Source organism: Solanum dulcamara, chromosome 5, assembly GCF_947179165.1.
Source record: "Solanum dulcamara chromosome 5, daSolDulc1.2, whole genome shotgun sequence".
NCBI lineage: Eukaryota > Viridiplantae > Streptophyta > Magnoliopsida > Solanales > Solanaceae > Solanum > Solanum dulcamara.
The window spans coordinates 5,835,277-5,961,260 of NC_077241.1; the positions used below are offsets into that span (position 1 = coordinate 5,835,277).

At 33.3% G+C, this 125,984-nt stretch overlaps 7 protein-coding genes and 1 pseudogene across 8 annotated transcripts; 5 read left to right on the forward strand and 3 right to left on the reverse strand.

Moving 5' to 3' along the window:
- Positions 1-5,930: 5,930 nt before the first annotated feature.
- Positions 5,931-7,848, forward strand: LOC129888901 (cytoplasmic 60S subunit biogenesis factor REI1 homolog 1-like). The gene is made up of 4 exons (XM_055963963.1): positions 5,931-6,053; positions 6,447-6,905; positions 6,993-7,162; positions 7,293-7,848. The coding sequence occupies exons 1-4, from the start codon at positions 5,949-5,951 to the stop codon at positions 7,501-7,503; spliced, it is 945 nt and encodes a 314-aa protein (XP_055819938.1). The 5' UTR covers positions 5,931-5,948; the 3' UTR covers positions 7,504-7,848.
- Positions 7,774-21,775, reverse strand: LOC129888900 (protein KAKU4). Its single transcript, XM_055963962.1, has 11 exons — positions 21,421-21,775; positions 19,649-19,704; positions 16,243-16,319; positions 13,818-13,909; positions 13,611-13,723; positions 12,515-12,694; positions 10,145-10,397; positions 9,949-10,025; positions 9,734-9,812; positions 8,387-8,474; positions 7,774-8,310 (listed from the first exon to the last, which is right to left on the reverse strand). Exons 1-11 carry the CDS (start codon positions 21,671-21,673, stop codon positions 7,995-7,997), a joined length of 1,584 nt encoding a protein of 527 aa, XP_055819937.1. The 5' UTR covers positions 21,674-21,775; the 3' UTR covers positions 7,774-7,994.
- A 1,898-nt stretch (positions 21,776-23,673) lies between these two features.
- On the forward strand, positions 23,674-27,360 carry LOC129890272 (B3 domain-containing protein REM7-like; annotated as a pseudogene).
- A 1,381-nt stretch (positions 27,361-28,741) lies between these two features.
- LOC129890368 (acetylajmalan esterase-like) lies at positions 28,742-33,341 on the forward strand. 2 transcript variants are annotated; one of them, XM_055965929.1, is made up of 5 exons: positions 28,742-29,159; positions 32,025-32,231; positions 32,339-32,487; positions 32,591-32,864; positions 32,968-33,341. In XM_055965929.1, exons 1-5 carry the CDS (start codon positions 28,874-28,876, stop codon positions 33,183-33,185), a joined length of 1,134 nt encoding a protein of 377 aa, XP_055821904.1. In that variant the 5' UTR covers positions 28,742-28,873; the 3' UTR covers positions 33,186-33,341. The 2 variants fall into 2 exon arrangements, with proteins under 2 accessions (XP_055821904.1, XP_055821905.1); XM_055965930.1 differs by having other exon boundaries at positions 32,991-33,108.
- Positions 33,342-34,476: 1,135 nt separating this feature from the next.
- Positions 34,477-41,267, forward strand: LOC129888902 (probable glycosyltransferase At5g03795). Its single transcript, XM_055963964.1, has 3 exons — positions 34,477-34,953; positions 39,401-39,971; positions 40,655-41,267. Exons 1-3 carry the CDS (start codon positions 34,590-34,592, stop codon positions 41,136-41,138), a joined length of 1,419 nt encoding a protein of 472 aa, XP_055819939.1. The 5' UTR covers positions 34,477-34,589; the 3' UTR covers positions 41,139-41,267.
- A 13,782-nt stretch (positions 41,268-55,049) lies between these two features.
- On the forward strand, positions 55,050-63,659 carry LOC129888904 (glutamate receptor 2.3-like). The gene is made up of 6 exons (XM_055963965.1): positions 55,050-55,353; positions 58,463-59,242; positions 60,426-60,976; positions 61,175-61,487; positions 62,297-62,703; positions 62,905-63,659. Exons 1-6 carry the CDS (start codon positions 55,059-55,061, stop codon positions 63,457-63,459), a joined length of 2,901 nt encoding a protein of 966 aa, XP_055819940.1. The 5' UTR covers positions 55,050-55,058; the 3' UTR covers positions 63,460-63,659.
- A 20,468-nt stretch (positions 63,660-84,127) lies between these two features.
- Positions 84,128-109,142, reverse strand: LOC129888905 (uncharacterized protein At1g32220, chloroplastic). Its single transcript, XM_055963966.1, has 10 exons — positions 108,964-109,142; positions 98,618-98,735; positions 98,434-98,522; positions 95,763-95,818; positions 95,625-95,680; positions 92,247-92,340; positions 88,713-88,792; positions 85,827-85,869; positions 84,995-85,086; positions 84,128-84,527 (listed from the first exon to the last, which is right to left on the reverse strand). The coding sequence occupies exons 1-10, from the start codon at positions 109,005-109,007 to the stop codon at positions 84,348-84,350; spliced, it is 852 nt and encodes a 283-aa protein (XP_055819941.1). The 5' UTR covers positions 109,008-109,142; the 3' UTR covers positions 84,128-84,347.
- Positions 109,143-123,228: 14,086 nt separating this feature from the next.
- On the reverse strand, positions 123,229-124,312 carry LOC129890369 (protein GLUTAMINE DUMPER 1-like). The gene has a single exon (XM_055965931.1). The coding sequence runs from the start codon at positions 124,212-124,214 to the stop codon at positions 123,666-123,668; it is 549 nt and encodes a 182-aa protein (XP_055821906.1). The 5' UTR covers positions 124,215-124,312; the 3' UTR covers positions 123,229-123,665.
- Positions 124,313-125,984: the final 1,672 nt, after the last annotated feature.

Consider the following 125,984-nt stretch of genomic DNA (forward strand, 5'->3'; position numbering starts at 1 on the left):
TCTTAAATAGAGTGAGAAGCAACAATAACAGTAAAATTATTTTTATATTATATATTTTATTGATTATGCATCTTCTTTTCTTTTTTTCTTTAATTATCTCTTTTTCCTTATTTTTCTGCCTATACTTCCTCTGTCACTACCACACCGGAGCCACCATCTTCTCCAATAAATTATCCAACAAAACTCAGCCAATTAATTCTTCCATCTTCCCCGACTCTCACAAACTCCGATTCATTTTTTGCTCACATCATTTCATTAACGCGATCCAAATGAAATCCTTTTTCATGCACTAAATTGACAAAAACCAACCATCTTCCCCAACATTAACAAAATCCGATTCATTTTTGCTCACATCAATTTTATTAATTTGATCCAAATGAAATCTTTTTTTTTTGCACTGAATTGACAAAATCGAACAATTTATTAACCAAATCAGTTGTATAAAGCAACGAAAAATCTGAAAAAGTGAAGACAACAATAAGGAATTTATTTGGGGTTTGCAAAGTTGTCAAAGAAGTGATTCTTGATGGTTGTGTGAGTGAAGATTGAAGTATGATTTTTGATGGGTTTGAGCTTGAACTTTCATTGGATAAGTTCAGAATTTGGAGGTAAGAAGTGGAGGATTTGAAATCAAAAAATCAAAAAACGTGAAGATAATGTGATGGTACAGAGTGTTTAGGGAGCCAACGAAAAGAGTTAATGTAGTGATTTTGAGGGAAATAATAGATTTGGAGATTTTGAAAAGAAAAAGTGAGTACTGCCGTTGTTGTGAGAGGTTTTGCTTTGAGAGGGAGTGTTGTCATGGTTGGGGAAGAAAAGACAACTGAATAAGGAGAAAAAAATTAATTAAAAATTAAATTAATCGGTAAATATACATGTTGGGCGCGTGTATATCACCATCAAACACATATCTGGTTATGACTTTTTAGGGTGAAATTAATTCCACTTTTAAGTAGTTCAGGGGGGTAATAGGACCTCCGTAAAGTATAAGTGTGTAGTTGAGAATTAACGAATAGGTTGGGAGGGGAGGGGGGCATTTGACTATTTTCTCGAAATTAAAATAAAATTTTCAACTGTGTAATATTTATTAAATTATATTTCATTAATGATTTCACTTTTATTTGTGTTATCCATTATTATGTATAATATATAATATTTGCTGGCAATTTATATTATTTAAAAAATTATGATATAAAATAATTTTATATTAAATAACTATAATTTGAAACAATATGAAAATTATATATAGTGAATGTTTTAGAAAAAAAATTATTTTATGAAATAAGAACATATAAATGAAATAAAAAATAATAATATAATAATGAAGAGAGAGAAAAAGATTTTTTTTGGTGTAAAATTTGGTACGACACCAAATTTGGTGTTTGAGTTGGAGATGCCCTAAGATAACATTGTTTTTGAAGCAAACCAAAAAATAAAAAGTGTTAGATAAAAATGAAATTAAACTTTACCTAAATCCCATAATGGAAAAGTCTAATTACTATACATCTCTCATCGTACCAAAATTACCTGATTTCCCTTTTTTTTCTTCAGTTTTGCTGATACATTAGTTATGTAACTGATACATCAACTTTAGCTGTAGAATAGTTAATGTAGATCATCTATTTATGGATAGTATCTTAATATAAGGTATGATTGGTTGTAGGGCTGTACAGGGCAAATCGATAAAACGCACCAAACCGACAAACCAAACCAAACCGGAAAAAACCCCCGACTAGTGGTTTGGTTTGACTTGGTTTGGTGTTTGAAAAAAAACCCGACCATTATAGGGTTGGTTTGGTTTTAACTAAAAAAAGTCAAACCAAACCCAAACCAACCCGATTATAGATATACTACTTTTAAATTATGTTATACATAAAAATATTTATTAAAATGTAATTTATAAATATTTTTTAAAATTTTTTCATAATTTTTGTTTTCTTTCTTACATTTAGATTTGGATTTGAGAAACTCATCTAAATAATATACAAAAAAAGCTCATCTTATAAAGTTATATTATAAAGTTAAAACTTCAAACAGTGTTCTGCCTCTATTTTATATGTTGATATTTTGTACTAGAACTCTTTTTAAGAAGTACTGCTCTGTGCTTTTTATTAGATACTATGAAAAACCCGAGAAACCCAAAAAAACCCGAAAAAACCGAAAAACCCGAAAAAATCCGAAAAATTCGAGAAAAATTGATATCGAAAACCCCGACTTTTATTGGTTTGGTTTGGTTTATAGATTTAATAATCCAACACAAATGGTTTGGTTTGGTTTGTAAAAAATCCGAACCAACCCGGTCCATGTACACCCCTAATTGGTTGTTTAAATCAATTACTGATCTAATTAATGAGATTAATTGGTTAAAAAAAAGCAACGGTTCTGTACATGAAGATTCAAGCCAAAAAACAGAGCATCAATTCAAACCAAAGTCGATTTCAAAAAAAAATTCAGTTTTGCTGATACATTAGTTATGTATCTGATACATCATCTTTACCTGTAGAATAGTTAATGCATATCAGCTATTTATGGATAGTATCTTAATATAAGGTATGATTGATTCTTTAAATGAATTACTGATCTAATTAATGGAATTAATTTGTTAAAAAAAGCAATGGTTATGTTCATGAAGATTCAAGCCAAAAAACAGAGCATCGTCTCGAATGGAAAAAATAGAGCATCAATTCAAACCAAAGTCGATTTAATTTTTTTTCCAGTTTTGCTGATACATTAGTTATGTATCTGATATATCATCTTTAGCTGTAGAATAGTTAATGTATATCAGTTATTTATGGATAGTATCTTAATATAAGGTATGATTGGTTCTTTAAATGAATTACTGATCTAATTAATGGGATTAATTGGTTAAAAAAAGCAAAAGTTATGAACATGAAGATTCAAGCCAAAAAAACAGAGCATCGTCTCCAATGGAAAAAACAGAGCATCAATTCAAACAAAAGTCGATTTTAACTTTTTTTTCCAGTTTTGCTGTTACATAAGTTATGTATCTGATACATCAACTTTAGCTGTAGAATAGTTAATGCACATCAACTATTTATGGATAGTAGATTGAGATAAGGTATGATTGGCTCTTTAAAACAATTACTGATCTAATTAGTGGGATTAATTGGTTAAAAAAGGCAACAGTTATGTACATGAAGTTTCAAGCAAAAAAACAGAGCATCAATTATGTACTACAGGTTTTTGATACATCAGTTATGTATAAACTGTGCTAATTAGAGACTGATACATCAATTCTGATACATTAGATATGTAGTTGATACATCAGTTGTGATACATATGTGTGAAGTTTATTTCCTGCAATTTTTTAATACATCAGTTAGGTATAACCTGTGCTAATTAAATAGTGATACATCAGTTCTGATACATCAGTTTTGTAGTTGATACATAAGTTCTGATATATATATGTGAATTTTATTTTCTGCGGGTTTTTGATACATCAGTTATGTATAAATTGTGCTAATTAAATACTGATACATCAATTCTGATACATCAGATTTGTAGTTGATACATAAGTTGTGATACATATACATCAGTTCTGTAGTTGATACATACGTTCTGATACATATATGTGAAATTTATTTCCTGCGGGTTGTTGATTCATCAGTTAGGTATAACATGTGCTAATTAAATATTGATACATCAGTTATGATACATCAGTTCTACAGTTGATACATAAGTTCTGATACATATATGTGAAGTTTATTTTCTGCAGGTTGTTGATTAATCAGTTAGGTATAACATGTTCTAATTATATACTGATACATCAGTATAGATATATTAGTTGTGTAGTTGATACATAAGTACTGATACATATATGTGATACAAAAGTATATGAATCAGATTCATTAAAAAAATGGTAAATGTTATTGTGATACATAAGCAAGATGCCCCGAGCAATCAAGTTTAATACATTAGAATATGATACATAAACTTTGATTTTATATTCGAGTTTGATAGATGAGAAAAACATACAAATCTTTTCAATTGATATATGAAAAGATTATTACATTTCAGTTGCTTACTGATTCTGATACATTACAGTTAATGTATCAGATACATTAAAACAGTAGATACATCTAAAATGTTTACTATTACAAAAAAAATGGTTATAATCTTCTTGATGCCGTACTTCATTCCCTGCATTGACATGAAAAATGGTTAAATACAACTTGAACTTTATACATAAATACGATGTATCAGACACATTAAAATATTTGATACATGGGAATCTGATACATACAGAAGATATATCAGAAGCAGTAAAGCTTCATAAATTATAATCTGATACATAAATGTAGATGTATCAGAATCATTAAAACTTGATACAATAGAAACTGACACTTAAACACGATGTATCAGAAGTAGTAAATCTCCAAAAAAATGACATTTAAAAAAACACTATGTATCAGAAGCGTTAACGCTTGATACATGAGAATTTGATACATAAATAATATGTATCAGAATAAAAAAACGTTCATAAAAACGACATTAAAAAAAAACTTAATTGAGCCCATATCTTTGAGAGATTAGGGCGTGTTGTAACCCCTTCAATCTTGTTGTCTAGTTCTTTGGGTGCATGTTTAAGTGGAGCTTTCGACTTCAATTTCTCACGTAGCTTATCCATCACTGCTGGATCATTACGATGTTTGGATGTAACCTCGTCGTAACCTTCCCAAGATGAATCAGAACCAGGTGAAACAAGAATTTCTTGATTTTTATTCAACTGTGTGAGACCATGAACGGATTCCATATGTATCATTGAAGATATGAGTTAAAAAAATAGAAAGATTTACAGAAGAAAGTAAAGGATATCAATTTTAGAAGATTTTTCAAAGATTTACAGAAGAAATCAAACGATATAAATTTTAGGAGAAATCAGATTGAATGAGGATGAAGTGAGATTTCAGATAAGGAAAAACTTAAATATACCTTAGTTAGAACCTTGAAATTGAGTAACAGATGTACTCAGAAATTCAAAATCTCAAAAATTGATGAAAAGAAGCGAATTTAGGTGAGGATTTAGGGAGGAAGAGTGATGTATCAGTGAGGGAGAGAGAGTTAAAGGAAAAAGAGGGATTTTGGATATTTTTTGGTATAATAGGAAATACAAGTAAATATGGTATTAGAATATGTGTAAAAGGGTAATTTTTCCAAAATGAAATGGATGGAGTAATTTGACTGCAGAAAGGCCTATTAAGGTTAAAATAAGAGGTTTTTAGTTGGAAAATTTACTTGATTGAGTACTTTTTAAAAAATAATTACTGATTTTAGCGATATTTTTTTATTTATTACCATTTATAGCAATACTATGATAAATCTACACTTGTATTAAAAGTAAATTATGCATACAATATAAATGTATTGTAAGTGTTTTAAAATATATATTATGTTTGTGTAGTAAGAAACTAACATAATGTATTATAAGTCTATTAAAATATGTGATAAATGTATTATCCATCTATAAAACTTGTATTATATATGTTTTATAAATAGTTCTCTACAATATGTATTAAAACTGTATTATAAATGTATTATAAATATTCAGTGATTTTTTTTTTATTGCTATAGATGATAAATATTTTCTTAATATTGTATATTTATGTAAGTTTTCCTTTTTAGTTAGTCCATTTAAAAATGAATAATCAGTACCTTTTTATTTGGAGATAGTTTAATTTTTTTTTTATCTCGTAATTTTTATTTCAACCAAACATAAAATAAACTCATTTTAAAATGAATTATTTTTTTAGATGACGAAGGGAGTACGAAATTAGTCATCCCTTGAGCCCCAAGTATCTTTCAAATTTGCTTACGTCTGTGCTTACGACTACCGCCAAACAAGCCCTTAATCTGCTCCCTCTACATATAGAGAAGCCTACAAACGCATTTTTAATCAAACAAAGAAGAAGAAAGAAGAAAATTTTCAAATGAGGAGTTTAATTTGTAACTCTTGTAACAAGGAATTTTTTGACCAAAATGAGCAAAAAATTCATTACAAATCAGAATGGCATCGTTACAATCTTAAGCGTAAGGTAAACTGCTAATTACCCTTTTTTGCGTTTTTTCGAAAGTAAAATGAATTTTAATGCATAAACAGATCATATTTTACCTAGTTAGTATCCACTCCATTTTAATTTATTTGTCTTATTTTTCTTTTTGGTAAAAAAAATAGTCTAATTTGACTTGACAAAAAATTAACAAGATTTTTCAATCTTGTGATTCTAAACTAAAGTTAGGTTAAATATATCAAAATGCTCTTTAATTTTGTGGTCTTAACATGCTACGTGGAAAACTGAAATTAAAATCTTTCTAAGATAGTGAAAGGTCATTATTTTTTAAACATATTAAAAAGAAAAGTAAGATCGGTGACAATTTTTAAAGTCGTGTATCCAGTGATTGTTTTGTTTCTTTGGTATTTATTTCAGGTTGCTGGAGTTCCTGGATTGACAGAGGCACTTTTTGTAGCCAGACAGTCTGCACTTGCAGAAGAAACTTCCTTGCTATATAGCTGTGTTCATTGTGGCAAAGAATACACAAGTTCTAAAGCTCATGCTCAACATCTAAAATCAAAAACTCATTTATCACAGGCTTTGCAAGAGCCAGTTCATCACGATGAGAATAGCGTTATGATCATCAAGCCTCTTCCACATCAACCTTCCGAGTGGGAAGAAGTTGATAAAGAGGAAGAGATGGTTGATGAACTCAATGATGAAGATAGTGATGTTGATGAATGCATTGATCCGTGCTATTGTTTCATGTGTGATTTGAAACACGATACAATAGAAAACTGCACGGTTCACATGCACAAGCAGCACGGGTTCTTCCTACCTGATGTGGAGTATTTGAAGGATGCTAAAGGTTTCCTCACTTACCTTGGTCTCAAGGTAAGTAGTATTTCATTACCTTACCTTTTGTTGATGATAATAATGAAATTCTTTTTCAAATTACTAATTGTTTATGTCATCGATCAGGTTAAAAGGGACTATGTGTGTCTGTATTGCAACGATAGATGTCGTCCTTTTAGTAGTTTGGAAGCAGTTCGAAAACATATGGAAGCTAAAAGTCATTGCAAAGTGCATTATGGTGATGGTGGTGATGATGAAGAAGCAGAATTAGAAGAGTTTTACGACTATAGCAGCAGGTATACGCGGGAAATAGATATTTGAACTGAATAGATTTGACTCCTGAATCCGTCTCTTCATTAGTTGCATATAATTTTCACTCTCAGATTGTTATAATCTTCACTAAGACTTCTATTTCCCATGTTCTAGCTATGTGGATGCAACAGGAAAGCAGCTTATTTCGTCTGAAGATTTTAACAACAATGTACAACTTGGAAGTGGTGGATCTGAACTCATAATTACAACAAGAACTGATGATGGATTGTCTGTTAAAGCAATTGGATCAAGAGAGTTTTTGAGATATTACCGCCAGAAACCAAGGCCTACGCGCATTAAGGATGCAGCCTTAGCATGGGTCTAGCAACCGTGCAGTCAAGTTAAAATGAAGGAGTTGAAGGCCATGAATAGATGTGAAGTTGATGAAAGAGTTGGAACTGGGATTATTTTGGTGGGAAATGAATAAATATTCTCAAAGTTTCAGAATTATGCATGTGTTCAAGCATTTGAGCAGACAATGATTTTGTTACAAGAGAACCTCAAGATCATCATAGTTTATGCTTAATCGACATAAACTATGTAGGAATGTTTGGTAACCCCACCCCTCACCCCAACCCCAAAAAGGTAAAAAATAGAAAGGCTGTAAGGTTTAAAAAACCTCAAATTTATAATGAGAATGGTGTGTCTCCTACACGAACTTACGAATAAATACTACACAACGTGGTCTTTCAAAAAAAGAAAGAAGGGAAAGATGAATCAAGGATCCTCCTACAATAGCTTAGATTTCTTCTTAAAGTTAAGCTAATATACAACAGCTTCAGGTCTAAAGACTGCCTGGTCTACATGTCTCATCACTTACCTCTTCGCTCTGGTCTTGCGAACATTTCTCAGAGGTCTCTTTCCTTGTTGCTTCACAACTTTCCCGTTCTTTGCCAAGTCACGTGCCAAAACCGGTTCCTCCTGCGATAATTCTTCACTAGGCATGGAAACAGCGGGACTGTCTGTTGTTTCATTCATGTCTGGAACATCCACAGCAGATTCACTAAGAAGCTCACACTTATCCTCCACTTGGTGAGGTTCAGTCGACTTGTTCTGACTTGATGTTCCTGGTTTCGGCTTCTCACCACCAATGTGTGTGTCGTTTTGTCCTCTACTTTGACCTGCAGACAAACTATCAAGGGGAGAACCAGTATTATTGGGATTCGAGCTCCAGAAAAATTGAAGAGCTATATCATTCATTCTTTTACCTAGCTTCTAATGATGTATAGCCATTAGAACTTGGGGCTAAATTTGGTTGAGTCACTTCATGTGAGTCAGAGGCAGTTATATGAAGACCTGAACTTGTAAAAACGGGTAAAATATCAGAGAAATCAAATTGACCATAATGGAGAAAACAAGATCAAGCAGTAAACCCAACCCTGAAGAACATAAAGAAAAAAAAAGAGACAAAATCGCATATAACAAAACCCACTTGCATATTTTAGGACATATAATTAACCAACTACAAACGCTGCCATAATCAAAAGAAAAAGCAATGGAGGAACAAATGTGAATGAGACTAATTACTACTCTTGCACATGATACACAAGCTATTTTAATATTGGATGCACGTGTCTGAACTTGGCGAGCTAAACTTCTGTAGTCTCAGCCTAGATCATCCACCAGTGGTGGCAGCCAAATGCTAGTGGATCCTGTCAATCAAGCAGCTTTTTGAACTTGACGCCAATGCAGGTCAAGCTGGTTTGGCTCAAATGTGATGTTGGGATGCAATATGTTGATGTAAATTTAATTTAGTCTAGATGTTTGGAAGTGAACAACTAAGAGCTGAGCATTTTCTTTAATAAGGTAATTTTTCTACAGCCTTTACACTCAGTACAGCATCGCAAAATTACCAAGTTAAAAGTCTTCGCAGGTCCCATCCTCTTTTGGTTATTACTTGTCAGGCCCTAGGGTTCAAAACTTGTTCAACCAGATATCAGAATCCATTACAACACATTGGTCACAAGTCCAAGCTTTCCTGGTTTGCATCTAGCTCCTTTACACCCATAACTACATAAGATATAGGTTGAATTCAAATTTGTATTCCTCCACATGCCATCCTGACCATGCTAGGCCCTACCATTGGTTACACCATTGCAGTCACCATGGTTCTCTCACATATCCTCCTTACTTCCGCAATCAACATACTAATATTGTCACTATCATGGCTGTGATTTGTGGTCCCTGATAAAATCCACCATTGGCCTGACATGAAATCTGCTTAGAAGATAAGTAGCCAAGAAACCAACTTCCATCTCCGAAGACACTAGGGAAGCATCAAATGTCTCCATCTTTGTTTACATCTCTAACAGACCATTTACTAAAATAAACCCACATACCTAGTAAGCCAACTTTCAACTCCTATCTGACCAGGTAAAAGTAGGCAACAATTTTGACTTGTCCAGATGATCAAATATGAATTAGATGTCACTCGGCCAACTTCATATATTTGTGTATTGGTAAGGAGTAATAAGTTGACTTTTGAACCCATTACTGCCAATTAGCTTAATAACATAAAGCCAACAGAAAAAATCTTAAAGAATGACGTCAAGTACCATCATTGTGCTCAGAGGGGAAAACTGGACCACTAGGCATGTAAGATTCGCGAGTAGCTTGCTCACCAACCCGAATTGCCTGTAAGTTTGAACAGTATGAGGACAGAAGTACATAACTGAACACACATCTTATTGTCCATATGAAATGCTATCTTTTTAAGTCCAAATGTGCCAAATGATGAATAAAGTACTGAAATCCCTAAATAAATGGCTACCTGATCTTGCAGCTGAATAGAAGAGGCAGCATTTAAACCTTTCTCACTTTCTCCACCATCTTGTGTTATTTCCACGTCTGAAAGAGAAAAAAATGAGGTTTCTACAGAAAGCTAGCAATTTGCAGCAGAAGACAAAATAAAAACCAGGACAAGACCAGAAGACCAGTCTAAGAGGCCAAATTAGAGCACAACACACCTGACCACTTAATGGGTACATCTGACAGTTTAGCAAGTCTCAAAGAACTTGAGTCATTTATCTTCTCTGCAGTACTGGTTCCCGTTAAATCACCAACTGCAGATTTTGTTTCTGCCTTGCGTTCTACCAAACGTAATTGGTAGTCAGTTTCCTTGGAAGGGTGGGCACGCAACAGATCTTCAGTTGCTTTTGACCGAACTTTTCGTATTTCCTCATGAATATTCCATGACCCAGACGCATAAGAACTTTTTTTCTGTGATCCAGTAAAAAGCATATATCAGAAGACAGCAAATAACAGAAAATTGATAAAGTAAATGGAATTGGGACTACTTAGTAGCTGTTCACCATCTTTGACATGATATGCCTAACTATGTTTAATAATACAAAGCTCCTTCAAATCACTAAAATGATGAAGTGTGATCAAAGTTACAGCTTGAAATATGACATAATATATATATATATATATATATATATATATATAATATTTTATTTTTGATAAATGAAACAACAACAACATACCCAGGGAAATCCACAAGTAAAGTTTGGGAAGGTAAAATGTACGCAGACCTTGTCACTACCTCGGGAGGTAGAGAGGTTGTTTCCGGAAGACCCTCGACTCAAATTTAATAAATGAAAGATGGCATAAAATTTAATTCAGTATTCTGAGGAATTGCCAAGAGGAGTAAGCAAAAGTGTTCTACCTATATAAAAAATTAAAATAACACATGCACCAAAAATGAGACTATTGACGCAACTAAACATGCAAAGATAAGGACTGGTCACTTGGGAAACTGTTCGATCTATCAAGTCTCTGTTATGAAGTAGCACTAATCAAGTTGAGACTAATAAATTTCACCAAAACTAACCCTTTTTATCAGGGAAAACGACACAAATTGGAACCATAAGGTAAAGTATTTACCCAAAGTGGACCCAACCCAAACTATTTACCCGAGTTGGACCCACAGGCCAAACTATGCCTGCCTCCTTGTTCTATTCACTGAACCACTGCTTCTTCATCCTTGATACCATTGAAGTGTGTGTATATATATATATATATATATATATATATATATATTATGATGGTATCAATATATATACTCTGATGGTATCTATATATATACTCTGATGTTATCAAATAGTAATTGAATAGTCTTTTCACTGAAACAATGTCTGTTATTTTGATACCATTAGAGTATATATATATACTCCGATGGTATCAGGCGGTAAACACGAATTAGTAGTTAAAAACAGGGGGTAGCTGCTTATAAATAGTTTTCTTTTTTGGCGTACAAGTGTTATTTTCCCTTTTTATTATTAGAATGATAGCCTTTCAAGTTAATTAGTTGATATAAGATAAGATCTTAAGTCAACGCCTCAACCAGCTTGTTTCTTGTACAGTTTTAAGTTTATCAAACAGAAGGAAGTCAATAGATCCTATATCAATGTCCTCTAAACCACGTGCACATATCAAACTACATGGATGAACTCATGCATGGCTGCTTTAGAAAAATTTTCATTTCTTTAGTGTACAACCTTTAGTTTGTAACCTTGGCAACTCTCTTTAATATTTGATTGATATCAATTTGATCTAATGTAAACGACTTCTTCTAAGTAGATCCCAAGTCCAAGAGCTTAATTCTTTCGAAAGTTCTAAATTTATAAAACCATTGCAAGGCAATGAGATCCCTTCATAAATATCCACCAACCCAATTGTACATATCAAATCCCAAAGATCAACATGTGCATAGCTGCTTTATAATTTTATCATCACATTAGTTTGAAACTTTGCAATGTTAGATAGTTCATGCATATAGTACTAAGTGCACCACATTGGAAAACGTTTATAATATATTCTGTAAATATAGGTATAAATAGGGTTGTAAAAACAAATAGAAGTAAACACATTCTCAATAATATTTTTCTCGTGCCTTTATTTCTCACAGCAACATTGTTTGGCAAGTATGTATGCAGTTTAAGCACACCTGATAAGTGGAGTCAAGAACCACATCGTTTGATTGAAACACAGTGTGGGCACAATCAAGATTAAGTTTGAGAATAGCAAGAACGACAAGCTGATATGCATCTAGGCAACCTTTCTTCTCCATCTTCCCTTTTTGGCCTTTTTTTTACCAAGAAAGTAGCCCGGTCTCCAATTTATTACTTTACTAAATAAGTTCTTTCTCTCTGAAAACTACCAACTTTTGGCACTCTGAATCATCAAAGCTTCTAGTGCTAATTGCAGGACATTGTTGTATAATCTTAGTAAACTAAGGTTCAACCACCGTTCGACAAAATAGGAGTGTACATCCTCAAAGGCTTGAAATGAAAGTGAAAAGGCAGTAATAAAAGTAACATTGAAATTTTCAATACCTTCAAGGAAGACAGAGAATCACCACTGACAGAATATGGTGCTTCTTCGTCAAAGAGCTTTGCCTTCATTTGTGTGGGGGTTCTAAGTCCACTATTATCAACTGCAGGAGACGCCCATGGTGGACGAACTTTCATATATGACTTGGCCATTTCTACAGGTGAGCCGAAAGTATCATCCGCCTATATTTTCACAAAAAAGATATCGGAAACAGCATCAATAAACATTTTTATATAGCTAATTTTGGTATCACATAGCTAAAAGCAGTAAAATATGTGTCTTTGTGCTGGCAAAATATTACATGAGAAACACTAGTAAAACCATTAAGCTCCTTAAGAAAAAGAAAGATCGAAAATTCGAGGTAGAATTAATATTAATATTATAGATAAAATCATATAAACTAGGCAGCTAATTCAGATTAAGTAGGAAAAACACTCTCATGGTTCAAGTTTCCAAAATCAAATTCGACAACATTAAAGTGACTTTTTTAAGAAACGGCACATCATAAATGAAGGACCTAGCAGACATTTATGCAATACAGACAAAAAGTACTCAACAAGTTTATCCCGTATAATAAGGATAGCAGGCCTGAAATTGGCCCATAAATTAGATATATTTAAATAGAAAGGGGGATCTTCTCAACTCGAGGAAATATTTTGGAGGCCAAAATCAAGAAGCAATTGGCTTAAGCAGGGTGACAATAATACAAAGTTTTACCAGAAAATGGAAGATGCACACGAAAATATAATCACATAAACAGCCTGGTTATTAATGATGGCATGGTCTCTAATGAAGGTTCGATTAACAATGAAATCCTATCTTTAAAGCACATGGAAACTCGAGGAAAAATAAACTTATGTATGTGAAAGAGAGGAGACAGATCTGGTCAAGAAACTAAAAGAAGACATCCATATCAATGAAGGGAAAAAAATCAAAAGTACCATGCAAACAACTTCAAATTGATAAAGCTGGGGAGATCTTAATGTTGTAAATTAACATAAACCATGTGGATAGAGGGATTCTAGTAGACTAGTTGTAAGATATCTAATGAAAACGTCTTTTAGAGATCTCCAGAGACAGATAAAACGAGTTACTTACATTAACTACAGAGCTTAAACCTCCAAGAGTATTATCTGAACGCAGTCCATCTCTCTTTTCCATTAACCATTTCCTCGCTTCTATAATTGCTTGACTGCTGTGGTCCAACGTATCTGAATGAGACATAGAAGACTATTCAGCTTTATGCAAACATTTTGCAGGAAGAACACAAGCTATAACCATGTGATAGATTCATTAAATTATTACCATCTGCAATTGTTTGATCAGGTAGTGTCTCAAGTGGTGAAGAATCCACAACCCTTGAGTTGATGATCGCTACTAACTGATCACGCTCCTTACTGCAAAGTTAATAGTATAACTAGGTTCAGAAAGCAATATCATATTTCTTTTGTCCTCTTTTATTGTATTTACAGACAAAATCATATTTTGCTCTTTCCATAAACATGCATGTCATCTGGCTGTCAACGAGTCAAAGGCCTACTTAATTTTTATTCAAGATTCATCAAGTAACAGAAGTATCCAAGGACAACTTAAAGAAAACTACAATATTGAAGACAAACATAAAAGAGGAAAATTGACAGTCTGTTTATATGAAAAAGATAAGCATGCATACATAAAAGACAAGCAAAAGATATGCATGCATACATAAAAAGAAGCAAAATAAGCTAACTACACCATTTCACAATTGTAAATGCAAAGGGATAACTGAATTTTCCAGTGGGAGTGTTCCTCAACTTGAAATACACTGACACCCAGGATTCCAGGGGAAGTACAAGGAAATAGCATCGACTATAACCATATCCAAAGTAAAGACGGTAATCACCAGTATTACATGATCTCCGCTAGGTATCTGTTATGATGGACACAGTTAGCTATTGAGTAAGCCTTACCTGCCTGATCTGGTTGGATCGCTTGTCATATGTACTAAATATGAATTCCATTTTTCTCTCACCTACTAGTATTAAGTGTCGACCTTTTCTTCCAAATTGCTAGCAGCAAAGACATCTCTGTCTCTCTCTCTCTGTGTGAAGATAACTTTAGAATTTGGACAAAGACAAAAGCAGGCAGAATTAATTTCCTGAGGTAGTAGTATACTGTTCTTGACCAAAAAAAAAGAATTACTGTTCACTCAACCCCAAAATGCTCGACACCCTTCTACAATTAGTAATATCATAGACGACTTTAACCTCTTTGTTGAAGCTCCACATCAGTTGTGGTAGGGAAATATTGGTCTCTTTCTTTGGTCTTGGGCAATCCTCACTCATGAGCAGGTTGAATTAGGTCCAGTTTCCATTTCTTCTCATGGTATCAGTGTCAAATTCATCCCAATTCTTAGCTTACTCGATGATGGGCCCCCCATAGAATAGTCTATGCTCCAAATGTCAAGTCTTGAGAGTGCGAAGGGGTATTGAAGTCTCACGTCAGTTGTGACAGGGAAATTGATCTCTTTATATGTGTGTTGGACAATCCTCACCTCATGAGCCAGCTTTTAGGGTTGAGTAAGGCCCAATGCCAATTTATTCTCGTATTGAAGTGCTATCTCATCTAAAAGCTTCAGTTGTTAGAGAGAGAACATTATCTATTTAATTATCCCTTCAACACGCCCCCTAACGTGCAGTCCTGATTCAGTTTTCATGGAGCAAACACGTGAATATTATTTTTGATAACGGTTGGCGATAAGACTCTAATTCAGGAGCAGGTAAAGGTCCCGGATTCTTCATTAACTGATCATAAATCAGTCTTTAGTAGAGACTTCATTAAGTTATCATAAATGTTTCTTCATTTCGAGATTTAACAGTGCATGATAATGTCAACATTCAACATCCATATAATTTGAAAGACTCTTCCTCTTATTTTTTAGATGGTAGGTTGTAATTGAACGTATGCATGCATGTGTATTTTTCAATCACTGGTGGATCCCTTGAGTGTCAAGTGCAAGAGTAATGCTTCAGACAATTTAAACAACATATAATCAGCTTTAAACATTCTGAATTGACTTATTCCTATGAATTTAAGGCATTGCAGACCATTTATAAATCGAAACATATACCTATTACAAAAAGAATATTAAAAATGGCTAATCAATAAACATATTATGTTGTTCCTCAACCAACTCAACCCAAAAAGCAGACCAACGACACCCTGCATTTCCATCAAATTGCATGAATTTTAAAACTAAAAAATAAGCCTAAGGATAAATCTCAGAAAAAATTTCCCTCCCTCTGCTAAAAACACTAAAGAAGACTCTTAAAGACATTAAGAAGAAAATTCAATTCATGAGGATAAATTTTAAATCACGAAAGAGTCCAAATCTGAACTTCATATTGTCCTTTTCCTGGAGAATTATATAAACTACATCAAGGTGAAAAGTTTCAAAATTTAGTAGAACTTAGAAAGGACTAAAGACGCAAAAAAGGGAGCAGACAAGTGCAATGAATTGATAAAATGCAAACAAATCAAGACAGATATCACACTACATGCAAATGTTAAAATATAAAGTTAAGATTTAAGAATAATCTAGTTGAATATCCACAAAGAAAGGAGGCGTGGAAAAGAAATAAAAAATTACAGAATAGATAAGACACAAATCTCCTCTCACATACAAGAAATATCACTTTAACACTATGAAAACAAAATTTTCAGCATATTAAATGAAAGTTTTGAAACTAACCTTGAAAATGTCTCCTGCATAAGTAGCTGCTCAATTAGGTGCTTGGTTTGACTCCTCTCTCCACGTAGTTGAGGATGCTACACACAAAAAAAAAGTTCAAAAGAGTAAATAAATTTCTTTTTTGATACTTCAAGAGTAATTTATTCATATTACACCAAGTTGGAGCTGAAACATTTAAATCTTCTCAGTTTGAGCTCCAAAGTATCTTTCCCAACTTCACGAAGTGGTATATTCCTTTTCCACAACAATACCCCGATGACAAAGGGACCTTTCAGGTGTCCATGATGTGTTCTAGACTCCTTCAAAACCCCATCTATTTCCTGCTTTCCAAATTCACCAAAAAGGACATGTTGCAACTAGATCCACACTTCCTTCCTTGCCTAGTTCATCCTCTTCAATTTGGGTGGAAGGGGGGGAACTATCTCCTTATTTTTATTTATTTTTTTGCATAAGAAGAGCTATACAATAAGAGTTTTCTCATCACAATGTTAGCATTCATAGGCACGACAATATGATAATGGAAGGTGTTGGCACAAGGTAGACCTAAAATCACAAAGAAGGAAATTATCTGAAAAGACATATGATCTCTTGGAATCACTATGAAATCGGCTAAGAACAGAACATAATGGCGATTGGGGGGAAAGGATTCATTTAGACAATACAAATTAGTTGCAATTAAGGTTAACTTGTTCTGGTTACACTTACAAAAGGTTTAGTATTTACTGAGAATCCATTTTTGTTCTAGTTAAAGACTTTTAAGCCCATGTAAGGATAAGTCAATGACGAGAGAAGTGTTCTCTCTCTCTCTCCCCCCCCCCCCCCCACATTTGGACATAGGGCAGATGACAGTGTCGACCATTAACGACTTTACCGATCTTTTTGACATTCCATATAAGGACCTTCATGTGGAACTATTGTTGTTTTTACATTCCCCTTGCAGATATCTTAGCACTACCTCTGGTTGCATCCAAATTGTTGAATTGTGTGACCGTCTCGTTTTCTTTTAAAAAATACCGGTAAAGATTGTATTCCTCAACATTAAGGTTATGTTGGCAACCTTCAAAAAGGGAGCAAGGAAGAAAAATAAAAAAAAGAGATTACCTACAAAGATCCTAACAAATCTACAAGTTCTGAGTTCTGAATCCTCTATTTCTTTTCCTTTACCCCAAAAATAAGAAGATACGATACAATTACATTTAACTTTGTGAATGGAATCAGAGATATCTTCATAGCTTCCACTACTTGTCTCCCTCCATAGAGTACACCAGATGCACTGTGGGATGATTCTTCACATCTCTTCTGGCTCTTGCTTCCTCCTCTTCTAATCCAGCAACTCAATAATGTGCAGTGTGCCTAGGCATGGTCCAATTTGTGTTTGTGAGTGTAAAAAATAAAGCCCATAACTGTGTTGCGAATTCATAACACAAAAAAATGGTTATTGGTCTCCTTTGTTTCCCCATATAGTTGACATCTGGAAACAATAATCTTCCCCTTTTTCTTCAGAACTACATGTGTCAAGCAAGCCCTTCTGACTACCAAACATGTAAAGCACTTTACTTTAGTTGGTGCTATGTTCTTCCAAACATTGGTCCACAACAATTGTTGGTTTCTGTTTTGTTGTGCATTGCATATTTAATAAGCCCTTTTAACAAAAAAAACTCCCTTCCTTGCTATGTTTCCACCTTAGGAGTCTGCAGCTGAGGGTGCCTGTGAATCCCTCTAGTTCATGTAGCGTGTTGGCCACCCTGTCTATTTCCCAATCATTCAAATTCAAATGCCTCCTAAAAGATAAATCCAACCCCTGAGCAGTCCAACACTCATAAACAGTTGACTCAGGATTGTTGCAAATGTTGCATAAATCATGATATTCCTCCTAAAATGGGTCTGGTTGTTCCATGCATCTTTCCAAAACTTTGCTTTTCTACGATGCCTCACTTTTATAACAATGTTTCATGTTAGTGTACGCCAAAGATCTCTGATTGTTCTCCACATCCCAACACCATAGGGGTTACCGGGTTATTATTGGCATTACTCATCCAAGGGTTAAGTTCACCATATTTGCATTTGATAACCTCCTTCCATAAAGCTTGGCCTCCTTCATTATACCTCCATAGCCATTTCATCAAGAGTCTATTGTTCTGTCTCCTAAGTTTTTGATGCCCATTCCTCCCAAATGTCTACTGTTCAAAGTTATATTCCGTTTCACCAGATTATATCCCTTATTGTCTTTGCAGCCATGCTACAAAAAAACCCTTCTAAGTTAGTCCAACCTCTTCAGAACCTTAGAAGATAAAGGAAACAGGGACATAATATAGGTAGGAAAAGAGTCCAAGATGGATTGTATGAGGCTCAATCTTCCTTCTAAGGATAAGTATTGAGTCTTCCACCTCTTCATCTCTTTTCTGCCTTCTCTAAAAACTTAAGTTGTTAGAAATAACACACTTTTATTTACTTAATTATATCTTCAACACGCCCCCTGACGTACAAGCTCGTACAAGCTTGAATGTTTTAATGGGCCAAATCCGTAAAAAAAAGTTTATAATGGGTGGCAGTGAGACTCAAATCCGGGACCTCTCTCTACTTTGATAACATGTTGAAGTGTGTGACCATCTCATCTAAAAGCTTAGGTTGCTAGAGAGATCACACTTTTATTCTATGTTGCTTGGACTCGGACATGGTTACCCAATACGGGTACAGATCGAGAGGTCAAACTCTTCATAACATAACTTTTAGGATTTGGGATTATGGATCTCAGTACGGATACGAGTGTTAGCATACAGGAAATAAATGTATATTGTGAGTTGTGATATATAAAGTATATATTTTGATTGATTTAACCTATTGAAATTAAAGCTAATAAATTTAATTCTTTATAAACACCTAATATTTTATTCCTAAAGACTTCTTCTCAAAATTTTATTCCTAAAGACATCTCGCGTAATAGCATAACATTCTCATATTATATAACTAGATATATCTATAACATAAACCTACAAAATCCAACCAATTACCCAATCAATGTATACTTCTCGGTCATAGATGTAGTCAAAGCACCCACGATGAGTTGACCAAATCCAATGTGAATCCCAGACCCACACCCATGTCCTGTTGACATGGGTGCAGCAAAGATTTTGAAGAGTTCATACAACATAGCTTTTATTTCTTAATTATATCTTTAACAGGGACCAACTATATCCCATCGAAGGAAAGGCTTTTATTTACTTAATTATATCTTCAACACAGACCATCTATATCCCATAGAAGGAAAGCCCGATCTGATATGATACTGATAACTTCCATATTCTGAACAAATTGGTATCACTGGGAGAATCATGGTAATAAATCACAAAATCACTTGATTCCTAATGCTTAAAAATTAATAACATAATCAGATGAGGTAAATTACCTTGTTTAACTCATCCACTTCCGAGCATATATCGTTCTCCTCTCTATCATCATCCTCTACAATAAAAGACAAATGTAAGCTATTAGAAAATCAAAGTAAAAATGAGAGCACACTATGACAAGATAGTTTCATTGGCCACCATAATATTTGAGCTCATACCTAGATGCAATTTATATTAAAATGTCAAAGAGAGAGCTAATAGTATAGGTACAAGAGAGCTTTATTTATTTAAAGCTTGAATAAGGTATTCTTTCCTACACGTGTCAAGACTTCATAATGAATCCAAGGGAGTTCCCATTCTATGTTCTTTGCTACAGGGCTGGAACTTTTCCTTTGGTAGAATGCTAAATAACTGGGAGATTGACAACAACAACAACAACAAATACAGTGAAATCCCACAAAGTGGGGTCTGGGGAGGGTAAAGTGTACACAGATCTTACCACTACCCTGGATCTCCAAGGTAGAAAAATTGTTTCTGGAAGACCCTCAACTCAAGCAAAACAAAGCAATAATTAAAAGAAAAATGTGACAACTAATTGCAAAGTAGTGCAGAGCATATATGCAAGGAACCGTAACATCAACAACAAAATGCAGTCACTTAAACACAATAACCACATATGCAAGACAAAAACAAAACCAATGACTACAAGAATATGCTAATACAATGACCAACAAGAAGCGCCACCCAGACCAAGACTGGAATATGCTAGTAATAAGAACACATCTCAATTATCTATTAACCTCCTATCCTTATCCGAAACCTCCAAATTTTCCTATCTAAAGTCATATCGATCGAGCTGCCGATGCATCATATACTACCTAATCACCTTTCCCTAATACTTCTTCGGCCTACCTCTGTCTCTCCTCGCACCCACTATATCCAGCCTCTCGCACCTCCTCCTTGTTAAGTAGGACTGATGATTGATGATTTCATTGGCACTAATGTTCGGTATAACCTTTACTACACATACTATATTTATATTATTCAAAAACAAATTACATATGTAGATACTACTTCCCCCACCTCCCGAAAAAGCTGGTTCAGTTGGCTTCCTCGCTTCAATTATCATGCATTTGCCTCTAGGTAACAGGATCTCATAAACAACGCTAAGCACGTCATGTTAGATTCAAATTCATATCAGAACCAAATACACAATAACAGGCTCAACAAATCTTCACCATAACTAGTCTGACTCCTAATTGTACACGAAGAGTACGGTACTTAATAAGTACTTTACTTGCATTAAACCATTTATAGTCCAAAACATTAATTATCAATTCAACAGTACTTACCAAAAATAACTATCAACTAATTAATATCTCCCAGAGATTACATCCATAAAACCAACTTTAATGATCTCAAGCTCTCCCCCCCTCTGAAATTTCAAAAAAAGATGTCTTACATTCTTACTAAACTAAAATATCCTAAAATCCACGGGCGCGCGCACGCCCACGGACACACACACAAAAAAAAAAAAAAAAAAAAAAAAACTGAAATCACCCAGCGTGTACTATAACATTTCCAATAAAGTTAGTATTTTTAAACAGAAACTAAAGCCAACCCGACACACAAACAGTAATTTATAAATAAAAAAAAAGAAGAGAAATTTTTACTTAATACTCAAACAAACATCAATCAAAGTCACCAAAAAATAAATTTTAAAAATTTGAAAAAAAAACTACTTTAAGATGAACAATAAGTGGCAATTTCGTAATTTATCACTTTCAAGATCTCACACACACAAAAAAAAAGGAGATTTGAAGAAGAGTACCAAACATGGAACCGCTGTCGGACGAAGACGAAGAAGAAGAGTCGGAATTGAAAACAGAAGTCAGAATCTTAGCAGCACCGGAAATAATCGTACGTGTCGCCGGAAAAACATGTCCGGTAAGCCAATTAGGGCTTTTTGGAAACGGTTCTTCCGCCGCCGCCGGTGATGGTTGTTGTTGTGGACGGTCATAAGGTCCAGCGGCGTATCTCTTTCGCCTATTTGTTACAATTTTTCCTCCAGAACGAGAATCCATGGCAATATTTTTTCACAGAGTGTCGCTGAAAACTCGAAGAAGAAAAGAGGTCTCTTATTTTTTGTCGGTTTTCTGCATTTTTTTTCTTTTTTTTTTTGTTATAGAAAAAGAGAGGTTAAGGGGATTTTCAAAAAGAAGTTGCATTTTTCAGGTTATTTTTGTTTCATGTTATCTGTTTGCAGTTTTTTTTTTCACTGTTCAAAATATTAAGTAGGAGTTTGATTGTGAAAATTAAATATTAATTATTATTTATTTATTTTTATAGTGGCGTTTTTTGTTTATCAAGGCTGAAATACATGTGTTTTGAACATGAAATCTCAAGTTTCTTAATCAATTCGTTGACCCACTAGATCACATTCTTGGATACAAATATTAATTATTTTATTGGAAATTTTTATAAGTTGAGATTGTGTTTAGTTGTATTTTTATAAAAAATATTTAAAATTTGTGTTTATATTTGAATTTTTAAAGCTTAGTAAAATTATAATTAATTTTACTTTAAAAGAATAATATTTGAAAATAGAGAGTTACGTAATATTATAGATTAAATTTCACATACTAGCTATTATATAGTATTGGTGGTGGGCCATAATAATATTCCACATATTGTTATTTTGTTATTGTTGATTGTTATCAATTGTGTTATAAGATTTTTTTTTAACGGAGCATGTTCATTATAAAATAATAATACAAACTTATGATATTTTTAATAAGAGAAAAGACATAAAGTGACACCTGGAGTTGTCCCCAAATTTTTTTAAAAAAAATATCTTACCTATCCGGAAGTTCTATTACCCCATTAAAAAGTTAAATACTTTTATAAATATACTATTTTGATCCAAACAAAACTATAAAAAAAAGTCACTTTTATTTAACATAAAACACACAAAAAAGGCAAAAGGATACATGACTTGAACTGTTTCTATCTACTATTTTCCCTTATCAAACACGATGCTAATATAAAATTCATGATTGAAAAAATTGTTCATAAAATGTGCAAAGATTATATTAAAAAATACTTAGTTACTATTATTTTTATTTTTTATATAAATGAATTATTATAGTTAATTGTAATTTGACAAATGATAATAACTAATAATTGTGTTAATAATAGTTTTTATTAAAATATCATGTATGATTTTTGAATTATGTATCATCTAGCTAGGTCATTATGAAAACGATAAATTTATGTGTACGTAGTAGTTTCTTTTTCTTTCTCTATGTTTTCATAGAATTATGACATTGAAATTTTAATTCAAACTTCATCAAAATCTAATTTTTTTTTAAAAAAAAGATATTTAAAATTTATTATCAAACCTACCTTAAACTTCGAGAAGGATCTTTCCAAGCATGCTTGAAAGAAATCACCTATTGCTATTTAGCTTTATTGGGATTTGAACTGTTTGCTTTTTCCCAATGTGTGCATCCCATTGTTCAAGTTAGTAATTGATGGAGTTATTGTCACATCAAATTACATGCATGTAAATTCATACTTTTTAAAATATAAAATTAGATATTATATATATGATAATGAGTTTTTTTTTAATGGTGCACTAATATCGTTAAAATCCTAAATTAACTTCTAGATATAAGTAGGAGATCAATGTTTAAGCGGGGAAAATAATATTTTGCGGAGAGTAAAATTACATATAATAAATTCTTGTGATTCGACTTTTGTTCAAACTCATGTATTTTTTTTTAGAATACTCTCTCCTTCTTTATTTACTTGTTGAATATTTCTTAATTTAATTTTCTTTTTTATTTGTCAATTCTTTTCTTTATATTATACCTTTAATTTATTAATATTGAATTAATATCTTTAAAAAATATAGCGAATAAATATATTTAAAATTATATCAATTAATAGAGATAAAATGATCGAATCATTATACCAATCATTGTTTAAGAGTTATGCTTTTTCCCTACTAAAAAAACTGTCATGCATTGTTCAAGCTTCACATGAACAAATTATCGCAAAACACAGAGCACTTTTGGCTGCCATGAAAATCCTCCCAAAAAAGCCTCATTTTTTCAAACCCATTCAGCCAGGTTTCAAGAATGGTTTTGTGAGTAATCCTTTCTATTTTCTTTTTCATCTAATTTCCTTTGTTTACTTTATGTTGCATGCAGTAGCGGATTCATGAGTTTCACTAAGTTACTATAGTTATTCTTTGGGGGGAAGTATAGTACTAATTACTATTAGTATTTATTTAATTAGGGCAAGTTTATGTTGTATTTTGCAGAAAATTCCTATAGGTTTCTTGAAGTATCTGAAGGGACATGATCAAATTGAACATGCAATACTAAGAAGAGATGGCAACAAGTGGCCTATGAAGGTGAATGACCGTCGATTCGAAGCGGGTTGGGCTGAATTTGTACAACAATATGATTTGCAATTGGGAGATATATTGATGTTCAAACATGAAGGAAATATGGAATTTGATGTTTCAATAATTGATTCAACCCATTGTGACAGAGAATATGCAGGAAGGAAGAGGAGGCGGCAGAGGTAACATCTTTGTTATCATATGTTGTTTACTATGTTTAGGTAATCGCACCTTGTTGTATTGTTGATGTTTTGATTACTTGCATATATACTCAGCACTACTTTCCTATTCGTTATCAATGTTTTTCTTCAATGGCGTTTTCTTCCCCCATTACTTCTTTGATTTGCTTCACTCGAGCTGAAAGACTTTCAGAAACAGTCTCTACCTACACAGTCAAGACCCCACATTGTGCGATTTCATTGGGTATATTGTTATTGTTATTGTAAAGGTAACATCTTTAGAGTCCATTGATTTATACTTGATGATTATGGCAAGTTAATTCCCTTAAATCTTAGCATAAGCCTCAACTTGTTTATATTAAAAATTACCTGCTCCGTTTCAATTTGTTTGTCTGATTTGGACTTGACATGAAATTCAAGAAAGTAAAAAAAGAGACTTCTGAATCTTGTGGTCGTAAATTAAAAATGGGTAAAATGTACCAAAATATCCTTTAATTTTGTGGCTTTAAACATTATGTCAGGTGTAAAGTTCAAATTAAAATATTGCCAAAAATGGACAGAAGCATTCTTTTTGAAATAGACTAAAAAGGAAAATAAGACACATAAATTAAAATGGAGGGAGTATCAAAAAGGTATTAATTTATAGACATTATTTTTACGCAACCTGTAGTGGAAACTACATAAACCAGATGATGTTTGTTTGGTAAGAAAAGTAATTCCAAATTAGCCAAAAATTGTGTTGGTTATTATTTATTTAAATGTTGCTAATTTTTGTGAGTACAATTGTCATATTTAATTTCTTGAGGATGCAACAGAAAGACCAAGGCCCAGGATCAAGTTGTCAAAAAAGGCTTCTTCCCATGTAAAAGCTGCTACTCATCACAAGTCTTTTGGTCATTCTCATTTTGAATACACTATTAGTAAATATCGCTATTCGAGAAGTTACTTGGTAAGTTTCTTAACTCTTTATTTCTTGCGAACTTTTCAAGTGAATGTGTTACACAATCAAGTCACTTATTAGATAGTTACGAGTAAATCTTTATGATAAGCAATTATTAGTTACTCACATGGTAAAAATTATAATGAATTTGTTAGCTCGTTAAACTAGACTCATATTATAAAAACCTTTACATTGTCAATGTATGTAAATAAAATTCCTTTTGTTGATTTTTCCTTCGTAAAATGGTTATCCACCATGTCAGTACCTTCCACAACAATTCGCATATGCAAATGGTCTCACCAATAAGAAGTGTGATTTGATTATAAGAGATGAAAGACAAAGGTCGTGGAATTTAAAGCTAAGTTCATCTAAAACTCGAACCTATATTGGATGTGGATGGACCAAATTCTTTGCTGATAATTGCTTAAAGAAGGGAGATCACATAATGTTTGAGGTCGTTTCTAATGGAGAGACACCAATATGGAAATTTCAAGTTACTAATCGAGAAGCTCAATTGCAGCAGTTTCAAGGCAAGTTTTCGCATCTAATTAGCCAGCGGCTTATTTTTTTGATGATCTTTTTCATTGTTATATGTGTGTATTATTCTGCGTTGTGTATATAAGGGTTACGTCTTGGATTGAATCTTTTCTCGGTTGTATATTTAGTAAAGTGTTCGTATTTCATGTCACTTGTTTCAATCAATATATTAATTGTTATATATTAAATGAATCTCTCTTTTTAAAGCTTTTTTTTATGAAATACCTTTTTAGTTACTTCTCCTTGTTAGTAGAATAGTGCTTCATGTTCATTGGCTTTAAATCAAAGACTAAAGTCCAGTTTGCTGTATGTATTCACTCAAGAATGCAGCTTGAAAACTGTAAAGGCCGGTTATACTGAAAATTAATATCAAAGTCACTGATCGGGGGGCTGATAGTTAAAATTTTATAATCTGCGTGTTTTAGAATCTAGTCAAGTTAAATTCCAAACCATTAAACTTTATTTTGATATCATATTCTGTTTTTCTTAATAGAGCGTCATCCTCAGTGAGAATTCATATATCAAACTACAATTTGAGTTTGGATTAAGACATAGTAGTAGTAGTTGCTATTCTCTTTTTCTTAGAGCGACATCCTCAGTGAGGATTCATATATCAGACCACAATTTGAGTTTGGATTTAGACATAGTAGTAGTAGTTCTTATTATTCTGTTTTTTTTCTAAATAGAGCGACATACTCAGTGACAATTCATACATCGGACCACAATTTTGAGTTTGGATTAAGGCCTAGTAGTAGTAGTTGTTAATCTCTTTTTCTTAATAGAATGACATCCTCAGTGACGATTCATATATAGTAGTAATTGTTGTTCTCTTTTCTAGATCAATTCCATCCGAAAGGATCTTAAATTTGAAAAAAGAGTTCAAGAAAGGTTCATATTTAGAAAGCATCCCCTGCAGATTTGTCATAGTTTGAAAACTATACAACATCACTAAGGATGTCATTTTGAACACTCCCTAGAAGATTTTGTAACTATTTTCATATAAAAATAATGTTTTGCAGGCAAATATTCTGGAAAGGTTGCAAAGAGAGAGGAACAATGAAGCACGTTGACTATTTAAAATGAAAATTGGTTGATCCAAATGTATGGTGGTGTATAGCTTCAAAACCTATGTACGATGTTTCTGCAAAATCTCCATGTAAGGTAAGTAAATGAGTGAGACTTGGAAGTAATGACTGAATAGCCAGCTTTTGTCCAAGCCTCGATGACTCAGTATGGCTTGGTTGTGGTTGTATAAACTATGTGGATTAGTTGAACGTTGTCTCGTTTCCTATAGGGATAGGCTTGGTGGTAGGTTGGTGCATTGTACATGTTTCCCTGTTTATACTAGTAGTAGTAGCCTCTCTCTTGTAGTTGCCTGTCTTACGATTTGTGTACTCCTCGTTATTTACTGTTATCACATTAGTTGGTTATGGTGATCACTCCTCTTTTGAATGCTGTGTAATGTTTTCCTATTATTTTCTATGTCATCTTTAATTCTGTATTTTTTTAGCTGCTCCGATGTTTGTTACTCGAGCCGAAGGTAAACAGCCTCTACCTCCTAAAGGTAGGAGGTATGATCTGCGTACACTCTTCATCTCCAAACCCAGCTTTTGGGACTACTTTGAGTTTGTTGTTGCTGTTGCTGTTGATGGCCTTTTCTGGGGCCATTCTCTATATATTATCTCCATTTGTTCAATGTACTAAATTTTGTCTTTAAAAGTGGTTGAATGAACTTTTCTTTTTATGGGACAACCAACTAAGCTAGTGGTGAACATAGATGGATTGATTAATGATATGTTCTTGATGCACGATAGGACATATATAGGTGAAATTTCTAGTTTAAAATGACATGTTATTGAAAGTATAGGGGTATTTTCAATCCTTATTCTGGATTAAATATTTCAGTAGTAAATGTCCGTTTGAATTAGCTAATTATAAATAGTTGTCTTCATACATAAACATACAACCCAAACAAATATTTTACATCTCGCATATCCTATAATTATTTAATTACCTTCACTCTAGCCAACATGTATTTACAATGAATTTCAAGAAGCCATCTTTCTTTCAATGTAATTTGTGCACTTTCTTCCGCGAGCTATTGCAGAAAACATAATGTATGGTCACGTATTTACATTTTTATACATAAATGATATATCTCATGTGTGCAACTATATATGAACAATCAATACAACAAAAATAATTTTTAATGACAATAAATATGCACATTAACAAAGAGCACTAAAGTATTTACTGGCATTAATAATTGTCATTAGATTCAATGTCGTTGTAGGTGTTAGTGTCATTAAGAGTTGTAAAATGTAATTGGCTCTAAAAAATTATATTTAGCATCAATTAAGCTAGTGTCGTTAATTAATTGCCACTAAAATTTATTTTTGGTACTGCTAATGTATTTGTTTTGCATAATTATATATAAATAGTTTATCTATACCGTGTAATAATACATATATATATAGAGAGAGAGACTTTTATACAAGAAAATATCATCAATAGAATAACTGACATTTTTTCCATTAGTTAAAGAGAGAAGACAAAATTCAACTGTAATTAGAGATGATTGGAGAATTTGAGGAAGATGGAACCAGATTTACAAAACATTCCACGTTAGCCGGATTACTTTCTTTCTGATTTCTTTTTTCTGATCTCTTTTCCCCTTAATATTAGAGATGATTGGAGAATTTGAGGAAGATGGAACCAGATTTTCACTAATGAAATTTAAAATATGAAATATAAATACAAACACACATCTACTATAAATATATAATTTTAACTATATATAAATAACGTAATTTGAAAATCCGAATAAATCTTTGATTCTATGTTGCTCCGCCCCTAATTAAAAAGAAGCTGATTAAAATAAGGCTAAATGATTAATAATAAACTTTATTTTTTTGATTTTTCATCCGGTGTTCGATACCCATATTATAACTTGACTAAATTCAGATTTGCGTTGGAAAGTCCCACATTGAGGATAAAACGCTCCCTAACAAAGATAACTCCATATTAAGGAAATTTGAATCCAAAACCTCTAATTATGGACTTATCATTCCACAACCACTCTTATTCGAGTTAATAATAAACTAATATAGTTGGGACTTGGGTCAGAATTGGTTAACTAGACTACCAAATGACACTAAAATTATCTCACTAAAAAGCCGCCACTGCGTGTAAGTTTCGGTTGCCATAGTCGGAGGCGATGGCGTTGGCAATAAGAGTAATGCTACTTCTCCTAGTTGTTTTCACGGTGCTTTCACAGAAAATCGATGCTCAACAAGTACAAATACATCGAAAACGAGGATTGATGAAATGCAGATTTGATAAAATTTATCAATTGGGTGATTCAATTTCCGATACCGGTAACTGTATTAGAGAAACACTTTGTGGATCTCATTCTTCCTGTGCAAGATCACCTTATGGAATCGACTTTTTCCATAAACCAACTGGCCGTTGTTCTAATGGCTTGCTCATGATTGATTTCATAGGTATGCAAAGTTGAATCACCAACTACTTAAACCCTTTTGTTAGAAATTAGCTTTAACTTTATTGATAAATTGCTAGTAGCTAACATTTTTATTTTTTGGATAATACTCTGCTAAATAGTAATGGGTTTTGATGTTTAGCTATAGAATTCATTTGTCCTAATTCTTATTTAGTTGTATAATTTATATAAATTTCATAGTGTAAGGAGCAAATTACATCTTATTTCTATCATTTTTTAATTTACAAAAATCCTTTCAAATTTGTGCTTTCCGAATACATAGAAACCATCCGAATACATTAATTCTTATATATTAGACGGGTTGGTTGTTATGTTTGAAAAAAAAATTAAAGATAAAATTAAATGTTAATTTCACAAAGCATACAAAACAAATTGATATCAATCTCTTCCAAATGCAAACAATTCAAATTTCAAATGGTGTTCTCCTTAATTTATCCCAAATCGTAACAAATTTTCTTGTTCATTTTCTTCTTCATCCATTTTTTTCTTTTTAGTCATCAATTATCAATTTTTAATTTTTTTTATAGCTTTTCATCTACAAATTTTTGATAATATGAAAATATACCTTTTCTTTTTTTAATATTATTGAGCAACTGATTGATATTTGTTTTGTGATTTTTGTTGTTAATCTTTTTCTGATACATATGAGTTCATGTCTATTTTCATATTTAAACTTATATATTCATGCCTTTAATTATTTACCTGATACATAATTATTAAAAAATATATAATCTACCATATATCAGTTGTTGTTATGTATCTGCAGTCTTTAATTTTTGTTCATATTTATTCAAATTAGAAGGTTAGGTGTTCGTGCACATCACCCAAAAAATACACTCGATGCATAAATCCTAATGTTCTATAGCTAAAGCACTATGTATCAAATTAATTGATATGTACATGATACATAATATATATATATATATATATATATATATATATATATATATATATATATATATATATTAAAATTCACAGTTTCAAACTTTATTACATGTATCATATACATATCAACTCACAACTGCGTTATGTATCACACACAAAAAAATGTTATTGACAACAATTACATTTATAATGTATCTTTTATAAAATACAATATTTCAAACAAAATAATGCATATAGATAGTAATGTATCATGCACTATTTTTTTGGACATGATACGGAAATTCAAATTTATCATAAATGTATCTGATACATATCGACTACCATACAATAATGTATCTATCTCAAATCTAACATCTTATATGCAATAATTATTTATTTAATTTACCTAGTAGAGATATAATACTTATCAATTTAAACAAGATACATAAATAGTAATGCATCATGATAAAGCTACCCATCTCGAAAACACAATTCAAATTTAATGTATTATAATGTTGAAATGAAGGCATTACACATTAATTTAAGAAACAAAAACAACTAGACACATTAAAAATTCGAATCTATATGTATCATAAAAAAATGAACAACAAAAATAATAAAAAAAAACAATCTAATCTGCTGAAGGCAAAAAAAAAAATCTCAACTTTTCTATCTCTTTTTTTGGGGGGTGGGGGATCTTTTCCACTGTCACTTTAAAGGACCAAGATACACCCTTGTTCGGCTTCGCCTTATCAACTTTCTGATTCGTCATTGATAATGAATCGTGCAATTGTTTGATATGTTTTTAACCCAATCTTCATCATCAGATCAATCATAAACACGATCAATATTAGGTAAGTTTAACTGGGTACTCTCAACGCTAAAAGAAGGAGCATCATCCATATGTATCAAGACTTTAAACATGCAAAATAAAAAAAAACAAAAAAACACAGATGTATGAATTTCAGATAGAGAAGACGAAAAACTACCTATTCAGAAAGTGACAATTGACTGGAGAGAAAATAAATTTGAAATTTAAAATTGTAATGAATAAAGTAACTATTGATTGAGGGAGTAAAAATAGGAGAGATTGGAGGAATGAAAATCGAAAGAAAGAATAAGAAGTGATGTATCCGGATCTTTGGGGTTTTGGAGGAAAAAGAGGGATTTTAAAAATATTTTAGAATGATAAGAAATAATAGAAAATATGATAAATAAGGATGTGTAGTTATGTTATTTTTCCTATTTAGTTTGTAGTGATATATAATTGTATATATAAGTGATAAATGAACGGATTGATCTAAATTTGGACAAATCAAAATGAGTTGAGTTATTAAATGGATGGGTCAATGAATCACTCAAAAATTATTTGGGGCTGAAATATGCAATCCGCTCAACTTTTACTATGTTTTAATTAGTTTATTTGTTCTTTTCTAATTTCTTAATATCTTATAAAATTGTTGTTGTATTATTTATTCTTTTATAATTTTTTTAGTATCTTATATTTTTTTTAATTATAACTATGTATAATATATTAAATAAAATAAATGTCTTTTTCAAAATATTTTAACAAGAGTTCTTATGGATCAATTTGGGCTAGATATTAACCCAAACTTTGATGAGCTGAAATGGTTCATCCATCTTAATTTATGTGATGTTGTTTGACTCGATAAAAAATTTTAGAAAGAAAAAAACACTTTTGAAACTTGCGGTTTAACACAAGCCATAATATTTATGTGGCTATAAATCATCTCATGAAAAGAAAATATGCATTTAAAAGTTAGATTGTTACTACATATAGAAATTTGCCAATTATTTTTAGAATTGTCTAAAAAAAAAATCGTGTCACATAAATTGGAATAGAAAGAGTAATAAATTAACGAGTCAATAATAAGCCCAAACTTAGCATATTGGGTAGGATATGATTCCATGAACTAATTTTATCACCTTTAATTATATGTTTGATTTTGTGTTTTTCATACAGCCCTGGAATCTGGTCTTCCTCTCCTAAATCCTTACAAGGATAAAAGTGCAAACTTTACACATGGTGCAAATTTTGCGGTAGCAGGGGCTACTGCTTTATCAGCCCAATTCCTGGCTGAGAAGAAGATTGTTATGTCCTTCACAAATAGTTCATTAAGTGTTCAACTTGATTGGATGTCTTCTCATTTCAAAACTACCTGCTTCCCTGGTAATTACTAAATTTTTGAAAAAATACTTCCAATTAAGGTATGTGTATACTTTATAAACTGATTGATGGCGAGTTGAATTGATATATTTCTAGTTCTTGCTTGGTAGATTGCCCGGTACAATTGAAGAAGTCTCTTTTCCTAGTTGGACATATAGGAGGAAATGAAATCAATTTTGGTTTATCACAAGGTAAAACTATGGAAGAGTTGCGAAGAATGATTCCGGATATTGTTCAGACCATCATTCATGGTGTTAAAGTGAGTTTAATTTGCTTTTTATCTCCTCTTTCATGATTGTTATTTGTTACTCTTATTTGGCTGAAATTTGTTTCCTAATGATCAATTACTACTTCCTTTTTAGAGAGTCATTGGTTTTGGAGCTACTCGTATTGTAGTTCCAGGTAGCTTTCCAAAAGGTTGTGGTCCAGCTTTCCTAACGCAATTCATGACCAACGACTCCACTGCTTACGATGAATATCATTGCTTGAAGGACTTAAATAATTTGGCGATCTTCTATAATGATCATTTGCAACAAGCCATTGATGAGATGAAGAAAGAATATACAAACATTACACTCATTCATGGTGACTACTACAATGCCTATATATGGCTTCTACAAAATGCCATCACTCTTGGTATGTGCTCAAAGCATTGTTTTGCTTTTTTCTATTTATATGCAAATAAATAGAAAAACGTAGAAAGATATATGGATTTACGAACTTTTTTCTATATTTTCAGGATTTGACAAAAATTCTTTGCAGAAAGCATGTTGTGGAATAGGAGGAGATTATAATTATGACAGAAGTAAAAAATGTGGTGCTCCAGGAATCCCAGTGTGTGATGACCCTAGTACTCACTTCAGTTGGGATGGACTCCATTTGACACAAGCAGCATATAGTTGGTTAGCAAGATGGTTAATTGATGACATGTTGCCCAAATTGAACTGTCATGTTTAACTTCTTGGCAAAGTGGATGAATCAGAAGGGGATATTACTTAAATGACGCGATCAAAATAGGATATCCCATAAATTTTTTACTTGATTCTAGAGTTCTATATCCTCAATTCACACGATAATTATAGATTTGTATAATGTCAAACTAAAGAAAAATAGCCTCAAATAATGTTATTAATTTTTCTTTTTCCCTTATCGGGCCGGTCAATAGGTGGGCTGCGTATCAGTCCCTTATCGGACCGGGCTTACTGGTTGTCCCTTACCGGATCGATCTTACTGATTTTTCTCCAAAAAATAACCGGACTGACTCATTCCATTAAGAGTGGACCGGCTACTAGTCCGTTCTTATCGGTATTAGTCCCTTAGCAGGCCAGCCACCAAATGAACCGGCCCAATTGACAAATTTAAGTTAAATGAACTTTGTCCTCTCAAATCCTCAAAAAGATATATAATATCTAAATAATATTAGGAATTTGTTACTAATCTCATGAAGACCTATATTAAGTGATGATTGTAAAATAAAAAAATAAACAAATGTAATAATTAAGACTAGTGTCTAAAAGATATATAATTAATAATTGAAATTTGAATAACTAAAATTTACACATTAAGTACAAACAAATGAATCCCTAATTTCTTTAATCTTTTTTCATCACCACTTGCTTTAGAATAGTAAGTTGGACTTTTAGGATATATATGTATATTTGATGTGAACAATCAAATAATCCTTTAAATTTATACAAGCATCTTGTGTAGTACCAGTCTTTGGTTACATCACTAGTAGAAATAAAATTTTGTTCTATTAAATATTGAAGATGGAAAAAAAGAATCATTGGAAATAATTCTGTCATCCAAAGTTGAACTTATCTACTATTTATTTTCTATTTTTTAAATTTAAACTCATATTTGGCATCTCGGCAGATAACTCTATTATTTTTATATAGTTGTACATATTCTAAGAATTTATAAGTATCCTCTTTTAAAAAATTCAAGCAGTTCTTATATATATATTAGTACTTCATTTTAAAATAAAAATAGAATTCATTGTATTTGATGAGAATACAATAGATGCAAATTTTAATCATAATTAATTAAGGTAGGAAGCGATCAAGTTGACATTTCCAATTAAGTGAACATGTCATTTGATTTTGCATCACTCCCACTAGAAGATACAAAAATCCAAGAAAAAAAGGGTGTTGAGGGGAGAAATGTAATTTGCTCAAATTTGTGGGCTCATATTACAATTTACAGACAAGAATAGAAAAACCAATCGAATAAAGAAAATCAAAGTATGAATATGTCTTGGTTTAAGACAAATTAAAATATATACGTCTTCCATTCTAATCTATCATCTTTTTCTTAGTTCTCTACACTCCTCCCTCTTCTTCATCAACGTAACCAGAGGGGATGGCTGCTTCGTCGTCTCCATTGAATCGCAGGTTATCAAAAGGTTCATTAATAAAACCAACAATTGTAGCTTTGATAACTTCAACTTTGGTAATATTCTACATATTTTCTACTTCAAGATTAATTCTCCTACATCCTCATCAAACCTGGATTCACAATTTAGATTCTTCTTCTTCATCACCCAAACTAAGATTTTTTGTTGTTGATCATCATAATAAGCCAAAACAAGATGAAGATACTATTACTGATCATCTTTTATTAGCAAACATTAGCAGTTTGCCTTTGCCAGAGCCATTTCCAATTGCTAACGCCCATGATCACGATCATTTAACTAAATCAAAGCTTCAACTTGGTTCTTCAAGAGGTGAGTACTACTTTTACCACTATCTATATTATATATCTCGCCTTAATGATATTCTTAGTTAAATATACTAGCAGTCGGCTTGGCCTAGGCGCGCGCCTGTTAACTTAGGACAATTTTTTCATCATTTCATAAATATTTTAGATACATCAAGACAAGTTTCATAATTGAACTCTACAATATAAATTTTGGATTACTAAACTCATGTTTTATGTATTAAATTTGGACTGAGGGATCAATTTGTTGTTTTTCTTTCTTATGTACCTATTTTCTTTTCTTATTATAAACTGGGGGAGAAAATGCCTATATATATTCATGTTGGACTGGTCTAAGGAAGTGAACGATATTGGAATTAAGATTTGTAGAAAGAAGTGAACGATATTGGAATTAAGATTTGTAGTTAGTCTCTAAATTTTGACACCTGAGTCAGTTGCCAATTCTAACTGATGAAAGGTACAAGCAAATAGCACGTTTTCTATAATCTTATATATTATGTCTCTTCATATCCATTCAGTTTTCTACCCATCATTAGTATTTGGATCTCACATGCATGATAGATGTGGCAGCTTCACTGGAAAATAAATATATACCGACTTATAGATATGGAGAGAGCACGAAATATATCTTCCATATATGCACAACTTTGAGAATATCTCAAATGAGATGGATCTAACTGCAATTTTACTAGCTTTAAGCCAAAATTCAAGTGCTCCTTGTGTTTCATATTATGTGACAATTGACAACCTTTTCATTTTTAGTCTTTTCAGAAGAAAGAATATCATATTATAATTATAAATAATTTAATCTTAAAATTTACTTTTAAATTTTTAATGAGATTATTTATAGCCACACAATTTCTAAGAATTATTATACATCATAGATTCAAAAATTCTTATTTTTTTCTTAAACGTCATACCAAATTAAAATATATCGAATAAAGGATTGTTTTTCCCTTGGATTGTGGGAGGGGCACATAGAGAAAGGCCCGAGTATAAATAGTACATACCTTAAATATTTACACCAAATAAATAAATAATATGTGTTTGTACTTTATACTAATATTTTATCACTTACTATAATTGTTACTCTGTTTATCTTAATTAATGTGACACCATTCAATTAAATAAATAATTTTTCTTAAAAAAAATTATGTTCTAAACTATATCATAAATATTTATGTAGTGGTACTTATAAACCATCTCAAGTAAAATCTAAATTGGAAACGTCTGTTAAAGTGGTATATATTCATAGGTTTATTATTTAGTTGCTATAAATCTCTATGATTTGAAAAAAGTATATCTTTTAATTTCTTTAATTGGTTAGAGAAGAATGAAGACGTAAATTTGAAGTTGGGGGGAGCAGCTAGCAGGCCGTACTTCATCTTATCTGTTATTCGTCTCCTTTAATTTAATATTACTCTCCATCCAATTTTATGTAATATCGTATGATTTGATACGATATTTACAAAAAATTATACTTTAATATAATTTTTAGATATTTATATGACTATAAATTATTTAATTAAAAATCAAAAAAAAAATTAAAATTAAATTATTTTTATTACTGATTAAAAAAAAGTAGCCAAATAAAATATGACGAAGAAAGTCATCAATAGTTAATTATATCATTTTCATACTTGCAACTTTTCTTTCTACTTCAGCTTCAGCAGTGAGTATGACAGGGGGGCGGCTACCTAGACTATTCTCCATCCTTCATATCCACTTGCAACTTTTCTTTCTACTTCAGCTTCACCAGTGAGTATGACCGGGGGGCGGCTACCTAGAATATTCTCCAATAGGGCTGTTCAAAATCGTCCGCTACTGATAATCTATCCGCAAAATTAGCTTATTGGCTTAATGGTATTGGATTATCAGATTAGCGGGTGGGAAATGAATTTAAATTTTATAATTAACGGCTTATTAGTGTGAGGGACGGATTACTCAATTTTATTATTGGGTAAATCATTAATCCGTTAAGAATTTATTATATTTTAATGTATTTTATATGAAATTTTCATAATCTCTTTATTTATATAATTAAAAAAAATCAATGATTTTGAGACAACAAAAATATAGATACAAATTAAAGGGAAATCAAATGAGACGGCAAATTAGAAATTGTTGGTGAGTACAAGTTGCATCATTCTGTGTGGCTTAAAATTTAGCTAATAATACCAATGGGCACGAAAGTTCCTTTCAGCTTCAAATAGAGTAATTTGCACTGCTTTTTCTATTTCTGCTGCTCCACTCTATCACAAAAATATTGACCATAAATTTGTCAATGAATGCGATAACTTGGCAAATATTAATAAGGGAATGGAGAAAGAAAGAAAGGGACAAGCCATGAACATTTTGTGGCTATTGTATTTGACTGAACATGATTTTTTTAAAAAATAAAAGATCAAAATTTGTTAATCCGACTAATTTAAATTTAAATTAGATAGGTCTTCAAAATAGGATAAGATGCTTCTTACTATCACTCAAAGTAATTAAGAATTTAAATTGTATATGAAAATAAAATTAACCGATACACCATCCGATAACCGCCCGATAATTGCTAATCCGATACCGAACCAATCGATATCTTATAAATTGGCTAGCGGATTAGTACTTTTAAAAACCGATAACCGTTAAGTCAAACCGTTAAACATAATAATCCGTTCGATCCGCCCGATAAGCACCCCTATAATCTCCATCCTTCATATCCTTCATTAATATATTAGTTCACCCTTTAGAAAATTATTCTTTTAAGAATATGAGATTCCCTTTATTTCATTTTACGTCCAATCTTCTTTTTTTTTTTTTGGTTATTGTTAATTTCTGTTGTTTTTGTATTTTCGAAAGTTTTTAATATCTATTTTATTCGTGCTAACATGATTATATAGCCATATAAATGTCATAAAGTGTTAACATAACAAGTTTTAGAGCCACATTTACTTAAAACTATAAGTATTCACATCAAATGGAACGGAGTATATCCTTTCATGAGTTGTATACATCGATTTGACTTTTATTAATATCTTTTTTAAAATTTGAATGTAGAAAAAGGGTGTTTCAATTCATTAAAAGTAAAATTTGGCTTTCAAAAAGTATTAACAAGAACGGATTTCGTTCGTCAATTTAAGTTAAATTTGTAGGAATTTCGAGTATTTACTCAGAGTCAGGAAAAGTGAATATCAGATGAGAATTTATGTTATCGCTATTTTAGAATATTTAATGAGTTTATTTCATACTTTTTTCTTACAAAATCTTAAAAATATTACTCCATTGTGAAGTAGTAGTAAAATGGAAAAATTATATATTCTTTATGCCCATTTGGTTAGAAAAGTGGTCCTAATGATCACCCCAAAACTCAGAAATAGCATGTCTCGATCAGAAGGAAATTATAGACAAGTTTTCACCTTGAGCAACTATGCTGATGTGTAATGGTATACTAGTCAGGGCCGACTCTAAATTTTCTTCAATAATGTTGTTGGAGTATAAAATTTAAAACCAAAACACGTGAGAATAGAACTTTTAATTTTATTCCTATTATAACGTAGATCTAATGGGTAATAATTTTTTTTATGATAAATTTTAGAATATTCAAGTCATTAATAGCAATAATATGCTTCATTTTATTCTCAGTTCAATAAAATTATAATTTATATTTTTTTTATCATAATTTTTAGCACTACTTTTATAGTTAAAAGACTATTTATGACATTTTCTCCAATTTTTCACCTAAAACAACTATGCTGATGTGTAATGGTATACTAGTCAGGGCCGACTATAAATTTATTAAAATAATGAATTGGGGTCCTGCGATTTTCCAAAGATGTGTTTTGTATATAGTACTTTTTTAAAATAAAAAACTTGTGCACTATTAAATTTGAAGAGAAACTTTTGAGGAAAAGTAAACAACTTTTTATATTTTAATGTGGAAATGTTAATAATGATTGAGAAATGAAATAATTTTTAAAAAATTGTAATATCCTTTTTTTATTTGGTTAACTATTTTGTTTGCTCACTCGTATCCTAATAACAACTGGCATGGACCCACATTTTCTTTATCTTTTTTATTCCCCCTTCTACTTTTTCCTCTTATTTTTATTAAATATTCTGAAATCTAACCAAACATTCTCTATTCAGTTAAATTAGTGCAGTGTAATATTATTTTGATATTATTATATTGACAATAAATTTTTGAGTCGAATTTTATTATTTTAATAAAAGGGCAGTTCGGTGTACTAAAACTTTCACTATGCGGAGGGTCAAACAGATAAAGATGAATTGGCATCCAAAAGAGATATAAATTTCATGTTTCAAAAAACATTTAGGTCTCTGTAAATTTTAACTTTAGGCCCTCTAACTTGTAGAATTGGTCTATACTATTATATATATTTAGTTAGCAGGTGTTCATCATTATAATACATATGCTATAAAACATACATATTGTTTTTGCCTTTCAGAAAAATTGGTTCAGATCAACAAAGAGATATTTCATGACAAGGATCTGTTCGAGGAAGAATACAAGGAAATGAATAGAAGCTTAAAGATATATGTGTATCCCCACAAGAAGAATGACCCTTTTGCAAATGTGTTATTGGCAGTTGACCATGAACCATCAGGGAACTATGCAAGTGAGAGTTATTTCAAGAAAGCCCTTTATAAAAGTCATTTCATCACAAGCGACCCCAAAGAAGCTGATCTTTTTTATCTTCCATTTTCTATAGCAAGTCTAAGAAATGACAAGAGAGTTGGGGTTGGTGGGATCCAAGATTTTGTGAAAGGATATATAGTTGAGATTAGTGACAAATACCCGTATTGGAATAGGTCAGGAGGGGCTGATCATTTCTATGTTGCTTGTCATTCTGTTGGAAGGTCCGCAATGGAGAAAGCTATTCATGTCAAGTTAAATGTTATTCAAGTCGTTTGCTCTTCAAGTTACTTCCTATCTGGTTATCTTCCTCATAAAGATGCTTCCATTCCTCAAATTTGGCCTAGAAAAGGACTATCCCCTACAAATGCTCCTTCGAAGAGGTGCGTGAATTTCTTTCTAAACAGAATCATGTCCTTCTATATTTAAAAATAAATTTTACGTTTTTCAACTTAATTACTCTTAATGATATATTCAGATAATAGTAATATTTAAAACCATATGTTTAAAGGATATTTTTTATATGTGAAGTTTTTCTTTGTTAACTTCATATGAAATGTGTTAGAAGTCTTTCTTTTTTAGAGCCCGTTTAGATTCGCTTATAAGTTATTTACAAGTTGTTTTCAGCTTTTTTGAGTGTTTGACTGGCCAACTTAAAGTCATTTTGTGCTTAAAATAAGTTTCAATAAATAATTGAGTTTATTTGAATGACTTTATTTTAAGCAGTTTACTTTAAATAAATTCATCCAAACAGCCTCTTAATAACATAGTTACGGAAACACAGTCATAAAATTAAAGAGTTCAGATTTTATACATTAATCAATGTATTTTTTTACACCATCAGATACTCTAAATAATACCGAAAGGTAATTGATTAGTCTTCTTAAAATATGAGATTTAAATTCTTGTAAATAAGATAACTTGTTGGTGTAAAAGATATATGATACTAATGGTGTCTATTCTTTAAACTCAGAATTACCTTATTTTTTCATCTTAATGATTCTCAGAATGTCATTGTGATTCTTTTTAATTTTATTTTAATTTGTTTGGAAACATGAAAGTTCAGGAAAAAGTTAGCTTTTTTCGCGGGAGCAATGAATTCCAGAGTACGTGAAAACCTAGTTGAAACATGGAAAAACGATTCAGAGATCATCGTCCACCGCGGCCGCATGAAAACGCCCTACTCAGAGGCATTATTGAACAGCAAATACTGCATTCACGCTAAAGGTTTTGAGATTAACACTGCCCGAATTGGAGACGCCCTATACTACGGTTGCGTTCCAGTAATATTGGCCGACCATTATGATCTCCCATACGCTGACATTCTCAATTGGGAAAGTTTCTCTGTCCTTGTTTCATCCCTTGATATTCTAAAACTGAAGAAAATTCTTCAAGAAATAGAGTACCATCACTATGTGAAGCTTCAAAACAATGTAATGCAGGTGCAAAAGCATTTTCAGTGGAACTCTTTTTCCAAAGATTTTGATGTTTTTCGTATGGTTATGTATGAGTTGTGGATTCGACGAAGCCATTTGCGACAAAACTACTGACTATATCCTAAACCACTTGTAATTCTAGGAGGAAAAAATCAATAATTTTTCATCTTTTCGACACATACCACGTGATACATCGATATTGTTTAATATTTTATATCTTTCTCAATAAAATATCTTGAGAATTGTTCTAGTGCTATTTATATATGTTCCATTTTTAGCTATAATAACAACTACATTTGAGGCCAGTTGAAAAAGAACATTTAGCTAATGTGAAAAACTTTTTTATGTGCCTCAAATAACGAGCGTCCACACACTAATTTTGGGTCCGATCCACTTTTTAGGAGATAAAAAAAAGGAAAAATTATGCGGATAAGCAAATATATACTAGTTAATTAGCTAACATAACTATAATTTGAATCAATTATGGTTCACGACAAACATTTAGCTGCAATTATAATTTGAGTTTTGTATAATTTGCGTGATTATACAATTGAGTTTTGTATAATTCGCGCGATTTACACAAATACTGTGCGCGAATCAAATTGTATAACGAAATATACAGACACTACAAATTGTATGGCGAATTATACAAATGTTGTGCTTGAATTGTATAGTGAAATATACAAACGTTATACAAAAAATGCAAATTGTATAGCGAATTATACAAGCGTATACATAACTACGAATTGTAATTAGCAAACTATAGCTATGAAGCATAATTAAAGTATTTTTGAGTGGCTATATGCGAAAATTTCCCAAAAATAAAATTCTACACACAATTAGTGTTAGTTATGTGAAACGCATAATCTGTAATCACTACTAAAAAAAATTAAATTTAGCAACGGACAAATATTGTACCTAAACATATAAACCGTCGCTATTGTTTGCTATGAGTGAAAAAGCGACAGATCAATAACAAAGTTCATGGCTAAATTTTATTTTTACTAATATAATAACCGTATCAGGAACAAGAATAGTGTATTTGATAACAACAAAGGAAGTTTAACATAATTTGTATTGAAGAATTGCTTCAAATCGAATTACGTTTCACTTGAAAACAAAGTCAAATTTGTCAGGAATTAGATGTCATACTATTTTCTATTAATGATATTATTAAAGCTTTTGAGAAAAGGAATTCACTGATCAATAGAAGAAAGTCTGTTCAGCGTCTTTTTAAAGAAGAGAAGAAGAGCTTATTGTTTTGTAACATCCAACAAATTTTAATCTAACATATGAACGATTTTTCATATGCGTATAGATCCAAACCTAACAATTTTTAATTATATATAGGTGTTAAAGTTAATTCATTAGTGTGAAAAAAGGTTTGCAGATGAATTAAGGTCATACAAATTTTCTAGCACAAACAACAACAACAACCCAGTGAAATCTCACAACGTGGGGTCTGAGGAGGGTAGAGTGTACGCATACCTTACTCCTACCAAGGTAGGACGGCTGTTTCCGAGAGACCCTCGGCTCAAAAAAATGCATAAAAAGGGGGGGGGTCAGATAAGGTTAAGAAATTCAAAGCGCTATAGGAAAATAAATAACGAAAGCATCACAGATAATATAGAGTAATCAAAAGTACATAAAGTAATAAATAGTAACAAAAATAGCAGAAATGAGAGCACAAGGAATTGTAATGTGCTAATGCGCCGACGAATAGGGAAGTTCAAAGTTGAGTTGAAAACTTCTTTACCGATTGAGTTTCAATATAAGTTTCTATGTGGATCAAATTTAAATGAAGAGTTCGATGTCTCATTACCCACCAAATTAAAATTCTTTGAGTCTTCTTTCCAATGCCACAACCACTCATCAATCCGAGATCAAAGTTAAAAGTTATGGTCATTTTAATTTTGATTGACGTTCTCAAAAAGAGAGCCAGACGAGTTGAAAAAGGAGATTATCTACTATTTGTTCAATTCATACCAACAAGCACATTGCAAAAATAACAAATATAAAATGGGGGAGTTGATTTATTTAAGATAACAATGTAACAAAAGAGTTGATTTCTTAAGATTGAAAAGGACTAGGGGTGTGCATTCGATGGGGGTATTAACTTGAAAGTGTTAACTAACTAAATTAGAATCAGTCACAACATGGGTAGCATTTGACTTAATTGTATTCAAAGTTCTCTCGGCAACGAATATGTTTGTCTTGGATTCTTCTGAATCCCAAAACCTTGCCATACAAACCACCAAAAATATTAGCTTGAGTGAGCATAGACTATTTTTAGAACAAGTCCTTAGAGGAGAATTTAATAGGATTTAGACTATCTCTAGTTCTAATCCTTTTATTAAATCGCAAGTCCTCACTATTGAAACCTTACCCAACTTTACTTTTCTTTCACAAGCAAAAGTAAAATTAGAGAGTTCAATTAACGTTTGCAACCATCAATTTAGATTAAAGCTTCATTTTCAAGAATGAATCTATGTCATTGATAGGAATAGTATTCCTACATTTTAAACTCATATTGAGCTATGATTCTATTAAAAGGCTGGAAATACATGGTGAAAGTCTATAGTTATGAATATGTTTAAGATATATGAATGCGATGCAAATGAGTGTGTGTGTGTGTATATATATATATATATAATTGTTATCGTAGTTATAACACAGAGTTTGAAGACCCCTTTCCGTGGGCACTGTGAGCTGGTCCTATGAATGTTTTTATTATGAAGTATTTTTGAATATATTTTTTATGTTTTTATGTTAGTAAGGCCAAAGAATTTAGAACTATTTGTGATCATCGACACGATAAGTTAATAATACAAGTCCAATTGTATAATTGTCCAAACGTGCAAAGGAACCACCTTATGGGCATGATATAAATGTATATATGAAAATCCTTAAAATGTTAGTGGATTATTTAGAAATAAAATTATATATGCTCTTGTTCAAGCTATACACTAAGACGGCAATCTTAGAGTCAACTTGCGTATGTGCTATATTTTTTAGATATTCAATATGAGATCGGTTGACTCAGCAAGTGATAATGATTATAACTTTATGTTACACTATCAATTGGATAATATCAGTGGGTCTATACAATAATAGTTGCAGCTATAGTTTAGTACACCATCACAAACATGTATAGTGGGTAGATGTTTATTCAGTTACTACACCATCGATATGTCCATCTCGACTAGGCAAGGTTATCATTATGAATGGATTATCATACAGTTCACCATTAGAGAAATATGATTTGTATATGTGTTTACTTGATTGTATTTTTTATATCCCTTACCTTTTCAAAGTAACTTATAGCTACTATCATATACCACCAATTCACTTGAAAATCTATTATGGAAACCAAGACAGAGAAGCACCAAATGAAACACGGAGGAAACTATGTCAAAGCGATGAGCTCAATGTGTAGAATAATTTTGTGAAGCACTTAAGCTCTAATTATCAAATCCTAAGGAGTATTTGATTTAAGGAGAACTTAGAATCTCTTTTTTAGTCTTGGGATGAAGTTTATTTTTGAGATAATATGGTTTTTAATATGAAAATATCAATATATATCCATTCCACCGACTTGGGCCCACCTTGACATGCATGTTGTGCAGTATTTATGAAAATGTGAATATCTCTCTATTATGAAGTTGTATTGGCGAACGGTTTAATTGGGTGGAATGAAACTCATAGACTTTTATTTTGATAAGTAATCGTCTCTTTAAATCATCATATATTGGGAGATATGGTCATCCCAAGTCATAACACATACTAGACCACTTCAAATACTTTCTCAAAATAAAACTTTCAAATGAAATATATTTTAACAAGCTCCCTTTGGCCTAAAACTCTTACTTTAATTCTTAATCACCTCTACATATCCATTTCATGATATGATCACCCATTTGGAAGCTTATTCTCCTGAAAAATCATCAAAGAACAACATAAGGCAAAAACAAATATAATTTTTGATACATATTGTCATGCCTTGAGTCTATATCCGAGGTGTGGCCGGCACTTGAAAACTTTTCGTAGTCCTAAGAGAACCCTTGTCCTGGATAGCTACTCAGCAAAAGACTCAACTCAATTACAATAGTTTAACAGTGATGGGCATGCAAAAGAATATAAATATTACTTCTCATAAATAATTCTCAAATACTCTGAATATAAAGAATTATTTAAACATAATCTCTGAGACACAGAAGCAACTTTATACTCTATCTATGAAGTCTCTAAGTACTAAGATAAGTACTGGGATACACCCACTTCTATCTCAAAAAGGACTAATAAATAATGACTGAATAAAACTAAAAGGAGTTCCTCTGAAATCAAGGAGGTCTCATCAAAACCTGGATGAGTGTGTTCATCAATGATGCTCCTCTTGATGATCTCTAACACCTGTATTTGTATCATAAAATTATGCAGTGTCGAAAGACGTCAGTGCATGATATGTATTGTATATAAAATAGCTGAAAGAAAATATACTCACCGAATACTCAACTGAAATGAATATTGAAAATATATGACTAGTAAGTAGCATGCAAGTTTAATGAGAACTTCACAACTTTACAATAAAATAAGATGAATAATGCAACTCAAAATAATATAGAATTTTCTTTTTGCGGGAATTTTCTCTTGTTATGCCTCAAAATTTAATATAGGTTAAATTTAGCACAATTTATCAACTCTAAAAGGATTAATTATTTTATATAGTCGTCATCTAATTTATTAAAGAAAATAAAAAACCTATTTGATGTATGATATGTATGACTCACATTTCAATCTGCGAAAAATCAGTTTAGATTCTAGATAAGTGTTTACATTATTCCGAAGGAAAGGTATTAGGCATCCTTCAAAATCCACAAAATGTGGTACCCGAATAGACTTAATTTATCAAAGAGGAAAGGGATAAAATTATTATTTGCAAATATAACACACACATATATATAAATAAATATGTACTAAAATTGTATAAAAATATATGTACAGAAGAGTATGTATCAAGTAAATAATATATATTATTGTCAACTATGTGTATGAAAATATTGTCTAAAAATGTAAATTAACTGATTAAATAGTTAAATCAATTAAATTTCTTTATGTAAGTATTTATGGCCTAAGTTTTGCCTAACGTCATATTATACACAATAGTCAATTAAAAATATTATTCGAACCTAATTCGAATAGCTTTCTCGGGGAGAAACTCTGGGTACTTGTGAAGACACTTAATAGAAGTGTTAGTAAAGGATAAATAGGAATAATAATAAATAGGAATAATAATAATAATAATAATAATAATAATAATAATAATAATAATAATAAATAGGAATAATAATAATAATAATAAATAGGAATAATAATAATAATAATAATAAATAGGAATAATAATAGTAATAATAAATAGGAATAATAATAATAATAAATAGGAATAATAATAATAATAATAAATAGGAATAATAATAATAATAATAATAATAAATAGGAATAATAATAATAATAATAATAATAATAAATAGGAAGAACAATATCAGTTCTATAACTTGGTTCTCCAAGTTCTAATTGTAAGTCAAAAATATGAATATGCTTCAATATTACGAATTAATCCCAACCCAATTAATTATATGAATATATCAAGGATGTCACACAAATAAATACTGACCCAAGACGAAGCAATTGGGTCAAGCGCGCATCCCATTTCCCAAAGGTTAATTTGGGATTCAGGCCTAGGAAACATATATCGTATTCTCGTTAAATACTACATGGTAACATCATTACGAGGCTATCGTAAATTATATGTTATGCAATTTCTATTATAATTATGTTATTTTAATTGTTATCGTGCTTTAATTTTATTAATACCACTTGATAACCTACTGCTTTGTTGAATTTGCTTACAATTACATAATTACATTCAACGTATTTTTGAAATTTATTCAATTTTAAAAAGTTGGTATTTGGTAATGACTTTTCAACCATATTTCTTGGCTCTTATGAGTTGTGATGACTTGAAAAATTGAATGCAATCTTTCAGACGTAGATTTTCTTTACTTCAAATTCTAAATATTCCAAAGTCAATTCTTGTTATCATATTACAATAATTCAAGGGTAGGATCCTTGGAGAAAAAATAAAGGAAAAAGAAAAGGAAACAACAAGTGTCCCAAGTTACGACGACTTATGGAGTTAATATTTTAAAAGGTCACTGAATTATAAAAAATTATTTAGCAAAGTTATTGAACTTTGTTTTGTATCAATAAAATTTATTATTAAAATAAATTTAAATAATAAATGTAGGTGAATGATTTTTGAAGATAAAAGTTTTAAGTTGAGTGATTTTATTGATATAAAACACCGAGCAAAAAACCCCAAAAATAAATGACACATGTACATATTTTGTGGTAATATTACTAACATGATTCATTTTGTATATTTGACTAGCAAATGTAATTATTTTTAGCCAGTTGATCAAATATGCCCATAAATAGTAGTATATGAAGAAATATATTATCATTATAAGATATACATTTGTATTTTTTTCGTATTACATTTTATAACACTTAAAATAGTGAACCGTTTATTGAGATTGACTACAAGAAGCAGATAAAATTAAAACTAAAATGAGTTGAATCGATAATTTTTTTTTAATAAATTGAGATTAAGAGTCACTCAATAATAGTTTTGAATTTCTCCAAACACCTTGAGTGTCTTAGTGTTAAACACGTAAAACCTAGAGACTAGAGACATTGAACTGGTCAAAAGTAAACGCTTAAAGAAACAAATAGGTGAACTCAATCACAAAAGGATGTGTCGGGATGAATGAGATTTTTTTATCTATAACCAGAAATCTCATATTCGAGCCCGAAAAAGGAGAAATTCCAGTTGAAAGCCCTTTTTGCCATGAAATGAGTCTTACCGATTCAGATTTCATAAGACGCATTAAACGGTAAACCACTCCCTACAAGAATTATTTACATCCCTAAGGTTTGAACGCAAGTCCTCCAGTTAAAGATAAAGGCATCATATATTCATCTCTTCACAATCCTTGGTGATGACTTAGACATCATTATAAATTTATAATGGATGTATTGACCTTTTTTTCTTTTTTAAATTGGGGGGTAGGGGCAAGAGGAATTAAGGAAGAGGATTACAAAATGAGAAATCAAACTCTCACCAATAAAATAAAAATTCAGATAATTAACTAACTGAGATATTAAAAGAGTGACTAGTCAAATGTACAAAGGATTAATGCATCAAATTAGGTTTCTCATAAACCACATTCTTTTATTTTTTATTTTTTGTATAATTTTCAAAATGTATTGAAATAGTCACAAAGAAGTATAAACCGTCAAGTGTTGTGTAATTAATATCATCTTTTAAGTGTACATCAACAACAAAGGACCCTTTAATTAATGACACATTAGACAAAGACTCACTATACATATGATAATATTAAGATGTGCTTAAGGAAATTTCCTTGATATGCACGAGCCATTGAAAAAATAATCTTTGGTTTACAATTGGTAAAACATGAAAGAAAATTCTACAAGTTGTATTTCAACTTTTGTTATTTTCACTTTTTTCAATAATGTTAACATCAAGAATATTTTCAAGTATTGCAAGCTCTACAAGAAACTTAGTCACAACAAAGAAAGTTTTATGTTTAATTAGAAATTATCAATTTAAACCACCAAAAGTTATGATGCATGAAGTGGTAAGGACTTCATCCTTAACTAGCGGTCTCAGGTTTAAATCTTTAGTATTGAATCGCCTTTGGATTTTGATAGAAAGTACTTTACCCTCTGAGTGAAATTTTTCGACGTGAATTTAAATTAGTCAAGTTCTAAAGTTGATACTAATACCGGATAAAAAAAATAAAAAAGATGAAGAAGTTGTCAATTTAATATATCACAATCTGTATAATTTTCTACTTGTAGTTCATAGTCATGATAGCAAAGTAATATATTGTTTTTATTCCTACCAAAAAATATATATATATTGTTTTTATCGCAAGTCCTATTCGTATGAAGATTGCGATTTGTCAGTATCCATTCAACTCAACAATGAAGTTTCTATTCCTTTTTTATTGGTAATGAAAAATAATCAGAGGTGGATTCAGCATCTAAGTGTTATGGATTCAACTTTTAAGATTCTTATCATTAAATTTATTATATTTTTAAAGCGTTAAGTTTATATCTAATATTTATTGCAATTTAATTAGTTTTTTTACATATAAATATGGATAATTAAATTTTTTTGATTGACTCTTGAAATTTTATATGTGCTACATACATTGGAACAAAGGGAGTAATATATATTATTTGAAAATTACATAAAATATACTATAAATCACAATAATTAACAACTTAAAATATTTAATAGACATATAGAAAGTTCAATTGACCCTCAAATCAGTGCCACATAAATAGAGATAGATGAGAACCATATATTATTTAAAAATCACACAAAAGTAATATAAATCACAACAATTAAAAAATAAAAAATTTAAAGACACATAAAAAAATTATGCCTATATATGGCTTCTACAAAATGCCGTCACTCTTAGTATGTGATCAAAGCATCGTTTCTTTATATGCACGTAAATGGAAAAACGTAGAATGCATTTACGAACTTTTATCTATATTTTCAGGATTGGACAAAAACTCTCTACAGAAAGCATGTTGTGGAATAAAAGGAGATTATAATTATGATAGAAATAAAAAATGTGGTGCTCCAGAAGTCCCAATGTGTAATGACCCTAGTAGTCACTTCAGTTGGGATGGACTCCATTTGACACAAGCAGCATACAGTTGGTTAGCAAGATGGTTAATTGATGACATGTTGCCCAAATTGAACTGTCATGTTTAATTCCTTTGCAAAGTGGATGAATTAGAAGGGGGATATTACTTAAATGACGCGATCAAAATAGGGCATTCCATGATTATTTTTTTTTGATTCTAGGATTCTATACCCTTAATTCACAAGATAATTACCTATTTGTATAATGTCAAACTAAAGAAAAATGACCTTAAATAATGTTATTAATTTATTTTGAGAAGTGAAAGATCATCCTCAAGTCCCAGCTTTATTATAACTAGGTTTTCCAAGTTCTAATGTAAGTCAAAAATATGAATATGTTTTAAATATTATGAATCAATCCCAACCCCAATATGAATAGCAACAAGGATGTCACACAAATAAATATTGGACCAAGCCTTCGCAAAGGTTAATGAGCAAAATTCATAAATATATAATAAAGTAGTTTAATTTGTATTAAATATAACCAAATTTTTATTTACATAAAAAATAGTTCAAACTAGCATGTATGTACCTGCAACAAAAATTAGGTTCAATAAAATGACCACATGTATATGTAATACAACAACAACATACTCAGTGAAATTCACAAGTGGGATCTGAAGAGGGTAAGATATACGTAGACCTTATCACTACCTCATTAAGATAGAGATGTTGTATATGTAATGTATCGTATATTATATATATATATATATATATATATATATATATATATATATATATATATATATAGAGAGAGAGAGAGAGAGAGATTAACGTGAATAAGGGAAATTTACTTAAATGTATACATGATGCAATTTTTGTTTACCAAAATAAGTATAATACATTATAATACATATATATATATATATATATATATTGCATATATAATTCACTTTTAATACATAATAAAATAGCTATAGATAGTAAATATTTTTTTAATATGATATATCTAGGTAATAAGTAAAAAAATGTGTTTAAAAGCAGTAAATATTTTATAAAAAGTACTTTAAAAGGTAATCCCTGTTAAGAGAAATATTGTATAAATAGTCTATATATCAGAAGATATATACGTCTATATACCTTATTGATATAATAAAGTATACATTGCAGATCATTTTTTACAATCCCAACCAATTCAAATCTCTTCTAAACGATTCCAAAATTTAGATTTGAGCTCCTTTCAGTGTTTCGAATCTTTTGATTTATTATTTACTTGAAACAATTTACATTTGCGGCATGTTAAAGTTGGACTTTGAACATGGAAGAAGAAAAATAAGAAGGAAGAGAAGAAGAAGCCACTAATGGCCGGAAGAAGAAGATCAGAGAAGGCGAAGAAGAAGCCGCGAATTGCACTTCACTTGCAATTGAAACGTGTCGAATGCCCGTTTTTAATAAAAATTGATACAATTAAATTATTTAGAATAAGGAATTTTGACTCAATGCATTTTATCTAATTTTCCCAAGATTAATTTAGAAATCTAGGCCAAGGGCGCATATATTGTATTTTCGTTAAATAGTACAAGGTAACATTATCACGAGGCTTTCGTGAATTATGTGCTACGACAATTCTTCCTATCCCCTTCTGCCACCTCTATCCTTAGTTATTTTATTTTTATGGAATTTCTATTGTAATTATGTTATTTTAATTGTTATCGCTCTTTGATTTTATTAAGGGATAATTATTGTTATACCCCCCAAAAGAAAACTATTTATCATTGGATACCATAATTACTTTCATACCCTTTATTTTTAATTATTTTGTGCATTTGATACCATGAGAGTATATAATATACTTTGATGTTATCAAGTAGTTTCGCTGAAGCACTGTCTCTTCCTTCTTGATACCATCAGAGTATATTATACTTTGATGGTATCAAAAAGAAACTGCTTGATAAATTGCTTGATTGATGGTATCAAAGAGGATCAAGTAAGGGGCACTGGCATAAATACACGTTTTATACCATGAGAGTATATATATACTCTGATGGTATCAAGAAGGAAGAGACAGTGCTTCAGCAAAACTGTTTGATACCATCAGAATATAATATACTTTGATGATATCAAAGAGGAGCAGTGATGCTGACGTTAGCATTACGTCATGCGCGAAATTAAAAGGAAAAAAATGGGGTAAGAGGATAAATAGTTTGGATAACGAGTTTATTAAGGATAAATAATTTGGATTGGGTCCAATTTGAGTAAATAATTTTACAATTGATCTATTAGATGTAATTTTTCCTTTTATTAATACCACATGATAACCTACTGCTTCATTGAATTTGCTTACTGTTACATAATTTCATTCAACATATTTTTGAAATTTGTTCAATTTTAAAAAGTTGGTATTTGGTAATGACTTTTCAACGATATTTCATGGCCCTTATGAGTTGTGAATTGTGATGAGTTGAATAATTGAATTCAATCTTTCAATAGATTTTCTTTATTTATTTAATTTCTGAAAATCATCAAGCAAGTTCTGTTGACTAATTCTTGATGCGGAAAATCTAAGTGATAAAATAATTAGCTAAGATTTAATTAAACAGCAGATGATTTTATATATTATATGCGTATAATATTTTCCTTTTCAGTTGGGGACTTCAAATTCTAAATATTTCAAAGTCAATTCTTGTTATCATACTAAAATAATTCAAGGATAGGATGAACTTTGTTTTGTATCAATAAAATTATTAAAATAAATTTAAATGATAAATATAATTGAATAATTTTTGAAGATAAAAATATTAAGTTGAGTCATTTTATTGATACAAAATATCGAGCGGAAAATTCAAAAAATAAAAAGGCACATGTACATATTTTGTGGTAATATTATTAACATGATTCATTTTGTATATTTGGCTAGCAAATATAATTATTTTTAGCCAGTTGATCAGGTATGCCCATAAATAATAGTATATGAAGAAATGTACTATCATTATAAGATATACATTTGTATTTTTTTTCGTATTACATTTTATAACACTTAAAATAATGAACCGTTTATTGAGACTGACTACAAGAAGCAGATAAAATTAAAACCAAAATGAGTTGAATTGATAATTTTTTTTAATAAATTGAGATTAAGAGTTACTCAATAATAGTTTTGAATTTCTCCAAACACGTTGAGTATCTCTGTGTTAAGCACGTAAACGCCTAAAGGAACAATAGGTGAACTTAATCACAAAAAAATGTGTCGAGATGAATGAGATACTTTTATTTATAATCAGAAATCTTAAATTTGAGAGAAATCTTAAATTTGAGCCCCGAGAAAGGAGAAATTCTAGTTGAAAGCGCTTTTTCATGAAATGAGTCTTATGAAATCATAAGACCCGTTAACCACTCCCTACAAGAATTATTTTCATCCCTGTGGTTTGAACCCAAAAACTTCAGTTAAAGATAAAGGCATCATATATCAATCTCATCACAATCCATGGTGGTGACTTAGATATCATTATAAATTTATAATGGACGTATTGACCTTATTTTTTTCTTTATTAAATTGGGGGTAGGGGCAAAGAAAATTAAGAAAGGGGATTAAAAAATGAGAAATCAAACTCTTATCAATAATTTTTTTTTCCAGATAATCAACTAATTGAAATATTAAAAGAGTTAGTCTAATGTACAAAGGATTAATTCATTAAATTAGGTTTCTTATAAACCACATTCTTTTTATTTTTTATTTTTTTATGATTTGATATTCAAAATATATTGAAAATAATCACAAATAAGTATAAACCGTTTAGTGTTATGCAATTAATATCATCTTTTAAGTGTACATCAACAACAAAGGACCCATTAATGACACATTAGACAAAGACTCACTATACTTATGATAATATTAAAAGGTACTTAAGGAAACTTCCTTGATAGTCATAGCAAAGTAATATATTGTTTTTATTCCTACCAATATATATATATATATATATATTGTTTCTATCGCAAGTCCTATTCGTATGAAGATTGTGATTTGTGAGTATCCATTCAACTCAGCAATGAAGTTTCTATTCCTTTTTTATTGGTAATGAAAAATAATCAGATTCAGAATTTATGTCACATAAATTAAGATTAAAAAAAATAGATAGTGGGCCCGTGCTAACACGGGCACATGTGTCTAGTATATAATCTAAGCTAAAGTTATTCGATTTTGTCTAATTCATAATTTTCATTGTAGCTCCAACTTTGACCAGGAACAGGATGCAGTCGAGGTCGGAGTCGAATGAACATCATTGCCCCTACATAGCTCCAAACTGGTACAACTTGTTGATACTAGTTCATATGAATCTAGTATTTTTGATATAACAACAACATATCTAGTTCAATTTCACAAGTAAAGTTTGAAAAAAGTGATGTGTACGCACACCCTATATTTTGAAGGAAGAGAAATTACTTTTGATAGATCTTCGAATTCAATATTTTTTATGCAAAATATGTGTACAAGTTATTGAAATTCCAAATTTATTTATGAAGACAGAATCTAATTATATTCTAATTATATTGTATCTATAATTGATTTCTTTCGTGTAATACTGAGATTATTATATAACTAATAGATATGAAGTCATAACTTCAACATTAATATAATAGGTTTAATATTAATTTTTTTTTGAAATTTTTGAACACTTAAAGTCATAAAATTTAAATTTTGAAATCGCTTTTTTCATTAATTACTCTATTTTTAAAAGCCACGTGAGCACGGAAAAAATTGAAAATTAATCTTAGTACACACACTGGTTAAAGTTAATCCCAAGAATCTCTAAAGTTGGTAGGTGAACTTATTATGAAAAAGAAAAATTGAAATAAATGACCGTCCATCAAAGATTCAAAGGCTTCTTTTAGTCAAGATGAGAGAGAAAAATTGAAATAGATCGTTCATCAAAATAATATCCAATAAATATCTTTTTTTTGTTTAATATATAATATACATTTTTTTAATATATAATATCATTATATGTGATGCGAATGTGATTTTACTAAAATTAGAAATAGTTTAAGTTCAAATTCTTCTTTTACCCTTATTGAATTGATTTAAAATCACACAAATATTTAAAAATTGTTTTAGACTACAAATTTTGAAGATTGTTCTTTTTTTCTTCTTAAACACTGTATCAAGTTAAATGGTGCTACATAAAATAAAATGGAGCGAGTAGTATATTTGTTTTTTAGTCAACTCTCCCTCTCTATATAAAACTCAAGTCGTGTCCAACTAAAGATTCGAAGGCATTATTTGTCAAGAGATGAGAAAGAAAATTGGAAAATTCATTATTATCTCAATTCCTTTCTCTTTTTTCTTGCTATGTTTAGTAATATTTTTCTCCATGGAAATGGCCATGGCACAAAATAAATCATCAATAGTTCCTATAAATGTGGGAGTTGTGTTGGACATGGATGAATGGTTTGGAAAAATGGGCATGACTTGTATATCTATGGCTTTATCAGACTTTTATAACTCTGATGGCTCTAATTATAAGACTAGGCTAGTTCTCCATACCCGTGATTCGAAGAGAGACGTTGTTGGTGCTGCTGCTGCAGGTACGTACGTATTTTGAATTTAAAGTTATATATACTGATAGAGTAAATAATTTTTTCGTTACAATAAATTATGACTCTATCTTTCATATTATCGTTTATGTAGAAACATATCGTCAATTTAACTCTTAGTGAACCAAACATAAGCTAAGATATCAAATATGACTTTATCATCCATGACCCTAAATCTCTCTTTTTCTTTTGGAAATACTATAAATGTCAAAAGAATATGAGTTACATTAATATTTGAAAATGTATATAAATGCCTAAAAGTGGAATCACATAAATTTGGTTGTATATATATGTTTGCATACGTGTATAAAGCCAAGATAATATCAAAACTGGTTATGTCAATCGCTGACGAAGTTAAAAATTTTGCTAAGGATATTCAAAACTTTACTATATATTTCTAAAAAGTTGTTTTTGATCTATATACAATATTATTTTTTATATGCACAATATAATTTTTCGACGAATGATCAATGTCAATAGATAGGGTCATGACTCAACTTATTCAAAATTGATTAGGTTAATTAAGATGAATCGAATTTAGCAAGCCGTCTAAAGTTAAACTAAAATATAACTCATTTTCTTTGTGATATTGTGAAAATGTATAATTACCAACAGTCTATGTCATTTATGGTAAGAAAGAATACTTTATTTGAATATACAAAATATTTCAAAACATACAAATCGAACAACATTTGCATTTTTTTTTTGTTTTGTTTGTGAAACTGCACAAGGATTAGTTAAATTTGAGAGTTATTAAGCTAAATTTAAAAATACAAATTATATATGTAGGTTCATTATCCATTTAAATAATGTTAATCTCTTAAATGCTTCTCATCTTTTATTTAATTTACTAACATAAAATAAGTGTTTAACCATGTTTTGTGAGTCACCTTGCTAATCCATAAATATGTGATACTCATGTATATCTTTTTTAGTTACTTGATACTTAAAACCACCTTTAGAAAATTGGCTAAATAATTATTTTTTAAAAAAGCAAAAACACTTTCAAATGATATAGCCAAACATAAATTGTTATTTTTCATGAGTATTTTTTTTAAAAAAAAACACTTTTTAGAAATAAATTAATTTTAACGCTTAGCCAAATATGCTCTAAGTCAATAATAATCTCCTCCAAATTTTGAAAAGAATCATGCGAATTTTTTTAACAGTTCTAAAAGCTTTTCATGAAATACACTATAAGTCACATCACGATTTTAATTAAATATGTCACATTATGATTTATTAATTTGACATTCTATTAATGTTATTCAAGTGGTAGATTGGTACACGTATGGTTGATTTTTTTTTTTTAATACCAATTAATTAGCTAAGTTTTTTTTATATTGACTTTCTGACTTTTTCAACCAAACTAAAAGAATTTAGTGGTGGTTTTATACGAAACATAAGAATAGTACTGAATATGCTCTATTAATAATATTATGATTAATTATGCTGATTTATCTTTTATTCATTGTTTGATTTGCCGTATCAAATAACTAAGGTGTATTAAAATAGAAAAACACTATTAAAAATCACTATTTTCCTATCAAAAAATGTTATTTTCGCACATACTTTGATTGAGTCGATTAGAAAAGAAAAAATAGTAACGTTTTCATATAAAACAATTAGGAAATTTTTCACTATTTCAATGAGAATTTGTCCCACCATGCTTTTTTCATTGAGCTTGTTCCTTGGAAAATGAATGAAAAAATTATGTTTTATAGCACAAATTTTCTATTGATCCACGGTGAACAAAACATTTATTTCTGATAGTATTAGTACCTCGTATTACTAATGCCATAATAATAAGAATAATACTGAATAACGTGTATGACCAATATATAAAAAAACATATGAATAAATACTATTACTAAAGATTTTATAATAGGAGAATAGAATAGAATATCATGATAGAGTGGTACTACAAATATTTCTTGTTAGTCCATTTGACCTTTTCAAACTTCAAACTTATAGTAACTTAAAGAACAAGTTGTTCGTAGAAGTGATTAATATAGTTTATTACGTTGACATAACCTTTTATTAATATATATAATTGAAAACTAACATAATTGATTATAATTTATAGGTGCATGTTTGGGACACATATGGCACTGACTCATCTGACTTGTATTCTAATTTTGATTTCTTCTCCAAAGATATAGAAATTTTAGATTAGGTAAGTTAAAAAAATTTAAAATATCAACAGCACGTCTTAATAATTCAAATGTCAGGTTTGTTGAGCCTAGTATTAAAATATTAGTACAGATGTAGATTAAAAAAAAAAAAAAATCTATTGTAACTAATGTAAATAATTGTGCATTATAGTTTGAGAAGAGCACTACTAACTACTTATCCGATTCGAATCATAAGGATTAATAATATTCTCATTTATTTTTTTACGTAATTTGAATCTTTTCAACTTTATGTTCTCCTTCATTTATACCAAACACACCCTAAAACAAAAACTTTCGTGTCCTCTGAATTCATGCAATTTAGTTTAAATATAATATTTATTTTTTGATTGTTAAATTTTATTATATTGTATAGTTTAAATTTATCGTTAGATAATAACGAAAAACACTATTTTATGTAACGATCAATTTGGTGTGATCAAGTAGTTACCTTAATATTTTCTTTTTTTTTATTATTTAATAATCATATTTTATTCTTTTATCCTACTTTTTCATAGTAGTTCTACCTCGTACGCTATTTTTTTTTGCAGGTTCATCATTTAACTTGTTGATGTATCACATTACGTAACGACGGAAAATGATTAAATCTATCTAAACATTATACTCATTAAAACAACACAATTAAATACAATATATTATGAAACAATACATAACAACCATCCAAACTAAAGCATAATGGTGGTTGTGGTTCAAAACTTAACAAAAGGTAAAAGTGGCCTATCTTAAAACTTTTTGATAGGTTCAAGGATATTTTTTTTATCTGCAATAACATATTCAATATAATTACGCAGTCTAAAAAAAATGATGTGTATATAACTTTATTTTTATTTTATTTTAATAGAAATGTTATTCCTGAAAAAAAACTTATACTTTTTTGTTGATTGTTTCTTCTTTGGAAATGCATGCAGCACTTGACCTATTGAAGAATGTTGAAGTGGAAGCCATAATAGGTCCAATTTCATCAATGCAAGCTGATTTCCTAATCAATTTAGGCCAAAAATCACAAGTACCCATCATTTCCTTCTCTGCAACAAGTCCATCTCTTTCATCATACCGCAATCCATATTTTGTTCGTGCTACCCACAACGATTCCGCTCAAGTAAAACCCATTAGTTCAATCATTCAATCGTTCGGATGGAGACAAATCGTACCAATTTACATCGAAAATCAATTCGGAGAAGGAATTATCCCCTTTTTAGCAGATGCATTAGAAGAAATCAACACTCGTATACCTTATAGAAGTGTAATTCCTGAATCCGCCACTTCAGATCAGATTAATTCTGAGCTGTTGAAATTGATGAATATGCAGACTAGGGTTTTTATTGTGCATATGCCGATTTCACTCGGTTCGAAGCTTTTTGCGATGGCGAAGGAAATTGGTATGATGAGTGAAGATTTTGTTTGGATTGTTACAGATGCGATGGCGAATCAACTGAATTCGATGGATGTTTCGGTTATTGAATCGATGGAAGGTGTTATTGGGGTGAAACCTTATGTTCCGAAGAACAAAAGAGTTGAGGATTTTACTCGGAGATGGAAGATGAAGTTTCGAGAAGAAAATCCGAGGATTGTTAATGTGGAATTGGATGTGTATGGATTATGGGCTTATGATTCAGCTACTGCATTAGCCATGGCTGTGGAGAAATCGAGAATCAATGGTGCTTCCTTTCGAAAATCAAATGTTTCAGGTGAGTGCGGCGAAAAGATGGATTGAATTAAATTTGGGCGGTTGAAAAAATGAATGTAACATGACTCATAGCGCGTTTGGTCAAGTTATTGAGAGGTCAAACCTGTGTTTTGGTTGGAATCGATCGGGTCAAGATATATCAAATAATCGGTCATAGTTAAACATGACTCATATTGTGTTTGATAAGTTTTTGAAAGGTCAAAAATGTTTTTGAGTTTGATCAAGATTTTGGAAGAAAATAAGTATTTTTGAAAAGTAGAAGAAACTGTTTTTCAGAAGTTAAAATAAGTATTTTTTTTCTTTCCTAAAAACAAATTTTAAAAAAATACTTTTGTAAAAACTACACTAGTAGATATTTTTAAAAACTCAGTCTCGAACATTAATTGTTGTGCTTTTTAAATTTACAGGTCAAACACAAATGTGTTTGTCACTCTTTTTATTTAGCAATTGCCATGCCACTTAATAGGAATAGGATGAACTTATCGAGGTGAAAGGAAAAATATAAAATAAGTTGATTTTAGAAGTTTTGACAGGTGCGTCTCCTTTTTTTTTTGCTTTTTTTTTATAAAAAAAATGAAATATGTGAAAGTGCATTTCACTTAATTTATTAGCTAAATCTTCAAAATTAATTTTGTATATTTGGGTTTGGTTTGCATTTGACTGTTGAGTTACACTATTTGACCCATTTCTAGTGAATAGTTTGATAAACTTGGCGGGCATGTAAAATATATTTCTTGTTTTCTATTACTTTTACATACATGTGTCAAGAAAGTATTGTGACATTTTAATTCCTATCGCCCCGTTCAAATCTATTATTCTTTATGTAGCCAAATGGTTTATTCAATTGATTATAATGGAAAAGAAGACTCATAAGAGGTTTTTGAAATCAGAAGAGCTCTTTATTTTCACCTTCTTTTTTATCAAGCAGTTTCAATTTAAAATTTTCTAGATTCCCCATGTTATTGTTATTAAGATAAGAATATCAAGTCAACAAATGGGTTGTAATGCAACCAGTTTAAACTTGGGCAAATTCGGTGGCTCATACTCTATGTTCGTCGGATCCTTAAAAAGTAGCGTATTTTTGTAGGATCCAACACTAGTATGACAACATTTTTGTAGAGTATGAGCAACTCAGGCGGCATGTTACTGAAATAAGTTTATTTTGACACCTCTAAATTTTTCAGGAAATGCAACAGATCTTGAAGCTTTTGGAGTTTGCAGGGATGGTCCAAAGCTTCTTCAAGCTATATTAAACACTTCTTTCGAAGGCCTTAGCGGAAACTTGCAAATTGTTGATGGGCAATTGCAATCTCCACCTTATCAGATCATTAATGTTGTTGGTAATGGTGCTAAAGAGATTGGTTTTTGGACAAGAGAAAACGGAATTGTTAGAAAACTGAATTCAAGACGAGGATATTCCATTTCTAAGGAGAATTTTGGATCTATTATATGGCCTGGTGACACTACTTCTGTTCCTAAAGGTTGGGTTATACCAACAAATGGGAAGAACCTGAAGATTGGAGTTCCGGTAAAGGATGGTTTCACTGAATTTGTGAAAGTTACAAGAGATCTTACTACTAACACAACAAAAGTTACTGGATACTGCATCGATGTCTTTGATGCAGTAATGGAAGCATTACCATATTATGTTCCTTATGAATATGTTCCCTTTGCTGCTCCTGATGGGAAGAGTGCTGGAGATTACAATGGTCTGGTTTATCAAGTATTTCTTGGGGTAAGTTTGTGCTTTATCTTCTATATAGTTGATAAAAGGGAGCACTTTGTCCTTTCTTAGAAGTTCAGCATTTAAGTTATATATACTGACAATGTGAAGAGATGTTACAATTGACAATGTCTTTTAACATGTTGTAATAGGGAAATACATGTATACTTTGATGATTCTTACATGCTACAAAGATTAACCAATGAACAGAACTTTGATGTTGTTGTAGGGGACACTACCATTCTCTCGAATAGGTCGCAATTTGTTGATTTCACATTACCATATACAGAATCTGGAGTCACAATGATGGTGCCAATCAAAGATGATAATAGAGATAATGCATGGGTATTCTTGAAGCCATTGACTTGGGAGCTCTGGTTAACAAGCTTCTGTTCTTTTGTTTTCATTGGCTTCGTCATTTGGCTACTCGAACATAGAATAAATGAAGACTTCAGAGGACCTTTTTGGCACCAAGTTGGCATGATCTTTTGGTTCTCCTTCTCAACTATGGTCTTTGCACAGAGTAATTTCCCTTTCCTCCTCTTGAATTAGTACTTCCTCTGATTCAGTTTATATGATACAACAACAACATACTCAGTGTAATTCTACAAACTAGGGTCTGGAGAGTGTAGACCTTACTCGTACCTCACAAGTAGAATAGACCCTTGGCTCAAGAAAAAAACAGTCCAAAGCAGTCCCAAAAGAAGAATCAACGGAAGTATAACAAACAACATATAATAACAAAAATAATAGATAGTAACAGAATGAAAACTACAACAAAACATACAATGATCGAGGTATAAGAAAAAAATAGTAACAGAAATCGAAGGACAAGAAACTACTGGACCAATACTACGATTACTAATATCAACAAACAACAAGGGCATCCCGTGCATCTTCTTTTCACATACCCGAACCATCTCAGTCTCATTTCCCAATTATAAGATACTCTTTCCTTTTTAATCTGTTCCTAAAAGAATGTCACATTTTTTTTTTTTTTATAGATGGAGCTTCTTTAACTGTAAACTTCCCATTTTTCCTTAAATGACAATGTTCTTATAACCATAGGAAATGTCATGGTATAGACGACCGCAAGTTGTCACTTTTGGTATGTGCCGAGAGTCTTTCTTTTTTAATCTTCATGCACAGTCAAGTATAACCATTTAAAATGATACAGAGGGAGTATACACATATTGGGAAAACCAAGGCATATCTAATTACTATACACACACGCGCATACACACTCTTCAATTTGAATTACCTTTTGCTCTTATATATAACATATGCTTCAAATTTCTAACCTGATTTTTTTTTGATTCTTGATATTTTCAGAGGAGAGGATAGTAAGCAATTTGGCTAGGTTTGTTTTAGTCATCTGGTTCCTAGTAGTCCTCATATTGACTTCTAGCTATACAGCCAGTCTTACATCAATGTTAACAGTTGAAAAACTCCAGCCAACTGTTACAGATGTAAAACAACTTATAAAGAGCAAGGACTATGTGGGCTACCAACCGGGTTCTTTTGTAGTAGAACTATTAAGAAAAATGGATTTTGACGAGGACAGACTTAAGGCATATAACACTCCAGAGGAATGTGTTGATTTACTCTCTAAAGGAAGTGCAAATGGTGGTATTGCTGCTGTTTTCGATGAGATTCCTTATGTGAAGCTTTTCCTTGCAAATAATTGCTTGAAATTTACCACGATTGGACCTACATATAAGACTGATGGCTTTGGATTTGTAAGTAACTCTTCCTTTACTCGATTTGGTGCATTTTTGAAGTATCTAACACAGGTGCAGCACCATTTTTGGGGAGTACAAGCAACATAGGTTTATATACTCCATCTATCTTATCTGTTTCAGTCAAGAAAGTTCCTATCTCCCCTTCCACAAACAGTAATATTATGAACTATATTCATCATTCTTGTGATTTTCACCCAGGCCTTCCCAATAGGATCTCCTCTAGTACCTGATGTTTCAAGAGCAGTCTTGAATGTGACAGAAGGTGAAAAGATGGTACAAATAGAGAGAGCATGGTTTGGTGAATCTACTTGTTCCGATTCTAGTATGTCACTCTCCTCCAATAGTCTTGGCCTAGATAGCTTCTGGGGACTCTTTGTCATGGCTGTAGTTGCTGCAATTTTGACTATCCTCATCTTTCTGACAAAATTCATGTATGAGCATTGGCACATCATAAGACGATCTAATCTTTCATTGCACGAAAGATCCAGAATCTTGGCCAGAAAGTTCGACACAAAAGACTATAGTTGCCATACTTTCAGGAAGAGTGAACTAAGAGATTCAACACATGATATAGATTGTTCACGGAGTCCTCATGGTAACTTGTCAATGCTACCTTCTCCACGTACGACTGGACCACCAAGTCCAAGCAATTCTAGTCATACCGAGCAGAGTTTACATTTTCCAGGGGAGGAAGGGGCTTCACCTTTGCGTGTCGAGAATGTAGCAGTTACTGCTCAAGTAGAAATGGTTTAAGATGCAGGCCATTGATGGTTAAGATGGTTTTTAGTATTAGTAAGCCTCTAACTTCACTCTTCCATAGTATTGAATCATCCCCTTCCCCTATAGGTAGCTCCACCCTTGTATTTATGTACTAGTCTCCGGGAACGTGCGTTGCACGTTTGTCCTTACTACTTTATAAAATTTGTATCTGTTTATATTTTAATGTACAAGTACATGTATAATATAATGCCGTTTCCTATAAATTTCAAATGCTATCCTGAGAAACAAATGCTGAAAAAGAAAGGAAAGGAAGAAAACAAAATCATGGAAAAAGACTACTAAAATGAAAAATTGATGAAATTGTTATAGTAAAGCATTCTTGGGAAATGAAAATTATTCCCAACCTTTATATTGTTCATTCTCGGTAATTTTTTGGCTTCCTTTCATGTGAACATGTGTTGCACATTTATTTCTAATTTTGTTATAATGTTTGTAAAATAAAATAGTAAATCAGAAAAAGTATTCTAAAAGCCATACAACTTATATGTTTGATCGCCAAAGTAAGAATAACTATCAACCATACAAAACACAAATCATAAAATTGATGTCTTATCATGTACAATATTTTTTTTAGTTGTAGTTAATTATTTGTCGAATAAGAATTAACTCGAAAAAGCAGATAGTGCTTTTTTTATTATTATTATGGTAAATGCAAAATACCTCTAAAGAAATAAACAAAATATTACAAACTGAAGCTAAAAGTATCAATGTGAAAGAAGAATGTAGACAAAAAATGTAAAGAGACAAGAGATGAGAGCTTTCTTATTCTCTTTCAAGTATTCAAAATCTCTTCAAGTGTGTACAATGTTGTGACTTGTGTCCAATGTTCGTTACCTCATTAGGATTGACAAGGTAAAGTCTAGCCCCCTTCCTTGTATTTATTCCTATTGAAGATTTTTATTTTAATAAAAGTTGTTGTACACTCTGCTAGTGGTATAAATTTGAAATTTCTTTTTTTAAAAATTAAGGAACACAGAGGGTTGTCATGAATATGTCATTAACCTATTTGAGATCAAAAGTGAAAGTAACAAACATAATGAACATCAGCAAATGTAGTAGACATCTTCATTATTACTAATATAAATATTGATAACACACAAAAAAAATCCCACTTGATCAAATAAAAAAGAAATCTAAGCAAATCTTGTTTAATCTGTAACGGAATTATCAAATACTAATATTCAAGGAGGGAAGAAAAATAGCTATCGTCAAAACTAAGGCAATATATATAGTCCATAGAGAAAAAATACTGAAGCACACAATAATATTTATAAGCCAAGATATATGTCTAAACATGTAATGACATATTAAGCCATTTCGAGAATGAGTCTTCCTTCTTTCATAAAAGATTCCTTTCATACATTTAAATTGGGAATTTTGGACTATTTGATAACTTCAATTAATTAATTGATGAGTAATTTTAAATAATTAATTTAATTGATGGGCTAAAGTGTTAATTTATTTAATACTTATACCACTTTTCTTATATTTAATAAAATAGGTTAGTAGGATTTGTCATTTTAGTACATGATTAGTTTTAAAAAGGAAAAAAAAAAAGGAAGCAAGAAACTCACTGTGCAACGACGGCACATGAGCACGAAGAGAGGTAAGCGAATTTCAACCAAGTTTAAAGTCCGTGTGTATGCATGCATTGATTACTCGTATATGATAATATTATTATAATATATCGGGGGAAGAAATTAGTGTCACGCCCCAGGAGGGTACCCTAGACGTAACCGGCACTCAGAAACCATTTCTGGCTCCCAAGCGAACCACATAGTCTGATCACACATCCGTTCATTCATTCAATCAGCGGAAGACAAAAAAAATAAAGAGAATATTTGGTGGGCAACTCAAAACATCAATCTAACTCAAAGAATAAAGGTCATGGGCCAACAAATCAACTCTAGTATTTGTCATTAAAAATAGTTTGACAAGAATAATGTAAGGAAAGAAATACTCAATCGACCCTTCACTATCTAGTCTATGAAGCATCTATCACTACTATCTAATTGGTGCCAATGACATGTTCATGGCTACCTCAATTCAAAATGAAAAGAGCTAACTCGATGCAAGAATGATATAAGCGGTGTCCTCCGGATATAGGGAAGAACTACGCTGAGTGTGTATAGATCCTCAATGGTGCTTCTATTGACGATCTCTTAAACCTGTCTCTGCATCATGAAACGATGCAGGTCCAACTGGACGTCAGTACATGAAATGTACGAGTATGTAATATGGCAGAATGAAACATACCTCAAGGAAGAATAACGTTGGTTCAAATATCTCCGAATCAGAAAGATAAGAGAGACTCAAATAAGGCGTCATAAGTCTAAAGTAAGAATACATTTTTTTGGCAAAGACCAATCACACATCATACAATCCAATACAATCATACACAATACAGTTCAATCAAATCGTATACCATCTGATTCAATCCAATCGTATATAATCAGTTCAATCCGGTCATATACGATCCGATCCAATCCAATCATATACCTTTCAATCGTACACTATCCAATCAAATATCGTATAATCCAATCCATTACACATCATCTAATCCAAACATATAAAATCAACTCAAAATCAACTCAACAATCAACTCAAAGGACTCAACTCAATAACTATGCAAATTAAATTATGCAACGTTTTACAATTCAACTCAAAGGACTCAACTAAATAAATATGTAACAACTCACTCAAGTGTCCTAAGTCTAAAAAAGAATATGATTTAGACGGGACCAATCACATACCATTCAACTCACTCTAACTCAGAGTACTATCAAGACCTATTTGGGAGTTTCTCTTAACCGACAACCATCACTTATGAGCCAGTGAAAGTACAATAAACCGACGTTGTTGCCGCGTCCGTTCATACTTTGCCAGGGTATGAACGAATCAATCAATCATGGATCCAATCCAACCAGGTCCTATAATGTCAGGACAAAACTCTCGGGGAAGCATCCAACTTTAACGGTTCCATCCCCCCTACGTTTGGCGATGCAGTTATATGGGTTCGAGTATGGACTATACTCTTGCCCAATTCGGTGCTCGATACTCCTCCCAAGACTCAATGCTCATAAAAACTCCATCCAATCAACTCAATCAAATCATATCGACAAGTCTCATTACAACCTTGTCAACTCATCAACTCTATCATGATCAAATCTCTCTCAATCATACCATCCGATCAATCTCAATCATATCTTTCAAAGAAATTTAAATGCACATTTATAGCAACATATAGGCATAGCCAATCATTTCCTTCGTCCATTTGAGAAATCTTTGAGACTCATCACAACTTCAAGACTTTAAATCGACGTTTTATAAAAGGCAACATTTTTAAGAAAATAACATCTTTTATCATAATCTACATAATTAAGAAGATCAACCAAACATATTTAACAACTCATCTTCATCAACTCATACTCACATAAAGGCCCATTTTAGGACTCCTTAACTCAACAACATCAACACATATAGAGTCAAACAAAATAGGGGACAAAGCTCATACAAACATAATCACATGGTTAAAGAGATCAATAAGACATATTAACAAGTAAAATGCTCAACTTATTTATAATCAAAATACTCGTGTTCAAAATAGTTAAAAGACTCCTCAACTCAACTCATGCTTAAACTCTTTTTAAATCATAGATGAAAATAATCATTTCTTAAACTCAAAAATAGTGTATAAATAGTTTAGGCAAAAATGCTCACAAATCATTCATTTAAAACTCCTTCTCAAAAGATCCTTTATTTTCAAAAATACTCATAAGACCCCAATCCGCTCCATCACATAACATCCTCATCAATATACCTCTTCATCAATCATTCTACACATATTAAATAAGCACCATTCACGTCATCACTCACACCGTCATCAAAACATCATCATCACATCTTCATCATATATTATTATTTGCGTCATCGTCAAACATTATCATCACATCATTGTCAAGTATCCTCATCACATCAATCATCAAACATCTACTCCAAAATCCTTATTTTTGTCCTATGTTCATTTTATAGAAGCAAAGGGGCATTCTTAACTAACCAATTCATTCTTTTCATTCCAATCAATACATATATACACACAACTATCCATCTCAACCTCAAGACATTTATGACAAGAAATCTCATCTTGGGTTCATGTGAATGAAACATGAACCCATACTCTCAACAAAACTCAACTCAAGAATATCGTCAATACCTATAAATCTATATACAAAGATACATTTGTAGTTAATAATATAAAAAATAACTATTTAGTAACTCAAGTCATTAAAATCATCAATCAACCATTTGTATCTAAAAACATTCCTTAGTTTAGGGAAAACTTTCAAGAAAACCTTTCTAGAAGGTGCAACTCTTTCACAACTCTTAACCAACACATCTATGGGCATATGGAAGAACTCAATCCATATTTTAGGTTAGCCTTACATACCTTGTTTGAAGACTTTGAAGGAACTTGATGTTAGGTCTTCAATGGAAGGCTTGAATTCTTGAAGCTCTTGAAGGCACCCTTTGTTGGAGATGGGTTTGGGGAAGAAGAAGAAGAAGAGAGGGAAAATTTCTAGGGCTTTTTAGAGAGAGAGAGAGAAGCTGAAAATAATGGTCCAAAATACTCAAGGATGGTGTATATATAATTTGGAAAAAGTCCAAGTTGCCCCTCTTCCAAAAATCTGGAAATTTGGGCAAAAGTCTTGCTGGCGCTATAGTGGCGCGTTGCGCCACTGCAGCGCCAAGCCAAAATAGGCTTAAAACCCTGCACATCTACTAGTGGCGCGTCGCGCCAAGCCCCAAACTACTGAGGCTGTTTTCTGGTGCTATAGTGGCGTGGGGCGCCACTGGAGCGCCAAGCCCAAATTTCGCCCAGGCTTGAAATTTCTGCAGTACTAGTCTGTAGTAAAATGGCCATAACTTTTGAATTCGAACTCCAAAAATTGCAATCTTGGTGGCGTTGGAAAGAAGACTCGAAGATATTTAATTTGATAGGTCATGGGCCACCCAGTTCTTTATATACTAGGAGATATTGTCATTTGAAATTGACCCTTATACTAAATCGTCCGAAAACTTAATCGATTGGAGTTCTTTGGACTCGACTTGGTGTTAGAGATCCCTTATGACTCCTAAACACATCTAAAACACTTAAAATACTTAGGAATTAATCCTAACTCATGTATAGAATTACAAGTCCTCCGGTCCGAGTCTACCCACACGTGAAGAAATGTTCGAGTCTTTGCGAAAAAAAAATTCCGGGGTGTCACAATTAGATTTCAATTTGTCTTAAGGTTGATTTTTACAAATTGATGGGCACGTTTAATTTGTTTCTATTGGTTATTGTTGATAAGGCTTAGTGGTCAACCATAAAGTATTTATGCCAATGACTGGCAATGGTAAACCAATCACTGAAAGAAAATTTATAATTATTATATAATAGGTATACAAGTAGCATTCTGCATAGGAATATTTCATAGGTAATACTGAACTTCGTACGGATTTGCATCAATTGAGTTCGATTTCAGTTTTTTTTATAGTTAGTACATTATGATTTAAGTTTTGATAGGTAATTAATTAATAGGTATTTTGTAGAATACCATCAAATTTATGAAGTTTAGAGAAATTGAGATCTAACCCTAAATTTGATATTTAAGACTTGAGTGTAGATTTTTGATAGTTTTTGGGTCTAGACTAGACATATACTAATATGGGTGTTGTTAGTTTTGAAGTCTTATTGTGATTGTTTATTGACTAGATTACATTGATTTGGAAGCTCAACAAAAGAGGAAGGCTCAAATCTCAGAGTGATTGCTTAATTAATTGAGACAAATGAATTTCTAAACCTCTGTTTAAGCATGTAGATGCTTGTATTTCCTTGTTATGTGCACTAGAGACTAATGAGAATTGGACTGGGTTATTGACTGTATGATTGGCCTTAAAAATAGAGATGAGGAGTATAAAATGACGATCTAATGACATGTATTGGTGGAATTGATGTGATGAGATTATGAATTTATTTTGGAAATGTGAAATGACTATGTTGATATGAGATAGAAAAAATTATTATTGTCGTCGTGTTATAATCGTGAATCATATGAACATGAATTAATTGCATTGGTTTTGACATACTGTGCTGAAACTGAAAATGATATGAAATAAAGGGGTCGGATCACACGCTTTGTGGCAGGTATTATGAAACAAAGGGGTCGGGCCACATGATCTGTGGCAGGATATATATATTGAGGGGACGGGCCACACGCTCCGTGGTAGGAAAAATGTCCCCCATGGGTTTCGGACTGTAATTCAGCAGATGTGTATCGATAGGACAGACATGCATCATCTCATTGCATTGCATCGCATTTTGTTGATATTTGTGAATTTATGTTTACTACTTATTGCTCTAGATATGTTGAACTTGACTTGATATGATTCACTTGATGAGACTACTGATGAGTATTCGTGGACTATATTATTATTATTATTATTATTATTGTGTAGAGTGTAGAGTTGGACTAGTTTTATGCAGGTTGTAGTTAAGGAAGTTCGGTTGGGATGACAGGAGTACTTGTATCTATTGAGCTTTGTTTAGTTTTAGTTATCCACTTGTTGAGTACCGTGTTGTTTGGTACTCACCCCTTGTTTTTACACTTGTGTAGGTTGTGAGCCCGAACCTGCTTGATCTCTTAGTATTTTCTAACACATCCGAGGCTATCATTTTGAGTGTTGAGGTAGTTGTTACATCAATCTCTTTTATTATGTTTTAGTCCTATTCTAGATACAAAGACATTGTGACTGTATTTTCTTTCGTACTTCGGTATTGTATTTGTGGCTTGTACACGTGACAACTAGTGTTGGGGGATTTTTAGATTATTTATTTATTTTTGACTAGGTTAAACCTTGTTTTATCTCAATTACTTTCGCATTTACTTTCCGTTGAGTTTTAGGCTGACTTGTCTCGGTAGGTTGAGATGAGTGCCATCACACCCGGATTCGGGTCGTGAAAAAACGTGATCTATAGAAATTCAAAAGTCACGTTAGAAAAATATCATTAAAATATCATTAAATTGCTTTATAACTGTTAAAAAAAGTAAAAAGATATATTTTATTCTTTAGAAACAGTTAAATTTCCAAAACTATTAAATCCAAATTTGCAGTTATTGTTCAAAGTTGAAGCATATGATTATATGTGAAATATATACCAACTGAATTATAAAAGATAACGTACTAATACACATATATAAAAGATAACGTATTGAATTGTATATAGAATATGAAGAATCAATTCTTAAATTATAAAGACACTACGTAAATGACTAATTGTAATAACTTCTTTAAATTAGTAAATGATATGTGGAGAGGCATAAAATTATGGTTGATTCATTGTATTGTATTCACTATGATACTTGGCATTTATTTAAACGTATATTTACAGTTCTTTGTACAAAATATTAAGGAGTAGGTTTTCTATTGAAGGATAAAAATGTGTAATTAATTAGATTAGATAAATTAAATTAAATATTTTACAATATTTTGATTTAGTGTAAGAGTAAAACGGTAATTCCACTTTGCACTTTGGATCTTTCCACTTTTAGTAATACATGATGATATATATATTTGCTATCCTTTGCATTTTATAAAAGATGTAAGTGTTTGATTTTAAAATATACAGAATGTATGTGTGATTTCACGGAATTAATAGAATTGTTTTATGTAGTCATGGCGCTTACCATTGTTATTTTATACTCCGCAATTCCTTTTCCAAGGGGGAGCTAGAAGCCAACGTATTGGTTTGGTCGAACTCTGTAGTTTTAGTTCAAATTTAGTATTTGTGTTAAAAAAACTCACTAAATGTGTACAAAAAATAAATTCAAAATCCAGTCACTAACACTTGATATTGCTATCCTATTATTAAGAACCCATAAAGTTCAAATTCTGACTCCCTCTCTGTGCCTTTTTATTGTGAAATGTTCATGAACATCAAGCAATATCAATAGAAGATATATGTTTTGAACCATTGTCTTTGCAATCTCTAATTACCTAGATATACAATGAAGCTTCATTTGTTAACCAACCATCCCTTCTAGATTTATTTTATGAAAGCTTAATTAGTTTATATGACTGTTATGGCACTTTTGTCCATTTTTTACTGAGTTAGAAATAAATTAATCTCTTGTATTTGCTTGTATCATCTTGAATTTGCCCCCTTGATTTATCGCCACAACTATTATGATTTCAACTCACCCTACCACTGAGGATATAAAAAAGTGTACCAGAGAGACTCTTGAAAACATTAATGATGGCGATGTGACCGATGAGGAGGGGCTTGTAATGTAGCCCCAAGATGTAGTGGATGAGTCCTTGAATGTTGTTGAGCATGAAATGGTGGTTGCGACCATGGAGAAATCTCTAAAGGAGATGTCTATGGTCGACACTATAGGAGTGGCTTGTATGAATCCACTACAAGTCAAGGACCATGTCCCTTGACAATATTAGGAATAGTAAAGAACAGAAAGCGTTAAGTAATGAACAAGGATGTTTTCATGGAAACCTCTTTACTCAAGACAGGAGAAAACTACGACCTGTCTCATAGGATCTTTCAACTTCACTAACAACGAGCCAAGATTCAGATTACAAGCACTTGGAACCTAGTAATTAGACTCTTAATCCCTTCCCCCTTTGTAGAAGCTCTATTACAAGACACACCTAAGAAATAACTTTATTGTCAACTATATTAACTACCTATAGTTAACATAGACTTCAACCAGCATAACACAACTAACTCTAGCCATGAACTCAACTCACAACAAATTACAACTGAAATGATTTATGTTCCTTTATAGCGTAGGAATAGATCTTACAATGTTTTCAATACAAGACACAATACTCAACATAACAACCTAAGACTTTTAGCAGATCACTCGATAATTAGTCCCTTGTTGTTCATAGAAGAGTCGTGCTTCCTTGAGAAAGATGGCTTTTGCTTTGAATATCCTTGATTGCAAAAACTATGTGTTTCTTGTCAAAGTGTCTAATATAGAATGGACAAAAATAACTTAGTGAAACGCCATTGGCTGAGAGCACTGCTCCTATTCTGTCATGCCCACCTACCACAGCTGGTGAGTCAACTTTACATTTGTTCTCCATTTGTCTATCCTAGACGACTCCCCTCATGGGATCAGGCCCCTCTTCCAGATCTCATAGTTTGTTAAATCATCAAAACTTTAGAATGTAACATTTTTCCTCTTTTTGATGTTGACAAACTATACGAGCTTGTTGCCCCTTGGAAATTATGTAATTTGTTCACAAATTCCCCCTATCAATGCAACCAGATTCCATGAGTACATCTTCCCCTATGTACTATGTTTACCGCCATGATCTGAACTAACTAAAACCAAATACATCTTCCCCCTTTTGGCATCAGAAAAAAGTAAAATAATAAACCAAGCAAGCATACATGCAATTTGAGCAAATTCATGGCCATTGGGGCAACACTTAACACGAATAGACAAGCATCGAAGTCAAAAAGAGAGACAATAGATACATAGGCATAACATTCATCATTCATAAAGTTGACATCACAAAAACTGCAAAGAAAATATAAAGGAGACCCAAAAGTAACCACTGCCAAGAGGAGTCGAAAGAAATACTGGGTAATTAGTAAAGGATTGACATGAGAGGAATAAGGAGGGGGAGGGTTAGGGGCCAAGTATCGAAGAAGAAAAGTCATGTGATCATTCTCCGCTGCATGAGCCTGCAGAAACTGCCTAGTATGACCCTTCACCCCTCCTTGAAGACCTGCATTTTCAGTAGTTAGAGCTTCAACTCTAGCCTTCAATGTACCAACTTCACTCCGCAGGGCCTCTATAGTACCAGGTCTCTCAACCTGTACCTGCTGTAGACTGGCCTTCAACCTTATTATCTCAACATTGTTCTGGGCCAGCACAACTATCATTTCCTCCAAATCTTACTTTAGTTCAACACAACTATCATCGTTGCATGTTCTCCCTGGAATGCATTCACACTCAATAAGAGTGTTAAGAGAGAATGCTTGTTTGATCGTCCCATCAATTCCCTTTCCAAGTTTGATGTTGAAGTGCTCAAACACATAATTAAGGAGATAACAATAGGTTAGTCAACGTCGACCATCAGGAAAAGTGATGATTTTAAACATGAAGGTTTATTGCATCGAGTTTGCTAAGAGCTTCCATAAAAAAAAAATCTACTGCAAAAGCTACTATGTTCACAAACTCGAACAGAAGTTGGTATTCCCAATTCAATCCAGCCACATTCCCTACCTCTTCAATGAAACCAGATATTGGAGAGGAATTCTCAAATGTCTTAACACCCTCACGAGGGACATTCAGAATTTGGCAATTTTTCCCAAGACTTCCTCATCCAAGCAAATTTTCACATCATGCACCTTTGTTTCCAACCTGGTCCCATCGCCTGAGAATTCCATATCGTAATAGAATTCACGGACCTCTGATTCATGCAGAGTAGGAACTGATAGGTTAAAAAAATCCAGTCCAGTAATTCAACAGTATCGACCAAGTAGCACATTCCTGGCTTACTAGCAATCTCTAGATCAAACATTCCCCCACTCAATACTTTTTGAGTCCTCAGCACATTTACCCTTTCTGATTTTGCTAATTCCTTTTCAACCTTTCTCTTTTTTTGCGGTGTCAATCTCATGCAATGGACTTGTCAATTTACTTGTCAATTTACTAGTGTAGTTGTTTTATTGTGAATGTGATTGTGTAATATTTGTAATTCATCGACTGGCTTGGATACCATGTTTAGTACAGATTATTGGTTGGCTTGGGTACCACGTCTGGTATAGATTATCAATTGATTCGGGTATCACACATAGTACGTAATACTATTGGTGGCTTGGGTACCATGCCTAGTGCTGGTTATATTATCGGTTGGCTCAGGTACCACACCTTATGCAGGTTACTATATGTTTGGCTCGTATACCACACCTGGTACGTGTTTGGTTGTGTTTTTATGTGTTGGTTCTTTGAGTTGTAATGACCCTCCAGGTCATTTCTTTCATCTTCCGATCTTTTCAGCGTTTAAAGCTTTTCTATAGCGACCCCAAGTCATTTATGACAGTTCCGATCTTTTCACCATTGTGCATATAGTTTTTCAACACGTTGTTCAAAGCTGCTGTTCCATTTTTGTGTTTAGCTCAAAAATTCGGAAAATTCGTATTGCATGATCGTTTCTTCACGTCTTCTGACCCCACCATATTGTGTTGTAAATTGTTTCATGAACTTAGGGTGCTGCTTAGGACCAACTTTTGGGGTCAATTTCAGAATTTCCAGACGCGAGTCCCACGTTTTCTGTTTTGGACTCCAAAATTGATCCATCTCCGAAAAATGTGATTTTAGTTTCAAAACATTCGTATTGACGAGGTGATCAACATTGTAATAGTGTGGAGGCAATTGGAATTATTTTTGGAGCGAAAAGTTATCGGAAAGTAGACTTTGAGCGCGCCTGCTCGACTTCGAAGTAGGCTATGGCCTCCCCCGTTTGACTTAGTTCTTTTAGATATCGTCTAGTATCTATTGCATATGATTTAGGTTGGTATTGGTTGGGTTTAGGGCCTTCCTCCTTTTATCTCATTTTCTTGACTCAGGTTGGACCTTAGATAGCGTGGTCTCCTGAGATCCTTATTTTAGGCTTGTGGTTTTGGTTGCATTATAGATGGGTGAGATTATCTTTCTTAGGATCAATATTGATGGCCTTAAGCTAGGGTTGAGCCTTAGATGCGTTAGTTTGTGTTCTAGTGCCCTTATAGCTAGGCGCAGCTTCCGATAGGGCTTGTGATGGCTGATGTAACAGGTGCCTTTTCTTAAAAGGTATAAACAGTCTATATATATCTGTTAATCCTCAGAATGTTCCATCTGGGAGGAAAGATTCCAAAACCTCGGGTACTTTGAGGGGAATAATTTCCTTAAGGACACACTATGCAGTCAGTGGGCTCGATTTTGTTCTTGAATTAATTTCCAGATTCTGTGTTTTATTACTTTTAGTTGTTGTTACTGTTTTAATATTTTCCAATACAGTTTACTAACAATCTTAAGGAAATTATTATTATTATTGTTTTCTAATCAAACTGTATTCTGTCTTTGGAGACTAAAACCTGTATGGTTTTCTACTCCGTATGAAATAAATATTCTGATTTGAAGAGTATAAAAAGTTCGTTGGAATATTAAAGTTCATACTTGTACAACGATTTGAAGAGTATAAAAACTTCATCGTTATTTTTTGTAAAAGGTCTGATATTCTGAAATATTAAGACAGTTTGTCTATTTTGACAGTGAAAAGAAATGACAAGTGATACTGCTACTACTTCTGCGACTGTTGCTGCAACAAGCCACACTTTTGTGCCACCAGCAGAAAAATCAGGAAAATTTTCTGGAGCCAACTTCAAAGGATGGCAGTAAAGGGTGTTCTTTTGGCTTACCACTCTTGGTATGCAGAAGTTCACTAACGAAGATCCTCCTGTGCCCGCTGCTGATATGCCGGCCAATGAAAAATTTATGATTACTGAGGCATAGACACAGGTAGATTTTCTATGCAAGGGCTACATCCTAAGTGCTTTGGATGATGATTTGTACAATGTCTATAGTGATGTGAAAACTTCTAAAGAATTATGGGATGCACTTGAGAAGAAGTACAAGACTGAAGATGCATGCTTGAAAAAATTTGTGGTTGCTAAGTTCCTAGACTATAAAATGATAGATAGCAGAACTGTTGGAACCCAAGTTCAAGAACTACAACTTATTTTTCATGACCTTATTGTTGAAGGTATGGTAGTTAATGAAGCATTTCAAGTGGCTGCGATGATAGAAAAATTGTCTTCTTCGTGGAGAAATTTCAAAAATTATCTAAAGCATAAGCATAAGGAAATGAAGTTGGAAGATCTTGTGATTCGTCTCAAGATTGAGGAAGATAACAAAACAGCAGAAAAGAAGTTGCGTGGAAATTCAACAATTATGGGAGCAAACATCGTTGAAGATGTTACTCCAAAGAATAAGAAAAGGAAGCAACTTTTTGGAAAGAATCAGGAGCAGAACAAGAAAAAGTTCAAGGGCAATTGTTATAATTGTGGGAAAGTTGGACACAAAGCTCCAGATTATCGTGTTCCAAAAAAGGACAAGAGAAAGGGACAAGCCAATATAGTGGAAAATAAAGAAGGTATTGATGATCTGTGTGCAATGCTATCAGAATGCAACCTAGTAGGTAATCCCAAAGAATGGTGGCTTGATTCGGGAGCTACTTCGCATGTGTGTGCAGTCCGAGAAGCCTTCTCTACTTATTCCCCTGCAGCACCTGATGCGACGATCTATATGGGAAATTCTGCAACTGCAAAGATTGAAGGATATAGGAGAGTATTTCTGAAAATAACATCCGACAAGGTGGTGACGCTGAACAAAGTGTATCATGTTCCAGAAATGCGAAAGAATTTGGTGTCTGCCAGCCTTCTTATTAAGAATGGATTCAAGTGTGTTCTAGTTTCAGACAAAGTAGTTGTCAGTAAGAATGAAATGTATCTAGGAAAAAACTACCTCACTGAGGGTCTTTTCAAACTAAATGTAATGGTTGTTGATGATAATAAAGTTCAAGCTTCTTCTTACTTACTTGAGTCAAATAATTTATGGCATTCACGTTTAGGACATGTCAATCATAAAACCTTGCGAAAACTGATTAATTTAAATATATTGCCTAACTTTAATTGCAATAAATCAAAATGTCAAGTATGTGTTGAATCTAAGTATGCTAAGCATCCTTATAAATCTATTGAAAGGAATTCTAGTCCCTTAGAATTGATTCACACAGACATTTGTGATATGAAGTCTACACCAACTCGTGGTGGAAAGAAGTATTTTATAATTTTTATTGACGATTGCACTCGATATTGTTATGTATATTTGTTTAATAGTAAGGATGAAACAATTGATGCATTTAAGCAATACAAGAACGAAGTAGAAAATCAATTGAATAAAAAGATAAAAATGATTAGAAGTGATACGGGGTGGAGAATACGAATCTCCTTTTGAAAAGATATGTTTAGAATATGGAATTATTCATCAAACTACTGCCCCCTACACACCTCAATCAAATGGAGTTGCGGAAAGGAAAAACCGAACATTAAAAGAAATGATGAATGCTTTATTAATTAGTTCCGATTTACCGCAAAACTTGTGGGGGAAGCTATCCTTACAGCTAATCGAATACTCAACAGAGTACCCCACAGCAAAACACAAACTATTTCATATGAACTATGGAAAGGAAGAAAACCCAACTTGAAATATTTCAAAGTGTGGAGGTGTTTAGCAAAGGTCCAAATTTCTTTGCCCAAAAGGGTAAAAATTGGACCAAAGATCGTGGATTGTGTTTTTATTGGCTATGCTACAAACAACAAAGCTTGTCGATTTTTGGTTCACAAATCGGACAATCCTGAAATTAATGTTAATACGGTAATTGAATCAGATAATGCTGAATTTTTTGAAAATATTTATCCGTATAAAACTAAAAGTGAATCCTCAAGTGAAAGATCTAAACGACCAAGAGAAGTTCAAAAGGAAAGTAAACCATCCGAAGAGGATCCAAGGCGTAGCCAACGTCAAAAGATATCTACTTCCTTTGGACCAGATTTTGTGACATTCTTGCTTGAAAATGAGCCTCAAACATTTAAAGCTGCAATGTCTTCTTCTGATTCAGCATTTTGGAAAGAGGCAATCAATAGTGAGATTCAATCAATTTTGAATAATCATACATGGGAATTGGTTGATCTTCCTCCTGGAAATAAACCTTTAGGATCAAAATGGATATTTAAAAGGAAAATGAAAGCTAATGGCACTATTGATAAATATAAGGCAAGACTTGTGGTCAAAGGTTATAGACAAAAAGAAGGTCTTGATTACTTTGACACATACTCGCCGGTAACAAGAATAACATCTATTCGGGTGTTAGTGGCACTTGCAGCTGTATATGGTCTTGAAATTCATCAAATAGATGTTAAGACGGCTTTCTTAAATGGAGAATTGGAGGAAGAAATTTATATGGAACAACCTGAGGGTTTCATAGTTCCAGGTAAAGAAAGGAAAGTGTGCAAACTTGTTAAGTCACTTTATGGACTTAAACAAGCACCTAAACAATGGCATGCAAAATTTGACCAAACAATGTTGGCAAATGGATTTAAGATTAATGAGTGTGACAAATGTGTTTACATTAAAAATACTCCAAATCATGAAGTCATTGTTTGTTTATATGTTGATGACATGTTGATAATGAGTAAAGACATTGCCAATGTAAATGTTACGAAGCGTATGCTTGCTAGCAAATTTGACATGAAAGACTTAGGGGTTGCTGACTTAATCTTAGGAATTATGATCCATAAACTCCACAAGGTCTAGCATTATCACAGTCACATTATATTGAAAATATACTTGATAAGTATAAATATTTAAATTTCAATGTTGCAAAAACTCCAATTGATGTAAGTTTTGCACTTCAAAAGAATGAAGGTAAAAGTGACTCACAATTGGACTATGCACGAGTTTTAGGAAGTTTGATGTATATTATGAATTGTACACGACCAGATATAGCATGTGTTATTAGCAAGTTGAGTCGATTCACGAATAATCCTAATCAAACTCATTGGATGGCAATGAAATGAGTCTTGGGGTATTTGAAACACACCCAAAACTATGCTTTGCATTATAATAAATATCCCGCTGTAATTGAGGGATATAGTGATGCAAACTGGATCACCGGATCATCTGAAGTTAAATCCACAAGTGGATATGTTTTCACCGTTGGTGGAGGAGCAGTGTCTTGGAAATCATCAAAACAGACATGCATCGCCCGCTCTACAATGGAGTATGAATTTATAGCTTTAGACAAGGCTGGTGAAGAAGTTGAATGGCTTCGAAATTCTTTGGAAGATATTCCATTTTGGCCCAAACCTTTGGCATCCATATGTATACATTGTGATAGCCAAGCGGCAATAGGGAGGGCAGGAAATGTTATGTATAATGGAAAATTGCGTCACATTCGACGGCGACACAATACTGTTAGACAACTACTCTCTAGTGGTGTTATCACTATTGACTACGTAAAGTCAAGAGATAATGTATCGGATCCACTAACAAAAGGCTTATCTAGAGAGGCTGTTGAAAGATCATCGAGGGGAATGGGGTTAAGGCCTAGGACAAGTCAACATGGCGGTAACTCTACCTAGTAGACTGGAGATCCCAAGAACTAGGTTCAAAGAGATCAAACAAAGTTATGATTAACGGTTCAACATTGTCAAATAACTCAACCCATTCTCGTGATGATGACAATGTTCAGAAACAAAGGATAAAACCTTAAGGCTTTTTAATGAGTTAATAAAGCTTTTTTAATGATTATCTAAATCTGACGGAAAATGACTAGATAGTGTGTCTATAGGACTACACGTTTAGAAATCACCTATGTGAATGTGAAGTATAAGCCGCTTCAAGGGGAATGACAGTAAAGGTCCATTCTCTATGCATTCACGAAACCAGGCGGTGTTCATGGCTGAAACGAACACAACCGTGAGAACCATAAATGGTTGATGATTGATTGTGTGACTTATGTTGTCTAGTTATACAACAAAGTTCGACGGTTCAAAGATATCGCATCTACCGATTGATCGAGTATATCCTATATAAGTTCACTATGGAAAGTTCAAAGGGAAACCTACTTATCCAGATGCAATTAATCTTCGCTTGTATATCACACACTTATCCGTGTATTCCTTTATCTTGTAGACATTCCCCATTCATGTGGGGGATTATTGCGTTTAATTGATAGGTTGAATGGGAAATTGAGGGAAAAAGAAGTGGAGAGGAAATGATATGTTCTTTCTTGCTTTATTAAATAAGCTTTGGTCCCACATAGGTGGTGGAAATGAAAAGTCTCCTACTTAAAAGTAGAAGCACTCCTTCATGTTGCTAAAGGGTCAAGAAGAGGGTCTCCCCTCGCGCCGTCGTCGTCGTCGCTTGCTCGGCTCGGCTCGGCTTCAGCTTCGGCTTTGGCTTCGGATTTGGATTTGGATTTGGAGTTGGATTTGGATTTGGTCAATCGATATGATTGATTGATAATCTTTTTGGACCAAATTTTCTTTAAATTTTTAATTAATTAATATTATTTATTTATTTAATTAATTAAGTGAAAAAAAAATCCTGACCCGCGACCCGTTTTTTTCCCGGATTAATTTAAAATTTCCCTCCATTTTTTCCAACGGATTTTTGAAAGGTTGCAACCTTGTCCGAAAAGTTGGAAACATTTTCTCAACAGGCAAACATTTTCCCAACAGGTGCCTTTTCTTAAAAGGTGTAAACAGTCTATATATATTTGTTAATCCTCAGAATGTTCCATATGAAATTCTGAACATACCATCTTCTTCTTCTTTCTGCACTTCCTAAAACTCGTGTGAAATACAGCCATCAAGTGGTTCGCAGTCACCAAAAATTAGCAGTACCTCTACTTTGGTGAGTAAATCGTTCTATCCTGGGAGGAAAGATTCCAAAACCTCGGGTACTTTGAGGGGAATAATTTCCTTAAGGACACACTGTGCAGTCAGTGGGCTCGATTTTGTTCTTGAATTAATTTCCAGATTCTGTGTTTTATTACTTTTAGTTGTTGTTACTGTTTTAATATTTTCCAATACAGTTTACTAACAATCCTTTCAATACTTGTAAGTATTGTACTATTTTTGTTTTGTTATTTACTAATAGTTAGGGAAGGAAACTAATACATATAATTCTCGTACGAGTTTGCTTTCTATGCAGGAAACTAGCCAAATACTATCTGTACTGACTCAAATATTTGTAAGTGCATGAAAATGATTATTTATGTAAGTATATCTTATTTAGATAATAACTCAATCAAAAAAAAAAAAAGTAAACATGAGACATGAAAAGCTAAAGAATTTGACCTTAAAGTCGTGTTTTGCTTCTTGACAATGTTAGTTCCTCTAGTCCATATTAAGCTTCTTATATTTAAATTTGTATGGTGAATTAGACGGTGTTAACTTTTTATCGATTTTAATAATGTGCAAGTCTAAAACTTCTTTCAGCTCTTTATCATAAAGTGTGTGATTTTTTTCTTAAGTAGTTACACTAACTGAAGTGATAGATAAAGTTTGATCAATGAGTTGCATTACGACATCTAATTGTTGTGGAGGGTATTTTATTTTCCTAATGCAAAGACAAATGCAGATTGTTTTGCCAGCTTTGAGCTTTTATAGGTTGCATCTCTAGGTCCTAGACTTTTTTTTATCTTGTATATAATACAAAATTATTTTATTTGTATAGGCTGTTGAAAAGGGTCAAGATTCAAAACCAAGTGAGTTACATTTGCACATTCATACACATGATCATGATGGAAAATCTTTTATTGATGAGAGTTCCCGGCCTATCCATGTAAGATGGCATGGAGAACATGCTTTTGCTTCTTCTTCTTTGTTGTTGTTGTGGCGATTTTTATCAAATATCAATGTTTCTATCCAAGTATTTGGTTGTATCTATATATTATCTTCGTTGTTCCTAGCACTTGTTTGAGAATTTAGCCTCCACTGTTAAGCTCTAATTAATCAAGTTATTTTAACTTGTTCAGCATATACAAGTGCCTAATTTCATTTAGTACAACCTTCAATTTCTCATCATTCATCATCAGAACCACCTTAGGTACTTCGATTTCTCATGAATCAGCACCGACAACAAGTTTGGATGAGTTTGTGAAGCCATTGATTCCTGCACTTACTCATCATTTTATTCCTGTAGTTATTGAGCAGGTACAAGAAGTGATTTCTTCACTTATAGTGCCTTCTACTCCTAATGTTGACGAGGCTCATCCTTTAGTTTCAGATGATGATTGTAAGTTGTAACCCTTCACCCATGCATTAGTTTTTGATATTGTCTTATTTTGTTGGAAAGCTAGTAATACTTGTAGATGTCTTGAACATAATAATGTGATTTGTGTTTTTCTATCTATATATTTTGTACCTTCTTTAAATAATATTTTATGTAAATGTTGGTTAGTTTAAGAGTATTAAATAATTTGCATTTAAAATAATTCAACAAGGTGTATTTAAAATAAATAAATAAAAAGATTTTGTGGGAAAACTATTAGGGACGGATTTAGACATCTTTTGGTTGTTGCAGCAAACGTTAGCGACAGATTCAGAAAAATATATTATTTTTTTGTCGTCAAAAGTTGTGATTTAAACGACAAAATATGTTTGCGAAGGAATAGTGACAAAACGCTTCGTGAAGTTATTAAAATGACAAAATGAATTATCAAATTAACAACGGAATTTATAAATATAGCGACAGAATAATTCATCGCTAATACGTGACAATGGATCTCATTTTTCACTATAACGGAATTTATAAATATAGCAACAGAATAATTCATACCAATACGTGACAATGGATCTCATTTTTTCATGAAAGCTGCTACAAAATTAGTTTTTTCGTCGCTATAAGAGTCAGCAAAGAGCAAAATAGTAACAGACAATATTCCATCGCGACGGAATTTGGTCGTCTGTAGCGAGCTCAACTCGAGCTCATTGATGCCAAGACAGAGGTCGCCTCGATGAGCCTGACTCGAGAGGGCGCATAGTGTTTTGCGTTAACTAATTAAACGAATCTATAATTTGTCCATTAAAACTCAATTAAATAATATGTTCACCAACCAATTCATGAAGCATTATGTGATTCTCTTACTTTAATTTCTTCATATTGTGTTTTAAAACTGATACAATTATTTCCTAATGTTTATACTTAAACTCAAACCCATCAAAATTTCATGTGTATGTAATGGTACAGTAGACACGCACCTATAAGCCAAACTTCTTATATACATAATCTCCAATCCAACTATATTATATTTACGTACCTATAAGCCAAACTTCTTGGAGAAACCCCTAAGCAATAGTCCCATAGTCTCACTTCAAAGTTCCAAAGATGGAAATCGAAATAATGTCATGAGTCAAACTGGGAGTTTCAAAATGCCTGCAAATCTGACATGCACATGATAGATAAAAATAAACTTTGGTTGTTTCCCATCTTCGTGTTTTTGGTCAAGGAAAATAGGCCAATTTTACATACAATAGGTTTTGAATCAATGACTCCCACCATATGAAAGCGAGTTAAATTGATAATTTCTCAACCATTGATTAACGCAATCAATTTAACACTACTTGAAGACAATGAAATGAAATGGTTCAATGGATTAGAGCTCCGTTCTGTCAAAGACTAAAAGCTACTGCACTAGTTTGTTTAACCAGAACTGGCAATTTACAAAGTTTACCTGCAGAATCTGGCACAATTTCTTTCATCCATGCAATGTATCAGACAGTGCATTGTCATTTCTTGATTTGTAAACCACTTGCACATATTCAACTACTATTTGTCACCAATACAAGTTGATGAGCTTGAAATTAAGTTGTGAAGGGAAGAAAAAAGGAAACTGATTCTTATACCTAAGGGCATCCATTTTCTTATTCTTGAGCAAAAACAACCGAACAACAGCCAAACTACAAGGGAGATAATTATCTGATGCAACCTATTTAGCTACAAATAGACGAATGGCATTGAAGAAAAACAGTCTTTTTAGCTACAAGCAGATGAATTACAGTGAGGAAATATCGATTCCAGAAGCATCATTTTATTTATTGAACGGAACCTTATCTATCTCGCAAGATGTACGCTTTCCCATCAGGAAATATTTGAAAATTTGAACTTTGGTCCTTTGAGGATTGAAAAAGAATCCAGGTATCATACTATCATTATTTTCGGGTGAAATCATTCACCTTATACAGATCTCTGCTGGCTGTAGCGTAAGATTCCATGAACATCAATCACACCAGGAGGGAATACAGGATCTGTTGCTGCTCTGACAGCAACTTTAGCTACTGCGGTGACATTCACAGGAGGAGTAAAAAGGGGCCCAACAAGGGGTATTTGACTCAGAGGTTTTGCACGCTGCAGAATCTGAAAATGTAACCAACGGAAATTTAACCAACGCCATACAAACATACAAAAAGAAACTATCACAATGCACAAATAGGAAAATTTTGCATGGATGAAAGATTCATATAGCATGACCATCCAAAGTATCGATCGGACTGGAGACAAAGAAAGAGCTTCATGTTCCTTTTCCATCAATTATTGTTTTATTACCTTACTTATTAATTTTGCGTAGACGGGACATTGGGGTTTGAGGGGCTTTGCATCTTTGGGTAATACAGCACATGTTAAATTCAATAACCAAAGGAGTTCGAATAAAGAATGACTGCTAGGTGAAACAAAAAAGTAATCTCTGTTGGATGTACATGATATAAAAAGAAAAAATGCAAGGGACAGTGAGTAGTCCAACTTTTGTCCATTTTCCAGGATAAGAAGCAGTATGTGCATTAGTTGTGCCTGAAAAGGAGTAAAATTAAACAAGGGGTACACACCATCTCTAGAGGAGAACCAATTACACCGAGGGGTAATTTCATGCTCCCGACACGACGGGTTCCATAGATAAATCCAGGCCTCAGGATTATTCCTGAAAAAGATATGATATTCATCAGATGGATTTTTATAATTATGTGGAGCAAGTCTTAAAACTTAATCTTAAATCACCTAAACAAAGATACAATTACAAGTAGAATTAACTTACAACCTTGTGCAATAAAGGTGAAAAGCATCAAGTCCCAACATTTCATGAAAGTTTCCTTCTAAAACAAGGAGTGTTTCCCTATATTCACTCATTTGTGGCTTTTTCCCGTGTTTATAGAATTAGATTAGCACTAGATGTGGATCCTCAATTTTTTAAACAAGCTATTTTGAGCCACCTGTTAATGGGTCACAAATTCAGATGATTGTCTTCCATCCATCTTAAAACTCCTCACATCACTCCTACAAGCTCCGAACCTCTTCAATAAGGCCGATACATGTTGCATAAAGCCCATAATGGGGTGATGTAATGTGCTCTTGAAGAAATACCATGAAATGTACTAAATGTTTGGAAATGGAAACCCCTAAAGAAGCTTTGATAGTGTCTTACAATGCCCATGCAGTTCGAAGTAGATGAAGATCAGGACAGGTAGATTAAATAGCAGAATGTTTATGATCTGTTAACAATTATCTGAAAGGTAACCAATCAAAAGTTCGAGAAAGAAAATACATCACCCGATATGAGACAAATTGCAATTTTGCCTATTACTTCAATGCAAGTTGTGCAGTTAATAGACATAGCAGGTGCACCAAAAAGTGGTTATGCAAGGAAAAACTGAAACAGCTTACCCCCATATGGATATCTTGTTAGCAGCTCAGTTTCAGCAGCTCTCTGCATACATAATAGAGACATGAGGCAGAAGAACAAAGTCACTTTTAGAAGTACTCTTAATTTCATTCCCGGTCATCTGACCTACTTAACAGTAAGTTCCATCATTATGTGCTTATTGAATTATTCTCTCACTATTACATCTAGACCCTAATATTTTATTTTTACACAAATTGTCAGTGCCGGTCCTTCAAAAATTGTTTACATCCAAGGTACCTGAAGTCCTTTTGAAGATTCTTCTTACCTTTGTTCTTTCCTTTTTGGGTTAAAGATGGGGAGTGGAGACAGAATTGGCATAAGTGGTGCTATAGTGTCTATTATTTTTTTCTAAAACAAGTGATTCCAAACAGCAGAGGACCCCTTGGGGGAATTAGCAACCAGCCCCAAGCCTCTTTTTAGAGGATTGGAGTTACCATTTCAAAGAAAAAGCACAACTTCTAAATTAGTCAAACAATACCGACTACATCTATATCTGACCATGACTAGGATATAATAATTTTGTTGATTATCAAGAAAATGCGTCTGTTCGCGCCTGGATTCATTAAACATGAGCAAGGAAACTATTACAAAATATTATATAAAATACCTTAAGATATTGAGTGTTTATTATAGAATATATATATATCACTTATTAGCATGGGGATTACACTCTATGTTGTTGGAGGATCTGAAACAGGTGCAGCGGTATCAGTGTTTTAGACGGCGAAAGGTGACAAAAGGCGACCAGGATCTACCTCGCCACAAGGCGAGGTGCTCGCCATTTCGAAGTGCGGCGCCAATTAATACCAAAAATTTAAAGTATTTAATTGCATATATAAATAATCATAGCAAATATTTCAATTCAAAAACTGAAAATAGATAGTACATACTAAAAGTCTAGAACTTGAATAAGGAAAAAAAGAACAAAAGTCAAAACAGTGAGAAAAAAACATAGGTAGAAGTAACTTTGAAGTCTGAAAAAGAAGAAGGAAAAAGAAACAGAGGAAGTAGAAATTAGAAGAAGAAAAGAAGAAATACGTATTAGTAGGACTTTGGATTCGCCAGAAAAGTATGGTTGGTCGCCGAAGAAGTCTAGTCGAATCTACTGGTTGGAGTCACAGTCTAAGAGTGCAATAGTGCAAATTTGGAAAGAAAATCTTAAAATTACCTTTTAACTTTTAAAACCCTAAATTGGTCTCCTTTTTTAAGAAAATACAAAAGGCGGAGCCTTTCTTGCCTTTGTCGCCTCTCTCGTCATGGCGTCGGCTTTTGAAGACCGCCTCGCCACAAAGCCTATAGGCGATGAAGGGTTGCCTCGCCTCGCCCCTCATCATTAGCGATGAGGCGATCACCTTTCACAACACTGGACGGTATTTTTAGAGAGTTCGAGCAACATAGGTTGTTTTATTAGTATGGGGAATTTGCAGAGATACGTAACATGACTTATAAATTAAGGTATTGTGGCATAAACAGGAACAGGGTGGAATTATTGTAGAATCAGGAATTAAAGCTAAGACTATAGAGGTAAAATGAGTTAAATTAAAGCTTGTATGGGGAAAGGAGAAAGTCGATGATATTAATGCCTGTGCTCCGCAAATAGGATTGGATGCACAAGCTAAACCTAAGTTTTTGGAAGAAATGGACACCTTGGTTCATTGAAATCCAAAAAAACAATAAATCTTTATAGGGAGAGATCTAAATGGTCACGTAGGTAGAGAAAGCGACATTTTTGAACAAGCATACGGGGGTTATGGTTATGGTACGAAGATAAGGCTATCTTAGCAATTGCTTTAGCTTATGATTTAGTGGTAGCTAATACGTATTTTAGAAAAGAGAGATTCTTATGGTAACCATAGTCAAACTGACCTTATCCTTACCAGAAGACGTAGGTTTACACATAAGAAATTGTAAGGTTATTCCAAGAGAAGCGATGGTGACCCAACATAGGTTAGTGGTCTTAGATGTAAACGCTCAAGACTAGAGTGAGAAAGGAGACGACTAGAAAACAACCATGACTTAGTTGGTGGACATTAAAAGGCGCTAACCAATTACCGTTTCAAAAAGAACTATGGGAAAAGGGAGGTTTGGACTTGGAAAGAGACCCAGACATCCTGTAAAAGCAAAAGCAAATTTCAGGTTGCAGTGAAAAAGTAGTCACTAAAGTGTTGGGTGTGTTTAATGGTCTAGGACCTCGACCACAGGAACTTTAGTGGTAGAACGAGGATGTACCAAGAGTTAATAAAGCTAAAAGAGAATGCAATAGGAAGTTGTCAAAAATAGAAGAGGAAGAAACATTTGAAGAATACAAAGGAAGCTAAGAAGGCTATTAGTAAAGCCCAAGGGGAAGCTCTAGATGGCATGTACCAAAAGCTAGGAACACAAAAAGGGGAGAAAGAAATGTTTAAATTAGCAGGACTGATAGAGAAGAAGGGTAAGGATTTAAACCAGCTGAAGTGTATTAAAGACAGTCTAAACAAGTGTTGATAGGAGACAAAAAGGTCAAGGAGAGGTGGAGAGGCTACTTTGACCAATTGTTCAACTCAAACCAAGAGATAACATTTTGGACCTCCACATATCTTGTGCATGGTAGAAAAGAGAGCCTAACAATTGAAGAATGCCAGATTATTCACTAAAACCTAGAAAGCTTTTCGAAAGAAAACAAATTAATTGAGTTGATATTCAGGACTCGCAATAGCTTTTCACAACCAAAAAATAACTTGGGACCCCCGAAAACATAAAAAGTTTGAACCACCAAGGACCACATACCCCACAATATCTTTTAGTACATATCTAAGTAGAAATTGACATCTTTTGCACATTCTTGATTAGTCATTCGTCTACATCAACGGAAAGTATTGATCTAATACCTTCCCCTCATAATAACCTTGTAACACGTAATTTGCAATGCCAAAGTCCGCAGCGGAGATGTAAACAAATCTTTTAACTCCTGCACATAGAGATAAAGTATATTATAACAACATTACATCGACCGCTCCAGTATGAAAACAACCAATACAGCAGGGGGGTCGTCTTTTCGTTTACACAAAATGTATGTGGTAGTTCCTCAACAAACACAGTTTTTAGTTTTTTTTAGAATGGTAATATTTCTATTCATCAGTACAAAGATTGTACGACAACAACAACAGCATACCCAGTGCAATCCCACAAAGTAGTGTCTGGGTACGCAGACCTTACCACTACCTCGGAGGTAGAGAGGTTGTTTCCGAAAGACAGTATAAAGATTGTACTAGCACTGAGAATACAACACAGAGAAAGAAAAGAAGCCTATGTACACTTCACAAGGCTTCCAAAAATCTAGGATGGGGTCAGCATCCTCTATTACAAAACTCTTTACACCAAAAATGTGCTCAGAATGTAGTTCATCTTGACTTTCTGGATTGGGTTACTCTTGTTCTCAAAACATCTGTTTTTCCTTAACCTCCAAATGGTCCACCATATGCACAATGGTATTTCCCTCAACCATTTCTTCTGTTTAACTTTCTTCCCAGCTTGCTCCCAAGCTATCAGAAGTTCAAAAGTATTGCCAGGCACAACACATTCAGGTTGTCCAGAGCCGGAAAAAGCTGCCACAGCTGGGAAGTATAAGCACAGTGCACAAAAAGGAGGTGGTTGTCTTCTGATGTTGCTTTGCGAAGGAAACATCTGGATGCCAACTGCATACCCCTTTTTCTGAAGATTATTAATAGTTAAACAAGTCTTACGAGTCACCAAGCACGAGAAACATTTCACTTTGCAGGGAGCTTTTGCCTTCCATATCTGCTTCCAAGGCCAGTTGGGTTGCTGCTGGCCCTCATTACGAGCATAAGTACCCCTAACTGTGAACATCTTCTTCCCTTTGCCCTTCCATACCAGAACATCTTCATTTAGTGCTCTCATCCGTTCTGAAGTCTGAAGAAATGTAGACAATCCTTCCATCTCCCAATCATTTAGCCCTCTTCTGAAGTTAAAGCTCCAACCATTTTGGGTCAAGATTTAACTGATAGTGGCATCAGTATACCTAACTAGTCTAACTATTTCTGGAAAGCTGTCCCTCAAAGGTTCTTGGCCAATCCATTCATTATTCCAAAAAGCAATTTTCCTACCACTCCCAGGGGAAAGTTCAATGTTTCTTTCAAGAACATCACATAGAGACCTGATGGATTTCGATACGCTTACTCCATAGGGGGTGTTGACTGTGTTAGAGCTCCATTGGCTAAGGGATCCATACTTCATATTGATGACCTCCCTCCATATGCTGTTTTCTTCTCTAGCATACCTCCATACCATTTTTGCCAGTAAACTAATGTTGTGCAACCTCAGGTTTCTGATTACCCATTCCTCCCTCCCTTTTGTTCTAGGTAACTGTTTTCCATCTCACTAGGTTGTACCCATTCTTCTCTGCATTCCCTTGTCATAAGAACCGAGTCCTCAGAATGTCCATCCTTTTCTTCACTTTGTCAAGGATAGGGAATAGGGACCATGACATTGGTGGCATTGCATCTATCACTGTGTTGATCAAGATGGTTCTACCCCCAAGGAATAGATATTGAGCCTTCCATGTTGTCAAGTTTTTCTCAAATTTGTCCAAGACCTCATTCCAAATCTCCAGAGCTTTGTTCTTTGACCCCAGGGACAGACAAAGATATTTAGTAGGGAGTGATCCTACCTCACAACCCAGAATTTCAGCAAGTGTCTGGCTATCACTATCTGGAAACTCATTCATGGAAATAACAGTCTTTTTTCCCAGTTCACATGCAGGCCTGAGACAGCCTTGAAGAGAATCAAAATGACTCTGAGGTACAAAACATTTTCTGCATTTGCCTCACAGAAGACCAGTGATTATTTATTTAAAAAAACAAGAATTATCTTAACACTGTGGAAGGTGCTTTGATTGGTAAGAGGAAGGATACCATCTATAGTAACAAAATTCTATGGCCAAATGCCACATTAGTCAAATCATAATCAAATAATGTCTCAACATTGACTGAAAACTTATCTTTCAAACAAAAGAGACAAATTCTAGGTTTCTAGCATAATCAATCTACCAGAATCAAATAATATCCATCTCAATATTTGACTGAAACTTAACCTTTCAACAAAGAAATGAGGCACAAGGAGAAGATTCACTTGAAAACTAGGGAGAGTTTAGGTTTCAACTACATATCTTGAGCATTAGAATACGATCATGGTACTTGGGGAAAGCCAAAATAGTATGAGATTATTCACTTCTCTACATAGAACTTCAAAGGAAATCTAGTGAGAAAAGAAATTAAGTTCCCTTTGGCAGAAAGGTGAGATAGGCATATTTCAGGTTCAAAAGTTGAAATGTAGAAAGGGTGTCCAAACTAAAGGGACCTCCAGAAGGAAAGTTAGGTCACCGTTGTCTACTCCTACAGACAATAGGCAGAAGGGAAGATAAACTCTTGAAATGAACGATCATGCCCTCTAATATGCAAAACTTATACAAATTGTTGATAGTTGATCCTGTGACTGCACCAAATTGTCATCTAACTACTTGGGTTCCGATCAACTATGGAATAAAAAATTAAATCATTCACCAATATATCTACCATTACTATTTTTAGGTGGCGTTGAAATGGGGTAAGTAGTTATAAATTACACCAGCCAAAGAAATTATTTTTTTTCAAATATCCAAAAACTTTTTTCCTAATAATGAAATGTTATCAACGCTTGATTACGCAGACCCAATTTCCTCCTCCTAGATAGCGCTCACAAAGTCCAACGAACAAGATCATCTCCCCCCCCCCCCCCCCCCACCTCCCCCTCCCCCACCACATACCTCAAATCCACCTATCAAAAGGAAAATGTACATAGAATATCAATACACATAACTCACATTGGGATTTTTTTAAAAGACCTGACAAGCTTAGAGCAATATGCTCCTCATAAGATAACAGAGACCCTTTCCAACTGTAGAACATCACTTAAAAGTGCTACCAACATCAGGTCCTTACAGGCAATTAACCTACTTTTACCTCCTAGAGGCAGCAATAATTAAAAATCCAGGTCAAAACTAAGCAATCAACTGTAGAAGCAATTAGAGGTGGTTTACGACCAATTTGAATTACCAACAGGCATCTCTAGGACTTCAAATTTAAGGCCAGTGAGAAAATTATTTATAAAAAAAACAAGAATTATCTTAACGCTCTGGAAGGTGCTTTGATTGGTAAGAGGAAGAATACCATCTATAGCAATTAATTAAAGACTTCATGGCATTACATTATTTTAACATTCAGGTAAAGTTATCTACATATATAACTAAGCTTCTCTTATGGCATTGAAAGAACATAGTTTACATGTTTTGAGAAAAAGAAGTATAAATCTAAATCTCATTCCAAGACGGAGAGGTGCTTAAGTAAACTTTTATAGCTTGCTAATACCTTCTTCTGAAGCACCTCTGATGGCATTTATATTAGCTGTCCCGTTGATTTTATACATGTGTGAGTTAGAGCCAAACCCACCAACGCAAGAAATCTGCAAAGATATTTTTCCATCGCATAAGAGAAAAACAACCAGTGCTCGTAACTTCTCATATAAATAACATAAAAAGAAGCTGTGAACATAGTGGCTATTCATAAAGACTTCACGAGAATCATATTGAATTGGAACAGTAACTTTAACGGGGAAGAGCATAGACAAATATCTTCGAACTTACGAAGAGGGAAGACATGCTTCATCAGTAAGTCCAGTTAATTGAAGCTGTGGATGAAAAGATATAGATAAGGCTATTCACAAGTACCGACAAATTTAACTGTTTTTGAATATTGTGAAGCTCTATGAAGTAAAGCCCATATTCATTTCCAAACCACTAGGGATCCAACTTACTTCCTTTATTCACATAAAAATTCTCAGTTTGGAGGATAATAAAATAGTCATGAAGTATATTCTGAAGAGTATGAGTGAATTGCCTGATTTTAAATATCACCCTATGTGTAAGCAGCTAAAACTTGCTCGTGGGTGATTTAGGTTCTGTGACTAGGGTCATTAAAGCCTTGACACACTTTAGCAAAGCTTCAGGCTTGGTTGCTAATATGGAGAAGTCCAGAATATTCATGGCTGGGTTGATGATCATACAAAGGAATTATTGTTGGCTAAGACAGGCCTCTCACTAGGTTCTTTTCCTTTAAGGTATCTTGGTTTGTGGGATTTCACTGGGTATATTGTTGCTGTTGTATCTTGGTTTGCTATTGTCTCCTAAGAATGGAGCAAGCTGAAATGTCACCAACTAATTGAGAAGATTACTAGCAGGGTTAACTTCACATACTCCAAACAATTATCATGGAGGCTTTAAGGGGTCGTTTGGTGTGAAGGATAACACCAAATAGTCTTGGGATTAAATTATGGCACTTAATTTGTTGTTTGGTTTGCACATTTGAAATGACTTATCCCAGGATTAATATTTAGTATTGGGATAAGTTATCCCTCCTCTTGGGTGGTATACTAATCCCGGGATAAAATAGGTAAATGACGAAGATATCCCTTTAAATCCTTTTATACCTCACTTTTCACATTCCTATATATTTACATTATTTTTAATACCATATATAACAACATTCACAACCTTCACTCCTTATTTTATGATAATTCTTCATATTTTTTCTATTAAAAAATTACACTATATAATATAATTTTTATTTATAAATATATTTGACTAATTCTTATGTTTATTTATATTTTGATTTCTCATAAAGCATTTTTTACTTTAACAAACTTTAAATGGAAATTCTATTTTTAAATTAAATAAGAAGAAAGTTTTATTTTTAAATACATACGGACATCATGAAAATGCATACATAAAAATATTTAAGCTAAAAGAGGATGAAAATTTTATTTTAAGAATGAATATTGAATAACTAAAGCTTGCAAAGAAAATATAAAAAACTAAATAAAGTGAAGGGTATTTTTGTAAACAAACAACCTATTCTTAAAATAATAGGCAATGCATATTATTTTGAATAACACTCAACAAGAAATAATCTCAGCATAATTTATCCCATCATAACTAATCCCAACATAACTTATCCATCATAACTAATCCCATCATAACTTGTATTCAAACCAAACGACCCCTAAGTGATTAATGATGTATTGTTTCCAATCCATAGCTTCTGGGAGACTGTTTATCCTGCCATAGTGTTTTAAAGGAACTTGATAGGAAATATAGAGATTATCTTTGGGGTTGTTCTGAAGAGATGAGGAGTTTCTTTAGTAGCTTGGGAGAAAGTCTGTTTACCTAAGAAGTGTAGGGGATTGAACATTAAAGGGTGCAGGAACTGAAATGTGGCAGCTGTTGGGACACTGGTGTGGTATCTAATTGAGAACAAAGCCTCTCTTGGGGTCAAATGGATACATGGAATTTATATGAAGACCGACTTACAAATTCCTGTGGAAGATATGAGATGCTGCTTATGTGATACTCAGGCAGTGGAAATGAATCATCATTTTTTTATGGATTGCACTTGGAACTAAACTACCAGGAATCCCCTTATGCAATGGACTGGAATTCAGATACAAGCTGGAGACATGCAACAAGTTCTAGGCAGAATCAAAAGGAAGCATTGGAAGCAATTCAAGGAGGTGATAGCTGCAATTTGGGGGGCTATAATCTTATCATCATGGATAGCAAGGAATTAGAAATTGTTTAAAGGAGTAAATGTACATACTGAGGTGGTAGTTACACAGATTAAGAAGGAAAGTGTAGAGAGGATAGATTTACTTAAACTATCTTAAGAGACTGCACAGATGTAGAGGCTTTTTGCAGCATTTACTGTGTAATTCGTGACTGTTCTAAGGCCTAAGTTTCATAACTCCCTTCCTAGAAGGTGGTTGTGGGATTAGGCGCTCTTTAGTTGTTTTGTCTTTTTTGTTGTTATCAATTGGTAATATTCACAGTTATCAAAAAAAAAAAAGGATAGTGAAGCTGAGGACTAGTCTCACACCAATTATAGACCTGCATTAATTGGTCCAGTTATTCTATCACTCTGCTCAATAACCTGCATAAGAGACAAACCTCCCTCTCTGGTTTTTCTTATTTAACCATCCAGTATCCAAAACCCGAAACCAACTCCCCCCCCCCCTCAAGAATCTGTGTCTGTGACAGGTAGGGCACTATGAGTAACACTCCCTAGCAAGAAGTTCTTATTCCCAGGGCTCGAACCAGAGACCTTGACCAACGATCCCATCTCTCTCTGGTACAACCAATCTGACTGATTGATTACTAGCATACTGTTCCAACTTCCTTACACTCTATTAAACAAAGATAAACCACATAGTACCTTCATAACATGGAGAATTGACTATTCCTACGATTACAATGCACATAGCTCGGGAGAAGTTTCAGTACGTAGAGAATCCATCAGCAACAGCCACGGATTATATCAGCATCAATGACCAAAAATATTCTTCAGTTTTTACCACAGTTAAGCATCTTTTGCCACAAAAAAGATTCTTCAGAAAATACTACATGTTAACAATGCATCTTGTGAAAAATTGAAACATGCTACCAATTTTTTAAAGAAAAGGGAAAATCATTAAACATGGCGGCCAACAACTTTCTTAGTAGGATTACCGACTAAAATAAGGAGGAGCATCTTGCCATCAACCACCGTAACTTTCAAATTATCCACCATTTCAAAAAGGGGGAGACAAACAGAACCAACAAAAGATAGGCAGCAGCATTTCTGCTTCAGTGTGCGTTAACCGAGTAACAATTACAGCTAGCAATTATAATAAAATTCAGGGCTAGAGGCAGTACATACAACAGAAGTAACTCCCTTGAGTGCATCTTTCCACGAATCAGTTGAAAAAAGGTTTCCTGTTAGGAGGAGAAAATGTTTAGAAGGCTCATCAGCATCATGAAGAGTCAAAAGTAAGTTGCACGACGAGAAATAGCCAACCTTGATGCCAAATCACACTGTTAGCCCAAGAATCTTGTATGGACGACCTTCCTGTTCTACAAAAAATGCCAAAAAATGATTTGAACAACACGATTGGCAACCTAACAAAACTTCCAACTAGAGAAGGGTCATAGACTAGAGGGACCTCAGAATACGATAGATGATAGAAGACACAATAGGACACATAGACTGCCCCTCCCTTTGACCAAGTCCAAAAACTATTTTAAGCACAGTTATATTAGATATAAACGGGATGCACAATGAACTTAAAAAGCAAAAAAACTTCGTGTCATACATGGTTCTGCATTGACATATTGAAACAAAGAAGGCATGGAAAAAAGAACTTACAAATGGTGCCTAAAATTGAGAGGAATGATAGGCAAATTCTCTTCCCCTGAATGATTATAAGCAAATTGCATTCATTTTGTCAGATAATAATTCCGCTTCAGTTTCCTTTTGGATAGGGAAACAAAGATTCCTTCAGGAGAGAGAATTCATACAAGAGGAAAGCCTTTAAGATAGAATGTTCAGAACAATTTAAGTTTTAATGCAATATCCAGCTCCAGTCCTTCATTAAGCTTATCAATCAACTTTAAATTCAAGTTGATTGGTAAAGAGTAATTATGTACACGTGAACACTTTTTTCCATATAAATAAACCCCTGAGATTTTCAGTGTGGCGTGCCAAGCTAACTAATACTATACTAAGGAATGGAAGGATGCCAAACGAGTGGAGCAAGACTACCTTGATTCCAAAATATAAGATTAAATGAAATATTCAAAGTTGTGTGAACTTCATCACCTCAAACTTATGAGCTATATAATTAAATCGTGGGTAAATAATGATAGTGCTTAGAATTAGAGAAAGAACCCAATTTGAATTTACACCAGCTAGATCTGATGTTGGATTGTTGCTGAAAATGAAACTTCATAGGGAGAGGAAAAATGATCTATACATGGTATTTATTGACCTGGAGAATAAGCATATCTGAAGTGTTCTCAGCTATGACTGGAGAAAAAATAAATTTATTTTGAATATATGAATCTAATAAACCTTATATGTATGAACAGTCATATCAGTGATAGGATATACAATCCTCTATCCCATGAGTTTACAATATGGATTTGCAATGAGTGCCTACCTTTTTTACTCTAGTTGTGGATGAGCTAGCTAACACTATATAAGATAAAGTCCCATGATGTATACTATTTGCAGAGGATATTATATTAATCGGGTATCTATTAATTGGAAAGAAAGCTCTACAAAACAATAGTGAGACCAACAATGCTATATAAGGGTGATTTTGGACCTATGAAATCAACTATATTCTACAAGATGAGTCTCAAAAAAATGTGGATGTTAAGATTGATATGCACTTTTACCAGATTAGACAAAATAGAAATGATCACCTTCGCCAGAAGATGCAAATGGTACACACAAAGAATAAAATCAGAGGTCATATAGTCCCGAATATTGGAGATTTTTAGCACCCAAGGAAATTCATCGTGTGGCACTGCTGCTAAGGAGTCCCCTCGACGTCCTATGACGAGGTCGTATGGTAAAGAGCTTCAAGAGAAGTTGGTCGGGCTATAATTGAAGATCAAGAAGTGCATTCCAGTGGAATATGAGTTAAGAGGCTTGGAGATGCATTGTAAACACTTAAAAATGCTTGTGAAGATGCAGGGAACATGCTTGTGACAACGCTGGGGAAGCATCAGGAGTATATCTGGACACAAGGAATGGCTAAATACAGAGTTCAGATATTCAACAGCAAATTCCGCCTCAGCAAGAGAATCTTTGCAGTGCAGCAGAAGATCTTCCCCTCTCAATGTAGTTTCTTTTTTTTTTACCCACCCCTACTTCCCAAATCAACTATTTCCTCCACCACCTTATATCCTCCCCAACTTCAGACCTTTCCCCTGCATGCATTGCTCTTCCTTGCCACATTCCATGCAACCACCAAGAGGGAGAGAGAAGAATTAGGAGTAGGTCATAAGAAGCTCTTAGTGTATGCAGTTTGACTATGGCTTCCTTCTGTTCCTTTTTCTTGCCTTTAGTTTAACTTGTTCCCCAAGAACATTAACGATGTTGCTGAACCTATTCTCCCTTACTTTGGTCAAACAGCAGAGTTCTCATATTCTTTTGTTATTTGGTCATATTTCAACCTCCCATGCATCTAAGCCATCTTCCCAGTAAGGGAGAATAGGTTCAGCAACATCGTTAATGTTCTTGGGGAACAAGTTAAACTAAAGGCAAGAAAAAGGAACAGAAGGAAGCTATAGTCAAACAGCAGAGTTCTCATATTCTTTTGTTATTTGGTCATATTTCAACATCCCATTTTCTTAGGTCTTTCTTTCATCTAGACCTTTAAAGGGTGGGAAGATGGCTTAGATGCATGGCAGCAGAGAGTAGGTAATCTAATTTGAAGGATGTGAATTACACAAGATAGGGATGCCAATTTCCTTTCCCCTTTTCCTGTAATGCAATTTCCTTTCCTCTAGTCAAAGAGTCGATCCCGCTTAACCCCCCTCCTTGCACTTTCAAGGAGGAGCTAACCAAAATAAGGAACAAAAACTTGGAAGTACCCAACAAGACAGTTCCTAAATAAATGCTCATGCTCCAGTACAGCAGACATATATAACTAACTGACAATGGAAGTGAAGCAAAATACCTGCTAAGACTAGCAACTGTAAGACCACGATCCAGAGCTTCTTTACAGATATGTGAGCCTACGAATCCATTTCCACCGAGCACAAGTAACTGAAGTGAAAGTTTAAAGAGACCTCAAATGAGTGAGTGCAAGCAGCAACATATTGACAGTGATATAATCCCGCTAAAACTTGAAGCATTATCACCTTCTCTGTTGGGGGTGGAGGCATATTTACTGTCTCTGCTTCCTCAACTTTAATGGGCTCATCTGTTTTATTGGATTCAGTTGACAAAAACCGAACATTTCTGGATGATGCAAAACTCCTGTTTAAAACATATTAAATCAGCCAAACCAGAACAGACATCTCCCAATGATTGAAATTATATCTCAATTTTACAACAAAAAAAGTTAATGGTTTGCCAGTAGAATTGGGCAATCAAGCAAAAATGAAAAGAAGTCAACTCGACAGTTGCACAGTCCAAACTCCTAAGTATAGATAATTTACAGACATCTAAACAAAAATAACATCGCAACCAGCAAAAATATCTAAACAGAAGTTCAATGACTAATATGGAGGTATTGAGATACCTTAGAATTCTATGATCGTACTCCTTTCATGATTGAAAATTCCAAGATCAATCTAGACTTTGGGTATCAGATTGACTGTCGATCTGCACCAGATCTTCTTCCCTGTGCCCATTCTCCTTAATTTCCCCTCTGTTCTTCTTCAAGAAGTAGAAGATTTTTCTTTGAGTTTTCATATTTTTCATAAGTTTGACATTTCTACCTGAAACTCTCGAATTTCTACTAATTTTCTTAGCTTAATTTTTGATTCATATACAACATTCTCTATCAGTTCTCTATCAGTTGCTTTTGTTCTATTTTATCTTTGATATTTGCAGGTGAATAGGAGTATTTGTTTCCTCTGCAGTTTCTAGTTTGCTGGGTTTGAGGTTGTTGACTGTGCAGCTTTGGTTTTGAATGCACCCCATCTGTTCGATAAATTGTCTAAGAGGAAAAGGAGCTTGTTAGTAAGCCGACGTGAACGGTAACCCCGACGTGAACAATACTCCGAAGTGAATAGTGTTTTCCGGCGGCAACTAGGCTCATTTCAACTGGAGTTGGTACCTCCGGTTTCAAGTTTCCATATCTTCCCATATCTATTTTTTGTTCATACACTTGTAATTACATTTTGCTGACTTTAGACCTTTGAATAATTTTTTAGTTCATACGCGTTTTTGTGGCTTTGGATAGTGATGGTAGACTAGGGTCATGTTCTCGCTCAGGGACGGGGGCGGGGACGAGGGTAAGGAGGGGTAAATGGGTTAAAGGAGCGTCTAGACTGAGAGTAGGTTCTTGGAACATTGGGACGTTAACAGAAAAATCCATAGAGCTAGTTAAGATTCTAAAGAAGAGAAAGATTAATATAGCTTGTGTCCAAGAGATCAAATGGGTAGGTTCTAAAGCTAAGGAGGTAGACGGGTATAAGCTTTGATTCTCTTGTAGATCAAAATATAGGAATGGGGTAGGCATTTTAGTAGACAGTGATTTAAGGGATCAGGTGGTGGAGATTAGGAGAGTCACTGATAGAATGATGTCGATTAAGGTGGTCATTGAAGGGATCACGTTGAACATTATTAGTGCTTATGCGCCGCAAGCGAGCTTAGGCGAGGAGGTTAAGAGGTGCTTTTGGGAGGATTTGGACGAATTAGTGGGAGGCATACCGCCGACTGAGAAGCTTTTCGTGGGAGGGGATTTCAATGGGCACATTGGGTCTATTTCGGGAGGATATGATGATGTGCATGGAGGCTTTGGCTTCGGGGACAGAAATGAAGAAGGAGTTTCACTTTTGGATTTCGTAAGAGCTTTTGGGTTGGTGTAGCCAATTCGAGTTTCCCAAAGAAGGAAGACCACTTGGTAACCTTCCGTAGTTTGGTGGCTAAGACCCAGATAGATTTTCTACTCCTTAGGAAGAATGATAAAGGTCTGTGCAAAGACTGTAAGGTCATTCCGATCGACAACCTTACAACCCGACATAAGCTCTTGGTGATGGATTTAGGGATCAAGATGACGAGGAAGAAGAGGGTCGGGGATGACCGACCTAGGATCAGATGGGGGAGTTTGACCACGGCTAGTGCCCTGGAGACGGGAGAAAAATTGAAGGATATGGGGGCCTGGGATAGTAGTGGGGATGCGAACAGTATGTGGGATAGGACGGCTAGTTGTATTAGGGTTGTAGCAAGGGAAGTGTTGGGAGTCTTGACAGGTCGTAGTCGGCATCGAGGGGACTGGTGGTGGAATGGAGAAGTGCAAGGGAAGGTGGAAGCAAAGAAGATGGCGTATGCGAAGTTGATAAAAAGCAAGGATGAGGTGGAGAAGTGGACGAATAGGGAACTTTATAAGATAGCGAGGAAGGAGGCAAAATCGGCGGTTTCGACGGCAAAGACGACAGCTTTTGAACGCCTTTATGCTGAACTAGAAGAGAAAGACGGGGATAGAAAATTATTCAGGCTAGCCAGGGCGCGGGAGAGAAGGGCACGCGATGTGGGTCAAGTGAAGTGCATTAAGGACGAGCATGGAAAAATATTGATAGAGGAGACCCTCATTAGACAGAGATGGCAATCATACTTCCATAAACTCTGGAATGAAGAAGGGGACAGAGAGATTGTGTTGGGAGATTTGGAACATATAGAGAGGTGTCACGATTTTGGGGGTTGCAGGAGTATTACGGTCGAGGAGGTTAAGGGTGTTGTTCGTAGGATGCGCTGGGGAAGAGTGACCGGACCTAACAAGATTCCTGGGAATTTTGGAAGAGCACGAGCTCGGTAGGTCTGGAGTGTCTGACTAGGTTATTTAATGTCATCTTTAAGACGGCAACGATGCCCGAAGAATGGAGGTCGAGCGTAATAATCCCCCTATACAAAAATAAAGGGGATATCCAGAGCTGCAACAACTATAGAGGTATCAAGCTTCTAAGCCATACTATGAAAGTGTGGGAAAGAGTGGTGGAGATGAGGGTGAGGAGAAGCGTGTCTATTTCAGAGAACCAGTTCGGATTTATGCCGGGACGCTCAGCTACAGAAGTCATCCATCTTATGAGGAGACTGGTGGAGCAGTATAGGAAGAGGAAGAGGGACTTGCATATGGTATTCATCGACCTAGAAAAGGCTTACGATAAAAGTTCACGAGAGATACTATGGAGATGTCTGGAGGCTAAAGATATATGTGGCGTACATTAGGGTGATCAAGGACATGTATGAGGGTGCCAAAACTAAGGTAAGGACAGTAGGAGAGGACTCAGAGCACTTCCCAGTTGTGATGGGGTTGCATCAAGGATCAGCTCTTAGTCCATTTTTATTTGCCTTGGTGATGGATGGATTGACGCGACAAATTCAAGGTGAGGTGTCATGGTGTATGCTTTTTGCGGACGACATAATTCTAATCGATGAGACTGATAGTGGAGTTAACGCTAAGCTAGAGGATTGGAGACATACCCTGGAGTCTAAAGGGTTTAAGCTGAGTAGGGGTGCTTATTGGGCGGATCGGACGGATTATTATGTTTAACGGTTTAATTTAACGGTTATCGGCTTTTAAAAGTACTAATCCGCTAGCCAACCTATAAGATATCGGTTGGTTCGGTATCGGATTAGCAATTATCGGACGGTGTATCGGTTAATTTTATTTTCATATACAATTTAAATTCTTAATTACTTTGAGTGATAGTAAGAAGCATCTTATCCTATTTTGAAGACCTATCTAGTTTAAATTTAAATTAGTCAGATTAACAAATTTCGATCTTTTATTTTTTTTTAAAATCATGTTCAGTCAAATACAGTAGTCACAAAATGTTCATGGTTTGTCCCTTTGTTTCTTTCTTCATTCCCTTATTAATATTTGCAAGTTGTCTCATTCATTGACAAATTTATGGTCAAAATTTTTGTGATAGAGTGGAGCAACAAAGATAGAAAAATCAGTGCAAAATACTCTATTTGAAGTTGAAAGGAACTTTCGTGCCCATTGGTATTATTAGCTAAATTTTAAGCCACACAAAATGATGCAACTTGGTACTCACCAACAATTTCTAATTTGCCTTCTCATTTGATTTCTCTTTAATTTGTATCTATGTTTTTGTTGTCTCAAAATCATTGATTTTTTTAATTATATAAATAAAGAGATTATGAAAATTTCATATAAAATATATTAAAATATAATAAATTCTTAACGGATTAACGGTTTACCCAATAACAAAATTGAGTAATCCGTCCCCCACACCAATAAGCCATTAATTATAAAATTTAAATCCATTCCCCACCCGCTAATTTGATAATCCAATACCAATAAGCCAATAAGCCAATTTTGCGGATGGGTTATCGGTAGCGGACGGTTTTGAACAGCCCTAAAGCTGAGTAGGACCAAGAGGACATGACCTTAGATAAGAGAGTGTGGAGGACCCATATTAGGGTAGAAGGCTAGTACATAGTCACATTATTCTACCTTATTAGTAGACGCATTAGCGCACTATAATTTCATGTGCTCTGATTTCTGCTATTATCTATTACTTTCTGTACTTCTGTACTTTGATTATTCTATTTTATCTGTATCGCTCCTGTTATTTGCTTTACCATATCGCATTGAACTTCTTAACTTCTTAGCCTTATCTAACCTCTTTTTATGCTTTTATTGAGCCGAAGGTCTTTTGGAAACAGCCGTCCTACCTTGGTAGGATTAAGGTCTGCGTACACTTTACCCTCCCCAGACCCCACGTTGTGGGATTTCACTGGGTTGTTGTTGTTGTATCTAGTCATGTGGAACAGAAATAAACAGCTTCCAATGTTTTAGGCTTCTTTATCAATAAAAAAAATTGAAAACTCAAGAACACATCCCATATTTCGACCACACCTTGAATATTGTGGTATCTTTCCTTATTGTTTATAGTGTTGTGGTATCTAGCAGCAAAAATGCCTCTTCAGCCACGCATATAATGTATTACTGGATTCTTTTTTCTTTTAAGTTCAAAACCAGGGTATTTAAGCACCAATAAGAGAGACTATAAGGGAATCTGTTGGGGAAACAAAGGTAAATAGAACAATAAAATGTTATTTATTTACGAGAAAATACAAATAGGGGTTGAGTCATGCAGTGCGCTGTTCTAAACAACTATTCAGCAGTGTGAAAGTTCCCCAGCACTAAACAAGCCTTCCTCTATTAGAAGGAGGTGAAATAACAAAATTTAGATAACAAAACCCAACAAGTGGTGAAAGAGAGTAGGTATGTGGCAGTGATAGTTAGGCTAATTCTTGGTATTCAAATGATGAAATCATAATGAGGTATTTATAGGTATAGGAGATGGACCCACTTTTCTGAGAACCAGGACACTCGTCACTAACCATGGCACATGTCACATTTTGGTTCATCTTTAGGACACTTGTCCTAAATAGTGACCAAGTATCAAGAACCTCCCAACTAGGCCAATTAAATAATGAGACTTGTCCAACTTAGGAAAAGTGCCACTAACCATTCCAAGTACTCAGTAGTCTTTGGACACTTATCCCCAAGACATGACATTTGAACATAAACATAGATTCTTCTGAAATATCTAATATTGTCAACAATCCTGCACATACTTCAATAGCATTTTAGGATTCAAAGAATTAAGACTTGTTGGACTTGTATGGTCCAAAAGCAATCAGCTTGGTGTCCTTTGCACTATGAACCTAACTTAGATAAAATATGACTTACAGAATTTCTGATGAAATGTAAATGTGTAATATTTCAATGAACCAGTAATTCCTATTGTATGTCAAAGATCTTATCAGTCACATTGTGACCCCCACAATTTTGGTGCTTGACGCAGTTTTGCATGAATACGTCATCACATGATTATTCATGAGAGCCCCAAAGACACGGCCAAAATCTCATAGAAGCGACCCCACTCCACTCTCATTAGGTGAATTTGTCAAGTGTATATTGCTTTAAATACACCACTCTTAAGGAGTATGCATTCATTAAGAGTTATAACTCATCCTCACAGTTAATAGCAGTTAAGCACTCATCTTTTAGTACTTCAGTGTCAATATCGACTTGTTATTACCTATATAAATCTACTTCATGGAGTCTCCAATCACATAAGTCGATTTACCATCTCTATTGATATCCTGTTGGCTGTAACCTTTTTTTTCATTTAGATAGGTGGTTGTAACCTCAATTTTTTTAGGTATGAAGAATTAATTTACATTCCACAGGTTTAGTCTGAGAGAGATCAGCCAAATTTACTTCTAACTTCACATAGTAGAGGAAAATTAATCAATCTCTTATCAATTGCTTATAAACGTCGTGTGTTCATAAGATTTGTTCTTGGCAATAGCAATTACGTATAAACAACTACTTAGTTAAAGGAATATTAGCCAAGAAATTTCTTAGTTAATCATCCTCAGAACTAGGTAACTACACACCTACAAACCACTCTAATTTCTTAGTCGATCTTGAAATAATCGTTTGCTTAGCTGATTTCTACATATTGCACTGTCACCAAGGGTCAAAACATAACCACAAGTGAACTGAGTCAGAGATCCAAATTGCTTCACTGTAGCCTTCCAAAATAGAATGAAATCCACTATACAAGATAACATAATTTGTTAATTCATGCTACCTCTCAATATTTCATTAATCTAACACTGAAGATTCATCAAATGTTTAGACTCCTAATAATTTGAGCAACTGTGTCACAATTATTCTTTTTCAATTGAGAGTTAGCATCACAAGGACTGATCACAGGTGTCACATCAAAAAATTCAAACTTGTGAAAAAGTCTCTCCTCATAATAATCTTGTGACAACACTATACAATCTTCACCCTTCATAATTTTGACTCTCAATATCATGTTTACTTCAGCCATATCTTTCATACTTGGCAGACAAAAATCATTTGATACTTCCATAATAACTAAACTTGTATCAAATATAAGTATGTCATCAACATACAATTATATTATCACAGAATCTCCATTTATCACATTAGTGTAAACACATTTATACACCTCATCTGAAGGAAAGTAGCATCCTAATAAAGAGTTTGGCCTAGTGGTCAATGAAGCGGTTAAGAACCATAAGGTTTTAGGTTCCAATCTTAGAGGAGACAAACTGTAACACCCGGTGTTATTCTAGCCTAGACTAAGTTCGAAAACCATGAGAAAGATTGAGAAAAAGTGAGTTGTGACTATGTGTGCGAGTCAACCTACGAGTCGTAGGAACACCTACAGATCGTAGGAGGGACTCGTAGTGATGGCATTGAGGTTTGAAATCTGGCCAAGTCTAGAAGTGAGTTAACGAGTCTATCAACGACTCGTAGAGAAGTCGATGACCCGTAAGAATGAATCGTAGGGTCGAGGTCTAACTTCTGAAAAATATAAGCCGCAGTACTTTGACTACGAGTTGACAGGACGGTCCATAGAAAGGATCACGAGTCGTAGAAATGACTCGTAGAGACCCCCGACACTTAGCCAAATTCCGAACCCTGAATGTCATTCCTACGAGTCAAGTTGACGACCCGTTGAGGAGCATACGAGTCGTAATAACGGCTCGTATGAAAAGTTTAGAGACTTAGTTTCTCTAATTTTCGAGGACCTGCAAAACGAGTTGAATCTACGACTTGTGTCTACGAGTTGTAGACCCTAACATTTCCCAGCCCAATTCCACGATCGAAGAGGACGACCCGTGGAAGTTTCTACAGGTCGTACCCATGACTCGTAGACGGCCATATTCAATTTTTAACGAAGGGTAGATTAGTCTTTTCCCACCCTTCTTAGACGAAAAACCTGACGTTTTAAGACTAAATTAAGTCCCTTAATAGTACCCTAAATGCATTACTCTCTCATTAACACTTAAGACAAATTGAGAGCGAGGATTGGAGAAGAGGAGAAAGACGGGTTCAAGCTCTTCGAGTAATGTTTTCCAAATTACTGTCCTGACATGATAGAACTTGATTGGTTATGGATCCATGATTGTTGATTCGTTCCTACCCTAGCAAGGTATGAACGGACGTGGCAACAACGTCGGTTTGTTGTACTATCACTGGCTCATAAGTGATAGTTGTCGGATAAGAGAAACTCTTATATAGGTCATGATAGTACTCTGAGTCGAATTGGAATGGATTGGATTGGATGGTATATGATTGGTCTTGTCTAAATCATATTCTTGTTTAGACTTAGGACATCTTGATTTAGTTGTTCCTTCTTCTGAGTTGAGATTCTAAGTGATTTGATTCTACCCTGATGCATGTTTCGTTATGCCATTTAACATACTCATACATTCCACGTACTGACGCCATTTGGCCTGCTACGTTTCTTGATGCAGAGACAGGTACTAGAGATCATCAACAGGCGCGCCGTTGAGGATCTATTTGCTTCCATCTAGTTGGTGAGTCCTCCCTGTTTTCAGAGGATACCGCAGTTATCTTTTCAGCTTTGAGTTAGCTTTTCTTTATTTGATTTGTGATAGCCATGAACCTGTCATTGGCACCTCTCAGATTGTTGATAGAGGCTTCATAGATTAGAGTGTGATGTTAATTCGTTTCGTTTTGACTAATTTCATTCTTACTAGTTGTTGATTGGATAGATGATTGGCCTTTAGCCTTATTTATGAGTAGTATTCTTGTGAATTGAGTCTTCCGCTGATAGAATGTGATTGAATGAATGTGTGATTGGACCAAGTGGTTCGCTTGGGGGCCAGCAATGGTCTTCGAGTGTCGGTCATGTCTAGGGTACCCTCCCGGGGCGTGACACAAACACACTAGGTGGTTTCTTCCCATCTATCCTAGCCTCCGTGGGCATAGTTATCTGGTACTTGTTGTTGATGGAAAGTGGCAGGTATCACGTGTAATTAGTTGAGGTGTACGCAAGCTGGCCCGAACATCACGATTATAAAAAAAAAGTAGTCTCTCAACAAACTTGGTCCAGTTTCTCATGCCACTATTTAGGAGTTCATTTAAGGCCATAAAGCGATTTAACTAATTTTAAACTTTATTTTCTTTTCCAAGAACGATACATCCCTCCGGTTGAACCATATACCTCTTCTTTTAAATCACCATTAATAAAGTTGGTTTAACATTCATTTGATGAATAAAAAACGTATAAATTGAGAATAAGCTAATTAAAATTCAAGCAGAAGAAATTCTAGATACGGGTGCAAATGTATCAAAATAATCAATATTCTATTTTTTAGAAAAAAAATTGCTACTAATTGAGCTTTATATTCATCTAAAGAGCCATCACGATTTAATTTTCTTTTGAAAATCCATTTACAACCAATAAATCTTGCACCGGGAGGTCAACTAGTCAAAACACATTTTACTTTTCATGATAGCATCAATTTCAATTTTTATTGCCTCTTTCAACAATTAGCATGAGAAGAAGATATAGTTTCAAATTAAGTAGATGGTTCATTATCAACAAGAAAAGTTTGAAAATCATTTTCATAAAAAAAAATATTCTTCTCTAGGATCTTTGCTTGTCAGTTCCTCATTAGTGGTAAGGTCTGCGTACACTCTACCCTCCCCAGACCCCACTTAATGGGATTTCACTGGGTATGTTGTTGTTGTTGTTGTTTCAAAAGATGCATGAGAAATTCTATCGAACAGTGGAGAATTATGCTCACAAAAATTATCATATTTAGTTTCAATTATAGTATTGCAACCAAACACATCACTCTTTAAAACAAAAAATCGATATGCAACATTATGTTCAACATGTCTAATAAGCATCCAATCAAAAAATTTAGAACATATTTTTCTCTTTTTTAGTTCAGACAAAAGAACATTAGCAAGAAAGCCTTTATGAACGTGGCAATGTTTAATTGGCAAAAATGGAAGGTTCTTGACGCTTGTCACAATTTAGGACAAGTGTCCTAAAGGTGAACCAAAATGTGACACTTGTCATAGTCAGTGACAAGTGTCTTGAAACGTTTCATGTTCTCAGAAAAGTGGACTAATCTCCTACATCTATAACATTATAATTTCATCATTTGAAAACCAAGAATTAGCCTAAACACTCCAACTACTCAACTTTTCACAACTTATTGATTTGTTGCAATCCAAATTTTATTTTTCTTAATCACACTAATAGAGGAAGGCTTGTTTAATACTGGGAAAATAATTCACACTGTTGAAATAGTTTGACACTACATTGCACGAACCACAAAGGCCTATTTGTATAACATTTATTGTTCTATGTTTTCCCATTGTCTCTCCCCTAGGGTATCTACCAAATAAACGCTCAGGCAATATATACGAATTTTTCAGCGCATTTGCTTGATATTTGCTCATACACTATCTTCCTTCCATCTTTGCCCTTATAAATTGGGATTTAAAATCTCTTTTATTCAGGCAATACATTCCTTAACTCATTAACAAAATCCATGATTTCACAACATACAGCAACAATCTGTTATACATAAAACTTAACAGAACCATTAAAAAAACAGAACAGACGAGAATTTCAGCTTCTATTGTGCACAAAATGAACTTCACATTTGAACAATTAGGGCGAAAATGTGTTACCGGAATCTGGAGAGAGATGATCGAGCTTGGATTAAACGTGACATGATCCGTTTCACCTATCGAATGAATTGTGAATAGCTGCGAATTTGAATAGAGAAAATTGTGGATTTTTTCTGTATACTGATGATGCTATGTGTACTTTTAAAGGTTCATTTGCAGAGAAAATTTTACGTGGATGGTTTATGGAGCGGCACGCAAGTGGAACATGTGGCTTAATATGTGCCGAGGCCCCAACCGGACTTTTCAACCCGAAATCGATTAATGGGTCTTTGGTACTATTATATATACTTCTAATTACAAATTACATTTGTATTCAAATAGATAAACTTACATAAATATACTATATTAAGAAAATATTTATTATTTATAGTAATAATATTTTTTCATTGGACATTTATAATAGAATTTTAATACATATTAGCAAAAATAATTTATAAAACACATATAATACAAGTTTTATTCACGAATAATATATTTATCACACACTTTAATATACTTATAATTCATTGTGTCAATTTCTTACCAAACAAGCATAAACTATTTTAAAACACTTATAATACATTTATACCGCATGCATAATTCACTTTTAATACACGACAGATTTATCATAATATTGTTATGTATTGCTATAAATGGTAATAAATAAAATGTATCACTAAAATCAATAATTATTTATTAAAAGTGCTCACCCAAGTAATTTTTTTTAAAATTAACAACAACATATCGAGTGAAATTCCACATATGAGATCTAGGCAGGGTAGATTACATATAAATCATATTTCTACCTCGTGGATGTAAGGAGACTATTTTCTAAGGAACCTCGGCTCGAGTATAACATGTCAGAATAATAAAAAAAGGAAAACGACACTGGAGAAACAAAGAAACTAATAAGTAAATAGTAGCAACCACAAAATAATACGATAACCTAACCAGAGACAACAACAAGTGATGGTGGAATCAAAAGAAAACGGATAAACCCCTCGAAAATCAAGACACACTCCATACCAACTAACCTTCTACCATACACGACCTTCACACCCTCTTATCTAATGTCATGTATTCGTTAATCTAGAGTTGTGACATGTCATGTCTAATCATCGCTCCCCAATACTTTTTTGGCCTACCTCTAACTCTCTTCTTCTCGTACCTGCTATATCCAGCCTCTCGCACCTTTTCACTAGAGCATCTGTGTATCTCCTATTCACATGTCGAAACCATCTTAGTCTTGTTTTCCTCATCTTATCTACTACGTAGGCCACTCACACATAGTCACATATATCTTTATTCCTAAATTTATCACTTCTAATGTGCCCACACATCCATCTTAACATCTTTATTTTCACGACTTGCATCTTCTGGACATGGGAGTTTTTCACTGGCCAACACTCCAGCCCATACAACAACGTCGGTCTAACCATTACTTTATAGAACTTATCTTTAAGTTTAGATGGTACCTTCTTATCACAAGACTTCGAAGGCAATTCTTCATTTCATCCACACCACACCAATACGATGAGTGACATCATTGTTGATATCCCCACTTTCCTAGATTATCGATCCAAGATATTTGAAACTATCTCTCTTAGGAATAACCTAAGTGTCAAGCCTCACTTCCATGCGAGCCTCATGTAATATATCGCTGAATTTACAGTAAAAATATTCTGGTTTGGTCTTACTCAACCTAAGTCCTTTAGATTCTAGAATTTATCTCTACATTTCAACCTAGAATTAACTGCATCACGTGACTCATCAATCAATACTATGTCATACTCAAATAACATACACCATGCGACCTCATCATGGATACACCACGTCAATTTTTTTATCACCAAGACAAATAGGAACGTGCTAAGAACTAATTCTTGGTGCAACGTCATCCCAACTGGGAAGTGCTCAGAATCTGCTCTCACCATTCTAATCTGAGTCTTGACTTAACCATACATGTCATTTATCACTCTAATGTAAGCCACCGATATGCCTTTAGCCTCCAAACATATCTAGGGGACTTTTCTCGAGACTTTATCGTAAGTCTTTTCAAGGATAATGAACACCATATACAAGTTCTTCTTCTTCTTCCTATATTTATCCACTAGATTTCTTACCAAATAAATAGTTTAGTCGATTACATTGACATAAAATCAAATATTTTATGTTTTGTATAGTAATTATTTATTACCAAGTTTGTCACGCTCTGAAAGGGTACCTTAGGAGTGGCCGGCACTCAGAGACTATTGCTAGTCCCTAGACGAATCAATTAGCCTGTTCACACATTTATTCAATCAACATTCTATCAGTGGAAGACTTAACTCATTAAGAAAACAACTCCAGATAAGTCCAAAGGCCAACAATATAGCTAAATCAAATCAAGAAGACTAGTATAAATGAAACTATCCAAAAGGCAATACCAATCAACAACATCAACAATCTAGTCTATAAAGCCTCTAACAACTGTCTAATTGGAGGCGTAGTTATTGGGTTCGAGTTTTTACTTACTCTTACCCAATTCGGTGTTCAATACTCCTCCCAAGACTCAAAGCTCATAACATAATCAATCTAAATCAATAAGTCTCAAATGGACTCTTATCAGTTCTATCAAATCAATCATTTCAACCAATCAATTTCCCAATCATTTATTTAAAGAAGTTTGGACAATCATTTATGACAATATTCAGTTGAGACCATTCACTTGAGTTCAATTATGAAAATATAAAGGACTATCAAGTTCATCAACACTATCACCATGCTCACATCCCAATCACGATTATGCATTCACAAATTCAAAGTTCTAGACTCAATCCTTAAGATATACATTAAATATCCATCAATATGTTATTAGGGTTTATGAAACAAGTAGTTCAAATTATTTGTTCAAGAAACTAGTTCATAGAAAAGCATTAATTTCTCAATAATCAGTAAAACATGTTAAATTTAAGAAAAAAATTCTCAAAAAATACAATCATGGGGACTCAATCCATTCACAATAAATCTATCACAATCATGGGCACGTAGAGGAACAATGTCCATATTTTAGTTCAGCCTTACATACCTGAAACTCAGAGAACAATCAAAAGTTGGAAGATGAAAGTGAACGCTTGAACCCTAACCTCTTTCTCTTCTCCAATCCTTACTCTCAAATAAACTAAGTGTTAATAAGGGCTCAGGCGCTTAGAATACTTATAAGGGACTCAAAGTAGTCCCAAAATGTCAGGGTTTTGGTTTGGAAAGGGTGGAAGAAGACCAAACTACCCTTCATAAAATTGACTCTGGCCGTCCACGAGTTGGTTCTACGAGTCATAGGGTCTTCTACGAGTTATAGAAGGCCACTCGTAGAACTGATCTAAAAAGTACACTTAGTCTATGACTCAAGTCTACGAAATGTAAAAAGTCTTACGGGTCGTAAAGACCCCTCATCCTACAACTTCACAAAAATCCTGAAAATCTGAGTCTCTTATGTTTCTCTATGGGTCATTTTTATGAGTCGTAAACAACCCTACTATTAGTCCTGTTGACTCGTAACCAAAGTACTGAGGCTTGTTTTTTTCCAGAACTTTAGGCAAAGACTTTATTACTCGTTCCTACAAGTCATCAACATCTTTAAGAATTGTAAGGTGACTCATAAATCCTCTTCACACTTAGCTAAATATTCCCCTTTCAGTGTATCACGACCCAACCCACCAGGCCGTGCGGGCACCGGGCACCCACTCAATGACCTAAGTAGAAAAATCCTTACCCTGTTATATGAAAATATTGAGGAATTTATAACAGATTTGAACCATTTGAAGATGGAAAATTCAAATGAATCTAAAGTAATCTAGTTTATACAAAATAACACTTAAACCCCCAAGGATAATAGTCTAAAACAGGTACAAGAGATTTTAAGAGTACAAGATATAAATAAAATAATTGACACAACTCCTATCAATAAGGAAGGAAAAGTGGGAGCTGTCGGAAGATTATCTTCGCCTTCACTTAGGAAACTTCACTGACCTGCAACCAGACTATGCCAAGTGGCATAGCAAGAGTAATATCAGTACAAAACAACATAATCGATCAATCTGATACCTGACACATAATATAAGAACAGAAAAATAAAAGAGATCATAATAATTAAACTTTATAACTTTGTCCACCCATCTTGCTAGTAAACTCATCGCTCTCATACTTATGGTCTTCACCACTCTACTAACCACGGCCTTACTACCAATTCTGATTTACAAACTCGAGACCTATAGGTTATGGTCCCTCCATGCTACTGCTACGTTGTTCACCCACCATTACCAGTTCACAACTTTAGCCATTCAATGGTTCCACACAACTTATCACTAGTCTTGACCGAGATGTCTTACAACATATGAACCTAGCACATTAATAATTAACTCCAGATTCTATGTAACCACTATTACATCACTATCTCAATTTACAAACCCAAAAGGACGACTCCCCGTCAACAAGCAAACCCCACTCCTAAACCTGTGGATATAAAATATCACATACATCACATCGAGGCCTAACATGGTCCATCATCTTACACACAATTCCTTATAACTAACATATCACAATTTAATGGGTTCCTTTATAAATCCTCTTTCCCTAGCTCTTTTATAACTAACCTCATTAGTACACAGAATATAGACACCTTCCAGTCCTCTCATGGAACCATCCACACACACACAGTTGACCCTTTCAGGGGACGCAATCCAACCATATATGTGTCGAAATGTGACACCCAATTTAAAAATGTATCAAAATGTGACACCCAATTCAAATGTGTGTCGGAATGTGACACTCAATTCAAAATATGTCAGAATGTGACACCCGATTCATTTATGCAAATCAATCATAAATTACCAACAATAATCCACATTATATCACCAAGAACAAAACCATCACAACACAGGCTAGTAAGTGGTCATTTCACCTATTCGATGACGTACTTCCCTATTCATATACACACATGCATACTATGAAGCAGTTTAATAAGTGCATGAAACATATACGGAAAATAAAGCCATCACCTACGTTATTAACCCCTAAGGTTTATCACAAATAACCACATATTTTATATCAATGAACATACAACTACGACATTTACAACTTCACCTGTCTAAATACCATAATATCACAACCAACTTCTCTTAAATTCATTACCTAACTTTCTTATCCAGGTCACTTCAAGTTAGACCCCTAATATTACTCAAATTTCTGTCCATGATCCGTGACCCATAACTTAGTTATACGATTTCTCATTAAGTTCCCTTCTATACTACACAGTAGGTATAGATTTAACTACTCAGATAAAAGAAACCTAGCCTACCTGGGCACCAAGAAACTGTGAAGAGATAATGTGGGTGAAATCCTTAGTTCCAGATGTTCTACGGGCAAGACAGGACTGAATTCCATCATTTGAAAATCGTCTAATGCTAAGATTCTTTTTCCTCTTCTTCTCAAGTCAGGAGCAGCATTTGAAGGGTTTTTGCAGTAACACTTGTCTCTAACCTACCCTTGGAAGAAATGGAAGAAATAAGAAAATCACGATTTAAGTTCTGTCCCACGTTTTCCCACTCTGGCGGCCACATCCCTGCTCTGGCGGCCCGCTATGACGGAACCATCCTGCTCTGGCGGGATGGTGGGACCCAATTGAAAATTATTCTTCTAATCTTAATTAACGACGATTCAGGTCGTTACACAATGCCAACCCTACGAGTCCATCCTACGATTCATAGAATCCTCTACGAGTCGTAGGTTGACTCGTAGCAACTGGCACAGTCCACTTTCCTCAATTCTTCCCATGGTCTCGAGCTTAGTTAGGTTAGGATAATACGGGGTGTTGCATGAAATAACATCCTAGAGTAGACTTTGCTTTTTTTGTTTTCAAAGTAACTTTCATCAACTAGCACTATCTAAGAGAAATAACAAGGGAAAACTAAATATTTCCCCATTAGAAGCAAAGTATTTACACACAAAAAAAAAAAAATGGTCACTTACAAATTCTACAGAAAAAATGGTATTTTTAGATCTCTTATGAATAAAAATAAAAACATTTATAAAAACATCATAAAATTATAAAATAAAATAAAATAACTGTAAATGGCCTACAAAATCAATTCTTTTAGTATTTACAGCATGAGCATTTAATTTTGATGTCCATCCGATTTTAAGCTTTACATAAGTATGACAGTAGCGCAACATATGCTTTTGTCTTTTTCGTTTGACATGTTCTTCTTTCGAGCGCTTGTTTTTTTTGTTTTTTTAAATCATTCAATTGTTATAAAATATATTATTCATGTGGATGTCCACTAAATGCAAACTTTCGATACTACTCTTCACCATTATGTATCACTTCCTCCATGATATCAAATCATTAATGTAACGTCTCTCCCCGCTCCGCGATCTTCCCCTTTATGTCATGTTTATGGAAATAGAGTATGAAAAGTTATATTGTATACATACTTGAACATATTTATTGAAAGAATGAGAAAGTTGTTCTCTTTTGTCTCTTTAATCTCTATTACTCTCATCTTTTAGTATTATTGTCTTATATATTACTCTCATTTTATAACATGAGTCTCATTATCTACCAGCATCTCCCACATTAAGCAAAAGAATTTACTGTTTTGACAATATGATATGTTGTCGTCTTGAATATAATTTGATAATTAACCTGTAATTGCCTCGTAGATACATAAGCCCAAACATAAATAGTACAAAGTGTATTCTACTCTACTATATAAGTCTTCTTATACTTCATAATCTAAATTTAATGTGGCCGATATTAATGATTGTTAAGGTTATCATGGAATTTTTTTAACTGAATATTGGATGGATAATTAGTCATACTTAATTGATAAATAAAGTGTTAACGTTGTTGGAAGAATTGAACCCACCAAATTCGTTAGACGACTAGAAGTGCATAACATGGATTTTAAATTTGGTGATATTTTCTTGTGGTTATTAACTAGTAATTCATAATTACTTTTAAATGAGATATAGTTAAAATATTTTATAATTGAAATGTCAAAATAAAATTTAATAACTAGCTGCATTGTATAAATTGGACTTTCAAAAAGATTGTATATACAAATACAAATTGGAAAAATTACCTAAATACACAACTTACTTTACCATATTCTCTAAAATTCCCTACCATTTGAAAAAATTATAAAAATTCATACTCTCTTATTCTCCGATACATCACTTTATGGGGTGTAACGATCGGATACATTACTTTACGCAATGTATCATGACGTTTTGGGATGTATCAGAATTTACCAAATTTAAGGGATTTTTGTAATTTAGAAAAGAGTTGGATTGAATGTAATTAGCTCTTAACACAATAAGATTTGTGTAATCCAACCATACAAATTTGCTTTAAAAATTTGTATATAAGCCCCTAAATTTGATTTGTAAACAAATACAAACCTTTAGAGATTTGTATATGAGTTCCTAAATATACAAATACAAAAGAAAATATAAATTTTCTTTAGATATTTATATATATGAGCTCCTAAATTCTCTTCCAAATTTGTATATGATTCCTCAAATTTATATAATAATAAATTTTATTAAATTGTAAATGCGATTCATAATTATATGAAACTATAATTATATTAAATAATATACTAATAATGTTCGATAATTTATGTAGTTTTTCCTTTATATATTCGGCCAATACTAAGGAAATGTTATGTGATAAGTCAAAACAAATCAGTTAACAGTTTGCAAAATTAAAAGCTTTCACAGGCGCATTTTGCCGCGTCGCCCACTTTCACGGACAATCCACCAGCCTCACTTGCGCCAAATTTGACATCAGCTTTCGCCTTATCAACCTGTTGATTGACACGATGCTTTCCAGAAAACAGTGCCACAATTATTTCACTTCACCTATCTTTTCTTTTTTATTTCCGTATGATGTTTTGTATTCGTATTAGAGTCTGATTAAATTTAAATTCGCGGTAAAAAGTCTTACATTAGGGATAAAACACTTTCTAACAAAGGTTATTCCATATCCAAGAAAACTCAAACCTGAAACTTCTGAATAAGAATAAAAAAATACTTATCACTCTATCATAAATTTTGATGGTATTTATTTCACATCACCTATTATTCAACTGCTACCCCCAAGAAAATTTAGACATTGCTACCCCCAAGAAAATTTAGACATTGCTTCTTCTTCTTCTTTTTTTTTTAATTTTTTTTTATTTAATATTTGATATTTATATTAAATTTTGATTAGATGTAAAATTTATTTTAATTGTCAAATATGTTCTAACGGGATTTATTTTTTATTGATATTCTTGACTAAAATTTGAAATGTCAAATTAGAAATAAACAAATACAGTCATTATCCATACGTGAGACATTTACTATTTGCTAACATCACTTCTCATACAACTAGGGAAGCATTTAATTACTATTTGTTAGAATATATACTCCTTTTGTTTCTTCTCCACTTTATTATTCTCCTCTCTAATGGAGGATCAAAATGCACTAGTAATTTTTTTATTATACTTTATTTAATTACCCAAGCACTATGGATAAGAGGAAGAATTTAGCTTCTTTTTTTTTTAATTTCAGTTGAAGAAGCTTTATAACAATGTTTATTTTTTTAAAAAAGGAAGAATTTAGCATTTATTTTCTTTTTCTTTCAACTTTTTTTATTTCTATTTTATACTTCTTTCTATTCATAATAAATAGTTTTTGAGGTTTTGATATACCCATTAAGAAAATTATTTAATGATATTAATTAAGAGGGTTATTTAGATTAAAATCTTATTTATATGCACTTAATCTTAATTATTTGAATTTCAGTCATTAAGTCTGTGTTTTTTTAGGTCTGAATGTTAATAATTCAAGTCGTAATCATTATGTTCATTTGTTTTCTTATGTTACAAATGGGTATGAGTAATTAACATCTATAACATAGATTTTATATCATTAAGATGCCGATTCAGAAATTTCTACAATAATGATAGTTGTTCAACTCCATCCATTCACCGCTACATCATCACCCACTATTGCCTACTACCCCCGTTGTTACCCTCAATTATCAACTATCACTAACCATAACCACTATCATTGTCAATTTCTACAATCGGTTGTCATCTTTATCAGCTATAATTTACAAACATTACCACCAACCACCATTACCATAACAACTACCACTATTAGTCATCACTATATAATGCCAATACTATAACTACGGGTAAGAACGGATAACAAGACACAGCAATGCTACCTACTAACCTTCTACCCTATTTCATGTCTTCCATAACCTCATATAGGCTATGTCTTCAGTACGCTGAAACTATGACGTGACATGTTTAATTAATTCTCCCTAATACTTCTTTGATCTAGTTCTACCTATCTTGAAACTATCTATTTTCAACCTCTCATTCCTCCGCACTCATTCATCCAAAAAAACCCTTCTTAACATGCCTGAATCATCTCAGTCTCGCTTTCTATATCTTGTCCTCCATCGAAGCCACTTCTATTTTTTGAGGGTATCTTCATTTCTAATCCTATCCCTCATAGTATGTCCACATATCTATCACTGCATCCTCATATCTGCAACTTTCAACTTCTGAATGAGAAAGTTTTTGACTGGCCAACACTCTGCTCATACAACATAGCTGGTCTAACTATCACTCTATAGATATTGCCTTTAATTTTTTATGGCATCTTCTTATCACGCAAGACTCCGAATGCGAGACTTTATTTTATCCATCATCAACTCTGCACCATTACAGTGAGTGACATCCTCATCAGTATCCTCATTTCTTTGGATAATAGACCCAAGATGTGACATCCCTCAAAATGCTCATAAGTGCCTTAAGAATGCCTTAGGAATAAGCTGCTCAAGTAATGCATCATCCTTAATCTTTTTGAAAAATCTGAGTTTGGAATATCGATCAGGGGGTCAAAACCTACGGAAAAATAGTTTTGGTAGATTTTTAGGACCCGTAGATCGAAAGATAGATTTCTCAAGAAACTGCACAAAACAGAAAGGTTCGCGACAAGTCCGCGTCGTGGACCTGGCAAGGGTTTTTGGCCGAGTTGTATTTTTAGTAAGGGCGTTTTAGACTTTTCTTAAATTGTTAGCTAATGAACCTAGACGTTTTAGGACCTAATTCAACTCTATAAATTAACCTAAACCTCTAATTCTATTTATTCTTCTACAATTCACCTACTCAAATATTTCTCTCTCTACAAAAGACTCTCAAGGACTCCATTAAAGACTTCAAGTAAATTCACTCAAGCTCTCCATCAAAACTCTCAAGTTCTTCCAAATTATTTAGTGTTCTTACTTAAAGTATGTGGGTATTGATTCATAGATTCTTTCATCCATGAAGCCCAATCAATTTCTCAAGGTTTTCTATCAAATTAAAGTATGGTATTTTATGGGTTTTATGATCTCTATTCCTATTGCATGAATTATGATTCAAAGTATGATTATGAGTCTATTTTGATATAAATTGATGGTTATTCCATTAAATTGAAGAGTTTTTTCATGAATTCTCCTATTTTGATTTCTAGGGTTCATGATGAAAATTATGAGTATTTTTAATTATACTTTCTAATAATATTATTTATATGAATTATGTATGGGCTAAAAGAAAGTTTATGATCATGCATGTTTTCAAGTAAATTTCATGGTTTTCAAATCAATTGATCATGCATTCATGTCTTACCTTAATTTCAAGTACAAGCTATGGTAATGAATTTTCAAAATATGAATTATGATTATGTATGTATGATTTATAATGTGGAAGGACAATACCCGCATTGCACTTATGTTATGAAAATGAGCTATTCTATGATTTCAAACCTATGATAATGACTATGATATATGAAATTATGATTTCTATGCTATGTATGTATTCCGTGGAATTTGACTTATCACCGAATGTGGACTTGAGGTGGGGACTCAAAATATGGGGTCCTTATATAAAGTCGCTTGTTGCATAGCTACGTGCCACCGTAGGTACAAAGGGATTAGAGGCGAATACCCAAATCTCTAAGAGGTAAGTACCCGAAATATCAAGGCTTGGAGATGAGTACCCAGGTCTAAGAACTAGGGGTGAGTACCCGGTTCACACGACTGCTTAGTGGATCCACTGAGGCATGTAGGAGTCTACCTTGATAAGTAGTCTCCCCCTTTCCTCTGATGTAGGGGTAACATTGAGATTCCATGGTATAGCTCGCATGGTCTTATTGTCGGTTATGGTTCTTATCCCACATATTTATGGTCTTCTCATGTTCTAAATGACTAATCCTATCTTTTACTTTATATGATACTCTTATGATTTATTATGCATTGATCCTTCTTAAACACTACTTATGATTTTTACTACTTCTCTTATCATGCTGCTACAAATGGTCAGTTGTACAAACATGGTTTTCTATGCGTTGCATTGCCTACATACTTAGTACATTCCAACGTACCAATGCATACTTTTTGCCTACATTGTCTCAAAATGTAGGGGTTGAGGTTGAAGATCACACTCATCTACGTGGCTAGTTAAGCTTTCCTATCAAACGGTTATGGTGCATCCTCATTTATCGGGGACTAATTATCGAGTAGTCATTATTTTCAAAGACTTTTGCTATATTTCATATTGAGGGTGAGCTAGAGATATGTCTTAGCCCCCGCCCATATTCATGAGTAGAGGCATCTAGTTGGACAAATGTTTCGAGTCTATATTGTCATATGTCGCTCTTAAATTTCTATTCATGATTTAGACTCTCTTATGATGTTTTCACTTTTACTTTACCTTATGTATGCTTATGATATGTACAAGAGGCTTGGTTAGAGCCTTTAGGGGTTTCGATCGCCGTGTTATGACTAGGTTCTAGGTTGGGTCGTGACACAATATATTTGAAATTTTCTCCAGAGACTTGTGTATCAAGCCTCACTTATGTTATTCAATCAAGTATTTTGTCTTGATTCTGCTCAACTTGAACCCATTAGACTCTAAGGTCTATCTCCAAACTATGCCATCTGCAAATAACATACATTTTGAATTTGTCACTTCAATGCATTCATACCAAGGCAAATATAAATGGGTTAAGGGCTAATCCTTGGTGCAACCCCATTAAAATTGGAAAATGCTCTGATTCTACTCCCACTGTCCTTATATATCCAGATCTTGACTCGATCGTACATATACTTGATCGCCCTAGTAATCTTCACAAGCACAACTCTAGCTTCCACGCATCTCCATAGAACCTCCTTAGGGACTTTGTTGTAAGTTTTTTTGGTCGATGAACACCATGTATAATCTATTCTTTCTTTATCTATACTACCCTACCAGTCTCCTTACCAATGAATGACTTCTATAGACGAGTGTCCTGTAATCCGAACTGGTTCACAGAAATAAACATGGTCCTCCTCACCCTTATCTCCATCACCTTTTTTAAATCTTTCATATTATGATTTAGCAACTTGATACCCCTATAGTTGTCTCAATTCTAAATGTCACTCTGGTTCTTGCATAATGAAATCATGGTACTCCATATTTATTCTTCGGGCATTATTTTGATCTAAAAAAATAAAATAAATAATTCAATTAGCCACTCTATACCAACCCTGTATGCACTCATTTCACCCGTTTGCACTTCCCTTATGCATCCTACAAATAGCATCCTCAACCTCCTCAACTTTTATACACCTACAACATTCATTATCGTGATATCTCTCTGAGTGCTCCAAGTCCTCCAGCCTGATACATCTGTCTCCCTCTTTATTTAGAATTTATGAAAATATAACTACAATCTCCGTTTAATGAGTGTCTCCTCCTAGTGATGGTAATAGAGAGGGATATGGACGGAGCGAGGCAGGTTATGATGTATGTGGAGCGGGACGGGGTGAGAACTCTTACGAATGCAGGGTGGGGCGGGGCAGAGTGAATTTAAATATATATTTTTCAAAATTCAAGCGAGGTGGGTTGGTTGTGGATTTGGGATAAAAAGTCTTTTAAATTTGCAGATTCACACAAATTCGATATCAATTTTGTACATGTTTGGGTGCTAGTCATATGATGAGTTTTAAGTAAAAATAAAACCGAATGAATTTTTATTAAAACTGTTTTGAATAGCCAAAAAAACTAGAAGGAGGAAAAAATTATCACTACTTGCATTTAATTTTTTGTTTATTACATCAAATGTAACAATTCAAAACTACCCAAAAAAAATGTTATTGACATGTTTAAAAAAGTATTATAAAATTGCATTATAATGCTAGGCTAACATGTTAATTTTAGCGGTTAACAGTTAACAAAATTAAAATTTTTAAGTTAAAAACAAACCTATTATTTGAAACGTTTTTTACAAATTATGTGAGGTGGGTTGGGGGTGGGATAGGGCGGGGCGGGGAGGGGCGAATTTATGCGAGGCGGATTGAAAATAACAAATTATGCTATGTGAGGTTAGGCGATGCGGGGTGGATTGAAATCTTAGCGGGTTTAAGCGGATTTACCTCGCAATTGCTCTGCATTTGCCATCTCCATCTTCCCCTTCAATTATAATCCATATAATCTTTGAATTTAATATTTTATTAAATTTATTTTTAAATAAAAGTAAATTATATATATTCATATGTTGGGAAAGACAAACATATGAATACTTCGGTGCACTAACCATCTCATATTTACGCATAATCTCAAAAAAGAGTCACACTTTTAAGGAGCGTGATATAGACATTTTACATTAATGTAAGAATTAGTGGTTGCTTTTACAGCTCGAATCCATATCGCACGAAGACAAGTTATATATTTGATGTGGTACATATTTGACAGAATATACTGATGGTCTCTTAAACTTGTCAATAAATTTTATTTAGACACTCGAACTACGACATGTTCCAATTGAAGACTTGACATATGATAAAGTCTATCTATTAAACACCTTTTCGACTCAAAAATTGAATAAAAAAACCTTTTATGTGTGCTCTCAAGTGTCAATTATGTAGATAAGTGAACCACTTAAAATATGTCACATTCTTTAGTGATACTCATTAACGCTTATAAGTTGTAAAACTCATGCACGCTTCAACTTATGGTACTATGTAGAATTAAAAGAGAAATCATATTTTATGTAACTAATTTATCTACAAAATGGATATTTGTGAACACACCCATATTTTTTCTAAAAATATGATGCAGAAGTGTGTAATAGAAACAGCTTATTATGTGCTCAGATTTTCAATCGAAAAATATCATAATTTAAAAATCTAAACAAAAATTATTGACAAATTTAACAAGTTATAAGGCATTCCACCAATATTTTAAACACGCCATCAATGTATGGAAATTAAACTTTCTAGAATAATTCAAAACAAATTTTACACTGATCTCATCCAAACCAACAATCCCCCCCAAAAGAAGTCAAAAGAATAACAATGAAAAAGAGGGGAAAAAATTAGAAAAGGAAGGAGAAGTAGCAAACGAATGTCACACTAGTGGTGGCCGAATTGATTGAGCAGAGGATTTTCCTAATATAGAAAATTCTAAGTTTGATATTGTGTACACATATTTTTTGATCGAGCTCATCACATAAAATTCTTCCAAATAGGAAATTCTGAGTTTGATATCGTCTGCATATATTTCTGGATCGAGCTCATCACACCAACTTTGCTTAGTGTGATTCCTCCTTACCAAGTATGAGTAGGAAAACTACTCATAATTTTTTTTCCTTTTCAAATTAGCTCACTGGTTTTGTCCATGGCTATTTTGAGATTCTCCATGGCTCATTTCTCTAACCTCAATCACTACTTCTTCTTTCTCCTTCTCATCATCTAATTCTTCACTTTCCTTCTCCAACTTCTTCTCAAATTGATTCAAATCACTTCCATCCCCCAAAACAGAGCTTTTACTCAACACAGGGGTAGCCAAAAAACTCGGCCTCAAATCTCCCGCCATTATCACAACAATCTTCTCTTCAAACACTGGCATCGCCTTTACAATTCCGGTCGCCGGTTTTTCACCGGCACCGGACTCAGGATCTACTTCGGAATCGTTATCAATTTCGTCGTTTTCTCTCAAATGACCGGAGAGTTTCCAGTAAGAACAAGCTAAAATTAGAAGAGCGAAAGCTATTAATCCTAACATAGCTGCTAGGCCACCGAAGAGATACGGTACCGGAGAATGCCATGGCGATCTCTGTACCATCGCCGGCGGCGAAAATGTAGTTTTTACTGTTGATTTTGATTGTTCGAATTTTGATGTGATTGTAGAGAAGCCAATTTCTGTTCTCATTTTTCTAATTTTGTTTGAAATTTTTCTTCTTTGGAAAGTTTAGTGGAAACTGAGAGGTGTTTTTTTTCCTTTTTTTTTCTGTGCTTGAGAAGTGCAGACTGGTGAATGTGTATTTATAAGAGGGAGAAGAGGTGGAAAGGAGAAAAGTTGAAAACTCCTAAAAGGGCAAATGTTTTTTCTTGGGCCAATAAAAATTATAATGGAGTGATAAATATTTTTTGATTAGTTATCTTGAGTTTGAACTGTGTTGGATATGTATCGCATTTGATTATAGTGTTATTATTAGTCCAAATGAAATACTATTTTCTTTGCTAACACAAAAAGTAAAAAGAAGTTAGTTGCGGGCTTCGGTAGTCGTAAAATACACATATAGTGAATTTTAGAAATTGATTTGTGAATCGTGGTGATGGGCCATGTAATGCTTAGTTCAACAGAGCGATTGTTGAGTGTGCAAACAAAGTTTCATATAGATAGTTGAAAAGGTTGGGAAGCACATATAAGATGTAGGATCTCTTAATGGTGTGAGGTCTTTCGAAAAAATCGTACAATCTTGATCCAAAGCGGACAATATCACACCATATTAAAAGTATTTTTGGGCTGATTCAACACAACAGGAGTTCATGTGAATATAAGTAAAGTTTTCACACATACAAATGAATTTCAAACATAAATATATCTAATTAACCACAATTTTTTTTCATCTTCCACGTCTTGTTGTGAACACACTATGATTTCCTCCGTTTTAATTTATGTGGCACCTTTCGGATTTTGAGATTCAACCAACACTTTCTTTGACCGTAATTTTTTATATATCTTTTAAATATTTTGAATTGTCAATTATTGTAACTTATAATCTTTCTACGTAGTTTTAAAATCAAGGTTATTGATAGGACCATGCTAAAGGTGGACAAGGAAAAACAGGGAGGGAACTTTGATCCTTTCGTTGTTGCAGTTTTGTTGGGCGCAATTTGTTCAATATTTGATGAATCATGATAATTAATGGGACCTTAAAACATGAAGCATGCTTTGGGGATTCTATTTTCATGTGCAACTACAAAATTCTTTTCATATTGACAACTCTTTATATGTTAAAATAGTTTGGTTTATGTTTTGGGACTTGTTGACAAGATTAGAGTTGAGACTCCAGGGCTTGAAAATGTTTTGGCACATGTTGATGAGATCTAACTTACACTAAAGTGCACAAGAATATCACATTCTTCCAATTTGCATTGAGTTTTTCTTTCATCATTAGCAAAATAATCCAAGCAGAATTGTGGTGAAATGATTTGGAGTTTCTTCATTCTTAATAAGAGATTTTGAATTCGAGTACTGAAAACGAATAAAATTCTGTTAGGATAATTCAAGACTCTGTTTTTCCTCGTTTCAGATAGAAATTAGTTTACAAAATATAGAGTGTGACTTAAATTCATGGTTAAATTGAAATTGGGTTATTAATCCAAATTCTTCCCTCTTCCCTTTCGAGTTAGGTAGACTTATTTTCATGTCTTAAAAAGGTTGCCAATAAATTGAAAATTGACTATTTGCCCTTCTATTTGAAGTCTTTCTCAGAAGTATTCACGATCAAGTAAATAACTAACTAATTAATCGATCTCGTCTCGTGAATGTAACTGCATTCATTACATTTAATTTAAATCATATTTAACCAAATACATTTTTAACAAACACACACACATATATGTACGTATAAAATTAAATTTTACTAATGACACTAGAATGTGATCTAGTGTTCAACAAAAAAGAGTGCAAACA

Excerpts from the sequence above, each read along its gene's own strand:
- LOC129888901 (XM_055963963.1), top strand. The coding sequence starts at position 5,949 with ATGAGGAGTTTAATTTGTAACTCTTGTAACAAGGAATTTTTTGACCAA. Across the intron at positions 6,054-6,446 it reads GTTACAATCTTAAGCGTAAG|GTTGCTGGAGTTCCTGGATT; the intron begins GTAAACTGCTAA and ends TATTTATTTCAG. Across the intron at positions 7,163-7,292 it reads TTTTACGACTATAGCAGCAG|CTATGTGGATGCAACAGGAA; the intron begins GTATACGCGGGA and ends CCCATGTTCTAG.
- LOC129888900 (XM_055963962.1), bottom strand. The coding sequence starts at position 21,673 with ATGGATTCTCGTTCTGGAGGAAAAATTGTAACAAATAGGCGAAAGAGA. Across the intron at positions 16,320-19,648 it reads AAGTGGATGAGTTAAACAAG|CATCCTCAACTACGTGGAGA; the intron begins GTAATTTACCTC and ends TTTTGTGTGTAG. Across the intron at positions 8,311-8,386 it reads TATACATCATTAGAAGCTAG|TTTGTCTGCAGGTCAAAGTA; the intron begins GTAAAAGAATGA and ends TCCCCTTGATAG.
- LOC129890368 (XM_055965929.1), top strand. The coding sequence starts at position 28,874 with ATGGCGTTGGCAATAAGAGTAATGCTACTTCTCCTAGTTGTTTTCACG. Across the intron at positions 29,160-32,024 it reads GCTCATGATTGATTTCATAG|CCCTGGAATCTGGTCTTCCT; the intron begins GTATGCAAAGTT and ends TTTTTCATACAG. Across the intron at positions 32,232-32,338 it reads CAAAACTACCTGCTTCCCTG|ATTGCCCGGTACAATTGAAG; the intron begins GTAATTACTAAA and ends CTTGCTTGGTAG.
- LOC129888902 (XM_055963964.1), top strand. The coding sequence starts at position 34,590 with ATGGCTGCTTCGTCGTCTCCATTGAATCGCAGGTTATCAAAAGGTTCA. Across the intron at positions 34,954-39,400 it reads TCAACTTGGTTCTTCAAGAG|AAAAATTGGTTCAGATCAAC; the intron begins GTGAGTACTACT and ends TTTGCCTTTCAG. Across the intron at positions 39,972-40,654 it reads ACAAATGCTCCTTCGAAGAG|GAAAAAGTTAGCTTTTTTCG; the intron begins GTGCGTGAATTT and ends ATGAAAGTTCAG.
- LOC129888904 (XM_055963965.1), top strand. The coding sequence starts at position 55,059 with ATGAGAAAGAAAATTGGAAAATTCATTATTATCTCAATTCCTTTCTCT. Across the intron at positions 55,354-58,462 it reads TGTTGGTGCTGCTGCTGCAG|CACTTGACCTATTGAAGAAT; the intron begins GTACGTACGTAT and ends AAATGCATGCAG. Across the intron at positions 61,488-62,296 it reads AACTATGGTCTTTGCACAGA|AGGAGAGGATAGTAAGCAAT; the intron begins GTAATTTCCCTT and ends TGATATTTTCAG.
- LOC129888905 (XM_055963966.1), bottom strand. The coding sequence starts at position 109,007 with ATGTCACGTTTAATCCAAGCTCGATCATCTCTCTCCAGATTCCG. Across the intron at positions 98,736-108,963 it reads TCATCTCTCTCCAGATTCCG|GAGTTTTGCATCATCCAGAA; the intron begins GTAACACATTTT and ends TGTTTTAAACAG. Across the intron at positions 95,819-98,433 it reads ACAGTTGCTAGTCTTAGCAG|AACAGGAAGGTCGTCCATAC; the intron begins GTATTTTGCTTC and ends CATTTTTTGTAG.
- LOC129890369 (XM_055965931.1), bottom strand. The coding sequence starts at position 124,214 with ATGAGAACAGAAATTGGCTTCTCTACAATCACATCAAAATTCGAACAA.